We start from the raw sequence: 144,179 nt of genomic DNA, 5'->3' as shown, positions 1-144,179 counted from the left end.
GTGCTTCATTATAGTCATTCTGGCATTTGGTGACCTTGATATCTAATAGCCCCTGCTTTTGCACTCTTAGGCCTCTTTCACAGTTCCGTCTTTTTAGATCCGTCTCATTCCGTCGTTATGGGCAAAAAACTGATCCTGCAAATGTGCTTGCAGGATGCGTTTTTTGCCCATAGACTTGTATTAGCGACGTATCCGTCGTGTTTTGGCGGACGCGAGGCACAAAAAAAAGTTCAATGTAATTTTTTTTTGTGCGTTGCGGCCGAATCTCTGCCCCCTCCTCCCTGGACTGCAGAATGGGCAGCGGATGCGTTGAAAAACTGCATCCGCTGCCCACGTCGTGCAGTAATTTCAAAACGTCCGTCGGTACGTCGGCCCGTACCGATGGAAATGTGAAAGAGGCCTTAATTAGGTTCATTTTATCCTACTTTTAAATATTACAACCCTGTCTGCCTGTGAGCTGGAAGCTGAGAGTAACCTGAAGATGTGTCAGGTATAATCACACACAGCTCTGCAGTGAGGTCAGGAGAGTGGCCACACGTCACACTGGTAACTCCCCTTCATGTAAAACAAGCTCTGGAGGCAGAGTTAGCTCCAGGCACCATCCTCCTCAGGGCCGGGAAGAGGTCATTTATATAAAATGACTAGCTGAAGAGCCCGGCGTTGCCTGGGCATAGTAAATATCTGTGGTTAGTTATAGCACGTCACTTCTCTCATTTTCCCAATCACATCTTTAATTTTCCCCCTCACATCTCTCATTTTCTCCCTCACACCTCTCATTTTCTCCCTCACTCCTCTCATTCCCCCCTAACACTTGTCATTTCGACCTCACATCTGTCATTTTCCGATCACTACACTATTTTCCCTCACTCCTCTCATTTTGCACTCACACCTTTTCATTTTCACCTCAGTATATACATGTTTGTCATCTCCCTTATATATAGTATACACCTGTATGTCATCTCCTGTATATAGTATATACCTGTATGTCATCTCCCCTGTATATAGTATATACCTGCTGTGTCATCTCCCCTGTATATAGTATATACCTGTATGTCATCTCCTCCTATATATAGTATATACGTGTATGTCATCTCCTCCTATATACAGTGGGGCAAAAAAGTATTTAGTCAGTCAGCAATAGTGCAAGTTCCACCACTTAAAAAGATGAGAGGCGTCTGTAATTTACATCATAGGTAGACCTCAACTATGGGAGACAAACTGAGAAAAAAAAATCCAGAAAATCACATTGTCTGTTTTTTGAACATTTTATTTGCATATTATGGTGGAAAATAAGTATTTGGTCAGAAACAAAATTTCATCTCAATACTTTGTAATATATCCTTTGTTGGCAATGACAGAGGTCAAACGTTTTCTGTAAGTCTTCACAAGGTTGCCATACACTGTTGTTGGTATGTTGGCCCATTCCTCCATGCAGATCTCCTCTAGAGCACTGATGTTTTTGGCTTTTCGCTTGGCAACACGGACTTTCAACTCCCTCCAAAGGTTTTCAATAGGGTTGAGATCTGGAGACTGGCTAGGCCACTCCAGGACCTTGAAATGCTTCTTACGAAGCCACTCCTTCGTTGCCCTGGCAGTGTGCTTTGGATCATTGTCATGTTGAAAGACCCAGCCACGTTTCATCTTCAATGCCCTTGCTGATGGAAGGAGGTTTGCACTCAAAATCTCACGATACATGGCCCCATTCATTCTTTCATGTACCCGGATCAGTCGTCCTGGCCCCTTTGCAGAGAAACAGCCCCAAAGCATGATGTTTCCACCACCATGCTTTACAGTAGGTATGGTGTTTGATGGATGCAACTCGGTATTCTTTTTCCTCCAAACACGACAAGTTGTGTTTCTACCAAACAGTTCCAGTTTGGTTTCATCAGACCATAGGACATTCTCCCAAAACTCCTCTGGATCATCCAAATGCTCTCTAGCAAACTTCAGACGGGCCCGGACATGTACTGGCTTAAGCAGTGGGACACGTCTGGCACTGCAGGGTCTGAGTCCATGGTGGTGTAGTGTGTTACTTATGGTAGGCCTTGTTACATTGGTCCCAGCTCTCTGCAGTTCATTCACTAGGTCCCCCCGCGTGGTTCTGGGATTTTTGCTCACCGTTCTTGTGATCATTCTGACCCCACGGGGTGGGATTTTGCGTGGAGCCCCAGATCGAGGGAGATTATCAGTGGTCTTGTATGTCTTCCATTTTCTAATTATTGCTCCCACTGTTGATTTCTTCACTCCAAGCTGGTTGGCTATTGCAGATTCAGTCTTCCCAGCCTGGTGCAGGGCTACAATTTTGTTTCTGGTGTCCTTTGACAGCTCTTTGGTCTTCACCATAGTGGAGTTTGGAGTCAGACTGTTTGAGGGTGTGCACAGGTGTCTTTTTATACTGATAACAAGTTTAAACAGGTGCCATTGCTACAGGTAATGAGTGGAGGAAAGATGAGACTCTTAAAGAAGAAGTTACAGGTCTGTGAGAGCCAGAAATCTTGATTGTTTGTTTCTGACCAAGTACTTATTTTCCACCATAATATGCAAATAAAATGTTAAAAAAACAGACAATGTGATTTTCTGGATATTTTTTTCTCAGTTTGTCTCCCATAGTTGAGGTCTACCTATGATGTAAATTACAGACGCCTCTCATCTTTTTAAGTGGTGGAACTTGCACTATTGCTGACTGACTAAATACTTTTTTGCCCCACTGTATAGTATATACGTGTATGTCATCTCCTCCTATATATAGTATATACCTGTATGTCATCTCCTTCTATATATAGTATATACCTGTATGTCATCTCCTCCTGTATATAGTATATACCTGTGTGTCATCTCCCCTGTATATAGTATATATCTGTGTCATCTCCTCCTGTATATACCTGTATGTCATCTTCTATATATAGCATATACCTGTATGTCATCTCCTCCTGTATATAGTATATACCTGTAGGTAATCTGCTCCTGTATATAGTATATACCTGTGTGTCATCTCCTCCTGTATATAGTATATACCTGTATGTCATCTCCTCCTGTATATATTATGTACCTGTATGTCATCTCCTCCTCTATATAGTATATACCCGTGTGTCATCTCTCCTGTATATAGTATATATCTGTGTGTCATCTCCCCTGTATATAGTATATACCTGTGTGATCTCCTGTATTAGACCTCGTTAACACGTTATTTGCTCAGTATTTTTACCTCAGTATTTGTAAGATAAATTGGCAGCCTGATAAATCCCCAGCCAACAGGAAGCCCTCCCCCTGGCAGTATATATTAGCTCACACATACACATAATAGACAGGTCATGTGACTGACAGCTGCTGTATTTCCTATATGGTACATTTGTTGCTCTTGTAGTTTGTCTGCTTATTAATCAGATTTTTATTTTTGAAGGCTAATACCAGACTTGTGTGTGTTTTAGGGCGAGTTTCGTTTGTCAAGTTGTGCGTGTTGAGTTGTGTGTGGCGACATGCATGTAGCGACTTTTGTGAGATGAGTTTTGTGTGGCAACATGCGTGTAGCAACTTTTTGTGTGTCGAGTTGCATGTGACAGGTTAGTGTAGCAAGTTGTGTGCAGCAAGTTTTGCGCATGGCGAGTTTTGCGCGTGGTGAGTTTTATGTCTGGTGCCTTTTGAGTATGTGCAAGTTTTGTGTGAGGCAACTTTTGCATGTGTTGCAAATTTTGTGCATGTGGCAATTTTTCCGCGTGTGCAAGTTTTGCGTGTGTCGAGTTTTCCATGAGGGGAGTTTTGCACTTGTGGCGAGTTTTGCGTGAGCCTAGTTTTTGCATGTGGTGAGTTTTACGCGTGGCGAGTTTTGAGCGGCGACTTTTGTGTTTCGACTTTTATGTGGCGAGGTTGGTGTATGTGTGGTGAAATGTGTGCTGAGGGTGGTATATGTGTTCAAGCATGTGGTAGTGTGTGGCGCATTTTGTGTGTGTGTTCATATCCCCGTGTGTGGTGAGTATCCCATGTCGGGGCCCCACCTTAGCAACTGTACGGTATATACTCTTTTGCGCCATCGCTCTCATTCTTCAAGTCCCCCTTGTTCACATCTGGCAGCTGTCAATTTGCCTCCAACACTTTTCCTTTCACTTTTCCCAATTATGTAGATAGGGGAAAAATAGTTTGGTGAATTGGAAAGCGCGAAGTTAAAATTTCACCTCACAACATAGCCTATGACGCTCTCAGGGTCCAGACGTGTGACTGTGCAAAATTTTGTGGCTGTAGCTGCGACGCCTCCAACACGTTTCCTTTCACTTTTTTCCCCATTATGTAGATAGGGGCAAAATTGTTTGGTGAATTGGAAAGCGCAGGGTTAAAATTTCACCTCACAACGTAGGCTATGACGCTCTCAGGGTCCAGACGTGTGACTGTGCAAAATTTTGTTTCTGTAGCTGCGACGCCTCCAACACTTTTCCTTTCACTTTTTCCCCATTATGTAGATAGGGGCAAAATTGTTTGGTGAATTGGAAAGCGCGGGGTTAAAATTTCACCTCACAACGTAGCCTATGACGCTCTCGAGGTCCAGACGTGTGACTGTGCAAAATTTTGTTGCTGTAGCTGCGACGCTTCCAACACTTTTCCTTTCACTTTTTTCCCCATTATGTAGATAGGGGCAAAATTGTTTGGTGAATTGGAACGCGCGGGGTTAAAATTTCGCTTCACAACATAGCCTATGACGCTCTCGGGGTCCAGACGTGTGACTGTGCAAAATTTTGTGGCTGTAGCTGCGACGGTGCAGATGCCAATCCCGGACATACATACACACACACACACACACACACATACACACACACACACACACACACACACACACACATACACACACACACACACACAGCTTTATATAGTAGATAAAAGATTTCTCAACAAGGTATCTGATATGAGACATACAGGCGTCACTCTCCTCAGCAATTCTATAACCTGTTTACCCATACTAATGGTTTTAGATGGGTTAAATGTGGGGCCAGATTCCCTTTAAATGCTTGGGAAATGCCTTTGGTTAAATTGTCTTTTGCTAAAATTTTGTTTGTTCTAGGAGCAAAATAAGGCTCCACACATAAGCAGTATACTTGAGCACTGTAAAGATCAACTTTCACCCTGGAGAACTTTGCAGAAGCATACATTGCAAACTGTATTGCGGGTCCGCAGCAGTTTCCCATGAGTTTACATTACAATGTAAACCTATGGGAAACAAAAAAACGCTGTGCACATGCTGCGGAAAAAAACACACGGAAACGCAGCGGTTTACATTCCGCAGCATGTCACTTCTTTCTGCGGATTCTGCAGCGGTTTTACAGCTGCTCCTATAGAAAATCGCATTTGTAAAACCGCAGTGAAATCCGCGATGAATCTGCAGCAAAAAGTAGCATTTTCACCCTGCAGATTTATCAAATCCGCTGCGGAAAAATCTGCAGTGGACCATTATACGTGTGCACATAGCCTAAAAATAGAATTGGTCTTACCAGTAATTCGGTTTCTAGGAATCTTCCACGACAGCACAGGAGGTTGTGGAACAGGATGCACAAAGATGTTAAAAGCCCCTTCCCATCTCCTACTCGCCAGTGACTTACAACTAACATCATAGTACTGGTTAACTTTAGATTCCAGGAATTATCCAAGGAACATAGGTAAGGAATCAGTGCTGTTGTGGAAGGTTCCTAGAAACCGAATTACCGGTAAGACATTCTATTTACTCTAGTCACCTTCCACGACCGCATAGGAGGAATAGCAACCAATTTCCCACTGCGGAGACAACGGCCTGAAGCACCTTCTGACCAAGGCTAAATTCCTATTGGACAATAAGTCCAATCTATAGTGTCTGGTAAAAGTATGACGTGAAGACCATGTAGCGGCCCTGCAAATCTGCTCGGTGGATGCGCCTGCTCTTTGAGCCCAGGAGGCTGAGAGAGACCAATTTGCGATGGTACTTTTTGCCACCTTCTTTCCTTTATTTCAACATGATGGATGAACAAATAAATTCTGGTCAACTCTCCATGATTTGGTTTGCTGTAAGTATTGCAAAACCATACACCGAACATCGACAGAATGGAATTCCTCCTCTTTTGCATTTGTTGAATTCTGGCAAAAGGAGGGGAGGACGATGTCTTGTGACCGGTGGAAATCGGACACCACCTTGGGCAGAAAAGACAGATGAATAATTAAACAATCATCTCTGATTATTAAATAAGTTTCTCTTATAGACAATGCCTGTACTTCCCCTATTCATCTTGCTGTTGTTATAGCGACTAGGAAGGCTGCTTTAAACGAAAGAAGCTGAGGGGTACAGGAGGATAGAGGTTCAAATGGTGGTTGTGTGAGGCATTTGAGGACTAAATTTGGATCCAGGAGGGGATAACAGTCTGATTCCTGGGATGTAGTCTAAGGGCTGACACCATGAACCTTTTAGGGTATGTGCACACGTAGAATAGTCCACTGCAGATTTTTCCACAGCGGATTTGATAAATCTGCAGGGCAAAAACGCTGCGTTTTTGCTGCAGATTTATCGCAGTTTTTTTTGCGGATTTCACTGTGGTTTTACACCTGCGGTTTTCTATTGGAGCAGGTGTAAAACCGCTGCGGAATCTGCAGAAAGAAGTGACATGCTGCGGAATGTAAACTGCTGCGTTTCCGCGCGTTTTTTCCGCAGCATGGGCACAGCGTTTTCTGTTTTCCATAAGATTACATTGTAATGTAAACTCATGGGAAACGGCTGTGGACGCGCTGCGGATCCGCAGCAAAATCCGCATTGTGTGCACATAGCCTAAATCCAACGATGGTTGGCTAAGTCTTGATCAAATATAGAGCTCAAGGTGGAGTCCAGAACCTTCATGGTACTAGGCTTGAGGCCTAACTCTAAGAGTATGTGTACACGTATCTGTGAGGGCTGTGGATTTTTCCGCAGCGGATTTGATAAATCCGCAGTGCAAAACCGCTGCGGTTTTTACTGTGGATTTATCGCGGTTTCTATTGCGGATTCCGCTGCGGGTTTACACCTGCAGTTTTCTATTGGAGCAGGTGTAAACCCGCAGCGGAATCCGCACAAAGAACTGACATGCTGCAGAATGTAAACCGCTGCGTTTCCGCGTGTTTTTTTCTGCAGCATGTGCACTAAGGATTTCGTTTCCCATAGGTTTACATTATACTGTAAACGCATGGGAAACCGCTGCGGACCCGGTGCAGATCTGAAGCAAAATCCGCAGCGTGTGCACATACCCTAACCCCTTCTGTTAGAAGTCCAACATCTGCAAAACGTTGGGGTGAAACGTATCTGGTATATTAGGCATGCACCAGGATGACATTTTTTTCCACACCTTGTTATAAATGGTATTGGTGACTGGTTTTCTGAACTTCTGTAAGGTGGAAATTACCTTGTCCAAAAGCCCTCGTGTGCATAACACCTGGGCCTCAGTAACCAAGCAGCTAATATCAGCTTTTGAGGATCTGGATGATGCAGAGATCCCTGCGAGAGAAGATCGGCGTCTAGTAGCAAGTGAACCGGACTGTCTACCTGGAGATCGATAAGGTTGAACCAGCTCATTTTTTACCACATTGTAGCCACTAGGATTGTTAGTACCTGATCTCTGATCTTCTGTAGAGTCCCTGTCAGTATCGGATTCAGAGGAAAAGCATAGGCTAACTGGAAGCTCCACTGCTGAGCGAAGGCATCCACTCCCATGAATTTGTCCCTGGGTTTCAGGGAGAAATATTTTTTGATTTTTGTATTTTAGCCTGAGGCGAATAAGTCGATCTTTGGCAGTCTCAGTCTTGCTACTAGCATCTGGAAGATTCCCTGGTTCGGGCTCCATTCTCCTGGCTGTATGTCCTGGCAACTCAGGAAATATGCTTGGAGGTTGGAGGACCCATTTAGGTGGATGGCTGTCAAGGAGAGATGTTTTTCGGCCCAACAAAATATTCGGCTTGATATGTTCTTCATGCTGTCAAACTTCGTTCTACCCTGATATCTGAGGTGGGCTACAGTAGTTATGCTGTCCGAATACACTCTGACATGACAACCGGTAACTAGGTTGTTTGCTGCAAGAAGGGACTCCTCAAATGCCCTCAGCTCTCTGAAGTTGGAGGACCTATCTCTGGACTCCAGTGTCCCTGGAAAGGAGTATGGAACACTGCAGCACACCAGCCTCTCTTGCTGTAGTCAGTTATTACCATGACTAGAGGTGTTTGAGACCAGGCTACACCCCGGTGTAAATTTTACTCAGCATGGGGTCTGAACTCTTCTGCTCAGTGAATTGGGATTCCTGTTCCAGCTCTTGAAAATATGAGTCTGTAAGACGCTGGATTGGACCTAAGCCCAAGGCACTGACTGAATACAAGAGGTCATGAAGCCTAGGACAGACATGGCTGCCTGAAGGGTAGGGGGGACCTGTTTCCTGAATTCCAAGATGAGATCCTGGTTATCACAGTCAGGAGGAAGGACATCTATTTTCCCGAATCCAGTAGAACTCCCAGCAACCTTCTCGTTGTGGAGGGTTGGAGTTCTGATTTTTTCAGATTTGGGAGCCACCCCAGTGAGTGTAAAATTTCTAGAGACCTTGCTACATGACTGCTGAGAGTCTGAGCAGATGGGGCTATGATTAGGAGATCGTCCAGATAAGAAACAATGCAGATACCTTGTCTAATAACTCCCCTCTTGTAGTCCCCTAAGGGTACCGTCACACAGTGGCATTTTGATCGCTACGACGGCACGATCCGTGACGTTCCAGAGATATATCCGTGACGTTCCAGCGATCTCGCTGTGTCTGACACGCTCCTGCGATCAGGGACCTCGCTGAGAATCGTACGTCGTAGCAGATCGTTTGAAACTTTCTTTCGTTGTCTAGTGTCCCGCTGTGGCGGCATGATCGTATGGTGTGACAAAGGTGTGCACAATATTGTATACGATGTGCGCATAGTAACCAATGGCTTCTACATCGCACATACGTCATGAAATTATCGCTCCAGCGACGCACATTGCAAAGTGTGACAGCAGTCTACGATGCTGGAGCGATATTGTTACGATGCTGGAGCGTCACGGATCGTGCCGTCGTAGCGATCAAAATGCCAGTGTGACGGTACCCTAAGAGATGTGATTCTTAAATTGATCTAGCCACCGGAAGAGGGATCTGGCAACACAGGTGGAAGCTATGTTGGTCTTAAGTGAATAGGTGGAAGTCTCCCAGGATTTTTTCAGCAGGCTTTCCACCTTTCTATCCATTGGATCACTAAGCTGAGATGAGTCCACAAGGGGGAGTGTAGTTTTCTTGGCTACTCTCGCCACCTGCACATCCACCTTAGGAATATCCCAACTAACAGATTTGCCCTCCCGAGGAAACCTATGTTTAATCTCCGAGGGGGTGCTCAACCGTTTCTCCGGGGACTCCCACTTCTGAGAGATAATGTTCAATATGTTCTCATGCACTGGGAAACCACTGTTTTCCTGCTTTCAACCCTCGAAACCCTCCTGAATTGTTTGGGGAACCTGTTCCTCCTCCAAACCCAGAGTGCTACGGACTGCATTAACCCCTTTACTGGATAGTATGACTGGTTAGTATGTCAGCTGGCAGACTCCCCCACTTTGAGGTGGGCTCCGGCGGTGAGCCCACCTCAAAGCCGCGACATGTCAGCTGTTATTAACAGCTGACATGTGGCCACAATGGGCGCGAGCGGAATCGCGATCCGCCTGCTCCCATTAACTAGTTAAATGCCGCTGTCAAACTCTGACAGCGGCATTTATCAAGCGTGCCCGGAAGCGCTCGCACCGCTGATCCCTGTCACATGATCGGGGGTCAGCGGTGCATTGCCATAACAACCCGAGGTCTCCTTGAGACCTCTATGGTTGTTGATGGCAGATTGCTGTGAGCGCCACCCTGTGGTCAGCGCGCAAAGCAATGCTACATTTCTGCTACATAGAGGTGATCTGTGCATGCTTCTAGCCTCCTATGGCTATTGAAGCATGATTAAAAAAAAGTGTTTAAAAATATAAAAAATATAAAAGTTCAAATCACTCCCCTTTCACCCCAATCAAAATAAAACAATAAAAAGATCAAACATACAAACACATTTGGTATCGCCGTGTTCAGAATTGCCTGATCCAGGGCCGTATTTGCCACTAGGCACGTGAGAGGGCACATGCCTAGGGTGCCAGAATGTGAGGGGTGGCACCTGAGCAAGGTTTTTTTTTTTTTTTTTTAAATCTGGGGTCAACCGCCCTTTTTTTTTTATTCAAGAGCATTATAATGACACTTCTATCTTTAAGGGCATCATGTGGAGATTTTCTGCAAAAGAGCAGAGAAGATGGAAGTCTGCAGAGACAGCTGTGGATGAGAAAACTCATCATGGGGTCTGGACAAGATGAAGAAAAGGAGAATAACTCCAGAGACAACATCATCTTTAAGGTACCTGGATATAAATGCTATTTGTGATACTAATTCTCATGTTTTTATTTATATTAGGAGCATTAACCCCTTAGTGACAGAGCCAATTTGGTACTTAATGACCGAGCCAATTTTTGCAATTCTGACCACTGTCACTTTATGAGGTTATAACTCTGGAACGCTTCAACGGATCCCGCTGATTCTGAGATTGTTTTTTCGTGACATATTGTACTTCCTGTTAGTGGTAACATTTCTTTGCTATTACTTGCGATTATTTATGAAAAAAACGGAAATATGGCGAAAATTTTTAAAATTTTGCAATTTTCAAACTTTGTATTTTTATGCCCTTAAATCAGAGAGATATGTCATGAAAAATAGTTAATAAATAACATTTCCCACATGTCTACTTTACATCAGCACAATTTTGGAAACAAAATTTTTTTTTGTTAGGTAGTTATAAGGGTTAAAAGTTGACCAGCAATTTCTCATTTTTACAACACCATTTTTTTTTAGGGACCACATCACATTTGAAGTCATTTTGAGAGGTCTATATGATAGAAAATAATGAAGTGTGACACCATTCTAAAAACTACACCCCTCAAGGTTCTCAAAAGCACATTCAAGAAGTTTATTAACCCTTTACGTGCTTCACAGTAACTGAAACAATGTGGAAGGAAAAAATGTACATTTAACTTTTTTTTGCAAACATCTTAATTCAGAACCATTTTTTTTATTTTCACAAGTGTAAAAACAGAAATGTAACCATAAATTTTGTTATGCAATTTCTCCTGAATACGCCAATACCCCATATGTGGGGGTAAACCACTTTTTGGGCGCACCGCAGAACTTAGAAGTGAAGGAGCGCCGTTTGACTTTTTCAATGCAGAATTGGCTGGAATTGAGATCGGACGCCATGTCACGTTTAGAGAGCCCCTGATGTGCCTAAACAGTGGAAACTCCCCACAAGTGACACCATTTTGGAAACTAGACCCCGTAAGGAACTTATCTAGATGTGTGGTGAGCACTTTAAACCCCCACGTGCTTCACAGAAGTTTATAACGTAGAGCCGTGAAAATAAAAAAATCGCTTTTGTTTACACAAAAATGATCTTTTCGCCCACAAATTCTTATTTTCACAAGGGTAACAGGAGAAATTAGACCACAATAGTTGTTGTGCAATTTCTCCTGAGTACGCTGATACCCAATATGTGGGGGTAAACCACTGTTAGGGCGCACCGCAGAGCTTGGAAGAGAAGGAGTGCCGTTTTACTTTTTCAATGTAGAATTGGCTGGAATTGAGATTGGACGCCATGTTGCGTTTGGAGAGCCCCTGATGTGCCTTAACAGTGGAAACCCCCCACAAGTGACACCATTTTGGAAACTAGACCCCGTAAGGAACTTATCTAGATGTGTGGTGAGCACTTTAAACCCCCACGTGCTTCACAGAAGTTTATAACGTAGAGCCGTGAAAAAAAAAAAAAAAAAAAAAAAAAAAATCGCATTTTTTCTACAAAAATGATCTTTTTGCCCACAAATTTTTATTTTCACAAGGGTAACAGGAGAAATTAGACCACTAAAGTTGTTGTGCAATTTCTCCTGAGTACGTCGATACCCAATATGTGGGGGTAAACCACTGTTAGGGCGCACCGCAGAGCTTGGAAGAGAAAGAGTGCCGTTTTACTTTTTCAATGTAGAATTGGCTGGAATTGAGATCGGACGCCATGTCGCGTTTGGAGAGCCCCTGATGTGCCTAAACAGTAGAAATCCCCCACAAGTGACCCCATTTTGGAAACTAGACCCCCCAAGGAACTTATCTAGATGTGTGGTGAGAACTTTGAATGCCCAAGTGCTTCACAGAAGTTTAGAATGCAGAGTCGTGAAAATAAAAAATATTTTTTTTTTCACAAAAAAGATATTGTAGCCCTCAAGTTTTTATTTTCACAAGGGTAACAGGATAAATTGGACAACAACTTTAGTGGTCCAATTTCTCCTGAGTATGCTGATGCCCCATATGTGGGGGTAAACCACTGTTTGGGCGCACGGCAGAGCTCGGAAGGGAAGGAGCGCCTTTTTGGAATGCAGACTTTGATAGAATGGTCTGTGGGCATTATGTTGCGATTGCAGAGCCCCTGATGTACCTAAACTGTAGTAACCCCCCACAAGTGACCCCATTTTGGAAACTAGACCCCCCAAGGAACTTATCTAGATGTGTGGTGAGAACTTTGAATGCCCAAGTGCTTCACAGAAGTTTAGAATGCAGAGTCGTGAAAATAAAAAATATTTTTTTTTTCACAAAAAAGATATTGTAGCCCCCAAGTTTTTATTTTCACAAGGGTAACAGGAGAAATTGGACCACTAAAGTTGTTGTCTAATTTATCCCGAGTACGCTGATGCCCCATATGTGGGGGTAACCCACTGTTTGGGCGCACGGCAGAGCTCAGAAGGGAGGGAGCACCATTTGAGTTTTTGAGCGCAAAATTGGCTATCGTGTTTGGAGACCCCCTGATGTACCTAAACAGTGGAAACCCCCCAATTCTAGCTCCAACCCTAACCCCAACACACCCCTAACCCTAATCCCAACCTGATCCATAATCCTAATCACTAACCCTAACCATAATCACAACCCTTACCCCAAAACAACCCTAATGTCAACCCTAACCATAACCCTAATCAAAACCCTAAATCCAACACACCCCTAATCCTAATCTCAACCCTAACCTCAAACCTAACCCTAATCCCAATACACCCCTAATCACAACCCTAACCTTAACCCTAATCCCAAACCTAACCCTAATCCCAAGCGTAACCCTAATACCAACCCTAATCCAAACCCTAACCCTAATCCAAACTCTAACCCTAACTTTTGCCCCAACCCTAGCCCTAACTTTAGCCCCAACCCTAACCCTAGCCCTAAGGCTACTTTCACACTTGCGTTGTTTGGCATCCGTCGCAATCTGTCGTTTTGGACAAGAAACGGATCCTGCAAATGTGCCCGCAGGATGCGTTTTTTGCCCATAGACTTGTATTGCCGACGGATCGTGACGGATGGCCACACGTCGCGTCTGTCGTGCACTGGATCAGTGTTTTGGCGGACCATCAGCACAAAAAAAGTTCAATGTAACTTTTTTTGTACGTCGCATCCGCCATTTCTGACCGCGCATGCGTGGCCGTAACTCCGCCCCCTCCTCCCCAGGACATAGATTGGGCAGCGGATGCGTTGAAAAACTACATCCGCTACCCACGTTGTGCACAATTTTCACAACGTGTGTCGGTATGTCGGGCCGATGCATTGCGACGGCCCCGTACTGACGTAAGTGTGAAAGAAGCCTAACCCTAAATTTAGCCCCAACCCTAACTCTAAATTTAGCCCCAACCCTAAATTTAGCCCCAACCCTAAATTTAACCCTAACCCTAGCCCTAACCCTACCCCTAGCCCAAACCCTAGCCCTGACCCTACCCCTACCCCTAACTCTACCCCTAACCCTAACCCTAATTTTAGCCCCAACTGCTCTTCTCCTGCCGGCCGGCAGATGGAGACAGATGGCGGGCGCACTGCGCATGCGCCCGCCATTTTCTTTTGCCGGTGGCCGGAGGAGCAGCAGGAGGACCCAGGGACACAGGTGAGTATGCTAGGGTCCCCGAATCCCCCTATTTCTCTGTCCTCTGATGTGCGATCACATCAGAGGACAGAGAATTACACTTTGACTTTTTTTTTTTTTTGCGGTCGCCGGTAAACAGTTAATTACCGGTGATCGCAAAACAGGGGTCGGTAAAACCGACCTCGATCATGCTCTTTGGGGTCTCGGCTACCCCCGGCAGCCGAGACCCCAAAGATTCTCGCGGGGCCGGCCGGCTGGCGCACTACGCATGCGCCCGCCATTTTGAAGATGGCGGCGCCCACCGGGAGCCACGAGGAGCATCGGGGGAGATAGGTGAGTATTGGGGGGCTACCTGGGACCCCTTTTCTCTGTCCTCCGATGTGCGATCACAGAGGACAGAGAAATTAAAAAGAGATTGCGGTTTTTTTTTTTGCGATCGCCGGTAAACGGTTAATTACCGTCAATCGCAAATGCGGGGTGGGTTAAAAACCCCCCGAATCATGTTCTCTGGGGTCTCGGCTACCCCCGGCAGCCGAGACCCCGGAGAAAATCCGACTCTGGGGGGCGCTATTCACTTTTTCCACAGCGCCCTTAATTAACGGCGCTGTGGTTTAAGTACCCTTAGCGGCCGCCGTTAAAAGGCGTATCGGCGGTCGCTAAGGGGTTAAAGGGGATGTTTGTGATGAGTCTGCAGTCATTCTTTGTGACTGCAGACTTCTGAATTCTCACAGTGCACACTGCACGCTGTCAGGATTCTGTCATGCTGGCGATTTACATACATGCGGTCACGTGCTGACTAGACATGTGTGGCCTCACTCAATGAAAATGAACTGAGCGAGGTCGGGCACGTCTAGTCCGAATGTGGTCAGAAGTATACAAATCGCATGCTTGTGCTGACATGATTGTCCATCGGCAAGGGAGAATCCTAAAAGTGTGCAGTGCATTCGTTGTGAGAATTCAGAAGCCTGCGATGTCAGGATTCAGCACTGCAGGTTCCAGTAGTTGTCACATGGACACTTCACTCATATGCGACTTTCATACTTGTGGTCCTGTGACAACGAGCTTCTCTTCTGCTTCTCTCAGTTTTTCACTGAACATTGAGAGCATTAGGGAGAGGAGCTCGTGGGTACATGACTAAGTGTGCAAATCGCATATGTCCTTGGTGAATTCTTGCCCCGGGTGCCAGAAACCCTAGATACACCTCTGCCGGTATGTTACTGCGAGCGTTGATTACCAGGTCCGGTGGAGGGATGTCTGTGCACAGTGCAGCACAGGCAATGAGGCAGGGACTGAGGGTATGCACAGAGAGAGAGAAAGGAGACCCGGAGACTGCCCGCTCCAGTCTACGCCATAGCTGGAGCCCTCATTATCATAGGAATATGTCAGTTAATAAATTGTTTTTCTAAAGCTTTATAGTGTAGTTTTAGGTCAGGGAGGGATGGCTACTTGCGGACATGTGCGGCACTTGCGGTTTTGCACTTGCAGGGAGACAAAAAAAAAACACTGCTAGGAGTTCACCCTGCCAGGTATCACAAAACACACAGCACACTTCACACTCCAGTCCACCAGGGGGAGCTAAGGGTTCTATCCACTAGGCCACTCCTCACACAGGGTAAAACTGGTGGGTTGGTTAGGAAGTTAGCCAGAAGGAGAGGGATAGCGAAGCAGACTGGGCTCGGCCCAGGGGAATACCTGTCAGGCAGACAGAGGGGAAAGGAAGAACATCAGAGGCTCAGTAAGACAGAAAGACACGGAGCTGCGCCTGCAAAAGGAGAACAAAGACCAGAAGGAGTCCTGTTCTAAAAGAGGCTGCCTCCTTCTGGAGCGCGGGCCAGTGACCGGAACACCGAGGGAGTAATAGACTCTACGCTTTACTTCAGAGACCGGCAGGGCAGTCAATTCCAAGTTGGCTGTCTGAACTAAACACCTAAGCAGACACCTAAGCAGTCCTATCCATCTGGGGGACAGAGAGAGAGAAAGACATAACGTCCACAAAAGTTGTGAGGAACTTACCGAGTTGCTCAGCAGGGGGGTACTACAACGCACGAGCGCTACATATATAATCCGAAAAAGGAGTCACAGAACTGCCATTAAACTATATAAAAATAACAGCATTTATTAATTATCATAACAATTAAAATACTCAAATGAAGTACAAAATTCCCAATCATAATAGGGTAACTATGTGAATAGCGGACTGGCGCTGCCACATACACACCACGACTAATATGGGTGAGGTCCAGTCCTATATACTGTAGTAGTACGCTTGTTTTGTTTAACCCCTTCATGACCCAGCCTATTTTGACCTTAAAGACCTTGCCGTTTTTTGCAATTCTGACCAGTGTCCCTTTATGAGGTAATAACTCAGGAACGCTTCAACGGATCTTAGCGGTTCTGAGATTGTTTTTTCGTGACATATTGGGCTTCATGTTAGTGGTAAATTTAGGTCAATAAATTCTGCGTTTATTTGTGATAAAAACGGAAATTTGGCGAAAATTTTGAAAATTTCGCAATTTTCACATTTTGAATTTTTATTCTGTTAAACCAGAGAGATATGTGACACAAAATAGTTAATAAATAACATTTCCCACATGTTTACTTTACATCAGCACAATTTTGGAAACAAAATTTTTTTTTGTTAGGAAGTTATAAGGGTTAAAATTTGACCAGCGATTTGTCATTTTTACAACGAAATTTACAAAACCATTTTTTTTAGGGACCACCTCACATTTGAAGTCAGTTTGAGGGGTCTATATGGCTGAAAATACCCAAAAGTGACACCATTCTAAAAACTGCACCCCTCAAGGTACTCAAAACCACATTCAAGAAGTTTATTAACCCTTCAGGTGCTTCACAGCAGCAGAAGCAACATGGAAGGAAAAAATGAACATTTAACTTTTTAGTCACAAAAATTATCTTTTAGCAACAATTTTTTTATTTTCCCAATGGTAAAAGGAGAAACTGAACCACGAAAGTTGTTGTCCAATTTGTCCTGAGTACGCTGATACCTCATATGTGGGGGTAAACCACTGTTTGGGCGCACGGCAGGGCTTGGAAGGAGCGCCATTTGACTTTTTGAATCAAAAATTGGCTCCACTCTTTAGCGGACACCATGTCACGTTTGGAGAGCACCCGTGTGCCTAAAAATTGGAGCTCCCCCACAAGTGACCCCATTTTGGAAACTAGACGCCCCAAGGAACTTATCTAGATGCATAGTGAGCACTTTGAACCCCCAGGTGCTTCACAAATTGATCCGTAAAAATGAAAAAGTACTTTTTTTTCACAAAAAAATTCTTTTCGCCTCAATTTTTTCATTTTCACATGGGCAACAGGATAAAATGGATCCTAAAATGTGTTGGGCAATTTCTCTTGAGTACACCAATACCTCACATGTGGGGGTAAACCACTGTTTGGGCACATGGTAAGGCTCGGAAGGGAAGGAGCGCCATTTGACTTTTTGAATGAAAAATTATTTCCATCGTTAGCGGACACCATGTCGCGTTTGGATAGCTCCTGTGTGCCTAAACATTGGCGCTCCCCCACAAGTGACCCCATTTTGGAAACTAGACCCCCCAAGGAACTTATTTAGATGCCTGGTGAGCACTTTAAACCCTCAGGTGCTTCACAAATTGATCTGTAAAAATGAAAAAGTACTTTTTTTTCACAAAAAAATTCTTTTCGCCTCAATTTTTTCATTTTCACATGGGCAGTAGGATAAAATGGATCATAAAATTTGTTGGGCAATTTCTCCCGAGTACGCCGATACCTCATATGTGGGGGTAAACCACTGTTTGGGCACTCGGCAGGGCTCGGAAGGGAAGGCGCGCCATTTGACTTTTTGAATGGAAAATTAGCTCCAATTGTTAGCGGACACCATGTCGCGTTTGGAGAGCCCCTGTGTGCCTAAACATTGGAGCTCCCCCACAAGTGACCCCATTTTGGAAACTAGACCCCCCAAGGAACTTATCTAGATGCATATTGAGCACTTTAAACCCCCAGGTGCTTCACAGAAGTTTATAACGCAGAGCCATGAAAATAAAAAATAATTTTTCTTTCCTCAAAAATGATTTTTTAGCCTGGAATTTCCTATTTTGCCAAGGATAATAGGAGAAATTGGACCCCAAATATTGTTGTCCAGTTTGTCCTGAGTACGCTGATACCCCATATGTGGGGGTAAACCACTGTTTGGGCGCACGGCAGGGCTCGGAAGAGATGGCACGCCATTTGGCTTTTTAAATGGAAAATTAGCTCCAATCATTAGCGGACACCATGTCACGTTTGGAGAGCCCCTGTGTGCCTAAACATTGGAGATCCCCCAGAAATGACCCCATTTTGGAAACTAGACCCCCAAAGGACCTAATCTAGATGTGTGGTGAGGACTTTGAACCCCCAAGTGCTTCACAGAAGTTTATAACGCAGAGCCATGAAAATAAAAAAAAAAAAATATTTTCTCAAAAATGATCTTTTAGCCTGCAATTTTTTATTTTCCCAAGGGTAACAGGAGAAATTTGACCCCAAAAGTTGTTGTCCAGTTTCTCCTGAGTACGCTGATACCCCATATGTGGGGGTAAATCACTGTTTGGGCACATGCCGGGGCTCGGAAGTGAAGTAGTGACGTTTTGAAATGCAGACTTTGATGGAATGCTCTGTGGGCGTCACATTGCGTTTGCAGAGCCCCTGATGTGCCTAAACAGTAGAAACCCCCCACAAGTGACCCCATTTTGGAAACTAGACCCCGAAAGGAACTTATCTAGATGTGTGGTGAGCACTTTGAACCCCCAAGTGCTTCATAGAAGTTTATAATGCAGAGCCGTGAAAATAATAAATACGTTTTCTTTCCTCAAAAATAATTATTTAGCCCAGAATTTTTTATTTTCCCAAGGGTAACAGGAGAAATTGGACCCCAATATTTGTTGTCCAGTTTCTCCTGAGTACGCTGATACCCCATGTGTGGGGGTAAACTACTGTTTGGGCACACGTCGGGGCTCAGAAGGGAAGTAGTGACTTTTGAAATGCAGACTTTGATGGAATGGTCTGCGGGCGTCACATTGCGTTTGCAGAGCCCCTGGTGTGCCTAAACAGTAGAAACCCCCCACAAGTGACCACATTTTAGAAACTAGACCCCCCAAGGAACTTATCTAGATATGTGGTGAGCACTTTGAACCCCCAAGTGCTTCACAGACATTTACAACGCAGAGCCGTGAAAATAAAAAATCATTTTTCTTTCCTCAAAAATGATGTTTTAGCAAGCATTTTTTTAGATTCACAAGGGTAACAGGAGAAATTGGACCCCAGTAATTGTTGCGCAGTTTATCCTGAGTACACTGATATCCCATATGTGGGGGTAAACCACTGTTTGGGCACACGTCAGGGCTCGGAAGTGAGGGAGCACCATTTGACTTTTTGAATACGAGATTGGCTGGAATCAATGGTGGCGCCATGTTGCGTTTGGAGACCCCTGATGTGCCTAAACAGTGGTAACCCCTCAATTCTACCTCCAACACTAACCCCAACACACCCCTAACCCTTATCCCAACTGTAGCCATAACCCTAATCACAACCCTAACCACAACCCTAATTCCAACCCTAACCCTAAGGCTATGTGCCCACGTTGCGGATTCGTGTGAGATATTTCTGCACCATTTTTGAAAAATCCGCGGGTAAAAGGCACTGCGTTTTACCTGCGGATTTTCCGCGGATTTCCAGTGTTTTTTGTGCGGATTTCACCTGCGGATTCCTATTGAGGAACAGGTGTAAAACGCCGCGGAATCCGCACAAAGAATTGACATGCTGCGGAAAATACAACGCAGAGTTTCCGCGCGGTATTTTCTGCACCATGGGCACAGCGGATTTGGTTTTTCATATGTTTACATGGTACTGTAAACCTGATGGAATACTGCTGCGAATCCGCAGCGGCCAATCTGCAGACAAATCCGCACCGTGTGCACATAGCCTAATTCTAAAGGTATGTGCACACTGCGGAAAACGCTGCAGATCCGCAGCAGTTTCCCATGAGTTTACAGTTCAATGTAAACCTATGGGAAACAAAAATCGCTGTACACATGCTGCGGAAAAACTGCACGGAAACACAGCGGTTTACATTCCGCAGCATGTCACTTCTTTGTGCGGATTCCGCAGCGGTTTTACAACTGCTCAAATAGAAAATTGCAATTGTAAAACCGCAGTGAAATGCGCAGAAAAAAACGCGGTAAATCCGCAATAAATCCGCAGCGGTTTAGCACTGCGGATTTATCAAATCCGCAGCGGAAAAATCCGCAGAGGACCAGAATACGTGTGCACATACCGAAACCCTACCCCTACCCCTAGCCCTAACCCTACCCCTATTCTAACATTAGTGGAAAAAAAAAAATTCTTTATTTTTTTATTGTCCCTACCTATGGGGGTGACAAAGGGGGGGGTCATTTATTATTTTTTTTATTTTGATCACTGAGATAGATTATATCTCAGTGATCAAAATGCACTTTGGAACGAATCTGCCGGCCGGCAGATTCGGCGGGCGCACTGCGCATGCGCCCGCCATTTTGGAAGATGGCGGCGCCCAGGGAGAAGACGGACGGGACCCCGGCAGGATCGGTAAGTATGATGGGGAGAGGGGGAGCACGGGGGGGGGGGGGGGATCGGAGCACGGGGGGGGGGGGAATCGGAGCGCGGCAAGCGTGGAACGGAGCACGGGGGGGCTGGAACGGAGCACGGGGGGGTGGAACGGAGCACGGGGGGGTGGAACGGAGCACGGGGGGGGTGGATCGGAATGCAGGGGGGGTGATTGGAGCACGGGGGGGTGATTGGAGCACGGGGGGAGCGGACAAGAGCACGGGGGGGAGCGGAGCACTGGATGGAGGGGAGCCGGAGCAGTGTACCGGCCAGATCGGGGGGCTGGGGGGGCGATCAGTGGGGTGGGGGCACATTAGTATTTCCAGCCATGGCCGATGATATTGCAGCATCGGCCATGGCTGGATTGTAATATTTCACCCGTTATAATAGGTGAAATATTACAAATCGCTCTGATTGGCAGTTTCACTTTCAACAGCCAATCAGAGCGATCGTAGCCACGAGGGGGTGAAGCCACCCCCCCTGGGCTAAACTACCACTCCCCCTGTCCCTGCAGATCAGGTGAAATGGGAGTTAACCCTTTCACCGGATCTGCAGGGACGCGATCTTTCCATGACGCCACATAGGCGTCATGGGTCGGATTGGCACCGACTTTCATGACGCCTACGTGGCGTCATGGGTCGGGAAGGGGTTAAGGGCCCGCAGCGGGACTATTTATGTGTAACCATTCTTTACAATTGTGGTTAAGTGAACCTGTGACCTCAGGTCGTAGACTTTAGGTGTGGTATATGGTGCCTGTTGCCTATGTCCGCTATTCACATTGTTACCCTATTATGATTGGGAATTTTGTACTTCATTTGAGTATTTTAATTGTTATGATAATTAATAAATGCTGTTATTTATATATACTTTAATGGCAGTTCTGTGACTCCTTTTTCGGATTATATATGTATTGCTTGGGAGTTTTTTCTGTCCGTCCTAGGACTCATATGTGGCTCCGTTCTTATTATTCAAACGCACGAGCGCTAGTAGGAAGGCTACTGATTTCCACCTGGATAAGGGAACTCTGGAATTGCCATCAGACCGGCCGGACTCTGCCTACCCGGCAGGGCCGGACTGTGACCAAAAAGCAGCCCTGGCACAAAAAAAAAATTCACCAGCCCATATACAATGAATTACATACACTTCATATAGTCACACACATCATATATGTACACCGCACACATGCTGGACAACACAGACTCATTACATGCACATCAAATAGTCACACAGACACATCATACATGTACGCAGCAAACATGCTGGACAACACAGGCTCATTACGCACACATTACTCATTATAACACACGCGTATTACACACACGCAAACACTACAGATACCACACACTACAGATACCACACACACACATTACACACTCACACACTACAGATAACGCACACACAAGTATTACACACACTACAGATAACACACGTGAGCATTACACACACACACACACACACACTACAGATACCGCACACACATTACACACACTACAGTTACCTCATACACAAGTATTACACTACACACACCATACACATGGATTACACTCAGACTACAGATACACACACACACACATTACACACACTACAGATATCGCACACACAAGTATTACACTACAGATAGTGCGCACACACAAGTATTACTCTACAGATAGAGCGCACACACAAGTATTACACTACAGATACTTCATACACAAGTATTACACTACAGATAGCGTGCACACACAAGTATTACACTACAGATAGCGTGCACACACAAGTATTTACACTACAGATACTTCATACACAAGTATTACACTACAGATAGAGCGCGCACACACAAGTATTACACTACAGATAGCGCGCACGCACGCACACAAGTATTACACTACAGATAGAGCGCGCGCACACAAGTATTACACTACAGATACTTCATACACAAGTATTACACACCATACACACATGGATTACACTCAGACTACAGATAACACACACATTACACACTCACACACTACAGATACCATACGCTCATGTATTACACACACACACACTTCTGTGGTGTAGGGGAGGCTGATGTCCATGTGCAGCTTCAGGTTCTAGTGCTCACAGCAGCTCAGTCCCGGCACCTTCCCCAGTCTCTCCTTCTCTGCTGCCAGGAATGAAAGCAGATCAGAGCAGGAGATAATGTCACCAAGCTGACTGTGTGCTTCCAGGGAGAGCTAGGGAAGCCGTTCCACCGGCAGGTATTACCTTTCATCTTGCGTGCTGCTGCCTCTCTCCAGTCTCCACTCTCTGACACTGGTACTTGCCAGCATGCGCAGATCGAGCGGCCCACTACAGGCAGCGGCCCTTCTGGCATTTGCCAGAAGTGCCCGATGCTCAGTCCGGCCCTGCTACCCGGTCATCCGCACTCTGGACTGTGGATGCTGAAGCCTTCAGTAAAGGTAAAGAGACTGCACCCATTGTGTCCTCGTTATTCACCGCGCCTTGCACCATCCACCATCACCATCTACACTTCTGGGAAGCCCTGGGGATATACTTCACCTGTGGGAAAGTATACCATCTAGCTGCCATTACATCACCCCAGCAGACCCCTAAGCAGCGTCGGTCACTCTGACCGAATACCACAGGTGGCGTCACGAACACTACCATTATCTACGAACTCTGCCTTTTATTGGGCGCCCCTCATAGGGCCACAGTCCAGGTCGGGCCACCTTGACCTCCTCGCTGAGGGAACTGAAGGACCCGGTACCGAGTACCCCATTGCCCTTACGTGGGGGCGATCCACTAGCAGCGTTTTTTTTTTCAATTGCTGCAAGTGCTGCATATACCGGATCGCGGCAAACCCGCAAGTGCCGCACATGTCCGCAAATCCCATAGGGAATGAATGAGGCCGAACGCAGTGTTGCCATAAGTGATCCGTTACGCGGCAGATGCGGAAAAACTGCCGGATCTGCTGCAAAAGGCTACTTTCACATCAGCGATTTATGGCAAAGTCACTGCTGATAGTGTCATACTCACCAAAGGGGAGGCAGCATTAAAAGTACCTAGGGCAGCAGAAACTCTAAATACAGCCCTGGCCCGATATATCAATAATAAAAAGGATTAATCTGATCGCTAAACGGCGTACCGAGAAAAAAATCAAAACTCCAAAATTACATTTTTTGGTCGCTGCGACATTGCATTAAAATGCAATAACGGGCGATCAAAAAAAGTATCTTCACAAATGTGGTATAATTAAAAACGTCAGCTCGGCACCCAAAAAATAAGCCTTCACCTGACCCCAGATCACGAAAAATGGAGAAACTACGGGTATCAGAAAATGGCGCAATTTTATTTTTTTTATTTTTTTAGCAAATTTTGGATTTTTTTTTTACCACTTAGATAAAAAAAAGAACCTAGACATGTTTGGTGACTATGAACTCGTAATGACCTGGAAAATCATAATGGCTGGTCAGCTTTGGCTTTTTTGCTAGTTTCACTAAATGCTAAACAAAAAAACAAGTGTGGTATTGCACTTTTTTTTTGCAATTTCATCACACTTGGAATTTTTTTCCCGTTTTCTGTTAGGCTGCCGTCACACTAGCAGTATTTGGCCAGTATTTTACATCAGTATTTGCAAGTCAAAACCAGGAGTGGGTGATAAATGCAGAAGTGGTGCATATGTTTCTATTATACTTTACCTCTAATTGTTCCACTCCTGGTTTTGGCTTACAAATACTGATGTAAAATACTGGCCAAATACTGCTAGTGTGACGGCAGCCTTATACAACAGGGTTAAACCAATGGTATCGTTCCAAAGTACAACTCGTCCTGCCAAAAATAAGCCCTCACATGCCCATATTGACGGAAAAATAAAAAACGTATGGCTCTGGAAAGAAGGGGAGCGAAAAAAGAAAACGAAAAAAGCTTCGGGGGTTAACTAAGTCCTCCATATATTCTGCAGAGAAGAAATATTTCCTAGTCTCCGGTATCTTAGAGGGTGAAGATTCCTCCCATTTTTCTGAAGCTGACCCCTGAGAGCTTTCAGAATCAGTCAGTTTCCTCAATTTCGATTTTTCTCTTCTTAGGGGAGATGGTCCCGGAGGAGGTGGAGGTGTAAAAGCGGCCAAGGAGGACTGGTTCTCTTGCTTGACAAGGGTACGTATTTCATCTGGGAGTGATGTTCAGCCCTGGACCACCTTATCCCTACATTCCTGACATAGCTTCTTCTCCCAGGGAGAGGGAACTTTCTTAGCAGGGTTTTTGGGGGCAGACTTGTCTCCCTAGGGAAAAAGGGGGGAGAAGTATAACTAAAGGACCCCATACTGTACTGTAAGACTCAGGGTAGGACCCACCCCCTCCACAGACTTACTGAGGCTGGGGCAGCGCTGGGCTCTGCAAATGCAGGGCAGGAAGCAGACATACCCATCCATACTGCATTGATTACTTTTACCAGGTGTCTTCCGGCAGGTTTATGTAGGAATAAACCCTGCCCCCAGCATCCATGTGATTTTTTTTTTTGATTTTTTTTCCCCTCTCCTGAGCAGGCGTCAGCAAGTTCAGCGTGCTGTGCACATCATTCAGGAGTCGAGAGGCTGCGGAAAGCCAAACCCAAAAGCGTATGCATTCCACTGTGGAACGCAAAACCCGGAAGTGGCTTGTGCGCGGTATGACGTCACTTCCATGTTGCGCTTGAACGGCTTGCATGAGGGAGAGAAAGCGGCAGAGCTCAGGGAAGCGTTCGGCTATGGGAATCACTGGCTTGCTTTACCCCCGTGGGAGCGCAAGTGGGCTAGGAGGTCCCAAATCCTCTGCAAGGCAGGAAGACAGAAGCAGCATGGAGGACAGCTAAGCTAACAACCACCACTACTTACAATAAAACAGGTACACTGCGACACTGCCACACAACATAAGGAAAACAAAATACCTCTCCATGCCCCATGGGGGACAGGAAAGACACTGAAAAGTACGAGGTGCTTTTAACCGGTTTGTGCTTCCTGTCCCTCATTAGGGTGTGGAGACCACCTCCTCTGCTATCGTGGAAGGTGACTAGAGAAAAATCCCATTCATACACTCCAGATAAAGTTGAGGTGGATCTTTGCATAAGCTGAAAATGTCAGACTTGTGGCATGCTCTATTGATCAAGGAGAAATGTTGGCAGAAGCTCAATCTATTGCCCAGGGGACAGATATCAAGATAGACCTAGTTACATGTCTATTACAGCCATAAAACAATGAGGCTTATAACATTTGCCATGTTTATACATTATCATTTGGACATCCTATGATGCAGTTTGGGTGATCATCTAGTAACAAAGATATAAACCTCAGCCAAACTGTGGATCTGCAGTAGTGTAAAGTATCACTTGGCTAAAATTAGCCTAAATGTTTTATTTAATTTCTTCCAGGCATTGCAATGTTATGAATTTTTGTAATATACTTATCTTTTTCTGTCTCTTCCTCTCTACTGCAATGCTTAAAAAAGCACTCTCACACACCTTTTTGTTTAAATGTTTGCATACACAATGTAGAGCGAGTGTATTATATACTCACCTACCGCAGTTCTCTCCGATATCTAGCTTGGTTCTTCTGCTCTTCGCAGTGATGTCACCTCAACTGAGACCTGCCGGCTCACTCTATGCATCAGTTGTTCGTAAGTTGCTTTTACAATGAATGCCTATGGTGCCTCCATAATCTTACATTGTAAAAGTCACTTCTGGGTCACGCAGGGCGACCCGCAGGAGTCTGCAGACTGGCAACGTCATTCAGAAGAACGACGCTGGACACCGGAGAGAGCAGCGGTAGGTGAATATATTAATACACACACTACATTACATGTACATCCACCAAGACTTTTTTTTTCATTGTATAAGTACTTCTATAATTGGTGTCCAGTTTATGCCCTAAGGGCTCCTTTCCACTTGCGAGATAAACGTCCGTGTCTCGCATGTGAAAACCAAGCTCTGGTGCCGGCACTTGGGAGCGGAGCGTGCGGCTCCATGTATTGCTATGCAGTCGCACGCTCTGCTCTGGAGTGCTGGCACCACAACTTGGTTTTCACTTGCGAGACACGGACGTTTATCTCGCAAGTGGAAAGGAGCCCTTAGAAGCGTCTAAGGACTATGTACCAATGTTTACCATTGAGCAATATATGAATACAAAGTACCGGCCACGGCAAAAAGTTTTGGTTTTCCCAAAGTTTGTTGCAAAACATCTTCATAAAAGATCAAAAATACTGAAGTACAATTATAATACATTTCGTGTTTTAAAAGTTTATTGAAAAATACATAGCTAACGCAAAGACCTAATATTTACAGTATTGACCCTTATTTGCCAAACTTCTGCAATTCTCCATTTTTGGCAACTCCCGAGTGCCATTTTTGCTTAATCAGTGTTTGACGTTTCTCACGATTTCTTTTTTTTCTTTGTCCACATGTTCTCAATGGGATTAAGATCTGGGGAGCTTCTTGGGCATGGGAACAAATTTTAATTTTTTGTTCATAGAGCTACTTAGTTATCACTTTTGCATTTTGACTTTGTGCTGAATCATGCTGAAAGGCATTGTCCATGAGTTTTCTCCAGGATCATTGGGAGAAGTTGCTCCTGGATGATTTTTTTAGACACCATTCTTTATTCATGGGAGTGTTCTTAGTCTCGCACACAATTTTGACTACTTCCTCGGTCGAAAAGCAACCCCATGCATGAATGGTCCCAGAATTTTTTTTTTTTTTAAATGTATTATGCTTTTCTAATATATTGCCATCATATTCAACAGTGTTTTACATCTTCACATCTCTCTCCCCAATGGGGCTTGCCTTCTTCCCTATTAGTATATATTTGTGTGGGTTTCTTCCCACATTTCAAACATGGGGAGAAAATTCAAACTCCTTGCAGATGTCTTTGGTGGGATGCTTTACTGTTGGCATGATCCAGGACTCTTGATAGCCTTAATCTTTTCTTCTCCATACAGTCAGTCTTCAAGATGTTCTAAACGATCTAAAGAGGGCTTCATAAGGCCGGTTTCACACGCCAGTGGCTCCGGTACGTGAGATGACCGTTTCCTCACGTATCGGAGACACTGACTCACGCAGACACATTGAAATCAATGTGTCTCTGCACATGTCAGTGTGTTTTCACGGACCGTGTGTCTGTGTGCAAAACACGGAGACATGTCAGTGTTCGTGGGAGCGCATGGATTACACGGACCCATTAAAGTCAATGGGTCTGTGTAAAACACGTACCGCACACGGACGTTGTCCGTGTGCAGTGCAGGAGACAGCGCTACAGTAAGCGCTGCCCCCCCCCCCCCACGTGGTGCTGAAGCTGCCATTCATATCTTCTCTCCAGCATAGTTTGCTGTAGAGAAGATATGAAAAATCCTTTTTTTTTTTTGTTCGTGTTTAAAATAAAGATCCCTGCTCCCACCCCCTGTGCGCCCACCCGCTGTTAATAAAATACTCACCCGGCTCTCTCGCAGTGTCCTGTCCTCGCCGCAGCTTCTCCTGTATGCGGTCTCGTGGGGCCGCCGATTAGTCATGAATATGCGGCTCCACCTCCCATAGGGGTGGAGCCGCATATTCATTACTGTAATGGGCGGCCCCACGTGACCGCTCATACAGGAGAAGCTGCGGCGAGGACAGGACACTGCGAGGGAGCCGGGTGAGTATTTTATTAACAGCGGGCGGGCGCACAGGGGGTGGGAGGAGGGTGGGGACAGGGATCTTTATTTTAAACACGAACAAAAAAAAAGGATTTTTCATATCTTCTCTACAGCAAACGCTGCTGGAGAGAAGATATGAATGGCGGATTCAGCACCAGATGCAGGGGACAGCACTTATCTCTAGCGCGGTCTCCTGCACGATCCGTGTGGTACCCAGTCTGCACACGTGTGTCATACTGATGTGCCACATAAACACACGGACACGGTTAATTCCGGTACCGGAATTATCTGGACGTGTGAGACTGCCCTAAGAGAAAATAGTTGTAGCCCAGGTCACAGTAGTCCAATCCCTGTAGAATGCGAGTCTGTTCTTGATGGTTTTTCTTGGAGGGTAGTGGTTTTTTTTTCTGACCTTCTTGACACCAGACCAGACTCCAAAAGAAGATTTCTCCTCATGGTGCAAGCTGATGTAGTGACACAATTTCTGTAGCTGAATCCTCATTAAAGACATCCTGGACTTTCTTGGGTACCTACCCTAAAGCCTTCTTTAATCAATTTAAACTCACTCTTTGAAGTATTTAATGACCTGATAAATGGTTGATTTAGGGGCAATCTTATAAGCAGCAAGTGCCTGTGAAGCCCCTTTGATGCAAAGCAATGATGACTGCACGTTTCCTTAGAGCTAAACCATGATTAACAGAAGATAGAAATGATTTCAAGCACAAGCCCCCTTTAAGGGTATGTGCACACATCAGGATTTCTGGCAGAAATTTTCCTGACAAAAAAAATGGACATTTCTGCCAGAAATCCGCATGCGTTTTTTTTTCACGTTTGATGCGTTTTTTATTGCTTTTTTTTGCGTTTTTTCCAAATGCATAGAATAGCGGGAAAAATGCGAAAAAAAATGCAAAATTAATGAACATGCTGCTTTTTTTTTTTTTTTTTTAACGTGATGCGTCTTTCATGGAAAAAAAACGCATCATGTGCACAAAAATTGCAGAATGCATTCTAAATGATAGGATGCATAATGTATGCATTTTTAATTAGTTTTTAAAGCGTTTTTATCGCAAAAAAAAGCGAAAAAACCTGAACTTGTGCACATACCTTTAAAGCAACCAGTTTGCTCTCATAATTCAATCAATATGAGAGAATGAGCTCAGCCTTGTCCTCATTAACACTTTCTCCTGAGCTAACAAGATGATCATTTAAAATGATGGTAATTTTGTGGGAAGGTTGAAAATCAGTAGAAATGGGGCTTGTGAGATTAAGTTAATTTTGATGGATGGTTAGGAATGATTCTTATGAAGTGTGAACAGATGAATTGCAAACTAGCATTAATGCAAATGTGCACTACAAAAACTGAAACTGCAACCTGTGTGATAACCAAAAATATGGTTGAGTGTATAGAAATGTTCTTATCTTAGCCGCTCTGCTCCCTACTCCAATACTCAGAATTCCCTTAGGGTACCGTCACACAGTGGCATTTTGATCGCTACGTCGGCACGATCCGTGACGTTCCAGCATCGTAACAATATCGCTCCAGCTTCATAGACTGCTGTCACACTTTGCAATGTACGACGCTGGAGCGATAATTTCATGACGTATGTGCGATGTAGAAGCCGTTGGTTACTATGCGCACATCGTATACAATATCGTGCACACCTTTGTTACACCATGCGATCATGCCGCCACAGCGGGACACTAGACGATGAAAGAAAGTTTCAAACGATCTGCTACGACGTACGATTCTCAGCGGGGTCCCTGATCGCAGGAGCGTGTCAGACACAGCGAGATCGCTGGAACGTCACGGATATATCGCTGGAACGTCACAAATCGTGCCGTCGTAGCGATCAAAATGCCACTGTGTGATGGTACCCTTACAGTCAAAGTCAAACAGTGTGTGTATGAATAGACCTTTGCTAAGCGGACGCTGAAAGTAGCTTCTAAATGAATAGAAAATTGACATTGCATTTTGGAGACCGGAAAGCAAAATATGGTAATAAAACAAAAATTCATAACTCTGTAGTGCCTGCAGGATAATTAACCCCTTTCTGACCTCGGACGGGATAGTACGTCCGATGTCAGAAGCCCCGCTTTGATGCGGGCTCCGGCGGTGAGCCCGCACCAAAGCCGGGACATGTCAGCTGTTTTAACAGCTGACATGTGCCCGTAATAGGCGCGGGCAGAATCGCGATCTGCCCGCACCTATTAACTAGTTAAATGCCGCTGTCAAACGCAGACAGCGGCATTTAACTACCGCATCCGGCCGGGCGGCCGGAAATAACGTAATCGCCGACCCCCGTCACATGATTGAAGGTCGTCGATGCTTCTCCATTGTAACCATAGAGGTCCTTGAGACCTCTATGGTTACTGATCCCCGGCAGCTGTGAGCGCCACCCTGTGGTCGGCGCTCACAGCACACCTGCAATTCTGCTACATAGCAGCGAACAGCAGATCACTGCTATGTAGCAGGGCCGATCGCATTGTGCCTGCTTCTAGCCTCCCATGGAGGCTATTGAAGCATGGCAAAAGTAAAAAAAAAAAAAAAGTGAAAAAAAGTGAAAAAAATATATATATAAAACTTTAAATCACCCCCCTTTCGCCCCAATCAAAATAAATCAATAAAAAAAATCAAATCTACACATATTTGGTACTGGTAGACCAAAGAAGACATCAAAGCGTCAAGACCGGAAACTTAAAGCAATGTGTCTCCAAAACAGGCAATGCACAACTAAACAAATGAGGAATAAATGGGTGGAAACTGGAGTCAACGTCTGTGACCGAACTGTAAGAAAACGCCTAAAGGAAATGTGATTTACTTAAAGAAAAGCTAAACGAAAGCCATCTTAACACCTAAACAGAAAAAAACAAGGTTACAATGGGCTAAGGAAAAGCAATCGTGGACTGTGGATGACTGGGTGAAAGTCATATTCAGTGATGAATGATGAATCTGCATTGGGCAAGGTGATGATGCTGGAACTCTCGTTTGGTGCCGTTCCAATCAGATTTATAAAGATGACTGCCTGAAGAGAACATGCAAATGTCCACAGTCATTGATGATATGAGAATGCATATCAGGTAAAGGCACTAGAGAGATGGCTGTCATTACATCTTCAATAAATGCACAAGTTTATGTGGATATTTTGGACACTCTTCTTATCCCATCAATTGAAAGGATGTTTGGGGATGATGAAATCATTTTTCAAGATCATAATGCATCCTAGCATAGAGAAAAAACTGTGAAAACATTCCTTGAAAAAAGACACGTAAGGTCAATGTCCTGGCCTGCAAATAGTCCGGATCTCAATCCAATTGAAAATCTTAGGTGGAAGTTGAAGAAAATGGTCCATGACAAGGCTCCAACCTGCAAAGCTGATCTGGCAACAGCAATCAGAGAAAGTTGGAGCCAGATTGATGAAGAGTACTGTTTGACACTCACTAAGGGTATGTGCACACGTTGCGGATTTTGCTGCGGATCTGCAGCGTTTCCGCAACTGCGGATCCGCAGCAGTTTCCCATGAGTTTACAGTACCATGTTAACCTATGGGAAACGAAATCCGCAGTGCACATGCTGTGGAAAAAACCGTGCGGAAATGCTGCATTTTATTTTCCGCAGCATGTCAATTCTTTGTGCGGAATCCGCAGCGTTTTTACACCTGCTCCAATAGAAACCTATAGATGTAAAACCGCAGCGGAATCCGCAATAGAAAACGTGATAAATCCGCAGGAAAAACCGCAGCGGTTTTACACTGCGGATTTATGAAATCTGCTGCGGAAAAATCCGCAGAGGAGCTCTCTACGTGTGCACATACCCTTATAGTCCATGCCTCTGAGACTGCAAGCTGTTATAAAAGCCAGAGGTGGTGCAACAAAATGATGTGTTGGAGTGTTTTTTTTTGTTTTTCATCAGAATTGAGTGACTCCATAATTTTTCCCTATGCTTGGTTAAAAAAAAAGTAACCATTACTGACTACCACATTTTTTTGTTCTTGATTTTTATAGTGTTTCTTAAAGCCAGAAAGTTGCAATTTGAAATGACTTTAGTTTTGTGCCATATCTGTGATCTGCTTTTTTTTCTACAAAATTAAACAACTGAATGAACATCCTCCAAGGCTGGTGATTCCATAATTTTTTGCCAGTTGTATATTAACAAGTTGCAAGAAAGATCAGGATACACTACTGTTACCAATGAAATGTTACCTCAAACAGATTTGGACAGCTGGCTCCATTTTTAATGGCAGGACATTGGAGTGTACACAGACTGATGGCTATTCATGCAAGGTACAGGTGCCACTGCTGACTGCCATTTATACTCAAATGCTTTATAAACTACATTTTTTTATATATATATTGTCATATACTATGTATTAATGAAGTTTTCCAAATGTCCCTGTTCTGTATGTCCATGTACTTCAAGAATCCTATCACAAGTGCTGGAGAAGAATAAGAACAGTAAATACTTCTAGTTCCACTAAACAGCAGAGTAAAGTTTCAGTCAAGGGTATAAACATAGTGGGGTGCAATGATATCTGGGCCCTCCGAAAAAGTTCAAGTTGGGAATAATATTAGTCTGGAATTTGGATTCCCTGTTGGAACTTTTGCATTGGGGCACATAAGCTTCAAGTTACACCACTGCTAGCAGTATACTATATATGGTATTACATCAGATCCTGTTATACCAGTAAAGATATTTATAAGATATGAAGACCCATAAGCATTTCGATTGCTGAAAGTAGGGGTACCAGCCCTTTAACCCAAATGTACATATAGTGGGGGAAGTAAGTATTTGATTTTGTAATTTTGCCCACTGACAAAGACATGAACAATCTCTAATTTTATGTCCAGGTTAATTTTAACATTTAAAATCCAGAAAATCACATTGTATAAATTATATAAATTTATTTGCATTTTGCAGTGAGAAATAAGTATTTGATCCTCTGGCAAACCAGACTTAATAATTGGTGGCAAAACCCTTGTTGGCAAGCACAGCAATCAGATGTTTTTTGCAGTTGATGATGAGGCTTGCGCACATGTCAGGAGGAATTTCGGTCCACTCCTCTTTGCAGATCATCTCTAAATCATTAAAGGGACACTGTCACCTGAATTTGGAGGGAACAATTTTCAGCCACAGAGGCGGGGTTTTCGGGTGTTTGATTCACCCTTTCCTTACCCGCTGGCTGCAATATTGGATTGAAGTTCATTCTCTGTCCTCCGTAGTACATGCCTGCACAAGGCAATCTTGCCTTGTGCAGGCATGTACTACGGAGGACAGAGAATAAACTTCAATCCAATATTGCAGCCAGCATGCAGCCAGCGGGTAAGGAAAGGGTGAATCAAACACCCGAAAACCCCGCCTCTATGGCTGAAAATTGTTCCCTCCAAATTCAGGTGACAGAGTCCCTTTAACATTTTGAGGCTGTCGCTTGGCAACTCAGAGCTTCAACTCCCTCCATAAGTTTTCAATGGGATTAAGGTCTGGAGACTGGCTAGGCCCCTGCATGACTCTAATGTGCTTCTTTTTGAGCCACTCCTTTGTTGCCTTGGTTGTATGTTTTGGGACATTGTCTTGCTGGAAGACCCAGCCACGACCCATTTTTAACCCCTTCATGACCTTGGGATTTTTCGTTTTTCCGTGTTCGTTTTTCACTCCCCTCCTTCCCAGAGCCATAACTTTTTTATTTTTCCGTCAATTTGGCCATGTGAGGGCTTAATTTTTGCGGGACGAGTTGTACTTTTGAACGAAATCATTGGTTTTAGCATGTCGTGTACCAGAAAATGGGAAGCAAAATTCCAAGTGCGGTGAAATTGCAAAAAAAGTGCAGTCCCACACTTGTTTTTTGTTTGGCTTTTTTGCTAGGTTCACTAAATGCTAAAACTGACCTGACATTATGATTCTCCAGGTCAGTACGAGTTCATAGACACCTAACATGACTAGGTTATTTTTTACCTAAGTGGTGAAAAAAAATTCCACACTTTGCTAAAAAAATTTTTTTATTCATTTACAGTAATGAATATGCAGCTCCACCCCTTTGGGAGGTGGAGCCGCATATTCATGATTGTAATCGGCGGCCCCACGTGACCGCTCATACAGTACAAAGTGCGGACAGGACGCTGCGGGGGATCCGGAAGCTAGGCGAGTATTTTAATCACAGCGTGGGGTGGGGGGGCGCACAGGGGGTGGGGACCTGGATATTTATTTTACACACTAATATTCATATCTTCTCTACAGCAAACGCTGCTGCATGGAAGATATGAATGGGGCTTCAGCACCAGTGGGGGGGACAGCGCTTAATGTAGCGCTGTGTCCTGCACGGCACACGGACTGCACACAGACAACGTCCGTGTGCAGTACGTGTTTTACACGGACCCATTGACTTTAATGGGTCCGTGTAATCCGTGCGCTCCCACGAACACTGACATGTCTCCGTGTTTGGCACACGGAGACACGGTCCGCAAAAAATCAATGACATCTGAAAAGATGCATTGATTTTTATGTGCCTACGTGTGTCAGTGGCTCCGGTACGTGAGGAAACTGTCACCTCACGTACCGGAGCCACCGACGTGTGAAACCGGCCTTAGACCTCAATTTTTGTCTCATCTGACCACAACACCTTCTCCCAATCACTCACAGAATCATCCAGGTGCTCATTGGAAAACTTCAGACGGATCTGCACATGTGCCTTCTTGAGCAGGGGGACCTTGCGGGCACTGCAAGATTGTAAACCTTTATGGTGTAATATGTTACCAATGGTTTTCTTGGCCATGTTGTAGAGGTTAGAGTCTGACTGATTGAGTCTGTGGACAGGAGTCTTATGTCTTACATGCAGGTAACGAGTTGATTAGGAGAGTCTAACGGTCTGTAGGAGCCAGAACTCTTAATTTTTGGTAGGGGATCAAATAGGGATTTTTGTGTGTACTCACCGTAAAATCCTTTTCTCCGAGCCACTCATTGGGGGACACAGGACCATGGGTTATGCTGCTGTCACTAGGAGGCTGACACTAAGCTGAGACAAAAAAAGGTTAGCTCCTCCCCTGCAGTATACACCCTCGTACTGGTTTCCAGACACCCAGTTCAGTGCAAAAGCAGTAGGATAGTAACAATATAACAAGTAACAATAGAATATAACATGTCAAACAAACAGTCAAGATCAAAAAACAAGATCACGAGCCGAAAGGCTACCAGGGTGGGTGCTGTGTCCCCCAATGAGTGGCTCGGAGAAAAGGATTTTACGGTGAGTACACACAAAAATCCCTATTTCTCCTTCGCCTCATTGGGGGACACAGGACCATGGGACGTCCCAAAGCAGTCCCTGGGAGGGAAACAATACAACCAAATAACTCTGTGTACCATCTGACTACAAATGCGCAACGGCCACCTGCAGGATACGCCTGCCAAGGGCCGCGTCTGCAGAGGAGTGAATGTGAACATTGTAATGCTTTGTGAAAGTATGCAGGCTGGACCACGTTGCGGCCTTGCAAACCTGCTCCGCTGTTGCCTGGTGCCGGATGGCCCAGGAAGCACCCATCGACCGAGTGGAGTGAGCTCTAATCCCCGCCGGGATAGGACTGCCCCTGACCCGATAGGATTCCTGGATAGCAGATCGGATCCATCTGGCTATCGTGGATTTAGACGCAGCCAAACCCTTTCTGTGACCCTCCGGGAGCACGAAAAGGGCGTCCGATTTTCTGAAGTGAGCCGTTCTGGAAATGTACCTCCTGAGGGCCCTTACCACGTCCAGAGTATGGAGAGCCTTCTCGACCCTATGTTTGGGCTGCGGGCAAAAGGAGGGAAGAATGATGTCCTCATTGAGGTGGAAAGATGAGACCACCTTCGGAAGAAACGCCGGAGAAGGACGTAGGACTACCTTGTCCTGATGAAAGGCAAGGAAAGGAGCCCGGCAGGATAAAGCGGCGAGCTCTGAAACCCTTCTGATGGACGTCACCGCTACCAGGAAGGCAACCTTCCAAGAGAGGACAGAGAGCAGAACGTCTTGAAGGGGTTCGAACGGAGGTTCCTGAAGAACCCCCAGGACCAAGTTGAGATCCCAGGTCTCTAGCGGCATCCTGTAGGGAGGAACCACATGGGAGACTCCCTGGATGAAAGTCTTGACCTGAAGGTTGGTGGCGATCCTACGCTGGAAAAGCACGGATAACGCTGAGATCTGACCTTTGAGGGAACTCAGGGCCAAACCGGAGTCCAGACCAGACTGAAGGAAATTCAAGATGCAAGGGATAGAGAAAACGAGCGGAGGGTGACCCCGGAGCCTGCACCATGAGAAGAAGGTTTTCCAGACGCGGTGGTAGGTGGAGGCGGAAGTCGCCTTGCGAGCACTTAACATGGTGGGGATGACCTGCTGAGAGAAACCGGCACGAGTTAGAATCCAGGTTTCAACAGCCACGCCGTTAAACGTAGGGCCCCTGAGCTCTGATGGTAGATCGGTCCTTGGCGAAGCAGGTCTGGGCGGTCTGGCAACCGCAAGGGAACGTCGGCTATGAGCTGAACGAGCTCCGCGTACCAAGCGCGACGAGGCCAGTCTGGGGCGACCAAGATGACTGGAACTCCCTCCGTCTTGATCTTTCGGATCACCTTCGGCAGTAAGGGAAGGGGAGGGAACACGTATGGGAGCTGAAAATGATGCCACGGAGAAATCAGCGCGTCCACTCCTATGGCCTGGGGATCCCGAGATCGAGCAATGTTGTGGACTTTGGCGTTCAATCTGGACGCCATCAGATCCACGTCCGGGGTCCCCCAGCGAAGACAGATCTGGTGAAAAACCTCTGGGTGGAGTTCCCACTCCCCTGAGGCAAGGCCCTGGCGGCTCAGGAAGTCCGCCGCCCAGTTCTCGACTCCCGGAATGTGCACCGCAGAGATGATGGAATGGTTGGTTTCGGCCCAACGAAAGATGAGGGAGACTTCCTGCATCGCCGCCCTGCTGCGGGTACCCCCCTGGTGGTTGATGTAAGCCACCGCCGTGACGTTGTCCGATTGGACTCGTACTGGGTGACCCGCGAGCAGGGCGTGAAAGCGACTCAGTGCAAGTCTGATAGCACGAATCTCCAGGATGTTGATGGGGAGTTTGGATTCCCGAACTGTCCAGCGGCCCTGGGCAGAGTGGTGGAGGAACACCGCCCCCCAGCCAAGAAGACTGGCGTCGGTAGTTACCACTAACCAGCGGATCGGGAGGAAGGACTTCCCCTGGAGAAGAGATGGGCCCAGGGTCCACCATACGAGAGATTGTCTGACCCGCGGGGACAGGGGACAAGGGCGGTCGAGAGATGAGATACTCCTGTCCCAGTTGTCCAGCAAAGCCTGTTGCAAGGGACGGAGATGGAGTTGAGCAAAAGGAACTGCTTCGATTGCTGCAACCATCTTTCCCAGGATCTTCATGGCGAACCGAATGGTTCGCGGGCGAGGATGACAGAGCGTTCGGGCTCCCTGCTGAAGTGCTTGGGCCTTGGACCGAGGAAGCAAGACCAGCCCCCTCGAAGTGTCCAGGATCATTCCCAGAAAAGAGATCCGACGGGCAGGAACGGGAGAGGACTTGTCCAAGTTGATCAACCAACCTAGGCGCGAAAGAGAATCCAGGGTAATGTGGACGCTTGACTCGCAGGCTTGAAAAGACGGGCCCTTTATGAGGAGATCGTCTAAGTAAGGTAACACGACGACTCCTCGAGAATGAAGGATGGCCATGACAGCCGCCATGACCTTGGTAAATACCCTGGGCGCCGTGGCGAGACCGAAGGGTAAGGCCGTGAACTGGAAGTGATCCTCCAGAATAGCAAAGCGGAGGAACCTCTGATGAGACGGGAAAATCGGGATGTGAAGATAGGCATCCTTGATGTCTATCGAGGCCAGAAATTCCCCTCTTTCCATCGAAGAGATGACCGATCTGAGCGATTCCATCCTGAAGTGCCGGACTCTTACGCACTTGTTCAGGAGCTTCAGATCCAAAATGGGCCGCACTTTTCCGTCCTTCTTTGGCACGACGAAGAGGTTTGAGTAGAAACCTTTGAACCTCTCGTGTTTCGGGACCGGGACAATGACCCCGCTCTGGCGGAGGATGTGAATGGCGGAAAGAAGGGCGCGAGACTGAGCTGCCGAACTGGGAAGACGAGAGGGGAAAAACCGAGTTGGAGGAGGAGAGGAGAACTCTATCTTGTAGCCAGACGATACCAGATCCCTGACCCATTCGTCGTGCACGACGGAGAGCCAGGCTTGCTGAAAAAGGAGTAGGCGTCCGCCTACTCTGATGGTATCGACTGGCACCGTTCCCGAGTCATTGAGACGGGAATCTGGGAGGTCTGGAACCTCGGGTTCTGGGCTGCCTCGGTTTCCCGCGCCAGGAAGGATTCGGCCTGAAGGAGGGACGAGCGTCTCTGTCTGTGCTAGCGGAACGGTCTGATCTGGGAAGACCGGAAGGATTGGACCAGGCTGGGCTGGTACGAAAGGGCCGAAAGCGAAAGTAAGGCTGGCGCTGGAAAGCCGCCTTGGGCCTCTGTTGGGGAAGGAACTTGCTCTTTCCCCCCGTGGCATCGGAAATAAGCTGGTCAAGCTTTTCGCCGAAAAGGCGCCCGCTTTAAAAAGGGAGAGAGATCAGGGATTTTTTAGAAGAGGAGTCTGCGCGCCACTCTCTGAGCCAAAGAGCCCTTCTAATAGCGATGGCGTTAGAAGCCGCCGATGCTGCGCAATTCGCTGCGTCGAGAGATGCGTACATTACATAATCGCTAGCCATGGCTAACTGCTTAGCCAGGTCCGCCATCTCAGACGGGAGGTCCTGTTCCTGAATGGATTTCGCTAGAGCGTCCGCCCAGGAAACCATAGCCTTGGTCACCCAAGCCGCGGCGAAGGAGGGGGACAGGGAAGAGCCAGAGGCTTCATACACTGAACGAGCTAGAGAGTCTAGCTGGCGTTCAGTGGGACTCTTAATTGAAGCGCCCTCCGGAACTGAAAGAAGCGTTTTAGAAGCTAGGCGTGAGACCGGCGGATCTACTAAAGGGGGATCCGTCCAGTCTTTCACGAGATCCGCTGAGAAGGGATACTTCGATACCAGGTCCTTCTTACCCGTGAAACGCTTATCTGGACGCTCCCTGTGACGCCTGACTATATCCAGAAAGGCTGGATGAGAGGCAAAAGATTTGTGGGAACGTTTGGATCTGGTAAAAAAGACCGCGTGTTCCGGCGCGGAATTAGCGTTATCATCCACCTTAAGTGCGTGATTGACTGCTACAATGAGGGAGTCAACCGTAGCTCTGAACTCCGGAGCCTCCGGGTCCAATGATACCTCGGACTCATGTTCAGAGTCGTGAACGCTGTGAGCCCCCAAAGAGGGTGAGCGAGAGGTGGAGCTGCCAGAGTCTGAGCGGCGAGGAGAGCGCTCAGGAGAGGTAGTGCGGATCCGTTTTCTGGATGACCGTGCCTCTTTAAGTGGAGAGCGGCCCCTGCTGGCCGACGATTCCCCTGCTATGGAGGGGTCTCTTAACGCCTGTAACGGATTACCCCGTTCCCCGGGAGGATTTTGAATGGATTTGATGGCGTTGGCTAAAAAATCCACGGACTGCGAGAGTGAAGCGACCCACGGGGGGGGGACTAGGTACGCCAGAGTCGGTGGCGGTGGAGGGCTCCTGGGCACATGGAGCATCGCAGGCAGAGCAGAGGGGAGAACTTTGAGGCCTAGGAAGTGGGGCCTGGCAGGTGGTACACGCAGAAAAAAAGGTCGTATGCACCTTAGAAGTTTTTTTTGGACCTTGACTGCGACATGATTCTAATGCAAGAAAACCCACAGGGACTAATCTATGACCGTGCCTGGGAAGCAGAGGGCGACGCTGCAGAGGAGAAGCTGACGATGTCTCCTTACCCCGGTCCTGTGTCCCGCTGTCCTGGGAAGCCGAACTGTGAAGCCTGAGATAGGAAACTGGCTGCACGTGGGCGCTGTGACACCGATATGCGGCAGAGCTGGAGCTGCAGCGTGCAGTGAGGACCAAGATGGCCGCCGAGATCAGGAGAGAGATCTCGGCGGCTGCGAGAAGCGCCAGGGACCGGGGGGCGGCGCCACCGATGACACGCAGGGGTGGGCGGAGCCTATCGGCGGCGACCAGCGGCTAGGCCGAAGCCGGGGGCTAAATTTGCGGCCTCGGCCCGGCGCGCGGCCGCAAAGTGCCGACGCTTCAGCCCACCGATACTGCGCTACAGCCCACCAATGTACCCTGCTTAGGAGGAGCCCTCCGGACCGCCGGCGACCCCCCCCATCCTCCACGAGACACTTACCCCGAGGAGGTGAGAGGAGCCTTAGGATGGCTGGGACTGTGCAGGGGTTGGGAAGCCTCCATCCACCAGCCCCAGACAGGGGGGTGGAGAGGAACCGTCCACCACCTGAGTCACATAGAACATTGGTGATGCAGTGTGGTCTGCACGGACGCCACAGGGATAGGGCCACTGTACAGCCGAGGGTAGAACCTGGTGGACAGGGCAGATGTCCGGCAATAAAAAGGCCTGGCTGCAGAGGAGGATACTGGAGGTAAAACACCAGTGCTCCTCTGTACAACATGGGGAGATCGGCGCCCTTTTAGGGAAAAAGAAAACCGTCGCCCAAAAAAGGTCAGCTCAGGCAGTGGCTCCCACGTCGCAGGAGAGGATACGGTGAGGTGAAACTCCCGTGCTCGCCTGTTGTTGGTTCGGGGGAGATCGGACCTTGAAAGAATCCGTCGCCCCCTTCGTCCGGAATAGATTAAAAAGAAAAAATCCGTGAAATGAAAAATCAGTGTGCCTCCTGCGGACACTAAGCTTGAACTGGGTGTCTGGAAACCAGTACGAGGGTGTATACTGCAGGGGAGGAGCTAACCTTTTTTTGTCTCAGCTTAGTGTCAGCCTCCTAGTGACAGCAGCATAACCCATGGTCCTGTGTCCCCCAATGAGGCGAAGGAGAAATACTTATTTCTTATTGCAAAATGCAAATAAATGTATATAATTTATACAATGTGATTTTCTGGATTTTATTTTTGATATTCTATCTCTCAATGTTAAATTTAACCTACCCTTAAAATTAGACTGTTCATGTCTTTGTCAGTGGGCAAACTTAAAAAATTAGCAAGAGATCAAATACTTATTTTCCCCACTGTTTAAATATGCACAAAAAATGTTAACACTTCAGAGGTCTATGCAAATTAAAGTTTGCAAAAAAAGTAAAATACAAGGTTTATCCATTGCACTGACTACAGTAGATAAGCAACATTGTGTAATAGACAGATAATTCAGCTTTTGAGGTATAAACATTTACTAGAATGATTGCTTCAGTTTCCCTGTACTATACAGTGTGTTCTTATAACATGTCGATAGTCTGTGTACAAAAAAAAATATATATATAGTATCAGGAATGATACAGGGTACTTATAAGACATAGCTGTTCCAGAAGTGAATATTCAGAGTTGCAGGCATTTTCCGTCAGCATCAAAAATATTCAGTTATGCAGATCACAAACACAGGAGCCACAGTGCAGAGTAGGATTTTCCAAGAATCAATTAGATGTCAGGAAAAATTATTCGCTTCATTCTAGCCCTTATACAGAAAAGAGAAGAAGACTAGTCAAGTGCATAACAAACCAATGGCTGTAATTTTTGAACCAATTTCCCTGAATGGAAAGCACACTAGAATAGTGGGTAACCTGCAATATATTCAGTGTGAATCTTTAAATAAGACATATTAACTGATGAACAAAACAGGCCATTTACAAAACTATAATGTTCATCGATAACAGCAATAGAGCGATGTGCAGCCACAGTCATTAGGCAGATGCTTCAAATGTTAAACCAGTCATTAACCCAAGCTGGAAGAAAGGCATTTTGCATTGTATGATGAGTCGACTGACTGTCCTCAAACCATATCTCAACATATTAAACACACCCAACAGCAACCATCATTGTGCACCAATGTCTGGTACAGTGTAATTTAAAAACAGGGTGCTGCACTCTAAGGTCGCAGGAATCTTCACATCCTCCTGAATGTCTCTTTTTGAGAACGTCATAGCAAAATTCTAAAGGTGGCTGTTCTTCCAGATGCTTCCAGACTTAGTTCTTGAAGCGTGTTTGTTCACAGATGTGATTGAATTTCCTGGAAAGAGAAGAAATATTTTGCCTTTTGATCTTTATAGCATTATTGGAGCATCATTTTTTTTTTAAATCAATACTAACTAAATATGTTATTTTTAGTAAATGAATTTCTTATCACCCATCAATAATACTATTAATTCACAGATTAATCTGTGGTCAAGTACATTGAACCAGGCTAACACAGACTTCGCTATTTAGTTGGCAAATTAATTGCTTAGACTGGATACAACCACATCTCGATTCATGCAGGACTGGGTATAAACTAATCTTGTATAAATAACACCCAGGCCCCAAAAGGTCAACAGGGAAAGTGCAGGGGTCCCCAAACAAATCCCAAACTGAATCTCCTTATTTTGCTCTTGCGGTGGAAACTGATCAGGACGGAGACTGTGAAATGGCTTTTTCTTCAAGGGGGTCCACTGAGATGGGAGGTTCTTCAGAGGGGGGGATGCACCACCTAGTAACTCTCCTTCTCTGTTGTATGTTCTAAATGCAGTAAATAAGTGCATCTCAACCCTCAAAGCTCTAACAAGCCAAGTAGACTACAATCAGGAAACTATCTATAATCCAACTGGATGTTCAGAAAGGAGCAGAACGTACCATGGCCATTGAGGGCTTGGTAAGAGCTGGAAGAACCATGTGGCTCCTGTCCATAGAGATGTAAAAAAAACACGCACAGGTGGTGGCAGAGTTGTTGGCCAGAGCTAAGGATCTAGAAAACTGCCAGAGACCTAACAACATTAAGCTTGGTGGGAGTCCTGGAGAAAGTGGAAGTAGGGGATCCAGACGTCTTTTTTTGAAAATGGCTCCTTGACCTTTGCCAAATAAGTCCTTACTCACCTATTTGAGATGGAAAGCACCCACAAGGTCCCTACTAGATAGGGACCAGTGGGCAGACCTTGTTAGCCAGTCTTGATTAAAATACTACATTATAAGGATCGAGATATTATCTTCAGAAAGGCTCGGGAGATGCAAGATATCAGGCTTGGTGGGCAGCGAAAGAGAGCTATGTTTATGGATGTCAAAAGGAAATTAGGATCACTAATAGTTCAGTACTTTATGATTTATCCTGTCAAATTAAAAGTGGTGGCACTAGATATTACGACATTCCTTGAAACATCAAAGGATGCTTTGAGATGGCTGGACACTCATGAGCGTCAGATCGAGCAGAAGGGAGCCGGAAGGGCCTGGGTGGAAAATAATCCATGGAAGGAGAACATTGTAACATTTAAAAATTCCGATGGGGGGAACCTACATTTATCGGGGGATGTTGTATTGGAGTCCTGGATCTCCTTGTTTAAGGGTACTGTCACACAGTGCCATTTTGATCGCTACGACGGTACGATTCGTGACGTTCCAGCGATATCGTTACGATATCGCTGTGTCTGACACGCAGCAGCGATCAGGGATCCTGCTGAGAATCGTACGTCGTAGCAGATCGTTTGGAACATTCTTTCTTCGCTGGATCTCCCGCCGTCATCGCAAGATCGGTGTGTGTGACACCGATCTAGCGATGCGTTCGCGTGTAACCAGGGTAAACATCGGGTTACTAAGCGCAGGACTGCGCTTAGTAACCCGATGTTTACCCTGGTTACCAGCGTAAATGTAAAAAAAAAAAAACAGTACATACTTACATTCCGGTGTCTGTCCCTTGCCGTCTGCTTCCCGCACTCACTGACTGCCGGCCGTAAAGTGAAAGCAGAGCACAGCGGTGACGTCACCGCTGTGCTGTGCTTTCACTTTACGGCCGGCAGTCAGTGAGTGCGGGAAGCAGACGGCAAGGGACAGACACCGGAATGTAAGTATGTACTGTTTGGTTTTTTTTACGCTGGTAACCAGGGTAAACATCGGGTTACTAAGCGCGGTCCTGCGCTTAGTAACCCGATGTTTACCCTGGTTACCTGGGGACCTCGGCATCGTTGGTCGCTGGAGAGCTGTCTGTGTGACAGCTCTCCAGCGACCACACTACGACTTACCAACGATCACGGCCAGGTCGTATCGCTGGTCGTGATCGTTGGTAAATCGTATAGTGTGACGGTACCCTTAGAAAGTTTAACCCCTTTACCCCCGAAGGTGGTTTGCATGTTAATGACCAAATAAACAACACTTAGAGCTGTCAAAGCAGCTACTAAAAGGTCAACGACAATCTATATTGGACCAATAGGAACCTTTTATGTACTAGAGATACCACAGATAAAATATAACTTTAAGTTATATTTTATCCATGTTAATGACCAAGCCAATTTTTACAATTCTAACCATTGTCCCTTTATGAGGTAATAACTATGGAACTCTTCAATGGATCCCGGTAATTCTAACACTGTTTTTTCATGACATATTGTACTTCATGTTAACATTTGTTTGATATGACTTGCGATTATTTGTGAAAAAAAACTGAAATTTGGTGAAAATTTTGCAATTATCCAACTTTGAATTTTCATGCCCTTAAATCACTTAAGTAACATTTCCCACAAGTCTACTTTACATCAGCACAATTTTGGAACCAACATTTTTTTGGGTAGGGAGTTATAAGGGTTAAAAGTTGACCAGCGATTTCTCATTTTTACAACACCATTTTTTGTTAGGGACCACCTCACATTTGAAGTCACTTTGAGGGGTCTATATGATAGAAAATACCAAAGTGTGACACCATTCTAAAAACTGCACCCCTCAAGGTGCTCAAAACCACATTCAAAATGTTTATTAACCCTTCAGGTGCTTCACAGGAATTTTTGGAACTTTTTTTTTTTTAAATGAACATTTAACTTTTTTTCAAAAAAATTTTATTCAATTTTTTTATTTTACCAAGGGCAACAGGACAAATTTCACAACAACTTTTGGGGTTCAATTTCTCCTGAGTACTCAGATACCCAATATATACAGGTAAACTGTTTGAGCGCATGGTAGAGCTCGGAAGGGAAGGAGCGCCGTTTGACTTTTCAATGCAAAATTGGCTGGAATTGAGATCGGACGCCATGTCGTGTTTGGAGAGCTCCTGATGTGTCTAAACATTGGAAACCCCTCACAAGTGACACCATTTTGGAAACTAGTCTGTATTTATCATACAACTATAGGATAAGTAATGGATAGGTGTCTTATAGACGCTTCTCCATTACTAAGCCGGGGGCTTGATGTCACCGGTGACATCAACCCCACAAATATTACCCCACTTGCCATCGCTACAGGGCAAGTGGGAAGAGCCGGGCAAAGCGCCAGAATTGGCACATCTAATAGATGTGCCTTTTCTGGGCAGCTGCAGGCTGCTATTTTTAGGCTGGGGGTCTGTCAATATCCATGGCCCCTTACCAGCCTGAGGATACCAGCCCCCAGCTGTGAGCTTTAAGCAAGGTTGATTGTCAAAAATGGGTGGGACCCCACACCGTTTTTTAAAATTATTTATTGAAATAATTAAAAAATTTGGTGTGTGGACTCCTCTATTCTTGATATCCATCCTTGCTCAAGCGGACAACACAAAACAAATTTTCTCAAAAAGAGACTTCTATATTCTCTAGTTAACTTCCTGGGCTGTCGTGGAAGGCATCTCCATACCCTAATGGGGGACAGGAAGCACAAGAGGTTAAAAACCCCTCCCACCTCCCATTAACCAGTGTCTTTCCTGTTCCCCATGGGGCATGGAGAGGTTCCTGGTACGCTGTGCGGCCGGCTCTGGCAGTGGTACCTTAATCTTGTGCCGGGCACTGGTGGTCGGGCCCCCGGGCTTCCTCCTCCATTTTCTGCTCCCGTCTCCTCCGGATTCTGGGACCGCATTCCTGGTCCTCCTGCGTCCCCTTGCGGGGGTAAAGCGGACCAGTGATCCCCTGCCGGAGGCCTCCCTGAGCTCTCTGGCGTCTCCCCCTCCTGTGTGTGCTGTTCGGCGACCCGGAATTCACGTGGTGCTTCGGCGCTTCACTTCCGGGTCGGGCTCTCCTGTACAGGAGCGTTACACGTCCGGGCTTCTGGACCTCCAAACGGCGTGTGAGGCACACTGCATCCTCGCACGCCTGCCTGGGACTGCGGAGGGGGAGGGGACGGCTAATTGCCAGGCGCTGGGGTAGCATTTATTTTCTATATAAAGCTGCAGAAGACGTCTCAGGTAAGCTTGCTCAGCATGGATACGTCTTGCCCTGCAGCTGCAGAGCCCAGCGCTCCCCAAGCCCCAGTAAGTGTGGCAGGGACGGGTCCCATTTAAGGGTGGGTTTAAAGCATACCTTCTTATACTGCTCCCTCTCTCATTTCAGGGAGACAAGCCTGTCCATAAATCCACCACTAAACACAAATGTGCTGTATGTAATGAAAAACTGCCCTTAAAATGGGGAAAAATTGTGCCAACCCAGTACGGACAAATTAATCCGGGCTGAACATCCTTCACTAATAGAAAAGATACGTTCCTTGGTCAGACAGGAGGTTCAAACCTCTGTAGCCACGTTTGCCCCTCCTTCGCCACCACCCTCACCTGGTCCATCGCTTCCCAAGAAAAGGAAGATCCAGGAATATTCTGACTCAGATTCTGATGGCTCTTATGCATCATCCTCAGTTAAATGGGAGGATGTTCTACCTCATAAAACTTCCGAAATCAGAAAATACCTTTTTTCATCTGAACATATTGAAGAATTGGTGTCCGCAGTGCGGAATACTATGGGGCTAAAAGAGGAACCCGTTCCTCAGACTATACAGGATGAGTTATTTGGCATACATACTGATAAACAACTTGGCTTTCCCGTACATAAGAGTATCATTGATATGATCAATAATGAGTGGGAACTTCCAGAGAAACAGCTTACCACCCCGTCAGACTTTAAACACAGGTTTCCTCTGGATGAGGATTCAATTAAATGGAACATCCCAAAAATAGATGTTCAGGTGGCTAAGGTGGCAAAAAAGACTGCCCTGCCGTTCGAGGACTCCTCCCAGTTAAAGGACCCCTTAGATAGGAAGATTGAAAGCCTACTCAAAAAATCCTGGGAAACTTCCACCTCGGCTCTCAGGTTCAATATTGCATCTACCTGTGTAGCCAGGTCTCTCTTCCGCTGGATGGAAGAATTAGAGAACCACATCTCTCAGGGTACTCCGAGAGATGAGGTGTTGGACTCCTTGCCTATTTTAAATAGAGCAACTGGATTTCTTGCAGACGCCTCCATGGAATCTATCCGTGTAGCCGCCAGATCTTTAGTCCAGACAAATTCAGCCAGAAGTGTTCTCTGGCTAAAGATGTGGAGTGGAGATTTCACTTCAAAAATAAAGTTGTGTTCCATTCCCTTTAAAGGTGACCATGATTTCGGGTCTTCATTAGATGACATCCTGGAAAAAGCCACGGACAAGAAAAAGACTCTTCCTGAACAGAGACCTCCCAGGAAGCGTTTTTTTTTTTTTTTTTCGGGCCTCCCAGTCTCAGCCCTCCCAGATTAAGGGCAAAGGGAAATCTGGTAGATGGAGCTATGCCAAGGGGAAACCCAAAAATATTATTCCCCAGCAGCCACAGCAAGAAAAATAATGACTCTGATCCGGGGGGGGGGGGGGGGGCTTGTGGGGGGAGGGGAGGCTTTCGAACTTTGTTCACAGTTGGCGGAATATCTCCAACAGCCCTTGGGTCTTAAGCGTTATCTGGCAGGGTCTTTTTATAGAGTTCGAAGCCCCCCCCTCTCAGGATCCTAAGAGTCACCTTCCCGTTATCTCGGGAGACTCAAAAATTGATGATGTCAGGGATACAAGATCTGATTACCTCGAGAGCAATTTCTATGGTCCCGGTAAACGAACAGGGAAGGGGGCATTATTCCCGTATATTCATGGTAAAAAAGCCCTCCGGACAAGCCCGGATCATAATAAATCCAAAAGCTCTCAATCAATACATCACTTACCGCAAATTCAAAATGGAGTCAGTAAAATCAGCCATCCCTCTGATAGCTCCTCATTCATATATAGCAACAATAGATCTCAAGGATGCCTATTTTCATATCCCAATACATCCTTGTCACAGGAAGGATCTGAGATTTGCGGTTCAGTTGAATCACAAGATTCTACATTTTCAGTACAATGTTCATCCCTTCGGGATCTCCTCGGCCCCAAGGGTTTTCTCCAGAGTCATGGCGGAAGCTGTATCTCCTATCAGGAACCAAAACGTCGCCATAGTACCTTATCTGGACGACCTTCTAATCATTGGTCCGTCCGTCAAAATTCTCAATCAGAGGGTTGCCAGAACTCTGAACATCCTACAACTCTTGGGTTGGGTACCCAATCTAATGAAGTTTCATCTTTTGCCATCAAAAATGATAAAATTTTGGGGGTCCTGTTGGACTCGGAAAACCAAAAATTTTTCTTACCAGAAGTTCACCGGAAGAACTTGATATCCAAAGTCCTAGACTTCAAAAAACAAAAGGTCCCCTACTCTGCGGACAGCAATGTCTCTTCTAGGGTCGATGACGGCCTGCATACACTCAGTCCAGTGGGCTCAGGCCCATTCCAGAGCTCTGCAGGCACACATTCTGGAAAACTGGAATGGAAATCCAAACTTCCTAAACAGGGAAGGTAAAAGCCTTCTTAACCTGGTGGGTGATCCAAACAAACCTTCTCAAAGGTGTGGACTGGATACAAACTCCACTGGTGACAGTAACAACAGATGCCAGTCGAAGAGGCTGGGGTGCTGTTGTGTCGCAAGTCCCATTCCAGGGTTACTCGAATCAGAAAGAAAGCTCCAGTTCTTCCAATTTCAGATAATTGATGGCAGTGGAGAAGGCCCTTCTAGCCGCCAACAGTTAATCGTAGGTCAACATGTCAGAGTTTACTCGGACAATATAACGACTGTAGCGCATCTCAAACACCAAGGGAGTCCAAAATTCAACTACCTGAGTGTTGTATCAAGCAGAATTTTCTGCTGGGCAGAAAAACATTTCCTTTCATTATCAGCAATACGCCTCAAAGGGTTGGTAAATGTTCAAGCAGATATCCTAAGTCGTCACGACTTACAACCAGGAGAATGGAGCCTGAAGACAGATCTATGTCGTGAAGGCCCCATCTGTTCGTCAACATCCTGAAAACGTCTGTTAGCTTCAAGTCGGAATGCACAGGTCGAGACCTATTTCTCTCTAAACCCCAGAGACAAATCTCAGGGAGTAGACGCTTTTGCCCATACATGGAGGTTCCGGTTAGCGTACGTATTTCCTCCAATACCGTTGCTTGCAAAGATCCTTCGGAAGATCCGAGACGATCAGGTCTAGATTATCCTGGTAGCTCCAGCATGGCCGAAGAGGAGCTGGTACCACCTCATCAGGGAATTACAAGTGGATGGTCCAGTCTTTCTACAAACATCAGACGATCTTCTCCTGCAAGGTCCCTTTCATCATCCGAACCCCGAAAAATTCAAACTGGCAGCCTGGCTATTGAAGCCCAGGCGCTAAGAGCTAAAGGACTCTCAGAATCAGTGATCTCCACTTTACAAAAGTCCAGGAAACCGGTCACTAACGCTATATATAGCAAAATTTGGAAAAGGTTCTCCTCGTGGTGTCACCCTTAATGATAAACTTACCTGGAGCAGCCAGTGCCAGGCAGCAGCTGCCAAGGCAAACAGGATCATGGGGTGCATTAAAAGAGGTCTGGATACACATGATGAGAGCATTATACTGCCTCTGTACAAATCCCTAGTTAGACCGCACATGGAGTACTGTGTCCAGTTTTGGGCACCGGTGCTCAGGAAGGATATAATGGAACTAGAGAGAGTACAAAGGAGGGCAACAAAATTAATAAAGGGGATGGGAGAACTACAATACCCAGATAGATTAGCGAAATTAGGATTATTTAGTCTAGAAAAAAGACGACTGAGGGGCGATCTAATAACCATGTATAAGTATATAAGGGGACAATACAAATATCTCGCTGAGGATCTGTTTATACCAAGGAAGGTGACGGGCACAAGGGGACATTCTTTGCGTCTGGAGGAGAGAAGGTTTTTCCACCAACATAGAAGAGGATTCTTTACTGTTAGGGCAGTGAGAATCTGGAATTGCTTGCCTGAGGAGGTGGTGATGGCGAACTCAGTCGAGGGGTTCAAGAGAGGCCTGGATGTCTTCCTGGAGCAGAACAATATTGTATCATACAATTATTAGGTTCTGTAGAAGGACGTAGATCTGGGGATTTATTATGATGGAATATAGGCTGAACTGGATGGACAAATGTCTTTTTTCGGCCTTACTAACTATGTTACTATGTTACCCTTGTAATCCTAACCCCTTCCACCCTAATATCTCACAAATATTAGACTTTTTACAAAAAGGGCTGGAATTGGGGTTAAAACCGAGTACATTAAAAGGTTCAAGTATCAGCCTTGAGTTCTGTCTTTGACCAAGACCTGGCAGGTCATCGTTGGATAAAAAGGTTTATGGTCTCAGCATCAAGACATCATCCAAAACAACAAATCTTTGTGCCATCATGGGACTTAAACATAGTCCTAAAGGGCCTTACGGCTCCTCCATTTGAGCCGCTATCCTCTTGTTCCTCACAGCTGCTGTCCAGCAAAACTGCCTTCTTAAGGTACATTCACACATAACGATTTCGTTAACGATATCGTTGCAACGTCACGCTTTGTGACGTAGCAACGATCCCGCTAACGATCTCGTTATGTGTGACAGCGACCAACGATCAGGCCCCTGCTGGGAGATCGTTGGTCGTTGGGGAATGATCAGGACCTTTTTTTTGGTCGCTGATCACCCGCTGTCATCGCTGGATCGGCGTGTGCGACGCCGATCCAGCGATGTGTTCACTTGTAACCAGGGTAAATATCGGGTTACTAAGCGCAGGGCCGCGCTTAGTAACTCGATATTTACCCTGGTTACCATTGTAAAAGTAAAAAAAACAGTACATACTCACATTCTGATGTCTGTCACGTCCCCCGGCGTCCACAGGGTTAAAACTGCTTTCAGCAGGAGCGCTGCTAATGCACGCGCTCCGACCGAGAGCTTCCCTGCACTGACTGTCAGCGCCGGCCGTAAAGCAGAGCAGACGCTGTTACTGCCGGCACTGACACAGTCAGTGCAGGGAAGCTCTCAGCAGCTGCGCGTGCATTAGCAGCGCTCTTGCCGAAAGCAGTTTTAACCCTGTGGACGCCGGCGGGGGACGTGACAGACATCAGAATGTGAGTATGTAGTGTTTTTTTTTTTTACTTTTACAACGGTAACCAGGGTAAATATCGGGTTACTAAGCGCGGCCCTGCACTTAGTAACCCGATGTTTACCCTGGTTACCCGGGTGCTGCAGGGGGACTTCGGCATCGTTGAAGACAGTTTCAACAATGCCGAAGTCGTTCCCCTGATCGTTGGTCGCTGGAGAGAGCTGTCTGTGTGACAGCTCCCCAGCGACCACACAAAGACTTACCAACGATCACGGCCAGGTCGTATCGCTGGTCGTGATCGTTGGTAAGTCGTTTAGTGTAACGGTACCTTTAGTTGCCATATCTACTGCAAGACGAGTGGGGGAAATACAAGCCCTTTCAATCAGGGAACCTTATCTCAGCATAAGGGACGATTCCATTGTGTTCCGACCTGATCCATGTTTTCTTCCAAAGGTGGTGTCAGAGTTTCACCGATCACAGGATATAGTCCTTCCTTCGTTCTGTCACACTCCCACAAATCCAGAAGAACATAGATTCTATACTTTGGATGTACGTCGTATAGTTTTACACTATTTAGAACAAACTAAATCTTTCAGAATTGACCAAAATCTCTTCGTTCATTTATCTGGCCGAAACAAAGGCAAAAAAGTAGCGAAGAGTACCATTGCCATCTGGATAAAAAAGGCCATAACTGAAGCATATTTAGCTCAGAATGTCACGGTACCTGCAGGCCTAAAGGCTCATTCCACCAGATCTACTTCCGTCTCCTGGGCTGAAAGGGCTGGTGCATCCACGGAGCAGATTTGCAGGGCTGCAACATGGTCTTCTCTACATACATTCACTAAACATTATAGATTGGACGTCTGGTCCAACCGGGATCTAGTCTTTGGCCGGAAAGTTCTCCAGGCTGTGGTCCCTCCCTAAATACAGAATTGGTTGGCATTCCTCCTGGGCTGTCGTGGAAGGCAACTAGAGAAAATAGAATTATTCTTACCGTTAATTCAGTTTCTAGGAGCCTTCCACGACAGCGTTAATTCCCTCCCGACATTCTTGGATATTGTTCTGAGAACCTAAAAGGTAACCGGTGCGTTGGGTTCAGTTGTAAGTCACTGGTTAATGGAAGGGGGAAGGGGTTTTTTAACCTATCGTGCTTCCTGTCCCCCATTAGGGTATGGAGACAACCTCCTGGGCTGTCGTGGAAGGCTCCTAGAAACCGAATTAATGGTAAGAATAATTCTATTTTTTCTGCAAAAACAACTAACCAAAACCATAAACAGCCTCGCTGATACCAATGGCACTGATGGCATAGTTTACTGAAAAAAAAAAAAAAAAAAACCTAAAAAGTTATATGATGCCAACGTGAACAGAGCCTGTACATATGTTTGATAAGCTGGTTACATGAAAGGATAACAAAACTACCAGTAACATGGCAGGATTCTGGTGTCCTGCCACATTACCTATGATCTACAATACTCACATGGCATGGTGCGCTTTAACCTGAGTTCTGCAGTTTCTTCCCCAGTAACAATTTGGTCTCGATGTCACTGCCACTGAAAGGAACACAAAGTACTTTTCATTAATACAATATCTGTAGAGCCGCTCCAATATAGAGTCATCAACTTCCTAAACCATATAACAGTAACATTCACCTCTGTAAAGCGCTGTGCAATTTATGGCACTATATATAAGTGAGGAAAATAAATTCCTCTACCTATTGACTAGAATAAGGGCATTGACCAGTCTGTGGACGCACGGTTTAGTACCAATATCGGGAAGCGACCGCTGTAGTGGGAGGACTTTCAGCCACACCATAAGGCCTCATTCAGGTCCCCGTTTTATCACATACGTGAAAAAAATGAACAGAGTTTCATCAGTGATTGATGAAACAATCATGGTAAAAATGGAAACACTGACCAATGTTTTTCCTCATATGCTACCAAACAAAACCTACTAATTGGGTAACGTTCACGCAACCGTATTTTTTGTTGAAGTGCAGTCCATCAAAAGAACAGGCAGCACTCGGACCATTATTCAATAGGGCAATGCAGATGAGCGATTCTTTTATTTTTTACACTGACTGTGTGTGGGAAAAAAAAAAAATATAGTTACTTACTGATAACGGTATTTCTCTGAGCCCATGACGGCACCACGGAGAGAGGGGATCCGCCCACCAAGGACAGGAAACTTACAGATAAAAAGGCGGTACCTCTCTCCCGCATCAGTTGTTTACAGAGCATGATGGGAGCTTAGGTTAATAACAGAATATAATTTCAACATTGCTCTAAGTCTTAACCGAGATACCGCGTGGCTACTTACTTAGGTATTAGCATACGGACATTTTATTAGTGTGCACACCCATACGTGAAGGGAGGGAATGTACGGGTGCCGTCATGAACTCAGAGAAATACCGTTATCAGTAAGTAACTATATTTTTCTCTGTCCCCCATGACGGAACCACGGAGAGAATTGCAGAGACTGTACATTAGGGAGGGACCACCGCTTCCAGCACCCTTTTCCCAAAGGTGAGGTCTGAGGAAGAGATAAGGTCCAATCTATAGTGCTTATAGAATGTAGAGGGTGAAGACCAGATAGCAGCTCTACATATCTGATCAATTGAAGCACCGGCCCTTTCCGCCCAGGAGGTTGCTACCGCTCTCATTGAGTGAGCTCTGATTTCTCCCGGGACTGGTACCCCACTTGATGAGTACGACAGGCTGATGGCATCCCTGATCCATCTTGCTAGGGTGATTTTGGAGGCTTTTTTTCCCCTTTCCGGGACCCTGGAAACAGACAAAAAGAGATCCATCCTCCCTGCACTCGCTAGTGGCTTCTATTTAATGGATCAAGCATCTCCTAACATCCAATGTAACTTCCTCCTTATTTTTGGGGTTAGGACAAAAGGAGGGAAGAGATACAGTTAAGTTCATATATATATTTGGACAGAGACAACATTTTTATAATTTTGGTTATAGACATTACCACAATGAATTTTAAACAAAACAATTCAGATGCGGTTGAAGTTCAGACTTTCAGCTTTCATTTGAGGGTATCCACATTAAAATTGGATGAAGGGTTTAGGAGTTTCAGCTCCTTAACATGTGCCACCCTGTTGTTAAAGGGACCAAAAGTAATTGGACAATTGACTCCAAGGCTATTTCATGGACAGGTGTGGGCAATCCCTTCGTTATGTCATTCTCAATTAAGCAGATAAAAGGCCTGGAGCTGATTTGAGGTGTGGTGCTTGCATTTGGAAGGTTTTGCTGTGAAGTAAACATGTGGTCAAAGGAGATCTCCATGCAGGTGAAACAAGCCATCCTTCAGCTGCGAAAACAGAAAAAACCCATCCGAGAAATTGCTACAATATTAGGAGTGGCAAAATCTACAGTTTGGTACATCCTGAGAAAGAAAGAAAGCACTGGTGAACTCATCAATGCAAAAAGACCTGGGCGCCCACAGAAGACAACAGTGGTGAATGATCGCAGAATAATCTCCATGGTGAAGAAAAACCCCTTCACAACAGCCAACCAAGTGAATAACACTCTCCAGGAGGTCGGCGTATCAATATCCAAATCTACCATAAAGAGAAGACTGCATGAAAGTAAATACAGAGGGTTCACTGCACGGTGCAAGCCACTCATAAGCATCAAGAATAAAAAGGCTAGACTGGAGTTTGCTAAAAACATCTAAAAAAGCCAGCACAGTTCTGGAAGAACATTCTTTGGACAGATGAAACCAAGATCAACCTCTACCAGAATGATGGGAAGAGAAAAGTATGGCAAGGTGTGGTACAGCTCATGATCCAAAGCATACCACATCATCTGTAAAACACGGTGGACGCGGTGTGATGGCTTGGGCATGCATGGCTGCCAGTGGCACTGGGTCACTAGTGTTTATTGATGATGTGACACAGGGCAGAAGCAGCGGAATGAATTCTGAGGAATTCAGAGCCATACTGTGTGCTCAGATCCAGCCAAATGCAGCCAAACTGATTGGTCGTCGTTTCATACTACAGATGGACAATGACCCAAAACATAAAGCCAAAGCAACCCAGGAGTTTATTAAAGCACAGAAGTGGAATATTCTTGAATGGCCAAGTCAGTCACCTGATCTCAACCCAATTGAGCATGCATTTCACTTGTTAAAGACTAAACTTCAGACAGAAAGGCCCACGAACAAACAGCAACTGAAAACCACAGCAGTGAAGGCCTGGCAGAGCATCAAAAAGGAGGAAACACAGCGTCTGGTGATGTCAATGCGTTCAAGACTTCAGGCAGTCATTGCCAACAAAGGGTTTTCAATCAAGTACTAGAAATGAACATTTTATTTAAAATTATTTAATCTGTCCAATTACTTTAGGTCCCTTTAAAGGTACTCTGTCACCTAAATTTGGAGGGAACAATTTTCAGCCATAGGGGCGGGGTTTTCGGGTGTCTGATTCACCCTTTCGTTACCCGCTGGCTGCAATATTGGATTGAAGTTCATTCTCTGTCCTCCATAGTACACTCCTGCGCAAGGCGGCCGCGATCCTCTCATTGCTGCCTCTCCTCGCACACCCTAGAGGCTTGCTAACCCCAGCGGTGGTGCCTCGGGTCACCACCCCAGCCGAGGCAGGGGACCCCCGCTGCCTGGATCGGACTGATTGGCCCCGGAATCCCAAGACGAACGAGGTAGGCTTCTGTAGGTCTCCCATCAAAAGCCAGGAAACTAAACTGATGCGGGAGAGGTACCACCTTTTTATATGTAGGTTTCCTGTCCTTGGTGGGCGGGGGACGACGATGTGTGCAAAAACTGTAAAGCGCTGCGGAATATGTTAGCGCTATATAAAAATAAAGATTATTATTATTATTATCCCCTCTCTCCGTGGTGCCGTCATGGGGGACAGAGAAAAATTGCATCATGTACTAATTTACAAGTCTATAGGTGTGTAAAAATGTATAAATAAATAAAAAAAATCGCCTGCCATACGGAGCCACAGTATGTTGGCATCCAACCTTTACGGATACATTGCAATTCTGTAACAAAGGAAACTGGAAATGGTCCTGTAAGGCTACTTTCACACATCAGGCACAATCCGGCAAGTTTTGAAAAAAACGGATCCGTTTTTTTCTCAGAGTTGAATTAGCGCCGGATGGCCATGCATTTCATCTCTCTCTCTCTCGGAACAGGAAGTCCAAACTCTATCCCCGGGTTCATTAAAAAAAATAAATAAATGGATCCGTTGCATCAGTTTTTCACAGTCTGCAACGAATCCTTTTTTTTTTTTACAAATTTGCCGGATCCTGCCCAACGGCAAAAACCTGATGTGTGAAAGTAACTAATAGCGGCTGCAGTTAAAAAAAAAGAAAAAATCATCTCACTTTTCCGGATGAAACTCAAAAGTTTTTTTAAACACTTCTATGAACATCTCCTAAGTGTGTTAATAACAAAAGTGGCATCAATGTGACATCTGTGATTCTGACAGATCCACAGACTTGTATTTATGATTTCAATCTTTTACCTGGACCAAAAGCGGACACATTTCCAGTTTTTTGTCCAGACATGTGGACAGCCACATCTACTATATAATTGTCTAAGGGTCACTTCCGTCTGTCCTTCTGTCTGTGTCACGGATATTCATTGGTTGCGGCCTCTGTCATGGAAATTCAAGTCGCTGATTGGTCGCGGCAAAACAGCCACGACCAATCAGCGACAGGCACAGTCCGGAAGAAAATGGCCGCTCCTTACTCCCCGCAGTCAGTGCCCGGCGCCCGCATACTCCCCTCCAGTCACCGCTCACACAGGGTTAATGCCGGCGGTAACTGACTCCGTAACTGCTGCTATTAACCCTGTGTGTCCCCAACTTTTTAGGCCATGTTCACACGTTCCTGATTTCCCTGCTGTTTTTTCTGCACTAAAAACCGCAGCTCTTGGCAGAAAACGCAGGTCCTTTTTTTGGTGCGTTTTTGGTGCGTTTTTTGATGCGTTTTTTAGTGCGTTTTTTAATGCAGTTTTCTATGCAGAGTCTGTGTGTTTTCTAGGAAGTTTTTTAGGGTTAAAATGGCTGAAAATACCCTAACCCTATTCTAACCTTAGTGGAAAAAAAGAAAAACTCTTTATTTTTTTATTGTCCCTACCTATGGGGGTGACAAAGGGGGGGGGGGGTCATTTACTATTTTTTTTTATGTTGATCACTGAGACAGGTTATATCTCTGATCAAAATGCACTTTGGAACAAATCTGCCGGCAGATTCGGCGGGCGCACTGCGCCCGCCATTTTGGAAGATGGCGGCGCCCAGGGAGAAGACGGACGGACGGACGCCAGGATGCCGGGTAAGTATAAGGGGGGGAGATGAGGGCACGGGGGGGGGCGTCGGAGCACGGGGGGGTGGCATCGGAGCATGGGGGGGTGGGATTAGGGCACGGGGGGGCAGCCACACTGCAGCGGTTATGCACCACAAACCGCAGAAAACCCGCAGATATTTTTTTCATCTGCGGGTTTGACCTCACAATGGAGGTCTATGGGTGCAGAACCGCTGCAGTTCCGCAAAAAGAAATGACATGGTACTTCTTTTTTACCGCAGCTATTCAGCGTGGCTTTTTTAGTTAATTCCCGCATCATGTGCACAGTGGTTCCTGTTTTCCATAGGGTACAGTGTACTGTACCCTGCATGGAAAACAGCTGCGGAGCCGCAGTGGCAAAATCGCGGCGGTTCCGCAGTAAAAAACGCACTGTGTGAACATGGCCTTACTATTGATGCTGCCTATGCAGACCCGCCACCTCTCTGAAAAAAAAGCATCACCACTGGGCAGAGGCTTTGGTCACTGTCACAGCCCCCCCATCTCTCTGAAACGAAGCATCATCACTGGGCAGAGGCTTTGGTCACTGTCACAGACCCGCCACCTCTCTGAAACGAAGCATCATGACTGGGCAGAGGCTTTGGTCACTGTCACAGCCCCCTCATCTCTCTGAAACGAAGCATCATGACTGGGCAGAGGCTTTGGTCACTGTCACAGCCCGCTCATCTCTCTGAAACGAAGCATCATCACTGGGTAGAGGCTTTGGTCACTGTCACAGCCCCTCCATCTCTCTGAAAACGAAGCATCATCACTGGGCAGAGGCTTTGGTCACTGTCACAGCCCCTGCCACCACCCTGACACAAAGCCCCTGCACTGTCTCACCTGTGCACAGTGTCTGCTCTGCTGTCATAGGAATAGTAATAAGCACAGAGAGCAGACACTGTGCACAGAGGTGACAGAGCAGAGACAGCACTTTGCACAGGGGGGACGCCGCCGTCCACAGGGGAAGATGCAGCTGTGACAGCACAGCCCCTGAAACAAGTATCACGGATGACTTGTGTTGAGTGATACCTTCCAATATCGGGAAATATCGGATCGGATCAACCAATACCCAAAAAATATCAGGCATCGCTGATTCAGAGTAGTAGTAGTCCCTCATCCGGCTAATGTGTTGAATGTAAAAAAAAAAAAAAAACAACACAAACATACATACATACTCTCGTTCATACATACTGCATACATTCTACATGCATACATTCATTCATGCATACATTCATTCATGCATACATTCATTCATTCATGCTACATGCATACATTCATTCATGCTACATGCATACATTCATTCATGCTACATGCATACATTCATACTACATGCATACATTCATACTACATGCATACATTCATACTACATGCATACATTCATACTACATGCAAACATTAATACTACATGCATACAACATACACACTACATGCATACAACATACACACTACATGCATACTACATGCATACAACATGCATACTACATGCATACAACATGCATACTACATGCATACAACATACATACTACATGCATACAACATACATACTACATGCATACAACATACATACTACATGCATACAACATACATACTACATGCATACAACATACATACTACATGCATACAACATACATACTACATGCATACAACATACATACTACATGCATACAACATACATACTACATGCATACAACATACATACTACATGCATACAACATACATACTACATGCATACAACATACATACTACATTCATACAACATACATACTACATGCATACAACATACATACTACATGCATACAACATACATACTACATGCATACAACATACATACTACATGCATACAACATACATACATGCATACAACATACATACATGCATACAACATACATACATGCATACAACATACATACATGCATACAACATACATACATGCATACAACATACATACATGCATGCAACAAACATACATAAAGACAGACACACAGTACATAACAGAGTACATACTCACCATCACTTGTCACTTTGTTCCCCGAAGCCAGTGTCATCTGTAAAAAAATATTAAAACAACAAACAAACAATATACTCCCTGATCCGCAGAAATCCACGAGTGTCCCACGACGATCTCCCGTGGAGAACAGCATCATCAGCTGATGCGACCGCTCTCTAGGGGCTCCAGGAATACAATAACGGGAGAAAGGTATCCTTCCGCACTGTATTCCTCCGCCACTGTAAAAAAATAGTCCCTAGTCTCACTTTTGGCATTGCTGTGTGATTAAGTTCCCACACAGCTTTTGCCATAAAAAGAGACCAGTGAACTAGAGTAACCTCTCAGTGATGCACTGCAGGAGCCATTGTCTCCTGTCAGTGTGTCACTGAGGGTCCTATAGAGCAGTGACATCACCCGATGTCACTGTTCTATAGGGGAGATCGTCGTGGGACACTTGTTATTAATTGGACTGCGTCGGACAGGGAGTATACGGTTTATTATTTTACGCTTTTTGCAGGCGCTGAAGTATGGCAAGTATGGTTAAATTAAGAATAATAAAATACTTTTTCTGGCTGTGTCTTTATTTTGTTTTTAACCCTTTCACTACTCTAGGATTAATAATGGATAGGCGTCTTATTGACGCCTCTCCATTATTAACCCGGCTTAATGTCACCTTACAATAGCAAGGTGACATTAACCCCTTAGTACCCCATATCCCACCACTACTTGGGAGTGGGAAGAGAGGGGCTAAGTGCCGGAATTGGCGCATTTTACGGATGCGCCATTTCTGGGGCGGCTGAGGGCTGGTATTTGTAGCCGTCAATATCCATGGCCCCTCTCTAGGCTATGAATATTAGCCCGCAGCTGTCTGGCTATAAAATATAGGGGGACCCCACTTCATTTTTTTTTGCGGGGTCCCCCTATTTTAATAGCCAGTAAAGGCTACGCAGACAGCTGCGGGCTGATATTCATAGCCTGGGAGGGGCCATGGGTATTAACCCATTCCCAGGCTACAAATATTGGCCCCCGGCCGTCAGCTTTCCCCCTCTGGCGCAGAAAATTGCGCGGGAGCCCACAACGTTTCTTTTCTTTATGTTCATTAATCAACATCGGCCTATCTATGGATATATCTATCTGTAGATACATAGATGTTTCTATCCATATATCTATCTGGCTAATTTCACACATCAGGTTTTTGCCGTCAGGCACAATCTGGCAAGTTTTGAAAGAAAAAAGATCCGTTTTTTTTTCAGCTGGATCCGTTTTTTCTCATAGAGTTGTATTAGCGCTGGATTGCGCCTGATGGCCACATGTTTCATCCGTTTTTTGCCGGATCCGTGAAAAAAAACTGTATCCGCCAGACGGAAAACACATACAGAGGAACGGTTTTTCTGTCCGGCGAAAAAAGCACAGCAACGGATACGGCAAAAAACAGATGAAACGTGTGGCCATCAGGCGCAATACGGCGCTAATACAACTCTGAGAAAAAACGGATCCAGCAAGAAAAAAAACGGATCATTTTTAAACTTTGTAATACGAAGCTGTAGTACAGGCTAAAAACTGAAGGTACCTACCTGGTAACTCAGAAGGTGGGATGTTTTGTCTGTATTGATAGGTGAGATCTCGAAAGTTACGCAGGCCACAGAAATAGCAAAGCACAGTATTACCGTTAATCCTGTAATCTGAAAAAGATAGATGAAAAAATTAAAGGAAACCAGAACACCAATAACATAAAACGGAACCTTTCACCAGTTTTGTTATATATCAACTAAAACCATGACCTTATTTAACACATGTGCTGTATTCCACTAATGCTTATATAGCCCCCTGACTTCCCCTGTATTCCCCCCAGAAACATTTTAATGTTCTCCCATGCGTTTTTGGTGTTTCCGTGCGGGCGCCGCACACCTCAAATCACCGCATGCGGACACATCCGCATACAACGCATGTCCCTGCGTACCCAATGTTAAAGATAGATACGCAGGGAAAACGCAGGACGCAGCCAGCATTAGGCGGAGCCTGGGCGGACCTTCACGGAGGAAGCAAGGAGCAAGTATGCTGCCATCCGAACGCAAGTCTGAAACAAGCCTTAGAGAACTTTTTTTTTTAGCTAGGTAGTGAAAGGGTTAAATTTTGTGCCTTGTGCAAATGGCCTTTACAAAGGGAAGATCCTGATAATATGAAGAGGTCAGTGCTGTTCCTTCTGTGAAGCTGGGCCACAGAGTCCTGCTCACAAAAGCCCCCAATACACATTAAAGGGAACCTTACTGCTACCCTTGCCCCCGTAAACCAGCATCACCATTGAGTCTTTGCAGATTTTGCGCATATGGACATTTTTCTACTTCACTGGGAACGTGCCATGAAGTAGAGTATATGTACCCAGACTCCACTGGCGCACTAACAGGGATGCAGCAGTGATGATGGATCCAGACAGCTGCAAAGTTTGCAAAGAGCAGGCGGTAACGTTGCTTTTGAAAATCATGTCACCCACACCCGCACAACAAGAGGGGGGATTAGTCAAGGGACATCAATATTCCCTGATTAGCTAATCACCCACTAGAACGTGTTTAACACCTTCCAAATCCCGGTGTTACCCCTTTTAAAATAATAACACTTATACTCATCTTCCGGGGCAAGGGCAGTTCCAGCAGTGTCCTTTCAGGGGTTGTGTAACATTGTCACGCAATCCCTGTGGCCAATTATTGCTGCCTTCACGCTCTATGCTTTTGCGTAATTCCAGCAAAAGCAGCAGTTGCTCTCACCTCCTTCGGATGTCAGCTACGAGGGGAGGGTGAAGCAGCTGCTAAATTGCCACAGGGATTGCCTGGAACGCGCCAACATCGAAGGGGAGTATAAGTGTTATTGCTTTACTGAGAGGAATAAAATAATAGTAATTGAGAAGGGATTGTCCGAGTAGTGGACAACACCTTTAATTTTACATTAATCATTAACCCCTTTACCCCTAAGGGTGGTTTGCACGTTAATGACCGGGCCAATTTTTACAATTCTGACCACTCTCCCTTTATAACTCTAGAACGCTTCAACGGATCCCGGTGATTCTGACATTGTTTTCTTGTGACATATTGTACTTCATGATAGTGCTAACATTTCTTTGATATTACCTGCGTTTATTTGTGAAAAAAAATGGAAATTTGGTGAGAATTTTGAAAATTTCGCAATTTTCCAACTTTGAATTTTTATGCAATTAAATCACAGAGATATGTCACACAAAATATTTAATAAGTAACATTTCCCACATGTCTACTTTACATCCGGACAAGTTTGGAACCAAAATTTTATTTGTTAGGGAGTTCTAAGGGTTAAAAGTTGACCAGCAATTTCTAATTTTTACAACACCATTTTAATTTTTAGGGACCACATCTCATTTGAAGTCATTTTGAGGGGTCTATATGATAGAAAATAACAAAAGTGTGACACCATTCTAAAAACTGCACCCCTCAAGGTGCTCAAAACCACATTCAAGAAGTTTATTAACCCTTCAGGTGTTTCACAGGAATTTTTGGAATGTTTAAATAAAAATGAACATTTAACTTTTTCACAAAAAATTTACTTCAGCTCCAATTTGTTTTATTTTACCAAGGTTAACAGGAGAAAATGGACCCCAAAAGTTGTTGTACAATTTGTCCTGAGTACGCAGATACCCCATATGTGGGGGTAAACCACTGTTTGGGCGCATGGCAGAGCTCGGAAGCGAAGTAGCGCCATTTGACTTTTCAATGTAAAATTGACTGGAATTGAGATGGGACGCCATGTTGCGTTTGGAGAGCCCCTGATGTGCCTAAACATTGAAACCCCCACAAGTGACACAATTTTGGAAAGTAGACCCCATAAGGAACTTATCTAGATGTGTTGTGAGAGCTTTGAACCCCCAAGTGTTTCACTACAGTTTAGAATGCAGAGCCGTAAAAATAAAAAATCTTTTTTTTTTCCACAAAAATAATTTTTTAGCCCCCAGTTTTGTATTTTCCCAAGGGTTAACAGGAGAAATTGGACCCCAAAAGTTGTTGTCCAATGTGTCCTGAGTACGCTGATACCCCATATGTTGGGGTAAACCCCTGTTTAGGCGCACGGGAGAGCTTGGAAGGGAAGGATCACCGTTTTACTTTTTCAACGCAGAATTGGCTGGAATTGAGATCGGATGCCATGTCGCATTTGGAGAGCCCCTGATGTGCCTAAACAGTGGAAACCCCCCACTTAAAACTGAAAGCATAATCCAAACACACCCCTAACCCTAATCTCAATGGTAACCCTAAACACACCCCTAACCCTGACACACCCCCTAACCCTAATCCCAACCCTATTCCCAACCGTAAATGTAATCCAAACCCTAACTTTAGCCCCAACCCAACTGTAGCCCTAACCCTAACCCCAGCCCCAACCCTAACCGGAAAATGGAAATAAATACATTTTTTTAATTTTTCCCTAACTAAGGGGGTGATGAAGGGGGGTTTGATTTACTATTTATAGTGGGTTTTATAGTGGATTTTTATGATTGGCAGCCGTCACACACTAAAAGACGCTTTTAATTGCAAAAAATATTTTTTGCGTTACCACATTTTGAGAGCTATAATTTTTCCATATTTTGGTTTAAAGAGTCATGCGAGGTCTTGTTTTTTTGTGGGACGAGTTGATGTTTTTATTGGTACCATTTTCGGGCACATGACATTTTTTGATCGCTTTTTATTCCGATTTTTGTGAGGGCAGAATGACCAAAAACCAGCTATTCATGAATTTCTTTTGGAAGGGGGGGGGGGGGGGGGCGGAGGGGAGAATTATACCGTTCCGCATTTGGTAAAATGGATAAAGCAGTTTTATTCTTCGGGTCAGTACGATTACAGCGATACCTCATTTATATCTTTTTTTATGTTTTGGCGCTTTTATACGATAAAAACTATTTTATAGAAAAAATAAATTTTTGCATCGCTTTATTCTGAGGACTAACTTCTTTTTTTTTCGCTGATGATGCTGTATGGCGGCTCGTTTTTTGCGGGACTAGATCACGTTTTCAGCGGTACCATGGTTATTTATATCAGTCTTTTTATTTATGTATTTATTTTTTGTTATTCCACTTTTTGTTTGGTGGTATGATACTAAAGCGTTGTTTTTTCCTGTTTTTTTTATTACGGTGTTCACTAAAGGGGTTAACTAGTGGGACAGTTTTACAGGTCGGGTTGTCACGGACGCGGCGATACTAAATGTGTACTTTTATTGTTTGTTTGTTTTTTTATTTAGATAAAGGAATGTATTTATTGAAACAATATTTTTTTTATTATTTAGGATTTTTTTTTTTTCTACTTTTTTACTTTGCCCCAGGGGAGGACATCACAGTAAAGTGACAGATCGCTGATCTGACACTTTGCTGTGCACTGTGTCAGATCAGCGATCTGACATGCACAGCAGGGAGGCTTCCCGATGCCTGCTCTGAGCAAGCGCTGGTAAGCCACCTCCCTGCAGGACCCGGATGCAGCCCCGCCGCCATTTTGGATCCGGGGCCTGCAGGGAGAGGAAGGTAGGAGACCCTCGGAGCAACGCGATCACATTGCGTTGCTCTGAAGGTCTCAGGGAAGCCCGCAAGGAGCCCCCTCCCTGCGCGATGCTTCCCTATACCGCCGGAACACTGCTATCATGTTTGATCGCAGTGTGTCGGGGGTTAATGTGTCGGGGGCGGTTCGTGACCGCTCCTGGCACATTGTGCCGGATGTCAGCTACGATAGTCAGCTGACACCCGGCCGCGCTCCCCTCGTGAGCGCGGCTAATCGCGCTGGACATACTATTCCGTACTTGGGAAGTAGGGCCCACCCCACATGGACGGAATAGTACGTCCAATGGTAGAAAGGGGTTAATCACTAAGGCTGGGTTCACCTTAGCGCTTCTGTGCGCAGCGTATGATCCGCATACATCCGCATGCGTACATATCTTTAACATTGTGTACGCAGGGACATGCTTTTGCATGCGGATGCGTACCCATGCGTCGCTTTGCGGTGTGCGGCGGTGACGGCGAAAGCAACATGTTGCATTTTTTGAGGCATCAAACATTGCGCAATAGTCTGCATGTGGACGACTGCGTAAAAAAACGCATTACTGTCTATGGGAACGCATTGGTACGCAAGGACATGCGTACGCATGCATTCGATACGCATGCGTATTTTAGACTGTGCATGTCCAGAAAATAAAGTCACAGCCCCCCACCATGCGCATAAACAACGCAAACGCATTTAAACACATGCGCAAGCAGCGTTTTAGTTTGCATCATGCTCAAGATGATGTGCAGGTGCAAGCATGCTTTTGCATGCGTTTACGCATGCAGACAATACGCTGCGGACACATACGCAAATGTGAACTTAGCCTAAGCAACAGCAATACAGTCATGCTTTAGGCTCCTTTCACACTTCCGTCTTTATAAAGACGTCGCAATGCGTCGTTCTGTGCAAAAAAACGCATCCTGCAAAGTTGCCCGCAGGATGCGTTTTTTTGCACATAGACTTGTATTACCGACGCATTGCGACGTATGGACACACGTTTCATACGTCATGCACTGGATGCGTCGGTAATTGGTGGACCGTCATCACAAAAAAAGTTCAATGTAACTGTGTGACGTGTCCGCCATTTCCGACCGCGCATGTGTGGCCGGAACTCCGCTCCCTCCTCCCCGCTCATCACAATGGGCAGCGGATGCGTTGTAAAACTGCATCCGCTGCCCACGTTGAGCTAAATTTAGCACAACGTCCGTCGGGCCGACGGAAGTGTGAAAGTAGCCTTATTCTTTTTTTTGCCATTTAATTTTTAATGATTATCTGTTTGAGAATCCCCATTGCATGCTGGGATACTCAAACGACTCATCAGAAAGCAGATGCTGCGATCAGTGTCGCAGCCTCTATCCCCACGCTGAAACAAAGTCTCATAGTCATCAGTTATGTCCATTTGAAGGGCTGGGCTAGCCCCTGCTCTACTGAGGATGCTTAGCTTGTCAATTATGACGTATGCTCAGTAGAATCTTGTCACCGTGCAACATTCTTGTCAGTGCACAGTGACCGTGCATATTCTCACAGGCTTTAATGAGAAGTGACTAGCTGGAAAGAGAGCGCACTGTTCGTGCACATTTTAAGAGCACACTGTTAGTGCGCATTTTACGGAGGGAATGAGGAGAGCAGAGACCAGCCCTGCAAGCGATAGTGAGGTCACTTTCGTGGGTAGGTCTGGTCCCTGCTTTCTGCGAGCCTTTCTTGACCGACAGCTGGCTCTGGCTGTGCATCAGTGCACAGCCATCTCTGTCAGTCAAAGTGCCGAGGCGTGCTTACAGACGCTACTCTCACTGCTGTTAGCGGTGATTGCAAATGCTCCAGGGAGGAAAAAAAAAAAAACTTTCTTTGGTCCCGAGTGCTGCACTTTCAGTACAGCAGCTGGGCACCTTTCTAATGCCATTAACCTGCAGGTAAATTGTTTTCTGATCTGAAAGGTTCCCTTCCAGGCAGTTTGTAATCTGTAAATTTGATATATATCTCGAGCTATCCACAAAAATTGACGAACATATATCACATTCACTTCATAGCAAGTGGGTCTTTGGGTGCTCCAATGCCAGGGCTGAATCTGAGTCCCAATCCGACCCAGTTATTGATAAATACTTTGATCATTAATATCTCCGCAATGGAGGTGAAAAAAAACAAAAAAAAAGTTTTCATTCCATACTCAGTTAAAGAGTCCACTTTAATATGAAGAATATAAAGTAGCAAGTTTAGAAATACCGTATATACTTGAGTATAAGCCGAGATTTTCAGCCCATTTTTTAGGCTGAAATTGCCCCTCTCGGCTTATGCTCAAGTCATTCCCAAGGGTCGGCAGGGGAGGTGGAGTGGCAGCTGTCTCATCATACTCACCTGCTCCCGGCGCGGTCCCTGCAGGTCCCTCATTCTCCGGGCGCTGACCGCTTCTTCCTGTATTGAGTGGCCACATTTCACCGCTCATTACTGTAATGAATATGGACCCCCCTCCACTCCCATAGGGGTGGAGCCGCATATTCATTACTGTAATGAGTGGTACCATGTGACCGCTCAATACAGGAAGACGCTGCCGGCGCCCGGAGAACCAGGGACATGCAGGGACCGTGCCAGGAGCAGGTGAGTATAGCGGGGGCAGTGTGCTATATTCACCTGTTCCTCGTTCCACCGTCGGCGCCACTGTGTCTTCTGCATCCTCTGCAGTGACGCTCAGGTCAGAGGGCGCAATGACGCGATTAGTGTGCGCCGCCGTCTGCCTGAGCGTCAGTGCGGAGGATGGGGAAGACACAGTGGTGCCCAGTGGTGGAACGGAGGACAGATGACTATAGCGAGTGCCGGGGGCCTGAGCGACGAGAGGTGAGTATGTCTTTTTTTTTTATTTTATTTTTTTCAAATCGCAACAGCAGATGGGGCAAATATCGCTATGGAGCATCTTATGGAGCCATAATCAGCATTTGTGCAGCATTATACGGAGAAAATATCTCTATGGAGCATCTTATGGGGCCATAATCAGCATTTGTGCAGCATTATACGGAGAAAATATCTCTATGGAGCATCTTATGGAGCCATAATCAGCATTTGTGCAGCATTATACGGAGAAAATATCTCTATGGAGCATCTTATGGAGCCATAATCAGCATTTGTGCAGCATTATACGGAGAAAATATCTCTATGGAGCATCTTATGGGGCCATAATCAGCATTTGTGCAGCATTACATGGGGCAAATGTATCTATGGAGCATCTTATGGGGCCATAATCAACATTTGTGCAGCATTATATGGGACATATTTTAATATGGAGCATCTTATGGGGCCCATCATGAACTGTATGGAGCATTATATGGGGTTCCTGATTCAATATGGATATTCGAAAACACAACCTACTGATGTCTCAATTAATTTTACTTTTATTGGTATCTATTTTGATTTTTGACATTTACTGGTAGTTGCTGCATTTTCCACCCTAGGTTTATACTCGAGTCATTAAGTTTTCCCAGTTTTTTGTGGCAAAATTAGGGGTCTCGGCTTATACTCGGGTCGGTTTATACTCGAGTATATATGGTAGCTTGTTTGGCATTGCTGAATTAGTGATGGACAACCCCATCAAAGGGTCTACCATGCTCAAATACAGAAAGCCATTCTAGCAATAGCCATTAGTAAAGCAAAGGTAAAGAAGACAAAAATACAAACCTGCAGATTCAGGGACCGCAATAGCGCTATCTAGTGGGCATAATGAGCATTGCAGTTATAGGCAGTATGCCCATTATAATTTTGACTGATCTGAAGTGTCTTTAACATGCTATCGCTAAAGCATGGATTTACAGTGAAAATCATATATATTTATTTATTGACCATTATAAAAGAAAATTATCTGCCGTCTACTTACCAGGAAGCATAAAAACACCTCGCTGAACGGCTGCAAGACTTTCATGCAGTAAGTCTTTCCACGTTAAACCCCTGGATGCCAGGTAATTCTAAGGAGATTAAATCCATACAGATGTGTTAGCAGCACTGACATTGCAATACAGAAACACAGCAGTTTAGACCTTTTTCTATGCAGAGCTGGGCCATAGTGCAGTTACATGGGGTCTTTTTGTATCCTTTGAAACTAACATGATTATATAGTTGGTAAACATTGAAAAAAGGAAGGGAGAAGTAGATGAGGAAAAAAAAACTCAATTATGGCATTAAGATTACATCTTGATATTCACACACTGGAGAATATTTGCAGCCAAAGATGTCAGACTCATTGCTCCTTTAAAAAAAAAAAAAAAAATAGATTGCTTGAGTTTTCCTACTAACCTGTAACGGGATCCCATCAGATTTTTGTGATAATAATATGGGCAATCTACTATACTACAGTTAAGTCCATTTATATTTGGACAGAGACAACATTTTTCTAATTTTGGTTATAGACATTACCACAATGAATTTTAAACAAAACAATTCAGATGCAGTTGAAGTTCAGACTTTCAGCTTTCATTTGAGGGTAGCCACATTAAAATTGGATGAAGGGTTTAGGAGTTTCAGCTCCTTAACATGTGCCACCCTGTTGTTAAAGGGACCAAAAGTAATTGGACAATTGACTCCAAGGCTATTTCATGGACAGGTGTGGGCAATCCCTTCATTATGGCATTCTCAATTAAGCAGATAAAAGGCCTGGAGTTATTTGAGGTGTGGTGCTTGGAAATGGAAAAATGGAAGGTTTTGCTGGGAAGTAAACACGTGGTCAAAGGAGCTATCCCTGCAGGTGAAACAAGCCATCCTTAAGCTGCGAAAATAGAAAAAACCCATCCGAGAAATTGCTACAATATTAGGAGTGGAAAAATCTACAGTTTGGTAAATCCTGAGAAAGAATGAAAGCACTGGTGAACTCATCAATGCAAAAAGACTTGGGCGCCCACGGAAGACAACAGTGGTGGATGATGGCAGAATAATCTCCATGGTGAAGAGAAACCCCTTCACAACAGCCAACCAAGTGAACAACACTCTCCAGGAGGTCGGCGTATCAATATCCAAATCTACCATAAAGAGAAGACTGCATGAAAGTAAATACAGAGGGTTCACTGCACGGTGCAAGCCACTCATAAGCATCAAGAATAAACAGGCTAGACTGGACTTTGCTAAAAAAAACATCTAAAAAAGCCAGCACAGTTCTGGAAGAACATTCTTTGGACAGATGAAACCAAGATCAACCTCTACCAGAATGATGGAAAGAGAAAAGTATGGCAAGGTGTGGTACAGCTCATGATCCAAAGCATACCACATCATCTGTAAAACACGGTGGACGCGGTGTGATGGCTTGGGCATGCATGGCTGCCAGTGGCACTGGGTCACTAGTGTTTATTGATGATGTGACACAGGACAGAAGCAGCCGAATGAATTCTGAGGTATTCAGAACCGCCATACTGTGTGCTCAGATCCAGCCAAATGCAGCCAAACTGATTGGTCGTCGTTTCATACTACAGATGGACAATGACCCAAAACATAAAGCCAAAGCAACCCAGGAGTTTATTAAAGCAAAGAAGTGGAATATTCTAGAATGGCAAAGTCAGTCACCTGATCTCAACCCAATTGAGCATGCATTTCACTTGTTAAAGACTAAACTTCAGACAGAAAGGCCCACGAACAAACAGCAACTGAAAACCACAGCAGTGAAGGCCTGGCAGAGCATCAAAAAGGAGGAAACATGGCGTCTGGTGATGTCCAAGAGTTCAAGACTTCAGGCAGTCATTGTCAACACAGGGTTTTCAACCAAGTACTAAAAATGAACATTTTATTTAACCCCTTAATCCCATATGACGTACTATCCCGTCCAGGTGACCTGGGACTTAATTCCCATGGACGGGATAGTACGTCATATGCGATCGGCCGCGCTCACGGGGGGAGCGCGGCCGATCGCGGCCGGGTGTCAGCTGCCTATCGCAGCTGACATCCGGCACTATGTGCCAGGAGCGGTCACGGACCGCTCCCGGCACATTAACCCCCGGCACACCGCGATCAAAGATGATCGCGGTGTGCCGGCGGTGCAGGGAAGCATCGCGCAGGGAGGGGGCTCCCTGCGGGCTTCCCTGAGACGATCGGTACACGGTGATGTGCTCACCGTGTACCGAGCGTCTTCTCCCTGCAGTCCCCGGATCCAAAATGGCCGCCGGGCTGCATCCGGGTCCTGCAGGGAGCACTTCCGGGTCAGGATCAGGCTGCAGCTGCAGCTCTAATCCTGCCCGGCTGTATGTCAGATCACCGATCTGATAGAGTGCTGTGCACACTGTCAGATCGGTGATCTGTGATGTCCCCCCCTGGGACAAAGTGAAAAAGTAAAAAAAAAAATTTCCACACTTGTAAAAAAAAAAATAAAAAAAAAATTCCTAAATAAAGCAGAAAAAAAAAAATATTATTCCCATAAATACATTTCTTTACATAAAAAAAAAACAAAAAAACAATAAAAGTACACATATTTAGTATCGCCGCGTCCGTAACGACCCGACCTATAAAACTGGCCCACTAGTTAACCCCTTCAGTGAACACCGTAAGAAAAAAAAAAAAAAAACGAGCCAAAAAACAACGCTTTATTATCATAACGCTGAACAAAGAGTGGAATAACACGCGATCAAAAAGACGGATATAAATAACCATGTTACCTCTGAAAACGTCATCTTGTCCCGCAAAAAACGAGCCGCCATATAGCATCATAACCAAAAAAATAAAAAAGTTATAGTCCTCTGAATAAAGCGATGCCAAAATACCGTAATTATTTTTTCTATAAAATAGCTTTTATCGTATAAAAGCGCCAAAACATAAAAAAAATGATATAAATGAGGTGTCGCTGTAATCGTACTGACCCGAAGAATAAAACTGCTTCATCAATTTTACCAAACGCGGAACGGTATAAACGCCTCCCCCAAAAGAAATTCATGAATAGCTGGTTTTTGGTCATTCTGCCTCACAAAAAAATCGGAATAAAAAGCGATCAAAAACTGTCACGTGTCCGAAAATGTAACCGATAAAAACGTCAACTCGTCCCGCAAAAAACAAGACCTCACATGACTCTGTGGACCAAAATATGGAAAAATTATAGGTCTCAAAATGTGGAGACGCAAAAACTTTTTTGCTATAAAAAGCGTCTTTTAGTGTGTGACGGCTGCCAATCATAAAAATCCGCTAAAAAACTCGCTATAAAAGTAAATCAAACCCCCCTTCATCACCCCCTTAGTTAGGCTAGGTTCACATTGCGTTAATGGGTTAACGCTAACGGACAGCGTTGCACGGCGAAAATGTCACAATTAACGCCGTGCAACGGGTCCGTTAGCACAACCATTGACAGCAATGTGATTTTCAGGTGTAGCGCATCGCTAGAGCGTGCCATTTTCGGCTCGCGCTAGCAAGGTGCCATTCTTTTGTGGCGCGCCTCAGACGCTGCTTGCAGCGTCCGCGGCGCGCCCGAGGTCCGATCCCCGATCTTCCAGAGCGGGGACGTTAACGCGACCACTAAACACGACACCTAAAAAGACATTGTGTTAGCGCAATCCGCTAGTGCTAAACGGATTTCCCTAACGCAATGTGAACCTAGCCTTAGGGAAAAATAATAAAATTAAAAAAAATGTATTTATTTCCATTTTCCGGTTAGGGTTAGGGTTAGGGCTAGGGTTGGGGCTAGGGTTAGGGTTTGGATTACATTTACGGTTGGGATTAGGGTTGGGATTAGAATTAGGGGTGTGTCTGGGTTAGGTGTGTGGTTAGGGTTACAGTTGGGATTAGGGTTAGTGGTGCGTTTGGATTAGGGTTTCATTTATAATTGGGGGGTTTCCACTGTTTAGACACATCAGGGGCTCTCCAAACGCGACATGGCGTCCGATCTCAATTCCAGCCAATTCTGCATTGAAAAAGTAAAACAGTGCTCCTTCACTTCCGAGCTCTCCCGTGCGCCCAAACAGGGGTTTACCCCAACATATGGGGTATCAGCGTACTCGAGACAAATTGGACAACAACTTTTTGGGTCCAAGTTCTCTTGTTATCCTTGGGAAAATAAAAATTTGGGGGGCTAAAAATCATTTTTGTGGGAAAAAAAAGGATTTTTATTTTCACGGCTCTGCGTTGTAAACTGTAGTGAAACACTTGGGGGTTCAAAGTTTTCACAACACATCTAGATAAGTTCCATGGGAGGTCTAGTTTCCAATATGGGGTCACTTGTGGGTGGTTTCTACTGTTTGGGTACATCAGGGGCTCTGCAAATGCAACGTGACGCCTGCAGACCAATCCATCTAAGTCTGCATTCCAAATGGCGCTCCTTCCCTTCCGAGCTCTGCCATGAGCCCAAACAGTGGTTCCCCCCCACATATGGGGTATCAGCGTACTCAGGACAAATTGAACAACAACTTTTGGGGTCCAATTTATTCTGTTACCCTTGTAAAAATACAAAGCTGGGGGCTAAAAAATCATTTTTGTGAAAAAAAAAAGAATTTTTATTTTCACGGGTCTGCGTTATAAACTGTAGTGAAACACTTAGGGGTTCAAAGTTCTCACAACACATCTAGATAAGTTCCATGGGAGGTCTAGTTTCTAATATGGGGTCACTTGTGGGGGGTTTGTACTGTTTGGGTACATCAGGGGCTCTGCAAATGCAACGTGACTCCTGCAGACCAATCCATCTAAGTCTGCATTCCAAATGGCGCTCCTTCCCTTCCGAGCTCTGCCATGCGCCCAAACAGTGGTTCCCCCCCACATATGGGGTATCAGCGTACTCAGGACAAATTGGACAACAACTTTTGGGGTCCAATTTATTATGTTACCCTTGTGAAAATACAAAACTGGGGGCTAAAAAATTTTTGCGAAAAAAAAATAAATTTATTTTAACGGCTCTGCGTTATAAACTGTAGTGAAACACTTGGGGGTTCAAAGCTCTCAAAACACATCTAGATAAGTTCCTTAGAGGGTCTAGTTTCCAAAATGGTGTCACTTGTGGGGGTTTTTAATGTTTAGGCACATCAGGGGCTCTCCAAACCAACATGGCGTCCCATCTTAATTCCAGTCAATTTTGCATTGAAAAGTCAAATGGCGCTCCTTCCCTTCCGAGCTCTGCTATGCACCCAAAAAGTGGTTTACCCCCACATATGGGGTATCGTCGCACTCAGGACAAATTGCACAACAACTTTTGTGGTCTAATTTCTTCTCTTACCCTTGGGAAAATAAAAAATTGGGGGCGAAAAGATCATTTTTGTGAAAAAATAAGATTTTTTATTTTTACGGCTCTGCATTATAAACTTCTGTGAAGCACTTGTTGGGTCAAAGTGCTCACCACACATCTAGATAAGTTCCTTAAGGGGTCTACTTTTCAAAATGGTGTCACTTGTGAGGGGTTCCAATGTTTAGGCACATCAGGGGCTCTCCAAACGCAACATGGCGTCCCATCTCAATTCCAGTCAATTTTGCATTGAAAAGTCAAATGGCGCTCCTTTCCTTCCGAGCTCTGCCATGCGCCCAAACAGTGGTTTACCCCCACATATGGGGTATCGTCGCACTCAGGACAAATTGCACAACAACTTTTGTGGTCTAATTTCTTCTCTTACCCTTGGGAAAATAAAAAATTGGTGGCGAAAAGATTATTTTTGTGAAAAAATATGATTTTTTATTTTTACGGCTCTGCATTATAAACTTCTGTGAAGCACTTGTTGGGTCAAAGTGCTCACCACACCTCTAGATAAGTTCCTTAAGGGGTCTACTTTCCAAAATGGTGTCACTTGTGGGGATTTCAATGTTTAGGCACATCAGGGGCTCTCCAAACGCAACATGGCATCCCATCTCAATTCCAGTCAATTTTGCATTGAAAAGTAAAATGGCGCTCCTTCCCTTCCGAGCTCTGCCATACGCCCAAACAATGGTTTACACCCATATACGGGGTATCAGCGTACTCAGGACAAATTGGCCAACAATTTTTGAGGTTCAATTTCTTCTCTTACTCTTGGGAAAATAAAAAATTGGGGGCGAAAAGATCATTTTTGTGAAAAAATATGATTTTTTATTTTTACGGCTCTGCATTATAAACTTCTGTGAAGCAATTGGTGGGTCAAAGTGGTCACCACACATCTAGATAAGTTCCTTAGGGTGTCTACTTTCCAAAATGGTGTCACTTGTGGGGGGTTTCAATGTTTAGGCACATCAGTGGCTCTCCAAACGCAACATGGTGTCCCATCTCAATTCCTGTCAATTTTGCATTTAAAAGTCAAATGGCGCTCCTTCCCTTCCGAGCTCTGCCATGCGCCCAAACAGTGGTTTACCCCCACATATGGGGTATCAGCGTACTCAGTACAGATTGTACAACAATGTTTGGCATCCATTTTATCCTGTTACCCTTGGTAAAATAAAACAAATTGGAGCTGAAATAAATTTTGTGTGAAAAAAAGTTAAATATTCATTTTTATTTAAACATTCCAAAAATTCCTGTGAAACCCCTGAAGGGTTAATAAACTTCTTGAATGTGGTTTTGAGCACCTTGAGGGGTGCAGTTTTTAGAATGGTGTCACACTTGGGTATTTTCTATCATATAGACCCCTCAAAATGACATCAAATGAGATGTGGTCCCTAAAAAAAAAATGGTGTTGTAAAAATGAGAAATTGCTGGTCAACTTTGAACCCTTATAACTCCCTAACAAAAAAAAATTTTGGTTCCAAAATTGTGCTGATGTAAAGGAGACATGTGGGAAATGTTACTTATTAAGTATTTTGCGTGACATATCTCTGTGATTTAAGGGCATAAAAATTTAAAGTTGGAAAATTGCGAAATTTTCAAAATTTTCGCCAAATTTCCGTTTTTTTTCACAAATAAACGCAAGTTATATCGAATAAATGTTACTACTAAAATGAAGTACAATATGTCACGAGAAAACAATGTCAGAATCGCCAAGATCCGTTGAAGCGTTCCAGAGTTATAACCTCATAAAGGGACAGTGGTCAGAATTGTAAAAATTGGCCCGGTCATTAACGTGCAAACCACCCTCGGGGCTTAAGGGGTTAAAATTATTGAGTGTTTCCAATTACTTTTGGTCCCTTACTGAAACTCCTAAACCCTTCATCCAATTTTAATGTGGATACCCTCAAATGAAAGCTGAAAGTCTGAACTTCAACTGCATCTGAATTGTTTTGTTTAAAATTCATTGTGGTAATGTCTATAACCAAAATTATAAAAATGTCTCTGTCCAAATATATATGGACTTAACTGTAATCTTGTGAATGACAAGTATCAGCCTGTCCATGGCAGGCTGAACTACCTACTGTAAAGTATATAACACAAGTCTACCCATGACATTTGGAACAACTAGCAGCTTGGCTGGTGAACCAAAGTAGACTATTAGTAGTAACATTTTACATAATGCCTTACAAAAAAAATGCTGGGGAGCTGTGGGAAGAGGCCAAAGATTTTGAAGGGGAAGTTTCCTAACAAACAAGGCGCTAAATAAACAGTTGTTTTCGCTGTGAGGGGAAGTGTTCTGTAGATAGTGAGTACATACCTCCATCTAGTGGTTGTACTTGTATTTGTTATGCTCTCTAAAAGCCTTAGTTTATGAAAACAACCTCTGTCCCTATGGTACTAGTGGGTATAGACATCATAAAGGGAAATCCCTTGCTCAGGACCCTCCTCCATGAGCCAAAATTAACAGTACAAGCAGCTCCTGTTCTGGCAGACTCAATAGTTATTTGAGGCCAAAATGCCTATAATATGAGCTGTTTTCAGGGAGTGTTGAAGTTAATCAAGTTTGCACCCTTACCCAGGCAGCGGCATTCTTTAAAGCGTTTGTGCCACATTAGGTCATTTTTTGTCTTCAAATTATTTAGCAAATATAAGACATTTACCAATATATAATCAAATTGCAATAAACGCTGCCTACATGGAAGCTGGAATAAATGGCAATACAGGTTAAGCAATATTTGTGCTATATTCACTGGTTCTAAATTCAGACAGCAGCAAATAAATAGCATGCAAGTAAAGCTGGGTTTACACCAGCAGACCGGCAGCATGTCTGCAGATTTCCAATTGCTCAATAGCTTGTAGACCGGCAGACCAGGTTTCTGATGTGCACAGTACACTAAGCAATACATAGCCAATGTTCACTGGAACTGTCATTGCTCTCGGCAGCACAGGTCTGGAGTACACAGGACAATGTGCTGCTGAGAACGATGATCTTTTAAAGGGACTGTCAGCACAGAAAGACTGTTTACACACAGCACATGTGTTGGGTGCACTAAGGTGTGGCCAATCATTTATCCACACCTTCCCATCTGCTTGCTTTCCCTTATTCTCCTCTCTTCTTTGATTGACATCTCTGGCTTCATAGAGCCAGCGACAGATGGAAAAAAAGCAGATGGGAAGGTGTAGTTAAATGATTGGACCCGCCTTAGTGCCCCGGGCGTCTGTAATTGGTTTCAGCAGTCATCCTATGCTGAAAGTCCTTTTACCCAAGCCAAAAAGAGCATTCTACCTAGTGAATGAGCGTTCTGCTCATTTGTTGTAAGATCAGCAGCCTGTATATACGGCACCGTTATTGGAAAACTAACGTTCCTAAGAGCTTGCTTCACCACTGATTGGCAGCTATCTGCATATGCACATTGCACACAGAAAGCTGCCAATCAGGGGTGTGGGCGGGGTTATACAGAGCTCAGCATTTAGGGAACTGCTAGATCTGCAACAGAGAAGCCGGTTTTAACCAAAACTGCAGCAAGCAGCCCAGTAAGTAATACAGCACTGGAATCAGTGTCTTCCCCTAGATCGTGATTCTCTGAGACGGGGTAGCAAAAACTTGATGACAGATTCTCTTTAAGAATGATTTGTCAGTTTTCTTTATGATAAAATAAGAAATAAACCTCCTATCTTTTAAAATATATGACTGAATCTGTTTGCTAACGGAGTGCAGTTAGTAGGAAAGTGAGAGAATGTATTTTTCACTATGGCTCTACTCCATCTCAAATGTCAGCAGTTGTAAACTATACATTTGCTGATAAAAATAGTACTTTACAGTAGTCTAGTGTTTTAGAGCCCAGCTGGATCATGGATGTCTATAAGCCAGCAGTTATCACCTGCTACCTCTTAGCATGCACCTTTTAGTTAGACTAATCATCATATCACCACTACAAAGACTGAGGAGCAAAAGGGCCAAGGCCAGGTGCACATGGCCGTCGATTCTCTCAGAGAGAATTGGGCCGATTATGCAAATGAAAATGATCAAAATTTTATCAGATTGTCAGCTAGGGGTGATCCAATTCTGTCAAATCAGAGAAACTGAGCAAAAGAAGAAGATCATTGTGTCAATGTGCAGAAATTGGGCTGCACTCAGATGTCATCTGAGTGCAGTCAGATGATTTCCACACACTTGTTGACTTGAATGACAGTGCGATCAAAATATCGGATCAATCTCTGACATGCTGCAATTTTTTTTTTCCCCTTGGACCAACTTTGTCCGAGGAAGAAAAAAAACAAAAATTGGACATGTGCATGGTCCCATAGAATCACATTGGTGCAAGTGTGATCTGATGTTTTGGTGGTGTGCGCGTGGCTTAACACTCAACCCAGAGAAAAACACAGGGTCAACTTAAAAAAATAGAATCTGGTCAACTTTCATTTTACTTAAATGGGACAATGTAATGTTGAAAATGCTATACCATCTGCATACAGAATTATATAGAGCAGCTGATCAGATTGATGTATATATTTCTGGCAAATGTTTCAGTAAAACTTGCATTTTATTCATTGAAATCCCTGGTGATTGTATGCATATGAGTCCAGTAGGCGGTCCTATGCAGTGATCAAGTTCTCTCTGTATGACTGTGCATGCAATGATGGCTGTTAATCACGGAGTAGGACCGCCCACTGGACTCGTATGCATACAATCACCAGGGGTTTCAATAAATAATTTACAAGTTATACTGAATCTTTTCCAAGAAAAGAGACTAAACCAGGAGCAATAAGTCAGCAGGTACTGGCTCATTCTTGTAACAGCAGCTGTGAGGGTTGTGGGCATGTGTAGATTTATTACTAGTCTGAGCCCTGTACAACAGCACATGTACCGTACATAGATTTTTGGGACCTTGTGCATCAGTGGTTATTTGTTACCTTTAGAATGTCGGACTCATAGTTGTTATTGTTCAGGACAGAGTCCAAACATTTTTCTCCAAGATTTAACTCTAAAAAGAGAAGAAAAAAGCAACGGTTTTAATTTGGCTCAGGAACATGAATCAAGCACTTATGTCCTTAATACAAAGACATCAGTTTGGGAATAATACTGAAAAGAGAATTCATAATCCTTCTATGTGATCTAAATACTGCTGTTTTTCTGCACATGTATTCTGCATTATTTGGTTCCTGGGGAAAGCACACTCCGCTTATGTGTAAAGCTTAATATTGGGCAATACAAATAAAAAACGGTGTCATTTTATCCAGAACTACTCTTGGTGCTTTCTTGCTAGAAAATCAATTAAGCGTGAATGAATTAGAGTAACCATTCATTGAAATGTCCGGTCAGAAGACATTGATGACCTAACCCATCAAGAGGTTAGTATCAGAATGGTGAGGGAGAGATACCACTGATCAGCTGTTGCGGACTCCAGAGGAAGCCAGATGTAAACACATTGAACAGAGATGTAACTGCGAAGCTTCCATTCAATGTCTAGTGGCTGCTGCCGTGTACTGCAGAACAGTTTTCATTCAAGGAAAATAGGAACTGATCTGCAGTACCCGACCACTTGACACTGAATGAGGCTACACAGTGCAGATCTACCCTATGTGTTTGCATATAGCCACCAATGAAGCTATTAACAGCTGATCAGTCTGGGTGTTGAGCGAGACCCCCCACAGTCTGATAATGATGACCCATTCTAAAGATAGGTCATTAATAAATTCTCACTGGACAATCTCTTTAAAATACTTGCTATATGATGTACATTACGAGTTCTCTTGACATTAGGTTGCATTCTATAATTCTGAACTTCTAAATGGACCACTAAATGACAAGAGGAATGGCAATCTGGCGTAGGCGTGAGCAGCTTACCACAAAATGGAGCAAGACAGCCTAAGCAGCCCATTCTGGTGCACCCCCAATACACGTGGCAGAAAGACTGCAAACATACAGTGCCTGTGGAAGCAAAATAAGGTCATGGATATGCACACACCTGAAAAATCTGGAGGAAGCAAACATGAGACGGGTTAGAATGCAAATTGGCCTTTTAATTTGCAAAGCCCTTTGTGCGGTTGCCAAGACACTGATCTTTATTTTCAGGTAGATAGAGTTTAAATCTATTATTAGTAGAATCAGCCATTACCAAGTCAAAGCAAACCAGTAAAAGAAAAAAAACCTCAAAACTTTGTACACTGCTTACATTGCTGAGGTGCCACATGTGGGTTCTGCTCTCGTTCGCTCCTTCTGTCTGGCATTGGCTGAAAGCAGCACGTACAGATCACATGACTTCCCTGGGAAGAACATACGTATTCCTGGGCAACTGCAAAGAAAACCAAAATTCTATATGATGATAATAATAATCTTTATTTTTATATAGCGCTAACATATTCCGCAGAGCTTTACATTTTGCACACATTATCATCACTGTCCCCGATGGGGCTCACAATCTAAATTCCCTATCAGTATGTCTTTGGAATGTGGGAGGAAACCGGAGTGCCCGGAGGAAACCCATGCAAACACGGAGAGAACTCTTTGCAGATGTTGTCCTTGATGAGGTTTGAACCCAGGACTCCAGCGCTGCAAGGCTGCTGTGCTAACCACTGAGCCACCGTGCCACCAATATATGGTGGTAATAAAAGACAACATGGTCTTTTGTTCTGTTCATGTCCCAGGAGATCAGCCATATCCTTGGCTATCAGATGAGACCCATCTTTGGCTGTTCGGCAACTGCCTGAAACAGAAGCCCTTCACCACTTTTAATGTCTATAACTGGAGACCAGTATAATAATGTCTTGCAAAGCCCACCAGTCAAAACAGAAAAATAAAATCAATGGGAGAAAAACACCTGTTCTATGTAAGACCACTTTGGGGAACACAGAAAAGCATAGGCTGACAAACACTGTTGGAAACTCTTCTTCTGCTTTAATTATCCATATATAGGTTTATTATTATTTCCATATAGACTACCACTCCTCAAATACATTGTACAGGGAAGTCAATGTAGGAATTTGCATACAAACCTGCAGGAAAGTTGGCAGAGGTAGAAGGGGCATCACCTAATGTCCGAATTGCTTCAGTCTCAATTGGAAGTGGATAAGGATTGGGCTGCATATTGTGTCTACCATACCCAGGGCATTGCCGACACACTGTATAGGGCTGGCTGAGGGTGAATAAAAATACATAGAAAACAAATAGCTAGACAAAATACAGTTACCAATAATAAAATATAAAATTGCGATCGCCATCATTGTTACTTTTGTTAAAGTATCACTCCAGCATTTTTTGTTTATTTTTTTAATTTCGTTCACCCTAGTTTTATACTTACCCACCGCCATCTTGACCTTCCATGAGCGCCGCTCTGGTTGGTCTGCAGCAGGTTGTGATCTGCCAGATTGCTACAGTGTTTGCTGGAGCGAGCCGGAGGTCACTTTTCGATGCAAGTCTATGAGAGTCTTGTTCTGGCTCCCATAGGCTTATTTTGAGCGCTTCTGACCGTTACTTCTGACTTCCAATCAATCAGAAGTTGCGGTCACAAGATGAAGTCGCCGGACTGGAATGGTGAAAGTAAAAGGTGAAGTCGGCAGTGGAAAGTATAAGATTAGAGGCAGGGACCTTAGATTGGTTGCACCACTCCAGTGCTGAAAAAATAAAAAATAAAAACAAGAGTGGTGCTTTAACCCCTTCATGACCCAGCCTATTTTGACCTTAAAGACCTTGCAGTTTTTTGCAATTCTGACCAGTGTCCCTTTATGAGGTAATAACTCAGGAACGCTTCAACGGATCCTAGCGGTTCTGAGATTGTTTTTTCGTGACATATTGGGCTTCATGTTAGTGGTAAATTTAGGTCAATAAATTCTGCGTTTATTTGTGATAAAAACGGAAATTTGGCGAAAATTTTGAAAATTTCGCAATTTTCACATTTTGAATTTTTATTCTGTTAAACCAGAGAGTTATGTGACACAAAATAGTTAATAAATAACATTTCCCACACGTCTACTTTACATCAGCACAATTTTGGAAACAACATTTTTTTTTGCTAGGAAGTTATAAGGGTTAAAATTTGACCAGCGATTTCTCATTTTTACAACGAAATTTACAAAACCATTTTTTTTTAGGGACCTCCTCACATTTGAAGTCAGTTTGAGGGGTCTATATGGCTGAAAATACCCAAAAGTGACACCATTCTAAAAACTGCACCCCTCAAGGTACTCAAAACCACATTCCAGAAGTTTATTAACCCTTCAGGTGCTTCACAGCAGCAGAAGCAACATGGAAGGAAAAAATGAACATTTAACTTTTTAGTCACAAAAATGATTTTTAGCAACAATTTTTTTATTTTCCCAATGGTAAAAGGAGAAACTGAACCACAAAAGTTGTTGTCCAATTTGTCCTGAGTACGCTGATACCTCATATGTGGGGGTAAACCACTGTTTGGGCGCACGGCAGGGCTTGGAAGGGAAGGAGCGCCATTTGACTTTTTGAATGAAAAATTGGCTGCACTCTTTAGCGGACACCATGTCACATTTGGAGAGCCCCCGTGTGCCTAAAAATTTAGAGCTCCCCCACAAGTGACCCCATTTTGGAAACTAGACGCCCCAAGGAACTTATCTAGATGCATAGTGAGCCCTTTAAACCCCCAGGTGCTTCACAAATTGATCCGTAAAAATGAAAAAGTACATTTTTTTCACAAAAAAATTATTTGCGCCTCAATTTTTTCATTTTCACATGGGCAACAGGATACAATGGATCATAAAATTTGTTGAGCAATTTCTCCCGAGTACGCCGATACCTCATATGTGGGGGTAAACCACTGTTTGGGCACATGGCAGGGCTCGGAAGGGAAGGCGCGCCTTTTGACTTTTTGAATGGAAAATTAGCTCCAATTGTTAGCGGACACCATGTCACGTTTGGAGAGCCCCTGTGTGCCTATGCATTGGAGCTCCCCCACAAGTGACCCCATTTTGGAAACTAGACCCCCCAAGGAACTTATCTAGATGCATACTGAGCACTTTGAACCCCCAAGTGCTTCACAGATGTTTACAACGCAGAGCCGTGAAAATAAAAAATCATTTTTCTTTCCTCAAAAATGATGTTTTAGCAAGCAATTTTTTATTTTCTCAAGGGTAACAGGAGAAATTGGACCCCAGTAATTGTTGCGCAGTTTGTCCTGAGAATGCTGGTACCCCATATGTGGGGGTAAACCACTGTTTGGGCACACGTCGGGGCTCGGAAGTGAGGGAGCACCATTTGACTTTTTGAATACAAGATTGGCTGGAATAAATGGTGGCGCCATGTTGCGTTTGGAGACCCCTGATGTGCCTAAACAGTGGAAACCCCTCAATTCTACCTCCAACACTAACCCCAACACACCCCTAAACCCTTATCCCAACTGTAGCCGTAACCCTAATCACAACCCTAACCCCAACACACCCCTAACCACAACCCTAACCCCAACACACCCCTAACCCTAACCACAACCCAACCCTAATTCCAACACAACCCTAACCCTAAGGCTATGTGCCAACGTTGCGGATTCGTATGAGATTTTTCAGCACCATTTTTGAAAAATCCGCGGGTAAAAGGCACTGCATTTTACCTGCGGATTTACCGCGGATTGCCAGTGTTTTTTGTGCGGATTTCACCTGTGGATTCCTTTTGAGGAACAGGTGTAAAACGCCGCGGAATCCGCACAAAGAATTGACATGCTGCGGAAAATACAACGCAGCGTTTCCGCGTGGTATTTTCCGCACCATGGGCACAGCGGATTTGGTTTTCCATATGTTTACATGGTACTGTAAACCTGATGGAACACTGCTGCGGATCCGCAGCCAAATCCGCACCGTATGCACATAGCCTAATTCTAAAGGTATGTGCACACGCTGCGGAAAACGCTGCGGATCCGCAGCAGTTTCCCATGAGTTTACAGTTCAATGTAAACCTATGGGAAACAAAAATCGCTGTACACATGCTGCAGAAAAACTGCACGGAAACGCAGCGGTTTACATTCCGCAGCAGGTCACTTCTTTCTGCAGATTCCGCAGCGGTTTTACAACTGCTCCAATAGAAAATCGCAGTTGTAAAACCGCAGTGAAATGCGCAGAAAAACCGCGGTAAATCCACGATAAATCCACAGCGGTTTAGCACTGCGGATTTATCAAATCCGCTGCGGAAAAATCCGCAGAGGACCAGAATACGTGTGCACATACCGAAACCCTAACCCTAACCCTAGTTTTTACCCCAACCTTAGTGGAAAAAAAAAAATCTTTATTTTATTATTGTCCCTACCTATGGGGGTGACAAAGGGGGGGGTCATTTACTGTTTTTTTTAATTTTGATCACTGTGATAAAACCTATCACAGTGATCAAAATTCACTTTGGAACGAATCTGCCGGCAGGCAGATTCGGCGGGCGCACTGCGCATGCGCCCGCCATTTTGGAAGATGGCGGCGCCCAGGAAAGAAGACGGACGGACCCCGGGAGGCTAGGTAAGTATATGGGGGGGGAGATCAGGGCACGGGGGTGGGGCTTACATGCATCTGTATGGTATTTTTGTAAGGACCATGCAAGGCAAGATCTGAGAAAAAGAAAAATTAAAACACCCCAAGTTTAACAAAGAAGACAGTTCTACAACATAAAAGTAACACCACTACAAACCTAATGTCTGAAGATTCACTGTCAACATCAGATAGCTCAAGCAGATCCTCAGAACTTCCTTCTTCATCAGAAAATGATCGACGCACCTTGGGCTGCAGCATATCTTGTGTGATTTTATTTCGAGCATCCATACTACGCCTGTCTTCTTCACTTCGACACTTTTCTGGATTTAGCAGGGAAAGATTAATCAGATAGAAGTGGGCGCATTTTAACTGACATGCTAATATTGAAGGACATCAATTATGGAAAGTAACTTGCCTGGGTGCTGGAGCAGATATGCTTCCACAAGATTGTTAAGTATGTGGTTTTTACAAATGCGTTCTACAGGACATCTGCAGGTAGGGCAGAGGGATGAGCGCTCCATCCAGCCGGAGTAACAGGCAGCACAGAAGGTGTGCATGCATGGCTGCAAACTAGAAAAGCAAGACACTATTACACAAAGTAACTACTTAATGCAAACAATTGAGTAAACACTATCAAAACTCTTTACTTAAGAAATTACTGCATCTATATTAAAGTTCTTCACATGAGTAATATTGGTTGGCTCAAATTGTTGCTTAATACAGAATAAAAAAAAAACTGTAAAGTGCATTATGGCCCATATACACGTTTCAATATTTCATACCTGTAAGTTGTGGCATTCTAGGCCATGAGCATAATACAGACACTTGCACCAGCTGCTGTGCATAGTAGGTGATATTTACAATGCATCTTAAGCATATTAGCAATGCTGCTCACAAGGAAACATTGCAGGATGACTATTTACATTGGAAAACGTTAGATATAATTTAGTCATCACAGAACAGAAGGATCCAGCTCAATGGACTGTGGATATATTTTGTTAGTCACAAGAGTGCTTGGAAGAGGACCAAAAAAAAAAAAAATCAAACAGTACAGCATACATGACATGTGACAACGACGCGTTTCAGATGACAACACACCTGTCGATATAGGCACAGTCTGTTGATCAGGATCATTCTATTCTGTGATTGCTTCACGCCTTGACGCGGCGTTCTCCGAGCTCCAAACACCTCAAAGATGTCTTCAACGGGAAGCTGGATTTAATGTTTATTGTTGCCTCCATAATTTAATTATGGCCTAATAGGCGGATGCATTGACACATCTGGGTGTCTTTATTAAAGGAGATGTCCAGTCATTTATCTTGATGGCCTATTAGGTTAGGTAATAGATATCAGATAGGAGGGAGGTGACACCAGCTCCCCCACTGCTCAGCTGTTCCCAATGCAGTCGGTGGCCGGAAGTGATCAGTTGTGCAGCGGGACAACACAGCTCTGTCATCCATATAGCGGTTGCGGTGAAGCACTGCACATATGCCACTATTCGAATGAATAAAAGTGTATCAGCAATGCCGCACTGTAGCGAATATACAGTTGAAGGAGCTGAGCTGTGCAGCTCCGCAACCAATCAAATCTGGCCGCTGCCAGCACCAGCTGATTGGTGGGGGTGCCAGGTATGTTATTGATGACCTATCCAAAAGATAGGCTATCAATATGAAAGTAGTGCACAACCTGTGCTGACTGCCATGGTAACCCATTACATGATAGAGCATCTATGGACTGAGGGGAGTTCCATCTATGGACTTCAATGCTGAAGAGGCTATTAACTATGCAATCTAGTAGGTTAAACTGATGGAGAGCAGATTTTTTGATCCTGGCCGTAGCCAAGTTTTATTACTGTTGCACACTTGTTACAATTTTTGTGGGTAGACTGGGGACAGTATCGACTAGATAGCAGTAACTGATAACTTTTTAAATGACAAAATGATTGGGTTTAAGAAATGCTAGAACCTGTGTTAATGTACCTAACACAATCGTGCAGCAATTCCTGGCAAATAATACAGGTCAGGGTCTCTTCCATTTTGTCTGGCTTCACGCTAGCTGCTTTAGTATCTTCAGATCTTGAGTCACTGGAAAGTGTCGAGGTTGAAGAGTCAAAATCTAAAGTAAAAGACAGAACAGACTGCATAGGAGTAAGTCGTATAGTTATGCGCAATCACACTCAGACAAGTGATGGGTTAAACATATGTAATGCATTGTACAATAAGTGCTAGAGCACTCTTAGCTGCATGGCGGGATCTGGTCAAGCACAACACCTTATTCTCATGTCACTCATGGTTATAAAACTAGCCCCCCTCCGCTGAGACATTTGCAAAGAGAAGGAGTTCCAGATTATTTAGCTGAAGCACAGGGCGTTTCTCCAGACTTGATCTCCATTCTTCAGTGTTTATCCACTGCACAGTCCAATTTATTTCCCCAATACAAAATCCTAAACTTCCCTCCATGTGCCCTAGATATGTAAACTAGATTGGAGCAGAGTCTGATGTGCATGATGAAACAAATGTAACACAGATTAGTATTAACCCCTTCATGACCCAGCCTATTTTGACCTTAATGACCTGGCCGTTTTTTGCAATTCTGATCAGTGTCCTTTATGAGGTAATAACTCAGGAACGCTTTAACGAATCCTAGCGATTCTGAGACTCTTTTCGTGACACATTGGGCTTCATGTTAGTGGTAAATTCAGGTCGATAATTTTTGCGTTTATTTGTGAAAAAAATGGAAATTTGGCTAAAATTTAGAAAATTTCGCAATTTTCAAATTGTGAATTTTTATTCTGTTAAACGAGAGAGTTATGTGACACAAAATAGTTAATAAATAACATTACCCACATGTCTACTTTACATCAGCACAATTTTGGAAACAAAATTTTTTTTGCTAGGAAGTTATAAGGGTTAAAATTTGACCAGCGATTTCTCATTTTTACAACGAAATTTACAAAACCATTTTTTAGGGACCACCTCACATTTGAAGTCAGTTTGAGGGGTCTGTATGGCTAAAAATACCCAAAAGTGACACCACTCTAAAAACTGCACCCCTCAAGGTGCTCAAAACCACATTCAAGAAGTTTATTGGGGGCGTGGCCTAGCAGGAGATGTGAGAGGACGCTTGCCGGACCTCTCCCGCTGCCCGAACGGAGATTTAAGTGATTCTGAAGGCGCCGCCGAACGCCAAACACCGGAGGAGCAGCTCCTGAGTGGCCGGGGAGCAGGGAGAGCGAAAAGCGCGCTGCAGGAGCCGGGGGAAAATGACGCGCAAAAGGCAGAAAGAAGCCGGGGTGGCCGGCTGCACGCGCTCCCAAGATGGCGCCGACAGCGCAGCGGAGGAGGCGGCAAAGGCAGGCGCTGCTTACCAGAAGCGGCTAGAAATACTAGCAAAGCTGGAGCAGTTTGCCAGAACAGAGGAGGCAGGACGGATGATGCAAGGAGCTGAAGGAGAGGTGACAGGAGGAGCAGTGGACTCAGTGGAGCAGACGGGTGAGCAGGCTGGGGCACAGAGGGAGGTGGTGGAGAGCGAATCCTGCTTAGCACCCACCATAACACCAGCCATAAGCAATGCCCCACTAGATAAGGGGGCTGGGCTGGCCCTGGATTGTGCAGCACAGCTGGGAACTGTATGTATTGATGAGGCTGCGGAGCCGACCCTGAGGGACATTTTCTCTGCTATATTGTCTTGCAAGACTGCTTTAACAACCCTAACTGCTCAGGTGGATGGCCTGAAGGGGGAGGTCTCCTCGTTTCGCTCAGCCATGCACAAAATGGAGGGGAGAGTTGAACTGTTAGAGGAACGTGTAGGGGGAGCGGAGGACCAAATTGCCGAAATGACTAAAAGGGAGAAAAAATACATCCAGCGCATTTCAGAGTTGGAGCTTAAAACTGACGATCTGGAGAACCGCTCACGTAGGAATAACTTGAGAATTGTTGGTGTGCCTGAAAAGGCAGAAGGAAACAACCCCACGGAATTTATTGAAACATGGTTGAAAACTAAGGTGGGAGGAGATAGTCTCACTAAGTTATTCGCGGTTGAAAGAGCGCACAGGGTGCCGTCCAGACCTTTGCCCCCTGGATCCCCTCCAAGGACTTTTCTGGCTAAAATCCTGAATTATAGAGACCGAGATATTCTGATGAGGAAGGCCAGGAATATGGAGGAATTAACCATCGATGGAAATCGAGTATCCATATATCCTGACTATTCCACAATTGTGCAGAGGCTTAGGATGAAGTTTGGAGAGACTAAAAGACGTCTGCGTGAACTGGGCCTGGCTTATTCTATGATGTATCCGGCAAAACTACGCGTGGTGGCTATGGATAAGGTCCACTTTTTCCAGAGCCCTGAGGAAGTGTCACACTGGTTGGATCTGAACGCGAAGCGTATTGAAGCGAAAGGGAACCGCTGAGGAGGATCAGGAGTGATTTTCTGTCTAAAGTGTTCATCTGACAGAATTAACTGAGCTACGGGTTCACTGTGACAGAATACTGGAGTAACTTGTTTTGAAGGACTAGTGCGCTTTGGTTGTGTTCGGCGGCGCAACTGTTTTTACATTATGTTTCAGATGGGCGGGGGGAGGGGAACGACTGTTGGATAGTGGGAAATTTATTGTGGGTGAGTGTCGGCTTCTAAATCACTGGTAGGAGTGTTAGTACGTTCCCCTTTTTCTCATATAGAGAGGGAGTAGGAGTTTTGTGAGGGAGGAGGTTATTGAGGGAGGGAGAGGTAAGGTTTAGGTTAATTTGTAATAATGAGGGATGGGGGGGAGGTTTGGGGGGGGGAGGGGTCAGTTTAGGGGAGGGGGGAAGAAGATCAAAGGATGGGAGAAGAATATTTTCATTGTTTGGCAATATGATGGGAGATAAAGTTAAAATTTTGAGCTGGAACATTAGAGGTCTATCAAACAATACAAAGCGTACGGCGATTTTGCAATATATCTTGAAACAGAGGCCCTCGCTGATATGCCTTCAGGAAACCCATTTAGTAAAAGAAAAAGTGGATATACTGCATAAAAGATGGGTGAGGAGGGCGTACCATGCGACGTTCTCGAACTATGCTAGAGGGGTGTCGATTCTGGTGCACACGAACGTACCGTTTGAGGAGGTGGAGGTGACGATAGACAGTGATGGACAATATGTATTCCTAGTGTGTAAAGTATTCGCTAAATTGATATGTGTAGTGTCGGTATATATTCCTCCACCGTACTCGGGGAAAAAACTGCAGGAAATTCTTAATATAGCCGGTAGATGGGGAGGAGTTCCTTTGCTTATATTGGGAGATGTCAATAACATTATTAACGATCACTGGGATAAGGGTCAACACGCACAGCTGAGGGCGGAAGGGAATGAGACAGCGTTTGGTAGTTATTTGAAAGAAGTAGCATGGAGGGATCTGTGGAGAGTCCGTAACACTGACACGTACTGCTTTTCCTGCTATTCGGCGACACATGGCTCGTTGTCTCGCATCGATTTGGCCCTGGGCAATGAAGGAATGGACGGGCTAGTGGAGGAGGTGGCGTATATGGCTAGGGTAGTCTCGGACCATAGTCCGCTTGTGGTAACACTGAAAATTGAAAGCCTGGGGGAGATAGCTAAGCGGGGGTGGAAAATTAACCCTTTCTGGTTGCAAATTCTGGATATGGGAAAGATAGGGGAGGAGCTGGAGGAGTTCTTTCTAATTAATAAAGGTAGTGCAGCGAAATATGTGGTGTGGGATACCATGAAGGCATTCTTGAGGGGGATATTATTTAGAGAGATATCTAGGCACAAAACACGAACAAGGGAATCTGATAAAGCGATAATGGAAGAATTGAAGGTAGCGGAGGCTGCATTGAATGATCTGCGCTCACAGGACACCATAAAACGTATGAAGAAGGCTCAGGAGGAGGTGAATAAGTTACACTTACGTAGAGCAGAAAGGACAAGGAATTTCCAAAGAGAGGCATTTTATGCGGAGGGAGAGAAAGTGGGGCATCTGCTGTCGGTGGTGGCATCGGCGCAAAGGGAATCGGCACATGTACATGCCCTAGAATTGGAAAATGGCAGTATTGTTACACAGGGGGCCCAAATTATGGAAGGATTTAAGGGTTTTTACAGCAAACTATATACATCACGATTGGAACAGGGAGAAGAAGAAATTGACAGGTTCTTAGAGGTGGCAGACTTGCCTAGAATAGAGACAGAGGATAGAGACTGGTTGGATAGGCCGTTTACGGTGGAGGAATTGGAGGGGGCCTTGAGGTCCATGGCGGGAGGGAAGGCGCCGGGGGCGGACGGCATTCCTGTCGAAATATACGGCAACTTTGCTGAGGAGCTGATGGCTCAGTTGTTGGAGGTCTTTGAGGAGTCACTGGAGAGGGGTATATTGCCTGATTCCATGAGGGAGGCCATTATTGTGGTCATCCCCAAACCAGACAAGAACCCAAGATTGCCGGAGTCATATAGGCCGATATCACTCCTAACGACAGATGTCAAGATTCTGGCTAAGGCCCTGGCGAACAGGCTGACCCGGGTGATAGAAAAAGTGGTTCATTCGGACCAATCAGGCTTTATGCCTAATAAATCAACTGCCATTAACTTGAGAAGGCTATTTCTTAATATGCAAATACCGGCTGATAATGCTGGCAAGAGAGTGGTGGTTTCCCTCGATGCACACAAGGCCTTTGATAGTATAGAATGGCAATACCTGTGGTTGGTGCTGAGTCGTTGTGGGTTTGGGCCAGTCTTTGTGTCATGGGTGAGACTCCTATACTCCTCTCCGGTGGCCAAAATCAGGGTGAACAATATGATGTCAGACAGCTTTCAGCTTTTTAGAGGTACAAGGCAGGGGTGCCCGTTGTCCCCGCTGCTGTTTGCTTTGGCGGTGGAACCGCTGGCAGCGACTATCAGACGGTCTCAAATGGTGAAAGGGTTTTTATATGGGAAGATGGAGGAAAAAATCGCCTTATATGCAGATGACATACTGCTTTTCCTTGAGAGCTCTGGGGAACCACTAAGAAATGTAATAGCATTAATCGAGAGATTTGGGCAAATTTCAGGGCTAGTTATTAATTGGGACAAATCGAGCGTTATGCAGATAGATAGAGAAGTGGATTGTACAAGGGAGGTGGAAGAAGATACAAAATTAAGGGTGGTCACTCAGTTTAAATATTTGGGGATTCAGGTAGCTCTTCCCTTAACTAGATTTGAGGAACTTAATCTCGAGCCTTTAGTAACTAAGATACGCACTAAGATCTCAGCTTGGAGTAAGCTAAATTTGTCAGTGGTAGGAAGAGTAAATCTCCTTAAGATGGTGGTGATGCCTCAGATCCTGTATGTCCTACATAATTCTCCGGTATGGATCCCGATGAGAACATTCCGTAAGCTGAAATCGATATTTGGAGAGTTGGTGTGGGGAAAGAAGAGCCCGAGGATTAGGCAGGAGACTTTGCAGAGACCCAAAGATGAGGGGGGGCTTGCGTTACCCAACCCATGGTTATACTTTCTGGCTGCACAGAGCCAACATCTTAGGGGATGGGGGAAAGGGTTAGTGGAAGAAATGGGTCACAGTAGTCTGGTGCATATTAGCGGGGTATGGCCCTTGAGTTTGGGTCTGGAATCAGGACTATTTAGGAAATTGGGGAATGGCTTTCCCACCATGAATTTAATTCATAGAGTATGGCAGATGCTGAAGCGTATTAGGGGAATTGGGGGCTTCACGGAATTTTCACCTATCTGGGATAACTCATCTCTTCAAGAATTTAACCATATGGAAGGAATGGGAGAATGGAGAGAAAAGGGTATTAGGCTATTAGGACAATTGATTCACAGTGGGAGTCTTAGATCTTATGATGCGCTTCGGCAGGAATTTCAGTTTCCGGGATTAAAATGGTATCAATATAGGAGAGTTCAGCACGCTTTTCAGGCACAGAGGAAGAGGGGGCCCATAGTGGTTCAGAAAGATCTCATGTTAGACTGTATTCTAAATAACAATGGAACAAAGGGGGCTATATCGGAAGTATATGGGGATTTACTACACACATTCTTGGAGGATTACCCGATTAAAGCTAGAGGAAAATGGGAGGCCGAACTGGGGGAAATAGACGATGACAAATGGGGGTCTATTCTGGAATACATACCTAAATTGTCAATGAGTGAGCCTGGGAGACTCTCGCAATTGTATGTGGTTAATAGGGCCTATAGGACACCTGACTTGTTGTTCAAAGCCGGAGTGAGATTGGATTCTGAGTGCCCTAGGTGCACTCAGACTGAGGCGGGTATGCTCCACATGTTGTGGGTGTGCCCCAGGCTCTTTTCATATTGGGTAGCAGTGTTGAACCAAATTGGAGTGCTTTATGGATGTGCGATTCCCAGGGATCCAGTGGTTTGTATACTTGGGTATGTGGAGGAGTTGTCGGCCGATGAAACTGCCAAAATGGCAATAGCTAGATTGCTCTTCGTTGCAAGGAAAGTGATTGCGAGATACTGGATTAGGGAGGAACCTCCAACCAGACGAGAATTTACCGCACAGGTGAATCATATTGTCCAGCTCGAAAAAAGCATTTATACCAAGAGGAATAGGATGGGGTTTTTTCAAAAGCTATGGCAGCCATGGCTAAATGGGAATGATTAAGAGGTTGTGGTAAATAATGTTAATTATACAATTTGTCTGTAATAAAAATGATCTTCTTGGGGAGGAGGGGGGAAAGTTGGGGTTGGTTATCTGAAGGAGGGAGGGGGGAGAAGGGGTATATTTTCTTGTTAAAATGAAAAACACAAATGCACTTTGTTGTATGAATAGATAACATTTATTATGTTCAATAAAAATTTATCTGATAAAGAAGTTTATTAACCCTTCAGGTGCTTCACAGCAGCAGAAGCAATATGGAAGGAAAAAACGAACATTTAACTTTTTAGTCACAAAAATGATCTTTTAGCAACAATTTTTTTTTATTTTCCCAAGGGTAAAAAGAGAAACTGGACCCCAAAAGTTATTGTACAATTTGTCCTGAGTACGCCGATACCCCATATGTGTGGGGGTACCACTGTTTGGGCGCACGACAGGGCTCGGAAGGGAAGGAGCGCCATTTGACTTTTTCAATGAAAAATTGGCTCCAATCTTTAGCGGACACCATGTCGCGTTTGGAGAGCCCCTGTGTGCCTAAACATTGGAGCTCCCCCACAAGTGACCCCATTTTAGAAACTAGACCCCTCAAGGAACTTATCTAGATGCAAAGTGAGCACTTTGAACCCCCAGGTACTTCACAAATTGATCCGTAAAAATGAAAAAGTACTTTTTTTTTTTTCACAAAAAATTTCTATTAGCCTCAATTTGTTCATTTCCACATGGGCAACAGGATAAAATGGATCCTAAAATTTATTGGGCAATTTCTCCTGAGTGCACCGATACCTCACATGTGGGGGTAAACCACTGTTTGGGCACACGGCAGGGCTCGGAAGGGAAGGGGCGCCTTTTGACTTTTTGAATGAAAAATTAGCTCCAATCGTTAGCGGACACCATGTCCCATTTGGAGAGCCCCTGTGTGCCTAAAGATTTGAGCTCCCCCACGTGACCCCATTTTGAAAACTAGACCCCCCCAAGGAACTTATCTAGATGTGTGGTGAGCACTTTGAACCCCCAAGTGCTTCACAGAAGTTTATAACGCAGAGCCGTGAAAATAAAAAATCATTTTTCAGCCCGCAATTTTTTATTTTCACAAGAGTAACAGAAGAAATTGGACCCCAAGAGCTGTTGTCCAGTTTGTCCTGAGTTTGCTGATACCCCATATGTGGGGGGGGAACCACTGTTTGGGCACACGTCGGGGCTCGGAAGGGAAGTAGTGACGTTTTGAAATGCAGACTTTGATGGAATGGTCTGCGGGCGTCACGTTGCATTTGCAGAGCCCCTGATGTGCCTAAACAGTAGAAACCCCCCACAAGTGACCCTATTTTGGAAACTAGACCCCCAAAGGAACTTATCTAGATATGTGGTGAGCACTTTGAACCCCCAAGTGCTTCACAGAATTTTACAGCGCAGAGGCGTGAAAATAAAAAATAATTTTTCTTTCCTCAAAAATGATGTTTTAGCAAGCAGTTTTTTATTTTCACAAGGGTAACAGGAGAAAAGCTGGTACCCCATATGTGGGGGTAAACCACTGTTTGGGCGCACGTCGGGGCTCGGAAGGGAGGGAGCTCCATTTGACTTTTTGAATTCAAGATTGGCTGGAATCAATGGTGGCGCCATGTTGCGTTTGGAGACCCCTGATGTGCCTAAACAGTGGAAACCCCTCAATTCCAACTTCAACACTAACCCCAACACACCCCTAACCCTAATCCCAACTCTAGCCATAACCCTAATCACAACCCTAACCCCAACAGACCCCTAACCACAACCCTAACCCCAACACACCCCTGACCACAATACCAACCCTAACCCTAATCCTAACCCTAATCCCAACCCTAACCCCAACACAACTCTAACCAAGACCCTAACCACAAGCCTAATCTTAACCCTATTTCCAACCCTAGCCCTAATTCCAACCCTAAGGCTATGTGCCCACGTTGCGGATTCGCGTGAGATTTTTCCGCACCATTTTTTAAAAATCCGCAGGTAAAAAGGCACTGCGTTTTACCTGCGGATTTACCGCGGATTCCCAGCGTTTTTTGTGCAGATTTCACCTGCGGATTCCTATTGAGGAACAGGTGTAAAACGCTGCGGAATCCACACAAAGAATTGACATGCTGCGGAAAATACAACGCAGCGTTTCCACACAGTATTTTCTGCACCAGGGGCACAGTGGATTTGGTTTTCCATAGGTTTACATGGTACTGTAAACCTGATGGAACACTGCTACGAATCCGCAGCGGCCAATCCGCTACGGATCCGCAGCCAAATCCGCACAGTGTGCACATAGCTTAATTCTAAGGGTATGTGCACACTCTGCGGAAAACGCTGCGGATCCGCAGCGTTTCCACAGCTGCGGGTCCGCAGTAGTTTCCCATGAGTTTACAGTTCAATGTAAACCTATGGGAAACAAAAAACGTTGTGCACATGCTGCGGAAAAAACTGCGCGGAAACGCAGCGGTTTACATTCTGCAGCATGTCACTTCTTTCTGCGGATTCCGCAGCGGTTTTACAACTGCTTCAATAGAAAACCACAACTGTAAAACCGCAGTGAAATCCGCAGAAAAAACGCGGCAAATCTGCGATAAATCCGCAGCGGTTTTGCACTGCAGATTTATCAAATCCGCTGCGGAAAAATCCGCAGAGGACCAGAATACGTGTGCACATAGCCTTACCCTAGCCCTAACCCTAGTTCTAACCCTAACCCTAGTTCTAACCCTAGTGGAAAAAATATATATATATTTTCTCTATTTTATTATTGTCCCTACCTAAAGGCGGGGTTCACTTACTATTTTTTTTATTTTGATCGCTGTGATAGTGAGATTTTTTTTGAGTTTTTTCTATGTTAGCTGTTTTTGATATTAGTGGTAGGACCCGCAATATTATGGGGACCCTTGACGGTGGGTTGTGGGCTTACTTTACTTTGGCCAAAATATTAAACCAATACCTCATATAGTGTATGTGTTTATCATACGCATGCATTTTTTTGCACTATATCATATCCTTTTTTGCAGGATGTGGCCAGGCCTCTTTATGTTGGCTAGGTTTTTCTGGGGCGTCTGTCACTGTGCGCTGCATTTTATAGTGCTGGGCAGCCCGCCTGTTAATACAAGGGGCGTCATCAATAGGTTGCATACAGACACTGTGCACCGCACCTATCAGTGTGACTGGCGTCCTATGTGAATTATATCAATGTGCATTTTTTCTGCTAGGCAGCCAACCCCTGCAATGTTTGGTTGGGGTGGCTGTTTTTATCAAGTAGTTTGCACCTGTGCCGCTCCTAGCCTGTATCAGTGGAGGCCTGCTGCGTCCTGCTAAGTGTGCATTTGTCAGTATCTCATGGTATGTATTTTTTCTGAGTTTTTTCTATGTTCGGTTTTATCACAGTGTTCAAAATGTACCTGGAACGAATCTGCCGGCTGGCAGATTCGGTGGGCGCACTGCGCATGCGCGCGCCATTTTGGAAGATGGCGGCGCCCATGGAGAAGACGGACACCGGGAGGCTCGGTAAGTATGAGGTAAGTATGAGGGGGTGGGGGGAGCACGGGAGGGGGGGTGGATCGGAGCACGGGGGGAGTGGACAGGAGGATGGGGGGAGTGGACAGGAGGATGGGGGGAGTGGACAGGAGGATGGGGGGAGTGGACAGGAGGATGGGGGGAGCGGACAGGAGGATGGGGGGAGCGGACCACAGAACGGAGGACTGGGGAGGAGATCGGTGGCGGTGGGGGGGGGCAGATCAGTGTTTCCAGCCATGGCCGATGATATTGCAGCATCGGCCATGGCTGGATTGTAATATTTCACCACTTTTCATAGGTGAAATATTACAAATTGCTCTGATTGGCTATTGAAAGTTCAACAGCCAATCAGAGCGATCGTAGCCACGTGGGGGCAAAGCCACCACCCCGGGCTAAAGTACCACTCCCCCTGTCCCTGCAGATCGGGTGAAATTGGAGTTAACCCTTTCACCCAATCTGCAGGGACGCGATCCTTCTGTGACACAGCATATGCGTCATAGGTCGGATTGGCACCGACTTTCATAACACATACGATGTGTCACAGGTCAAGAAGGGGTTAATAAGAATTTTTTCATTGCCCTTGTTGTACTTAGACAAACGGTCAGTTTACCTGACAAGAATAAAACAGAAGTGGAGAAAACAGTCCATAATATCAGACAAAACACAATTTCTGCAGATTTTAGCGCAGATCCTGCTCAAACGACAACAAATGATGGTACACTGCTAATACACTGGATTGTCATTCATCAATACAAAAGGTATATTTTGTAGTATAAGCACACCACAGCAAAACCCGTGTAACAAAGATTTGAATCAAAAATTAGAAACTCCCCGCAGTTGTAAGGACTTGAAAATGTTTAAGTAAAAACAATCTGATTAAAAAAAAAATTAAAAAAAAAAAATTCTAAACTTTTATATCAGACATGGGTAATTTGCTGCTGATTTTTTATGTGGGTCTTACACAAGAGGTACCACAAGGTCCAGTAAATATAGTAGATATTTCTGCTGTAGATTTCCAAATATGATATAGCTGTGGCAAAGTCAACAGGTAATGCATGAATATATTGCCACGGATGTGGTACAGATTTGCCATAGATTTCGCCCCTTACAAAAAATAAATGAATAAAAATAACCACAATTTCCAGTTCCCTTTCTTTTAGCTCCCATGCAGCCATCCTTCTCTTTGTTATGGTCCACTTTCTGAACTTCCTGCCAGCTCTCCCTGTGTGTCTCTAAACTACAAAATGTTGTAGTTTGTTTTTATTACCTGTGTGCCACCTGGAAAAACACTTACATTTTCAGAAACAGCGCCTTAGCCGTTGCCCGCCAGAACTAATTCCTCAACAAGCTTATGGTCTTGATAGTGGGGATGATGGCACAGGCTGAGAAGACTACTACAAATGTATTTTTGGCACTTTGATACTTTTCTGCCTTCTCTTATCAAGCTGTATTACAAATGTTTTCTTTGAAGAGATCAGCCAAAGGTATTTAAAAACAAAGAAAAAAAAAACACTACTCACCAACTTTCAGCTTTTTCTTGGGAGGAGGATGATTTTGTTCATCATCAGACTTAGTAGTGGCCTGATCTTGGTCACTTGTCACATCTGTGAAACTGTGACCTCCACAGCTCACCTTCATTTTCTTGTTTTCTTGTGGATTAGCTGCTGTAGAAGCAGAATCTATTAAAAAAAAAAAAAGGAGCCCAGATTACAGAACAATGTATACAGTACAGACCAAAAGTTTGGACACACCTTTTCATTTAACCCTTATCCGGCTGAATAGGTACAATTGTAACTATTCCGTTTTAAAATTGCAATAACTTTTTTTTGAAAAGACGTAGAGGGCTGAAATTTCGTGACATCTCTACATTTTTGGTCCAGAATATATTGGCCAAATTTCAATAAAATATCTCCACCCGCTTCCGAGATAAGGGGTCGAGATCTTTTTGCATCCATAACAAGCTGCATAGGTACAAATGTACCTCATATATTTTGAATGAAGATAATGCAAGGGAAAAAGCATAAATTTTTTTTTAATGATAATGCTATTTAACTATTATAAACAAGTAAAAAACTGTTCATTTACATTATAAAAGAAAATGTAAGAAACTTTTTTTTATTGATTTTCTTTGCAAGTAATGCATGTTGGCTTTGCTACAGAGTGTTCATCGCAAATGGGTTTCACACAAACCACACAAGACTTTCTAGTCTTGCGTTGTTTTCGCCTCAGGTCTCTGCAGACATAGCAACTACCAACAACAGGGGAGGGTCCACGACTACCATGAGGTATTTTGGGGCCAGCTGCTGGCTGCGATGCTACCACAATGCATCGTCCAAGCACCATTTCTACTGCACCTCGAAGAAAATGGTTTCTCATCATTTTGTTTGTACTACGATCTTCAATTGCAATCATACACAGCTGATTTGCGAGATCTTTCAGGAACTTTCTTCGTTGATCCTTTGCCCTGAAGCTTGGATTGTGTTCTCTGTAGATGATGTAGGATGCTAACCCACTGACATCAATCATATTGTAGAAAAATGCCAAAGTCCAACGTGATGTTCGTCGTTTCACAGTGTACTCTCCCAACATTTTATCCATAACATCAACACCACCTTTTGTTATGTTGTAGTATTTTATTATCTCTGGCTTGGCTGCTAGTGTCTCTTCAACTTCTCCCGTCATGTGCATAGATGATAGAAGCACGACTGATTTGTTCTTCTTTGGTACATATGAACAGACTGTTGCATCATGATTGTAGGCAAAATTTGTCGAGTATACAGGCCTTTCTTTGGCAGGCTGCATGTTGTTAGGTAGGAACCTTTTGTTTTTTCTCACTGTACCAACTAGTGTCATGTTCCAGGAGTTCAATACCTTAGCTAGTTCCATGGTTGTAAAGAAGTTATCGGTGGTGACATTTCTTCCAGAGCCTTTATACGAGCTCACTAGGTCCAATACTGTTCGTTCTCCAATGTTTACTTGTCGAGGACCATCAGTTGGTTTCCCAGTGTAGAGCTGACCTTGTAAAGGGTAGGCATTTGATGAGTCACAAGCCCAGAAAATCTTTATGCCATATTTAGCTGGTTTTGAAGGTATATACTGGGTAAATTTAGTATGACCTCTAAATGGAAATAATTGCTCGTCGACGGTGATACAATGATATGGCTTGTAGGCTCTCTCCAGATTACTGTTCAGCATTGTCCAGATGTCCCGTATTGGTGCAGCTTTATCTGTTTGCACACGTTCTGCACGTGTATTTTCGTTGTCAAACCTGATAAATCTGAGTATCATCTTGAAGCGGTCACGAGACATGGCTGCACGTATAAGAGGCAGAGCAGCAACATTCCACATTTCCTCCAGATTCTCTTTGTTGGCTCTGTGCACACCAGCAGCAATCAGTATGCCCAAAAATGCATGAAGTTCAGTTTCAGTAAATTGCTTGAATGTTTTTTGTGGTGGCCGTTTGGAAGAATCAGGAAAACGTTGTACCAGTTCGTTGTTGTAAGCATCACAAACTCTCTTGGCCTTTCGATTCGTTTCCCGTAATATGATGTCACACATCTCGGGAGTCATGATGGACTTGAATAGCTCTTTTGCTGTATATAGGTTGCTGATTGCTGCAGGGCCACCTCTTTGTCGTAGGACATTACGAGATTTTGTTTGTGCATTTGGCAGTGGATTACTGCACCATTGAGTTTCATCCTTAGCAGTCCAAATGTCGCCTGCACTTTGAGGCACAGAATCATCCTCAACACTTTCGTCTGATTCGTATTCATTTTCATGCTCTATGACCATTTCTTGTTCAATGTCTGAATCTTCTTCAGTAACATCCACTTGTGGTACATAGTTTTCATCATCAGATGGAACATATGGTTCATCCTCATGCTCAGAATCAGATTCTTCTAGCATTCGCATTATTTCGTCAGACGTAAATCTGTAAATATGAAAAAATGTAAAATAAATAATTTTCCGAAATACTACATTATTGGCTTTTCACAAAATTATACTAACCTGCAAACACGTTTTCTTGGATTATGGCGGAAACTAGATCCAGCATTACTATCACTCATGATGACTTGCTAGATGAATTTTGGCTTCGTATTTTGTGCTGAATATAAATAAAACATCGTAAAACAATATGTAGATACTAATTATTATCCATTTTTCGTATAAAAATTATACCTATAGTGATAAGTTTCATACAAAATATATGTAAGCCAAGTCCAGGCTGAAAGACAATTTGACTGTTCTGTCCCCACATAATGAGAATAAAGGTATAACTGGCTGTTAGATGCTGTGAGACTTTCCTACCTTCGTTTCCAAGAAATTGAAGACTTCACAAGCCTAGAAATGTGTGCTCACAGCAATGAGATGAACAGCAAAATGGCTAATGAGAGGAGGGAGGCAGGAAGACAAGTAGAAGCCACTCCCAGTTTGAATTAACTTAATTGACAGCAACATAAGTGACCAGTAACAACACTGAACAATAGATATCAGCATAACATTTGTAGCTGAATGAACTTTAGTTTCTGAAACCAAGTAAAGTCTTCCCACAGTGGAGGTATATGTGAAGGTACAATTGTACCTATGCAGCCTGTTAAGGTTGTAAAATTATGCAGCCTGACAAGGGTTAAAGATTTTTCTGTATTTTCATGACTATGAAAATTGTACATTCACACTGAAGGCATCAAAACTATGAATTAACACATGTGGAATTACAGTGGGGCAAAAAAGTATTTAGTCAGTCAGCAATAGTGCAAGTTCCACCACTTAAAAAGATGAGAGGCGTCTGTAATTTACATCATAGGTAGACCTGAACTATGGAAGACAAACTGAGAAAAAAAATCCAGAAAATCACATTGTCTGTTTTTTTAACATTTTATTTGCATTTTATGGTGGAAAATAAGTATTTGGTCAGAAACAAACAATCAAGATTTCTGGCTCTCACAGACCTGTAACTTCTTCTTTAAGAATCTCCTCTTTCCTCCACTCATTACCTGTAGTAATGGCACCTGTTTAAACTTGTTATCAGTATAAAAAGACACCTGTGCACACCCTCAAACAGTCTGACTCCAAACTCCACTATGGTGAAGACCAAAGAGCTGTCAAAGAACACCAGAAACAAAATTGTAGGCCTGCACCAGGCTGGGAAGACTGAATCTGCAATAGCCAACCAGCTTGGAGTGAAGAAATCAACATTGGGAGCAATAATTAGAAAATGGAAGACATACAAGACCACTGATAATCTCCCTCGATCTGGGGCTCCATGCAAAATCCCACCCCGTGGGGTCAGAATGATCACAAGAACGGTGAGCAAAAATCCCAGAACCACGCGGGGGGACCTAGTGAATGAACTGCAGAGAGCTGGGACCAATGTAACAAGGCCTACCATAAGTAACACACTACGCCACCATGGACTCAGATCCTGCAGTGCCAGACGTGTCCCACTGCTTAAGCCAGTACATGTCTGGGCCCGTCTGAAGTTTGCTAGAGAGCATTTGGATGATCCAGAGGAGTTTTGGGAGAATGTCCTATGGTCTGATGAAACCAAACTGGAACTGTTTGGTAGAAACACAACTTGTCGTGTTTGGAGGAAAAAGAATACTGAGTTGCATCCATCAAACACCATACCTACTGTAAAGCATGGTGGTGGAAACATCATGCTTTGGGGCTGTTTCTCTGCAAAGGGGCCAGGACGACTGATCCGGGTGCATGAAAGAATGAATAGGGCCATGTATCGTGAGATTTTGAGTGCAAACCTCCTTCCATCAGCAAGGGCATTGAAGATGAAACGTGGCTGGGTCTTTCAACATGACAATGATCCAAAGCACACCACCAGGGCAACGAAGGAGTTGCTTCGTAAGAAGCATTTCAAGGTCCTGGAGTGGCCTAGCCAGTCTCCAGATCTCAACCCTATAGAAAACCTTTGGAGGGAGTTGAAAGTCCGTGTTGCCAAGCGAAAAGCCAAAAACATCACTGCTCTAGAGGAGATCTGCATGGAGGAATGGGCCAACATACCAACAACAGTGTGTGGCAACCTTGTGAAGACTTACAGAAAACGTTTGACCTCTGTCATTGCCAACAAAGGATATATTACAAAGTATTGAGATGAAATTTTGTTTCTGACCAAATACTTATTTTTCACCATAATATGCAAATAAAATGATAAAAAAACAGACAATGTGATTTTCTGGATTGTTTTTTCTCAGTTTGTCTCCCATAGTTGAGGTCTACCTATGATGTAAATTACAGACGCCTCTCAACTTTTTAAGTGGTGGAACTTGCACTATTGCTGACTGACTAAATACTTTTTTGCCCCACTGTATATACTTAACAAAAAAAGAGTGAAACATCTGAAAATATGTCTTATATTCTAGGTCATGAAAATACAGAAAAATCATTAAATGAGAAGGTGTGTCCAAACTTTTGGTTTGTACTGTATACATACACAATATTACAAGAGGCTGGTGTGGCTAAGGATTCATCCTTTTGTGTCTGAGTAGTAAGTTTTTCAGTCACCAAGCAGTGGTGGGCATACACTCCTCAACACTGAAACACCAAGAAGGCAAAGTTGTAGCATTATAAAAATGACAGAATATATAGCTATATGTAAATAATGAAAAAAATGGAAACATTTTCAATACCCATGATCATTTATTACTTATTAAGTAGGCCTTGGCTGCTATCAATGAGTATTACTGGTTGTCTGAGGAATGTTTTGCCACACTGAGTGCAATTGGGCACGCAAATCATCAAGATCCACTGCTGGCAGCTCTCTTTAACCCCTTCACTACCTTGCCCTATTCCGTTTTTGCGTTTTCGTTTTTCACTCCCCTCCTTCCCAGAGCCATAACTTTTTTTATTTTTCCGTCAATTTGGCCATGTGAGGGCTTGTTTTTTTGGAACAAGTTGCACTTTTGAACGACATCATTGGTTTCAGCATGTCATGTACTAGAAAATGGGGAAAGAAATTCCAAGTGCGGTGAAATTGCAAAAAAAAGTGGAATCCCACACTTGTTTTTTGTTTGGAATTTTTGCTAGGTTCACTAAATGCTAAAACTGACCTGCCATTATGATTCTCCAGGTCATTACGAGTTCATAGACACCTAACATGTCTAGGTTACGTTTTATCTAAGTGGTAAAAAAAAATTCCAAACTTTGCTAAAAAAAAATTGCGCAATTTTCCAATACCCGTAGCGTCTCCATTTTTCGTGATCTGGGGTCGGGTGAGGGCTTATTGTTTGCGTGCTGAGCTGACGTTTTTAATAATACCATTTTGGTGCAGATACATTCTTTTGATCGCCCATAATTGCATTTTAATGGAATGTTGCGGCGACCCAAAAAACGTAATTCTGGCATTTCAAATTTTTTTCTCGCTACGCAGTTTAGCGATCAGGTTAATCCTTTTTTTTAATTGATAGATCGCCGCATTCAGAATCGCCCGATACCAAATATGTGTAGGTTTGATTTTTTTTTTATTGTTTTAGTTTGAATGGGGCGAAACTTTTATATTTTTTTTTTTTTTTTTTTTTTTACTTTTGCCATGCTTCAATAGCCCCCATGGGAGGCTAGAAGCTGCCACAACTCGATCGGCTCAGCTACATGGGAGCGATCATCAGATCGCTCCCATGTAGCCGAATTCCTGCATTGCTATGAGCGCCGACCACAGGGTGGCGCTCATAGCAATCCAGCAGCATGAGAAACATGTGGCCTGGCATTGTTTCCAAAAACAGCTCTTGGACATTCTTTTCCAACTCCGGAGATTGAGTAGTATAATATAGGGTAACTGGACACCTCAAGACCTCCATTTCAGGTACACTAACAACTCAGGTTTACATTGATTTAGTGGTGGCATTAGCGGAACAGCCATTTCTCCAAAGTGTCTGAGGAGCCATATTTAACATGACAATGCCAGGCTGCATGTTGCTCGTGCTACTATGAGAAGCCTGCATGGTTGAAGTCTCCCATTGAGCATGTTTGGAACATCCTTGGTTGGCAATTGCAACGGCAGCTGCCAGTAGCAGATCTTGATTATTTACATGTCCAAATACATTCAATATGGCCGAGTATTCATCAGACTACCATTAATAACCTCATTGATTCTATACCAGGGCATGTCATTGCATTTATTTCTGCATGTGGAGTGCATACTGAATTAATGAGATGTTTTGAAAAAATTTTGGTTTCCAGTTTTTCATCATTTGGATATAATTATCATGTCTATCGAACCTATGATTTTCCTTCTTGTGTTGCAATTTCAATGTTGAGGTATGTGCAAGATTCAAACTGAACTGCAAAGATGAAATATGGTGGGAAACAAATTGCTTTCAATTGCATGCTTTTTTATCCATTAGATTTCACAAACCTCCTAGAGACGGCTGTATCTGCATGGCAGAAAGTGGCTCTTGGCAGGAGGTAGTGGATGTGTAGAGGTTAGAGGATGTGGAGGTGGAGGGCTGAGGTTCCTCTGATGTCAGCAAAGTGTCTTGGAAGGGAGACAACTGCTGAGTCGCATCTGCTTCACTTGAGGTATCTGTAAAAATCTGTAACAGCTTAGGTGCTGGACTGGTAAAATCCAACTACAGGATCAACTTGGAAATTATATTGACAGCAAATTTTTTTTTACCTTCATTGAAAAGCAAAACTTTATTTCACACCAAAATACTGGAGTGTGTTTTCCCAAGATTAAATACAGTGGGGGAAAAGTATTTGATCCCTTGCTGATTTTGGAAGTTTGCCCACTGACAAAGACATTAATTTTAAGTAGGTTAATTTTAACATCGAGACATAGAATATTATAAATAAAATCCAGAAAATCACATTGTATAAATTATATAAATTTATTTGCATTCTGCAGTGAGAAATAAGTATTTGATCCCCTACCAACCATTAAGAGTTCTGGCTCCTACAGACCAGTTAGACGCTCCTAATCAACTCATCACCTGCATTAAAGACAGCAGTCTTCCATAGTCACCTTTATAAAAGGCTCCTGTCCACAGACTCAGTCAGACTCTAACATCTACAACATGGGCAAGACCAAAGAGCTTAATAAGTATGTCAGGGACAAGATCACAGACCTGCACAAAGCGGGAATGGGCTACAAAACAATAAATAAGACGCTGGGTGAGAAGGAGACAACTGTTGGTGCAATAGTAAGAAAATGGAAGAAATACAAAATGACTGTCAATCGACATCGGTCTGGGGCACCATGCAGAATCTCACCTCGTGGGGTATCCTTGATCATGCGGAAGGCGAGAAGTCAGTCTAAAATTACACAGGGGGAACTAGTGAATGATCTCAAGGCAGCTGGGATCACAGTCACCAAGAAAACCATTGGTAACACATTACGCCATAAAGGTTTAAAATCCTGCAGTGCTTGCAAGCTCTCCCGATCAAGAAGGCACATGTGCAGGCCCATCTGAAGTTTGCCAATGACCAGCTGAATGATTCTGTGAATGATTGGGAGAATGTGCTGGGGTCAGATGAGACAAAAATTTAGCTCTTTGGCATTAACTCAACTCGCCGTGTTTGGAGGAAGAGAAATGCTGCCTATGACCCAAAAAACACCGTCCCCACTGTCAAGCATGGATGTGGAAACATCATGTTTTGGGGGTGTTTCTCTGCTAAGGGCACAGGACTACTTCACCGCATCAATGGGAAATGGGAAAATGGATTGAGCCATGTACTGAAAGATCCCGAGAAACAACCTCCTTCCCTCCGCCAGGACATTAAAAATGGGTCATGGTTGGGTCTTCCAGCAAGACAATGACACAAAACATACAGTCAAGGCAACAAAGAAGTGGCTCAAAAAGAAGCACATTAAGGTCATGGAGTGGCCTAGCCAGTATCCAGATCTTAATCCCATAGAAAACTTAAGGAGGGAGTTGAGGCTCCGAGTTGCCAAGCGACAGCCTCAAAATCTTAATGATTTAGAGATGATCTGCAAAGAGGAGTGGACCAAAATTCCTCCTGACATGTGCGCAATCCTCATCATCAACTACAAAAAAAACTCTGACTACTGTGCTTGCCAACAAGGGTTTTGCCATCAAGTATTAAGTCTTGTTTGCCAGAGGTTTCAAATACTTCTTTCTCACTGCAAAATGCAAATGCATTTGTATAAATTATATAATGTGATTTTCTGGATTTTATTATTGATATTCTATGTCTCAATGTTAAAATTAACCTACCCTTAAAATTATAGACTATTCATGTCTTTGTCATTGGGCAAACTTACAAAATCAGCAAGGGATCAAATACTTTTTTGTATAAGTTTACTTAAAATGTTTACAAGTAAAATCATAAAAAAAGCTTGCTATGGTCCACCCTGGTGGTCACAATTCTAATTAGCAGACCTAATAAGATCAGATCACAAGAAAAGAAGGAATCACAAGAAAGTCAGCAAGTGTAATAAATTACCAAAAGCTTAGAATGTTATAACAGAATAGTTATACTTACCTTACCAAACCCACACTGCTCTAATGCAGCAGATTAATAATAATAATAATCTTTATTTATATAGCGCCAACATATTCCGCAGCGCTTTACAGTTTAACAGTTTCAAACACAACAGTCATAAGTAACAACGTTAACAATACAATAATTAAAGCGAAACAAAACGACCCTGCCCCTGAGAGCTTACAATCTACAATAAGGTGATAGAGATGCAAAGTACAGGTGTGTATTTACAATGATGTATTTACAATGATGGTCCAGCCATCTTCAGAGGGTGGGGGATAGATGGGGATAGTGAATGGGCTACACACACACAAACATAAAATGAGTTTGATTAGTGAACATGATAGGCCGCTCTGAACAAATGTGTTTTGAGCAAGCGCCTAAAACTATGCAAATTGTGGATGGTCCTAATATCTTGGGGTAGAGCATTCCAGAGCATTGGTGCAGCATGGGAGAAGTCTTGGAGTCAGGAGTGGGAGGTACGGAACGGATTAGTGCAGAGGTTAGTCGAAAGTCATTTGCAGAGCGCAGCGGTCGGTTAGGCCGACAGACAAAAATGAGGGAGGAGATGTAAGGGGGTGCCGCACTGTGGAGAGCTTTGTGGGTGAGAACAAGTATTTTGAATTGTATCCTGTAATGAATGGGCAGCCAGTGTAATGACTGGTGAAGAACGGACGCATCCGAGTAACGATTAGCCAGATGGACGACCCTGGCTGCTGCATTAAGGATGGACTGGAGAGGGGAAAGTCGCGTGAGGGGGAGGCCAATTATAATAGAACATTGCAGTAGTCCAGACGGGAGTGCATCAGGGCGACAGTGAGGGTTTTTGTTGTTTCCATGGTGAGAAAAGGGCGGATTCTAGAGATGTTCGTTAGGTGTAAGCGGCACGAGCGAGCAAGAGATTGTATATGGGTGGTGAAGGAGAGATTGGAGTCAAACATAACACCCAGAAAGCACGCCTGCTGCCGGGGTGTTATTATGGTGCCACCCACGGAGAGGGAAATGTCAGATTTAGGGAGGTTAGTAGATGGCGGGAGCAGAAGAAGTTCAGTTTTGGAGAGGTTGAGTTTCAGATAGAGAGCGGACATGATGTTGGAGACTGCAGACAGACAGTCCATGGCATTCTGTAGTACAGCGGGGGTAAGGTCAGGGGATGACGTGTATAGTTGTGTGTCATCAGCATAAAGATGATACTGAAAGCCAAATCTGCTGATGGTCTGTCCAATTGGGGCTGTGTAGAGGGAGAAGAGAAGGGGGCCAAGGACTGAGCCCTGAGGTACCCCGAAAGTGAGAGGAAGAGGAGAGGAAGTGGAGCCAGAGAACAGAACACTTAAGGAGCGGTCAGAAAGGTAGGAAGAGAACCAGGAGAGAGCAGTGTCCTTAATGCCAAGTGACTGGAGCCTAGCTCCGAAAGCTGCAGAAAGGTCGAGAAGAATGAGCAGAGAGTGGTCACCGTTACTTTTTGCTGCCAGAAGGTCATTGGTCACTTTGATGAGTGCAGTTTCAGTCGAATGTAGGGGGCGGAAACCGGACTGTGAAGGGTCTAGGAGGGAGTGAGTGGAGAGGTAACGGGTAAGGCGAGAGTATATCAGGCGCTCCAAGAGTTTAGAGACGAAGGGGAGATTGGAGACCGGTCTGTAGTTATTTGGGCAAGATGGGTCAAGAGCGGGTTCCTTTAGTAATGGAGTAATGATAGACAGTTTGAAGGAGGAGGGGAAAATGCCAGAGGAGAGAGAGATTAAAGATTGTAGTTAGGTGAGTTGTGACGAATGGAGAGAGAGACTGGAGGAGGTGTGAGGGAATGGTTCGGTGGTGCATGTAGTCAGACGAGAAGAGGAGAGGAGCCTGGAGACTTCTTCTTCTGTGATGGGATCGAATGTGGAGAGTGAGTCAGGGGAGATGCAGGGAGGGATGGGAGTCACTGAACTTGGTGATTGGGAGCGGATTTCCTGACGGATAGTGTCTATTTTCTCTATAAAGTGGGAGGCCAGGTTATCAGAACAGATGTCTGTGATAGGGGCTTGTGCTTTTGGCCTGAGGAGGAAGTGAAAGGTGTCAAAAAGTTTCTTGGGATTGTTGGCTAGTGAGGAGATCAGGGTGGTGAAGTAGGTCTGTTTGGCGAGGTGAAGGGCAGAGTTATAGGTCCTTAACATATTTGAAGTGTATGAAGTGTTCTGGTGTGCGTGTTTTCCTCCATAAGCGTTCAGCACACCTAGAGCATCGCTGGAGAAATCGGGATTGCGATGTGAGCCAGGGCTGTTTCACTCTGTGTTTGGAGGTTCTGAGGGTGAGGGGCGCTAATTGGTCAAAGATGCTTCTAAGAGTGTGATTGAAGTGATGTACAGCCAGATCAGGACAGGAAAAAGAAGAGATTGGGGACAATGATGAGTGTAGGGAGTCTGAAAGTGTATGAGGGTTAATGGCATGTATATTTCTGAATGTGCGGTAGGTAGGAGTGTGCTGGGGTGGGCGAGGATTTGTGAGTGTGAAGGAGAGAATGTTGTGGTCAGAGAGGGGAAGCAGTGAGTTATCTAGGTAGGAGACTGAGCAGAGCCATGTGAAGACCAGGTCAAGGGTGTTACCGTCCTTGTGTGTCTCAGAGGTTGAGAGCTGTGAGAGGCCTAGAGAAGTGGTTAGTGATAGAAGCTGGGATGCAGATGTGGAAGTGGGGCTGTTTATGGGGATGTTGAAGTCTCCCAGGATAAGGGTTGGTAGTTCTGAGGACATGAAGTGCGGCAGCCAGGCAGAGAAATGGTCCAGGAAGTGGGTGGGTGAGCTTGGAGGCCGGTATATGACCGTTACTCTGAGGGAGAGGGGACGAAAAAGAGCCTAATGGTGTGGACGTCAAAAGAAAGGAATGAGAATGATGGAGCTGGGGGGATGACCTGGAAGGTGCATTTTGGGGAGAGAAGTATGCCGACTCCACCACCATGTTTGTTTTTGGGTCTCGGGGAATGTGAGAATTGTAAGCCACCATCTGAAATGGCAGCAGGAGAGACCGTGTCAGAATCCTGAATCCAGGTTTCCGTGAGGGCCAGCAGATTCAGAGAGTTTTTCAGAAAGTAATAGGAAAGGAAGCTTGTTGCATACAGACCGTGGATTCCAAAGGGCACAATTAAAAGAAGGAGATGAAGGAGTGCAAGTAATATTATTAAGATTATTAAGGTCCTCCAGTGATGACAGTCCAACAAGTGACTACTGCAACCCAATCACTGATTGACACCACTGAGGTCACCTCTGGGGCCCTTGCCAGTGTTGAAACATCAAGCATATAAAGAACATTGGGAGTCCACTGAAACAAAGACTGAAGTGGTGGGTAAACAATACCCATGATTGCCCTCGATAAAATAAAACTACCTATACTCACCTCCAGTTCCAGCAGTGTTGGCACTTCCGTTCTTAGGGCTCTCTTACGTGAGCACCAAGAACCAGCGTGCCGACACCTTTGGCAAGGTGCTGGCACAGGAAGGGAATAGAAATGTTATTGTAATGGAGAGAAACATGGGGAATAAGAAGGGGTTGTCCACATAGTGGACAACCCCTTTAATAAAGTACAGTAAGTATTAGGCCTCATTTAGATATCAGTTTTTAGCATATGTTGTTCATATGTAGTTTTTACTGATAGAACAAGTAGCCATAATAGCCTATGGAACAGTTCACATGTTTGTGTATTTTTTTTTTTTGAGGTGCAGAAGCCAAAAGAAATCAGAGACACATCCATTTGTGATTGGAGTCACAGATCAAAATTAACCATATAAGTCTATGACTCTGTGAAAAATCATAGACCATGCACATTGTCATATGTGTGCTGTGCATTTTTAAAACACTGTGATGGGTAAAAGAAGCTTGGCAAATCCTTTTTTTTATACAATAAAATTACTGATGAAACTGATAATAAAAACAGGACACACTGACGAAAAAAATAAATGATGAAAATCAGTCCATTTTTTTTTTTCAAAAGTGAAAAATGAAGATTTTGGGTACTTACTGTAAAATCTCTTTCTTGAAGCCTTCGTTGGGGAACACCGGAAACCATGGGTGTATGCTGCTGCCACTAGGAGGCTGACACTATGCAAAAAAGTTAGCTCCTCCACAGCAGTGTACACCCACCAACTGGCACAAAGCTAATCAGTTTGTGAGAAAGCAGTACAATATAACAGTAAACAAGGGCAGGTGTTGTGTCCCCCAATCAAGGCTCCCAAAATCTTCATTTTTCTACAGCTTAATTGGGGGACACAGGAAACCATAGGTCGTCCAAAAGCAGTCCCAAGGGTGGGAGAAAAGTAATACCCACAAGTCAGAGCTCAGGCCACTGCAGCTTTCAGGATCTTTCTACCGAGGTTCGCATCCGATGAGGCGTAAGTAGAACTTGGCAAAGGTGTGAATAGAGTACCATGTAGCAGCTTTGCAAAGCTGCAAGGCCGATGTCTTGTGGCGGAATGTCCAGTACGCCATCACTGCACAAGTAGAATGTGCAGTGACCCTAAGTGGATGCACTCTGTCCCTTAGTCAGTAAGCTTCCGGAATGGCAGACTGAACCCAGTGGGAAATGGTAGACCTGAAATTAAGGAGATCCTTCCGTGGAGCTTCAGGGATAATGAACAGAGAATCGTACGTCTGAAAATCGCTGTCCTGGAAAGGTAAGCACGGAGGGCTCTTACCAGGCCCAGTTTGTTTAGTAACCGCTCTTGAGGGTGAGAAGGCAGCGGGCAAAAGGAAGGAAGGACGATGTCCTTATTAAGATGAAATGCGGAAACCACCTTGTCCTGGGTAAAAACAAAGTAAGCAGAGAGCTGCAAGTTCGGAAACTCGCCTAATAGAGAAGAAAAAGGTGGGAGAGACTTCATGCAGTGCTTCAAATAGAGACTCCGGGGGAAAGTCGAGCACTAGGTTGAGATCACAAGGTTCTACTGGGGGCAGATAGGGAAGAATGGAATGGCCGACCCCTTGAATGAAAGTCTTGAACTGTCGACGAGATGCAAATTTCATTTGAAAAAGGATATAAAGGGCAGACACTTGTCTCTTAAGAGAACTAAGGGACAGTCCGGATTCGAAACCAGGCTATAAAAAATGGATGGCAGATGAAAAACCGGATGATGGCAGAGATGTTTCTGCCACTGAAGCAGAGCAAGAAAGACTGATTAGAGTTCCAGAATGTTGATTTGAAGAGATGATACCTGAGCGGTCCATCGGCCCTGGACTGTTAAGTCTTAAAACACTGCTCCCTAGACTGGTATCCGTTGTTACTATCTTCCAAGGTAGAAATGATCTCCCAAGATGAACTGACGGGTGAAGAAACACACGTCGGGGTGGACTCCATCCAGGAGAGGGAGCTTTGTATTACAATTGTAAGTACTTCTATGATCCATTGTGCTGCTCAACATTAAGATGCTGTTTCAGTACAGTGTGGCAGATATACTCCTGCACTATACCTATACTCAGACTATTCCCTAGTACTATGACTACATATACCAACACTCTGGCTCTATGGAGATAGTTTTTCATATTGTTCTGCACTAGCACTTGTATTACCACCTCCACTAGCCCTTCACACATATCCCATACGTGTTGCAGATCCATTTTACATTTCAGTGCATAGGTCTCAGCATTTCTTTTTTTCACTTGCCAATTCATATTACCTCTTGCTCCCTCTAGTCTACGGTCTTCTGTATATCTGAGAGTGTGGCCCTATTTTAATACTTTTATTTCTTCATGTATATTTATTTGTTTTTCCAGTTGTTGTCTCCTGATTTAATGTAATAAACTACTACTTTTTTCACTACACATTGTGTACGGACTTTATGGTCGGTTTCTCCCCATTTTCCTTATTCAGTATATTTCCAACTGTCCATTTGCCAAACCCATGTCTGGTTTCTTGACTGCAGGCTCCACTATATTATTTACTTTAGTAGTACAAAAGGCACCAAGAACATTCCCTTGCTCCCGTTTTCTCAGACTGAGACAGAGATGCGGCCCACTCGGAGGGAGGCGCACTCTAGTCGCAGGCAGTGCGGGGCTCCTGGGGTGGCGCATTAGATGGATTGCAATTTGGGCAGAGGGACAAGGTCTGACCAGAAAAAAACTTTTTATTAAAGGAGGAACATGTAAAGTGTAAGACAATAGGAAGAGGATAGGAGTGAGACTCCAGGAGGTTAGGCATAGAGTGAGAGAAAAAGAGAGCTAGTATCTGCCAGGGTGAGCTTGTCGGGGATGAGAGCTGCCCCTCAGTGGCAGTGCGTACTCGGATCCAGGATCCTGGCTGATGTAAGGAAGGCAACGCCTGTGGTGCTCATAAGTCCTGGAGATGCTGGGGTCTGGAGGGCTGAGTCTGCGGTGAGGCACGAGGTGTTGTGCTGCGGAGAGCGCAGAAGATGGCACCGGGCAGTAGGGGTCTGGGCGCCTGAGAATGAACGCAGATTTCCCGCTCAGTGAGACAGGGAGGGTGAGCAGTATCAGAATAAAGTGCGCAGCTTTCCTTCACGATGGGAGGAAGTGCCGCTCTGATTGGCAGGCGAAAATGGCTGGGAGAGTCGGTGTGCGTGACTGGCTAGGCTGTCAGAGGTGTGGCCTAGCTCCGTGGAAGGCCAGGTCAGAGCTGGGGTCTAAATATGTACCTGGAGGGCACATGGGGATGTGGGTAGCGCGAAAGCTGTTGCAGGCCATTTAGGAAAGGGGAATTTAGGTCTTACTATAGAACAGTGCTGAATATTAAGTCCCTTTCTAAGAATCTTTTTTTTTTGGAGCCCCCTTCACTGCTGTGGCTATGCCTGTCCTGAAGATCTTGAATCCGTCTTTCTTCGCAGACCAGTGGTGGAAGATGGACATCAAGGGACTTGAATGCAGGCCTCTGGACGGCTGTCATCAGGGAACCTGGGCGCAGACTTTCAGGCTGCTGTCAGGTAATGGATCCGTCTTCCTACCCTGCACGTCTGGCTCTGAAGGGGATGAGCGGGCCAGGTGTAATGCCAAGGACGGATGCCCCAAGCACTCTTGATGTGTTAGGGGTGATCGGGTCCTGCCTGGTAGACACGAGAGGATACAGTACTGATGCAATCCCTCACTGTGCTCTCGGTCTCTAGGGAGGAGAACAGAGTGACACAATTATATACTCCGTTGCCCAGAATCACAGGCTGTATCTGAAAAAGATATCATTAACCCCTTTACCCCAAAGGGTGGTTTGCACGTTAATGACTGGGTCAATTTTTACAATTCTGACCACTGTCCCTTTATGAGGTTATAACTCGAACGCTTCAACGGACACCGGTGATTCTGACATTGTTTTCTCGTGACATATTGTGCTTCATGATAGTGGTAAAATTTCTTTGATATTATCTGCGTTTATTTGTGAAAAAAATGAAAATTTGGCGAAAATTTCACAATTTTCCAACTTTGAATTTTTATGCAATTAAATCACAGAGATATGTCACACAAAATACTTAATAAGTAACATTTCCCACATGTTTACTTTACATCAGCACAATTTTTTTTTGCTAGGGAGTTATAAGGGTTAAAATTCGACCAGCAATTTCTCATTTTTACAACACCATTTTTTTTTTATGGACCACATCTCATTTGAAGTCATTTTGAGGGGTCTATATGATAGAAAATAACCAAGTGTGACACCATTCTAAAAACTGCACCCCTCAAGGTGCACAAAACCACATTCAAGAAGTTTATTAACCCTTCAGGTGTTTCACAGGAATTTTTGGAATGTTTAAATAAAAATGAACATTTAACTTTTTCACAAAAAAATTACTTCAGCTCCAATTTGTATTATTTTACCAAGGGTAACAGGAGAAAATGGACCCCAAAAGTTGTTGTACAATTTGTCTTGAGTATGCAGATACCCCATATGTGGGGTAAACCACTGTTTGGGCGCATGGCAGAGCTCGGAAGCGAAGGAGCGCCATTTGACTTTTCAATGCAAAATTTACTGGAATTGAGATGGGACGCCATGTTGCGTTTGGAGAGCCCCTGATGTGCCTAAACATTGAAACCCCCCACAAGTGACACCATTTTGGAAAGTAGACCCCCTAAGGAACTTATCTAGATGTGTGGTGAGCACTTTGATCCATTAAGTGATTCACAGAAGTTTATAATGCAGAGCCATAAAAATAAAAAAATCATATTTTTTCACAAAAACGATTTTTTTGCCCTCAATTTTTTATTTTCCCAAGGGTAAGAGAAGAAATTGGACCCCAAAAGTTGTTGTACAATTTGTCCTGAGTACGCTGGTACCCCATATGTGGGGGTAAACCAATGTTTAAGCGCTTGGCAGAGCTCGGAAGGGAAGGAGCGCCATTTGACTTTTCAATGTAAAATTGACTGGAATTGAGATGGGACGCCATGTTGCGTTTGGAGAGCCACTGATGTGCCTAAACATTGAAACCCCCCACAAGTGACACCATTTTGGAAAGTAGACCCCCTAAGGAACTCATCTAGATGTGTTGTGAGAGCTTTGAACCCCCAAGTGTTTCACTACAGTTTATAACGCAGAGCCATGAAAATAAAAATTCTTCCCCCCCCCCCCACAAAAATTATTTTTTAGCCCCCAGTTTTGTATTTTCCCAAGGGTAACAGGAGAAATTGGACCCCAAAAGTTGTTGTCCAATGTGTCCCGAGTACGCTGATACCCCATATGTTGGGGTAAACCCCTGTTTGGGCGCACGGGAGAGCTCGGAATGGAAGGAGCACTGTTTTGCTTTTTCAACGCAGAATTGGCTGGAATTGAGATCGGACGCCATGTCGCGTTTGGAGAGCCCCTGGTGTGCCTAAACAGTGGAAACCTCTCAATTATAACTGAAACCCTAATCCAAACACACCCCTAACCCTAATCTCAACGGTAACCCTAACCACACCCCTAACCCTAATCCCAACTGTAAATGTAATCCAAACCCTAACTTTAGCCCCAACCCTAACTTTAGCCCTAACCCTAGCCCTAACCCTAATGGGAAAATGGAAATAAATACATTTTTTTAATTTTTCCCTAACTAAGGGGGTGATGAAGGGGGGTTTGATTTACTATTTACAGCGGGTTTTCTAGCGGATTTTTATGATTGGCAGCCATCACACACTAAAAGACGCTTTTTATTGCAAAAAATATTTTTTTGCGTTACCACACAGAGCTATAATTTTTCCATATTTTGGTCTACATAGTCATGTGTGGTCTTTTTTTTGCAGGACGAGTTGATGTTTTTATTGGTAAGATTTTCGGGCACGTGACTTTGTTTTGTCGCTTTTTATTCCGATTTTTGTGAGGCAGAATGACCAAAAACAGCTATTCATGAATTTCTTTGGGGGGGGAGGGGCGTTTATACCGTTCCACGTTTGGTAAAATTGATAAAGCAGTTTTATTCTTCGGTCGGGTCAGTACAATTACAGCGATATCTCATTTATATCATTTTTTTATGTTTTGGCGCTTTTATACGATAAAAACTATTTTATAGAAAAAATAATTATTTTTGCATCGCTTTATTCTGAGGACTATAACGTTTTTATTTTTTCGCTGATGATGCTGTATGGCAGCTCGTTTTTTTGCAGGACAAGATGACGTTTTCAGCGATACCATGGTTATTTATATCCGTCTTTTTTGATCGCATGTTATTCCACTTTTTGTTCGGCGGTATGATAATAAAGCGTTCTTTTTTGCCTCGTTTTTTTTTTTTTTTTTTACTTTGCCACTGGCGGGGACATCACAGTAAAGTGACAGATCGCTGATCTGACACTTTGCTGTGCACTGTGTCAGATCAGCAATCTGACGTGCACTCCTGGAGGCTTCCCGTCGCCTGTTCTGAGCAGGCGCTGTGAAGTCACCTCCCTGCAGGACCCGGATGCAGCCCTGCGGCCATTTTGGATCCGGGCCTGCTGCAGGGAGGAGGAGGTGGTAAAAGACCCTCGGAGCAACACGATCACATCACGTTGCTCTGAGGGTCCCAGGGAAGCACGCAGGGAGCCCCCTCCCTGCGCGATGCTTCCCTATACCGCCGGAACACTGCGATCATCATGTTTGATCGCAGTGTGCCCGGGGTTAATGTGCCGGGGGCGGTCCGTGACCGCTCCTGGCACATAGTGCCGGATGTCAGCTGCGACAGTCAGCTGACACCAGGCCGCGCTCCCCCCGTGAGCGCGGCTGATCCCGCTGGATGTACTATTCCGCACATGGACAGAATAGTACGTCCAATGGTAGAAAGGGGTTAATAAAAGACAACAAAACCTAAGGTAGAGACAGAGCTGAGTGCAGTCATGGGTCCACCTCCTACTGACACTAAGCTAAAACTGATCAGCTTTGTGCCAGTTGGTGGGAGGAGCTAACTTTTTTTGCATAGTGTCAGCCTCCTAGCTGCAGCAGCATACACCCATAGTTAGCCGTGTCCCCCAATGAAGCGATATAGAAATTAAGTAGGTAGGGAAGCGGGAAAGGGTAAGAGCTTGACATGCTGTGAAAGACAAAGCTGGTGGGTGCCGTACCTGCTTGTGACTTCAGCCAAAATTGAAGAGATGACGGTGATTCCAGCAAATCCACTCAGATAAAATAAAATAAAATATTTGGTGCCCTTAGTCAACTTGTAAGGTTTGGCGGGTTTTCCCTCTTATTTTAAATAATTTTAAATGGTTCTAATAAAAGAAGATTTTATTCTACCTGAGTGGATGGGTTGGAATTACTGTACCCTTTCACCTTTTTGATAGAGAAATCACTGATGTCTTAAGGAGGCCTGTTTCTTTTGCTATACTGTTTGGTAAAAAATGACAAGAGGCTGGATACATAAGTCACTGATTTTCGTGATCTGTGACTTATGCGCTAATGTGCAATCATTTTTGAGAAATCGTAGCCAATACATTGTAGCATATGGCAAAATCTGTCAATCAGTAGCTTGATGGCAGTGCTAGAAAGAATACTATGATCACAGGACACTGATTACAGTCCTTGTCACGCACTGCACAGATTACCGTGTAAGTTCTCCAATTCTGCTGTACTTGAAAATAAAGGAGAAGCTTGGGAAATCAGCATCTGTCACTACGTTATCCTGTCCTTAACATATAACTTATTATTTTACAGGTACCATGACATATGCACAAAACCATTTTGCAAGAGATGTTTGATCTCAACAACGAAACGCATCATGTAGGCTTTCATTTTTTTTTTCTAGGACTGAATAGCATTCATGTTACCCTATTCTGGCTGTCAGAAGACAAAAATCTAAAGAGAAGCAACAAACATAAAAATAAAGTCTAAAATATTAACACACCCACCTGCGGGCTCTTGCATATTGTCTTGTGCTAAATTCAATGATCTGTACAGAAAAGCAACATCTACAAAACAGAAGCAAAAATCATTTTATAGAACGTTAAATTTATAAAAGAGAATCTGTCAGATTTTTGTCATCCAATCTGAGAGCAGATTTATTTAATTGTATGAACATATATTTTAATATCACATAAGAATGAATAACGAACAATAAACAGTGATTGAAAAGGAACAGAAATCAGTTGAATATCAAGATTTTCTATGTATACAATAACATTGTATTTCCAGTGTAGAAATCATTCTTGTCACCAGTATAAGATCTGAGGAGACATTTCGCAACAATGTGCTGAATTGTTCTGAGAGCAGAATATTGTAGAGACAGCGTTCTTGATTCCAGTGATGTGTCACTTACTGGGCTGCTTGCTGTAGTTTTGATAAAAATCACTGTTTTATCAGATGATCACTTATAGAATAATAAACCTGCTGCTATGTGTTTCTCCATATGCAAGAGAAAGATATAATCCCACCCCCAGCACTGATTGACAGATTTCAGCCTATGCACAGTGAGGTGGATGGGGTTATACAGAGCTCAGAATTAAAAACAAAAACTGGCAGATCTGCAGCAGATAAAACAATGATTCTCTAAATACTACAACATGCAGCCCAGTAAGTGACACAGGCGAGGAATCAAGGTCTCTGCCCCTACATCATGCTGTTCTCAAACAGGGTAGTGAAAACCTGATGACAGATTGCCTCTAAGTGCAAATACCCCCTATCCCCCCCGCCCCCAGAGTCCCTTCTGGGAGAAAAAACAACACACACACACACGCGAGTCACAACTTACTTTGTTCTGGCTCATTCTTCCTATAAACAACATAGATTATATCGCCGTTATTTAAGGTGTAGGATTGCTTCTTTACCACCTTCTGCTGGTTAATCACAGTGCCATTTGTGCTGTAAAAAACAATGTCATATGCAACATCAAATATAACATTTACAATTACCGTATATACTCGAGTATAAGCCGAGATTTTCAGCCCATTTTTTTGGGCTGAAAGTCCCCCCCTTGGCTTATACTCGAGTCATACCCGGGGTCGGCAGGGGAAGGGGAGCGGGGGCTGTCTAGTTATACTCACCTACTGCTGGCGCGGTCCCTGCGCGTCCCTGCTTCTTCCAGCGCTGCAGATTCTTCCTGTACTGAGCGGTCACATGGTACCGCTCATTACAGTAATGAATATGCGGCTCCACCTCCCATAGAGGTGGAGCCGCATATTCATTACTGTAATGATCGGTAACTGTGACCGCTCAATACAGGAAGAAGATGCAGCGGTGGAAGAAGCAGGGACGCGCAGGGACTGCGCCAGCAGTCGGTGAGTATACGGGGAGGGGAGCGCTGCGCGATATTTACCTGCTCCTCGCTCCGGTGTGGCTCCGTCTCCAGCGTCCTCTGGCAGTGACGCTCAGGTCGGAGGGCGTGGTGACGTAGTCAGTGCGCGCCCTCTGCTGAGCGTCAGTGCTGGAGATGGAGCCGCACGAGGAGCAGGTAAATATTGAAAGCGCCGGCGTCCTGAGCGAAGAGAGGCGAGTATGTGATTTTTTTTTTTTATTGCAGCATTATATATTGGAGAGCTTTATATGGAGCATCTATGGGGCCATAATGAACGGTGCAGAGCATTATATATGTGGCACAGCTTTATATGGAGCATCTATGTGGCCATAATGAACAGTATGTAGCATTATATGTGGCACAGCTTTATATGGAGCATCTTATGGGGCAATAATGAACAGTATGTAGCATTATATATGGGGCACAGCTTTATATGGAGCATCTTATGGGGCAATAATGAACAGTATGGAGCATCTATTTTTATTTTTGAAATTCACCGGTAGCTGCTGCATTTCCCACCCTAGGCTTATACTCGAGTCAAAAAGTTTTCCCAGTTTTTTGTGGCAAAATTAGGGGGGGGATCTTATACTCGGGTCGGCTTATACTCGAGTATATACGGTATATGGAAAAAGGTTTAGCGAAATCCCTAAATAAAACACTTTAAATGTGTAAACTACAGTTTTCCCATGCAGTATAATGGTAAGGTAATCCAATCTTAGTATCTCAGCGAGATCTCATTTCCCGAGACCTTGGTGCCGAGATCTCCATCTGCGCATGCAAGTTGTGTATCTTGGAAGAAGAAAAAACTAATCGGAAAATAGGTTGGTCATGGGGTTAACTGAAGTGAATTGTACCTGGGGGAAGCCAGCAAGCAGTGTACAGAGCAGTGCTGTAACATGTCCATACACCATTTACATCCTGCTGCTGTCAGAGGTACAGTAGTAACTACGATGCCAAGGAAAGGTCATCAATATAGTAGTACACAACCCCTTTAATAAGCGCCAATCGACTTCCTAGAAAGTTGAAGGTTACTTGTTAAGAGCCCTTTATCTGATTGTACAGACGGACCCTTAAAATTTCTTGTACCAAGTTTAATATGCACATTGTTACTTCAGTGAGGAAGAGGACTAGAACTCTAGAGTGCCACCTATTGGACGCAGCAATCAGGTTTGTAACACCCCGCCTGCTGGCATTCTGATCATCTGGGATCCCCAGCAATCCCAAGAACCAGTGCTCTATGGAAATCTAGTGTTGCTGGATTATGTGCACATCCACCCCATTCATTTTTTTAAGGGACTGCCGGAGATAGAGCGCAGTGTTTATCTAGCCTTTGGCACACCCATTAAGAATGAATGGAATGGAGATGCACATGATCGACCATCGCTCCATTCACATGGGGCTGATCAGAGTCCTCGTTTTCAGGGTCGCTGGGGGGGGGGGAAATCGGAAAGTTATCCACGATCCAAACTTGGTACAACCCCATTAATAGTTCTTTCCAAGTTACCTGGTGTCCTCTAAGGAAACAACTCCAGAAACCTCATCCACTGTTATTTTGCAGTGTTCTCCAGACACCAATTTGTTACCAGGAAATGAAAGGTCACAGCCTGTAAAGATAAAAATAAATAAAAAAGTCAGTCTACTGTGAATCTTCGGCCACGTGCACACAATCCGGAAGTGGCAGCGCTTTGGATGCAGCTCACGTTCGCCGCGTCCGAAGCGCTCAGTCTATTGAACGCAGATGAATCGGCATGTGTTCACTGAACTGTGCGGATAAACCGCGTCCAATACATTCTATGGATATAATTTCTGTTCCGGAGGCTTGCGTCTCCGCAAGAGAAATTGACATGCTGCGGTCTGGAGAGACGTGGTGCATGTCCGTCTCCACGGAGACTCCAGACGTCTGTGGATGCATGGTGGACATCGGATTTCTTGAAATCCCTTCCACTATGCTGTACCATCTGGACGCTGCACAAGTACGAAGCCTACAGCCTGCATCGTTTACTGATCGTCTGCACCTACCATTACAACAAGACGTGTCTAAGAACACATCCTGCTTGTTGCTTTCAGGCTGCAAATATATTAGACAAATTTAATCTGTTCTGTGTAGATGACAAAGCAATCTCATGTATAGTTTTAAAATTTTGTGGCTGGAATTACAGATCTGATGTTACAATATAGACCCCTTGTGGACACATTTCCAGTCTCCAGGACCTCGTCACAGGTGGGCAAGAGTCTAGTGGTATAAAGTATCTCCTGACAGAGCCAAATTTTTACCTTTACTGTGGGGCCTTGTTTCAATGCATTTAATAACCAATCATTAATGCATGTGCGCACAATGCTTCGATTTGATGGAGGAGCTGCCAAGGTTTTCCTAAATGAAGCTGCTTCAAGATAAAGATTGTGGTCTTATTCCAGGAGGGGCTTTGCAGTGTAAATAGCAGATGGCTTTGTTTGGAAGAAGAATGAACAGATTACTTTTTTTTTTTTTAGACTACTTCCTGGTTTCTGAAATTTTGCAGCAGTTAAAGGAGGTGACAAAATACTGAACATGTGCACAGCAATGTCGTTTTTACTGTGCATTATGTTCATTTTTTGCGATGACTTTGAGATGCTTTTTTCAGATAGGAAGCACATGAAAAATATGTGACATGCATATATTGTTAGGGCATGTTCTCACAGTTTCTTTCCAAAAGTTTTTAGAGCAGAATCCCTCCAAGTGCATGTAGACACTAGCACGCTGGCGGTCGTTTTCCTTAGGAGCCATTGACAGCGTTCATATAGAGAATTTTTCCCTGTAATGGTTAGTATAGAGTGCGGCCAACTATGATTTAGTGTTTCCAAACCTTATAGTGGTTAAAAGAAGTGACATGCGATGGATGGAACATGTGCACAGCAATGTCGTTTTGACTTTCCTGGGCATAATGTTCGTTCTTGGAGGAGCTTTTGCTGCCCTTTCGTGTGAATTCTGGGTGGAACACGCCTGAAAACGAGCTATGTGCACATATCTGATATTTCAAATTAAATCATGGTTTTTGATGAGTTTCTGCTCCAAAAACTCCAGAAAAAAATTTTTCAGTGTGTGTGAGCATACCCTTAACGTATGCATTCTTTTTCGGACAGCTCTACAAATTGCAGGCATATGTGGTACTATGTACAGTTGTGCTCAAAATTTTACATACCCCAGCAGAATTTTTTGCTTTCTTGGCCTTTTTTCAGAGAGTATGAATGATAAACTTGTTTGGTGTTATCATTCATATTCTCTGAAAAAAGGCCAAGAAAGCAAAAATTCTGCTGGGATATGTATCCTGCACTGGAACCCATTGCAAACTCCATGATTTACTATACTAGTTTTATAATGAAATCTGTGAGTGTAACAGATGTACATACCATTCAATGGGATAAAAACATGCAGCTTTTATTTCTAAACTGAATCTACGGAGCTGTGGAAATTAATGACACTATATAGAAGAGTACATACAGTACTATAAATGGATGATGGGACAGATCTGTACAAAAGTGAACACTAGCCTCCCTTTTGGTTTGTCTAGCAGGATTTGTATTAAAAAGTAACATATATGCTTACTAATATTGGCACTCCAACTTGGCATTACATAGCTTTAAATGGGCAGCCACTGAGCACTAGCTAGACGTCAGCTCTTAAGTGGGGGGGTAACAGGTACAGATGCTTATAGGGAGGGAGCGTCCAGGAAGCAGCCTCTCATGGGGTGATAAGAGGTCAGTGTGGAAGGAAGTCAGGAGTGCACACAGCTAATAAGAGTAAGACATACACTGTAGAAGCAGCTGTGCCAGTCAGCTATTATGGCACCTTCCGTCTTAACATGCCAGAACAATACATCTATGCAGAGAATTACCTTTCTTCCTTCCAATCGTCCATTCCTTTTTGCAGAGAAAAAGCTCAGCAGCAGCAAACTCTGCCTCCGCTCCTGGTAATCGGCTCAGCTTCCCCCAGGGCTTCTTCTCCCTTAAGCCTTCCATCTCAATTCACATCTGAAACAATCGGTAGAAAACCACAATGAGTTGGGGGCAGGGAGAACCAAACTTATGCATCAGAGACAGGAGAGGTCCCCTCCCCGCCAACCAGACACAACAGTACCAGCAGCTCAGACTAGAGAACAAGCTACTAGAGTACAAGCTAACATCCAAGGAACTGGATGGAGATGGGCGGAACGGCATTAACCCTTTCACCATGTGCTGCATTTAAGCAAGCCCAGTATAACAATAGATGTAACTTATTATTAGAAAAACAATCCTAATCAAATCCAAAGAAAAATGGGAGAAATAAGGCTGGAAGTTGTAGCCCGAAATGGCAATTTGGTTCTAGACAGGGAAAAGCAGTGCTGTAACTAGATCTGTTCTGTATGTCATCAACAAATGAATGCACAATCCCACTCAGACAAAGGATGCCGCCGAAATCTGGAAAAGCATCATAGTGAGCCAATAGAGCGAAGGTAGAGACTGTGCATGGTGAATCCTGGTGACATGGGGGGACACATTACACAGCAGATATAGAAAGATATTATTGCCTGGCTATTATTCTGGGAGGCTGGACAGCCTGAGCCGGGGAGTGGGGGTTGGAGGCAGCTGTCTGCGAGTGATTGGGAGATGAGGTGCCATGGAATTTATGTCTACTGTGGGAGGTGCGGGGGTTTGTTGTGAAGACTTCATTATGTGTGGGGGGGGGAACTGCAAAAAATAAAAGTTTACTTATTGCTGTACATACATGCTAGCCACCTTAGGGAGAGACCCAAGTTGGGCTAAATGTAGCGGGACGAAAGAGACCGAAAAGCCCTCTACTCAAAGGAAATACATAGTGGATGCTTTCCTGAAACGGAAAGTACTTGCAAGCAGCATAATACAAAGAATAGCAGGTTTACCCAGAATCCTTTGCAGTAGGCGGAGTGGGCTACATTTAGCCCAACTTGGGTCTCTCCCTAAGGTGGCTAGCATGTATGTATCGCTTGCTCACCGAGCCCCACTCCATACAGCCAACCAATTCCAGCCCTGTGCTGATGAGGGCCTAAAGCCCGAAACACGTGTCCACAGGTAGGAATTGGTTGGCTGTGTAAATTTAGAAACTAATCCGCAGCATTGCACGCTTGGCGGTTCCAAGCGCTGTGGATTAGACAGGGGTGGAAAGAGATGATTTGCATAGCTCCGCCTACTGCAAAGGATTCTGGGTAAACCTGCTATTCTTTGTATTATGCTGCTTGCAAGTACTTTCCGTTTCAGGAAAGCATCCACTATGTATTTCCTTTGAGTAGAGGGCTTTTCGGTCTCTTTCGTCCCGCTACATTTAGCCCAACTTGGGTCTCTCCCTAAGGTGGCTAGCATGTATGTATCGCTTGCTCACCGAGCCCCACTCCATACAGCCAACCAATTCCAGCCCTGTGCTGATGAGGGCCTAAAGCCCGAAACACGTGTCCACAGGTAGGAATTGGTTGGCTGTGTAAATTTAGAAACTAATCCGCAGCATTGCACGCTTGGCGGTTCCAAGCGCTGTGGATTAGACAGGGGTGGAAAGAGATGATTTGCATAGCTCCGCCTACTGCAAAGGATTCTGGGTAAACCTGCTATTCTTTGTATTATGCTGCTTGCAAGTACTTTCCGTTTCAGGAAAGCATCCACTACTTATTGCTGAAAAAGCTTGGGAGCAAAATCAGGTACAGGTAACGGAGAGGGGGTGAAAAAGTGGGCAACATACTCTCCACTGATTTGGAAGGGTGGCAGTGTTCAGAATAGTGCAAGAGAAACAGCCATTAGCCGGGCACAGACCCAACCCTGGAAACAGGAACACATGGGCTACTTGCACAGTGAACAAGTCTGTATGATCATGTTCACACACCACCAAGAAACCTGAAGACACAAAAGAGAATAGTAAAACCAAAAACACTCAGTTTGAAAAAATGTTGCAGTAATCCGCAAGTGCTAGTAAAAGGTTTCTTGGTAGAAAGCTGTTCTACCCTGTATGCACACATGGATTTTTCCTCTCTGAACCCTGTTCACACAGGTTATATACAGATGATCAGGTTTTTAAATACATCAGATAGGGATTGCATACATTAGTTAGGACTGCTCTGATAAGGGTATACCGTGAAGATTGGTAGAGCAGCTTAGTATACATTTTTTGCAAAAAACGTATCAACCAAATACCCTGTTTTTTACATCTTTTACTAGCACTTGCGGATTACTGCAACATTTTTTCAAACTGAGTGTTTTTGGTTTTACTATTCTCTTTTGTGTCTTCAGGTTTCTTGGTGGTGTGTGAACATGATCATACAGACTTGTTCACTGTGCAAGTAGCCCATGTGTTCCTGTTTCCATAATTGTTCTCTTGTGTCTACAAGACTGGGGAGTTCCACCACTCCTCTTGGGCTATCTGCACAAAAGCTGTTCTACCCTGTATGCACACATGGATTTTTCCTCTCTGAACCCTGTTCACACAGGTTATATACAGATGATCAGGTTTTTAAATACATCAGATAGGGATTGCATACATTAGTTAGGACTGCTCTGATAAGGGTATACCGTGAAGATTGGTAGAGCAGCTTAGTATACAGACCCAACCCTGGCTGATCGCTTTATTAATACAAAGTATCTCCGCAGGGGGAAAACCAAAATGGTTCACAGGTCGTATTTAGCCAAATATACCAGTCATAGGTTACATCTGACAACTGAACAAACCCAATATGGCAAATCAAAATCTTCACAGGTAGTCAGTTATTAATCCCATATAAGGACAGTATGTTGTGGGGTGACGATCCAGAGACCCCTCCAATGTAACTGATGGCTGGTACAGTGATCATAAGGTGTGTGTGTTTATCAGTGGTGGACAGACAGAGAGTGAGTGAGTGAGTGTGAGAGAGAGAGTCAGTGGTGGGCAAAGTGTGTGTGGGTTTCAGTGGTGGACATAGTGTGTGTGTCAGTGGCGGGCAAAGTGTGTGTGTGTCAGTGGCATACACAGTGTGTGGGTGTGAGTCAGTGGCGGACACAGCTTGTGAGTGTGTGTGAGTCGGTGGCGGACACAGCGTGTGTGTGCATGAGAGAATCAGTGGCGGACACAGCGTGTGTGTGTGTGTGAGAGAGTCAGGGGCGGACACAGCGTGTGTGAGAGAGTCAGTGGCGGACACAGCGTGTGTGTGTGAGAGTCAGTGGCGGACACAGCGTGTGTGTGTGAGAGTCAGTGGCGGACACAGCGTGTGTGTCTATGAGTCAGTGGCGGACACAGCGTGTGTGTGTGTGTGTGTGTGAGTCAGTGGCGGACACAGCGTGTGTGTGTGTGTGTGTGTGTGAGTCAGTGGCGGACACAGCGTGTGTGTGTGTGTGTGTGTGTGAGTCAGTGGCGGACACAGCGTGTGTGTGTGTGTGTGTGTGAGTCAGTGGCGGACACAGCGTGTGTGTGTGTGTGTGTGTGAGTCAGTGGCGGACACAGCGTGTGTGTGTGTGTGTGTGTGAGTCAGTGGCGGACACAGCGTGTGTGTGTGTGTGTGTGTGTGTGAGTCAGTGGCGGACACAGCGTGTGTGTGTGTGTGTGTGTGTGTGTCTGTGAGTCAGTGGCGGACACAGCGTGTGTGTGTGTGTGTGTGTGTGTGTGAGTCAGTGGCGGACACAGCGTGTGTGTGTGTGTGTGTGAGTCAGTGGCGGACACAGCGTGTGTGTGTGTGTGTGTGAGTCAGTGGCGGACACAGCGTGTGTGTGAGTCAGTGGCGGACACAGCGTGTGTGCGTGTGTGAGTCAGTGGCGGACACAGCGTGTGTGCGTGTGTGAGTCAGTGGCGGACACAGCGTGTGTGCGTGTGTGAGTCAGTGGCGGACACAGCGTGTGTGCGTGCGTGAGTCAGTGGCGGACACAGCGTGTGTGCGTGCGTGAGTCAGTGGCGGACACAGCGTGTGTGCGTGCGTGAGTCAGTGGCGGACACAGCGTGTGTGCGTGCGTGAGTCAGTGGCGGACACAGTGCGTGTGTGAGTCAGTGGCGGACACAGTGCGTGTGTGAGTCAGTGGCGGACACAGTGCGTGTGTGAGTCAGTGGCGGACACAGTGCGTGTGTGAGTCAGTGGCGGACACAGTGCGTGTGTGAGTCAGTGGCGGACACAGTGCGTGTGTGAGTCAGTGGCGGACACAGTGCGTGTGTGAGTCAGTGGCGGACACAGTGCGTGTGTGAGTCAGTGGCGGACACAGGGTGCGTGTGTGAGTCAGTGGCGGACACAGCGTGTGTGTGTGTGTGTGAGTCAGTGGCGGACACAGCGAGTGTGTGTGAGTCAGTGGCGGACACAGTGCGTGTGTGAGTCAGTGGCGGACACAGTGCGTGTGTGAGTCAGTGGCGGACACAGGGTGCGTGTGTGAGTCAGTGGCGGACACAGGGTGCGTGTGTGAGTCAGTGGCGGACACAGCGTGCGTGTGTGAGTCAGTGGCGGACACAGCGTGTGTGTGTGTGAGTCAGTGGCGGACACAGCGTGTGTGTGTGAGTCAGTGGCGGACACAGCGTGTGTGTGTGTGTGTGTGAGTCAGTGGCGGACACAGCGTGTGTGTGTGTGTGTGTGAGTCAGTGGCGGACACAGCGTGTGTGTGTGTGTGTGTGAGTCAGTGGCGGACACAGGGTGCGTGTGTGAGTCAGTGGCGGACACAGCGTGCGTGTGTGAGTCAGTGGCGGACACAGCGTGCGTGTGTGAGTCAGTGGCGGACACAGCGCGTGTGTGAGTCAGTGGCGGACACAGCGCGTGTGTGAGTCAGTGGCGGACACAGCGCGTGTGTGAGTCAGTGGCGGACACAGCGCGTGTGTGAGTCAGTGGCGGACACAGCGCGTGTGTGAGTCAGTGGCGGACACAGCGCGTGTGTGAGTCAGTGGCGGACACAGCGCGTGTGTGAGTCAGTGGCGGACACAGCGCGTGTGTGAGTCAGTGGCGGACACAGCGCGTGTGTGAGTCAGTGGCGGACACAGCGCGTGTGTGAGTCAGTGGCGGACACAGCGCGTGTGTGAGTCAGTGGCGGACACAGCGCGTGTGTGAGTCAGTGGCGGACACAGCGCGTGTGTGAGTCAGTGGCGGACACAGCGCGTGTGTGAGTCAGTGGCGGACACAGCGCGTGTGTGAGTCAGTGGCGGACACAGCGCGTGTGTGAGTCAGTGGCGGACACAGCGCGTGTGTGAGTCAGTGGCGGACACAGCGCGTGTGTGAGTCAGTGGCGGACACAGCGCGTGTGTGAGTCAGTGGCGGACACAGCGCGTGTGTGAGTCAGTGGCGGACACAGCGCGTGTGTGAGTCAGTGGCGGACACAGCGCGTGTGTGAGTCAGTGGCGGACACAGCGCGTGTGTGAGTCAGTGGCGGACACAGCGCGTGTGTGAGTCAGTGGCGGACACAGCGCGTGTGTGAGTCAGTGGCGGACACAGCGTGTGTGTGTGAGTCAGTGGCGGACACAGCGTGTGTGTGTGTGAGTCAGTGGCGGACACAGCGAGTGTGTGTGAGTCAGTGGCGGACACAGCGCGTGTGTGTGTGTGTGTGTCAGTGGCGGACACAGCGCGTGTGTGTGTGTGAGTCAGTGGCGGACACAGGGTGCGTGTGTGAGTCAGTGGCGGACACAGCGTGTGTGTGTGAGTCAGTGGCGGACACAGCGTGTGTGTATGTGTGTGTGTGTGAGTCAGTGGCGGACACAGCGTGTGTGTGAGTCAGTGGCGGACACAGCGTGTGTGTGTGTGTGTGTGAGTCAGTGGCGGACACAGCGTGTGTGTGTGAGTCAGTGGCGGACACAGCGTTTGTGTGTGTGAGTCAGTGGCGGACACAGCGTGTGTGTGTGTGAGTCAGTGGCGGACACAGGGTGCGTGTGTGAGTCAGTGGCGGACACAGCGTGTGTGTGTGTGTGTGTGTGTGTGAGTCAGTGGCGGACACAGCGTGTGTGTGTGTGAGTCAGTGGCGGACACAGCGTGTGTGTGTGTGTGTGTGCGTCAGTGGCGGACACAGCGTGTGTGTGTGAGTCAGTGGCGGACACAGCGTTTGTGTGTGTGAGTCAGTGGCGGACACAGCGTGTGTGTGTGTGAGTCAGTGGCGGACACAGGGTGCGTGTGTGAGTCAGTGGCGGACACAGCGTGTGTGTGTGTGTGTGTGTGTGTGTGAGTCAGTGGCGGACACAGCGTGTGTGTGTGTGAGTCAGTGGCGGACACAGCGTGTGTGTGTGAGTCAGTGGCGGACACAGGGTGCGTGTGTGAGTCAGTGGCGGACACAGCGTGTGTGTGTGAGTCAGTGGCGGACACAGTGCGTGTGTGAGTCAGTGGCGGACACAGTGCGTGTGTGAGTCAGTGGCGGACACAGTGCGTGTGTGAGTCAGTGGCGGACACAGTGCGTGTGTGAGTCAGTGGCGGACACAGTGCGTGTGTGAGTCAGTGGCGGACACAGTGCGTGTGTGAGTCAGTGGCGGACACAGTGCGTGTGTGAGTCAGTGGCGGACACAGTGCGTGTGTGAGTCAGTGGCGGACACAGCGAGTGTGTGTGAGTCAGTGGCGGACAGCGCGTGTGTGAGTCAGTGGCGGACACAGTGCGTGTGTGAGTCAGTGGCGGACACAGCGTGTGTGTGTGAGTCAGTGGCGGACACAGCGTGTGTGTGTGTGTGTGTGTGAGTCAGTGGCGGACACAGCGTGTGTGTGTGTGTGTGTGTGAGTCAGTGGCGGACACAGCGTGTGTGTGTGTGTGTGTGTGTGTGAGTCAGTGGCGGACACAGCGTGTGTGTGTGTGTGTGTGTGTGTGTCTGTGAGTCAGTGGCGGACACAGCGTGTGTGTGTGTGTGTGTGTGTGTGTGTGAGTCAGTGGCGGACACAGCGTGTGTGTGTGTGTGTGTGAGTCAGTGGCGGACACAGCGTGTGTGTGTGTGTGTGTGAGTCAGTGGCGGACACAGCGTGTGTGTGAGTCAGTGGCGGACACAGCGTGTGTGCGTGTGTGAGTCAGTGGCGGACACAGCGTGTGTGCGTGTGTGAGTCAGTGGCGGACACAGCGTGTGTGCGTGTGTGAGTCAGTGGCGGACACAGCGTGTGTGCGTGCGTGAGTCAGTGGCGGACACAGCGTGTGTGCGTGCGTGAGTCAGTGGCGGACACAGCGTGTGTGCGTGCGTGAGTCAGTGGCGGACACAGCGTGTGTGCGTGCGTGAGTCAGTGGCGGACACAGTGCGTGTGTGAGTCAGTGGCGGACACAGTGCGTGTGTGAGTCAGTGGCGGACACAGTGCGTGTGTGAGTCAGTGGCGGACACAGTGCGTGTGTGAGTCAGTGGCGGACACAGTGCGTGTGTGAGTCAGTGGCGGACACAGTGCGTGTGTGAGTCAGTGGCGGACACAGTGCGTGTGTGAGTCAGTGGCGGACACAGTGCGTGTGTGAGTCAGTGGCGGACACAGGGTGCGTGTGTGAGTCAGTGGCGGACACAGCGTGTGTGTGTGTGTGTGTGTGAGTCAGTGGCGGACACAGCGAGTGTGTGTGAGTCAGTGGCGGACACAGTGCGTGTGTGAGTCAGTGGCGGACACAGTGCGTGTGTGAGTCAGTGGCGGACACAGGGTGCGTGTGTGAGTCAGTGGCGGACACAGGGTGCGTGTGTGAGTCAGTGGCGGACACAGCGTGCGTGTGTGAGTCAGTGGCGGACACAGCGTGTGTGTGTGTGAGTCAGTGGCGGACACAGCGTGTGTGTGTGTGTGTGTGAGTCAGTGGCGGACACAGCGTGTGTGTGTGTGTGTGTGAGTCAGTGGCGGACACAGCGTGTGTGTGTGTGTGTGTGAGTCAGTGGCGGACACAGGGTGCGTGTGTGAGTCAGTGGCGGACACAGCGTGCGTGTGTGAGTCAGTGGCGGACACAGCGCGTGTGTGAGTCAGTGGCGGACACAGCGCGTGTGTGAGTCAGTGGCGGACACAGCGCGTGTGTGAGTCAGTGGCGGACACAGCGCGTGTGTGAGTCAGTGGCGGACACAGCGCGTGTGTGAGTCAGTGGCGGACACAGCGCGTGTGTGAGTCAGTGGCGGACACAGCGCGTGTGTGAGTCAGTGGCGGACACAGCGCGTGTGTGAGTCAGTGGCGGACACAGCGCGTGTGTGAGTCAGTGGCGGACACAGCGCGTGTGTGAGTCAGTGGCGGACACAGCGCGTGTGTGAGTCAGTGGCGGACACAGCGCGTGTGTGAGTCAGTGGCGGACACAGCGCGTGTGTGAGTCAGTGGCGGACACAGCGCGTGTGTGAGTCAGTGGCGGACACAGCGCGTGTGTGAGTCAGTGGCGGACACAGCGCGTGTGTGAGTCAGTGGCGGACACAGCGCGTGTGTGAGTCAGTGGCGGACACAGCGCGTGTGTGAGTCAGTGGCGGACACAGCGCGTGTGTGAGTCAGTGGCGGACACAGCGCGTGTGTGAGTCAGTGGCGGACACAGCGCGTGTGTGAGTCAGTGGCGGACACAGCGCGTGTGTGAGTCAGTGGCGGACACAGCGCGTGTGTGAGTCAGTGGCGGACACAGCGCGTGTGTGAGTCAGTGGCGGACACAGCGCGTGTGTGAGTCAGTGGCGGACACAGCGCGTGTGTGAGTCAGTGGCGGACACAGCGCGTGTGTGAGTCAGTGGCGGACACAGCGCGTGTGTGAGTCAGTGGCGGACACAGCGCGTGTGTGAGTCAGTGGCGGACACAGCGCGTGTGTGAGTCAGTGGCGGACACAGCGCGTGTGTGAGTCAGTGGCGGACACAGCGCGTGTGTGAGTCAGTGGCGGACACAGCGCGTGTGTGAGTCAGTGGCGGACACAGCGCGTGTGTGAGTCAGTGGCGGACACAGTGCGTGTGTGAGTCAGTGGCGGACACAGTGCGTGTGTGAGTCAGTGGCGGACACAGTGCGTGTGTGAGTCAGTGGCGGACACAGGGTGCGTGTGTGAGTCAGTGGCGGACACAGGGTGCGTGTGTGAGTCAGTGGCGGACACAGCGTGTGTGTGTGAGTCAGTGGCGGACACAGCGTGTGTGTGTGTGAGTCAGTGGCGGACACAGCGAGTGTGTGTGAGTCAGTGGCGGACACAGCGCGTGTGTGTGTGTGTGTGTCAGTGGCGGACACAGCGCGTGTGTGTGTGTGAGTCAGTGGCGGACACAGGGTGCGTGTGTGAGTCAGTGGCGGACACAGCGTGTGTGTGTGAGTCAGTGGCGGACACAGCGTGTGTGTATGTGTGTGTGTGTGAGTCAGTGGCGGACACAGCGTGTGTGTGAGTCAGTGGCGGACACAGCGTGTGTGTGTGTGTGTGAGTCAGTGGCGGACACAGCGTGTGTGTGTGAGTCAGTGGCGGACACAGCGTTTGTGTGTGTGAGTCAGTGGCGGACACAGCGTGTGTGTGTGTGAGTCAGTGGCGGACACAGGGTGCGTGTGTGAGTCAGTGGCGGACACAGCGTGTGTGTGTGTGTGTGTGTGTGTGAGTCAGTGGCGGACACAGCGTGTGTGTGTGAGTCAGTGGCGGACACAGCGTGTGTGTGTGTGTGTGTGAGTCAGTGGCGGACACAGCGTGTGTGTGTGAGTCAGTGGCGGACACAGCGTTTGTGTGTGTGAGTCAGTGGCGGACACAGCGTGTGTGTGTGTGAGTCAGTGGCGGACACAGGGTGCGTGTGTGAGTCAGTGGCGGACACAGCGTGTGTGTGTGTGTGTGTGTGTGTGAGTCAGTGGCGGACACAGCGTGTGTGTGTGTGAGTCAGTGGCGGACACAGCGTGTGTGTGTGAGTCAGTGGCGGACACAGGGTGCGTGTGTGAGTCAGTGGCGGACACAGCGTGTGTGTGTGAGTCAGTGGCGGACACAGTGCGTGTGTGAGTCAGTGGCGGACACAGTGCGTGTGTGAGTCAGTGGCGGACACAGTGCGTGTGTGAGTCAGTGGCGGACACAGTGCGTGTGTGAGTCAGTGGCGGACACAGTGCGTGTGTGAGTCAGTGGCGGACACAGTGCGTGTGTGAGTCAGTGGCGGACACAGTGCGTGTGTGAGTCAGTGGCGGACACAGGGTGCGTGTGTGAGTCAGTGGCGGACACAGTGCGTGTGTGAGTCAGTGGCGGACACAGTGCGTGTGTGAGTCAGTGGCGGACACAGGGTGCGTGTGTGAGTCAGTGGCGGACACAGCGCGTGTGCGTGTGTGAGTCAGTGGCGGACACGGTGCGTGTGTGAGTCAGTGGCGGACACGGTGCGTGTGTGAGTCAGTGGCGGACACGGTGCGTGTGTGAGTCAGTGGCGGACACGGTGCGTGTGTGAGTCAGTGGCGGACACGGTGCGTGTGTGAGTCAGTGGCGGACACGGTGCGTGTGTGAGTCAGTGGCGGACACGGTGCGTGTGTGAGTCAGTGGCGGACACGGTGCGTGTGTGAGTCAGTGGCGGACACGGTGCGTGTGTGAGTCAGTGGCGGACACGGTGCGTGTGTGAGTCAGTGGCGGACACGGTGCGTGTGTGAGTCAGTGGCGGACACGGTGCGTGTGTGAGTCAGTGGCGGACACGGTGCGTGTGTGAGTCAGTGGCGGACACGGTGCGTGTGTGAGTCAGTGGCGGACACGGTGCGTGTGTGAGTCAGTGGCGGACACGGTGCGTGTGTGAGTCAGTGGCGGACACGGTGCGTGTGTGAGTCAGTGGCGGACACGGTGCGTGTGTGAGTCAGTGGCGGACACGGTGCGTGTGTGAGTCAGTGGCGGACACGGTGCGTGTGTGAGTCAGTGGCGGACACGGTGCGTGTGTGAGTCAGTGGCGGACACGGTGCGTGTGTGAGTCAGTGGCGGACACGGTGCGTGTGTGAGTCAGTGGCGGACACGGTGCGTGTGTGAGTCAGTGGCGGACACGGTGCGTGTGTGAGTCAGTGGCGGACACGGTGCGTGTGTGAGTCAGTGGCGGACACGGTGCGTGTGTGAGTCAGTGGCGGACACGGTGCGTGTGTGAGTCAGTGGCGGACACGGTGCGTGTGTGAGTCAGTGGCGGACACGGTGCGTGTGTGAGTCAGTGGCGGACACGGTGCGCGTGTGAGTCAGTGGCGGACACGGTGCGCGTGTGAGTCAGTGGCGGACACGGTGCGCGTGTGAGTCAGTGGCGGACACAGCGCGTGCGTGTGTGAGTCAGTGGCGGACACAGCGTGCGTGTGTGAGTCAGTGGCGGACACAGCGTGCGTGTGTGAGTCAGTGGCGGACACAGCGTGCGTGTGTGAGTCAGTGGCGGACACAGCGTGCGTGTGTGAGTCAGTGGCGGACACAGCGTGCGTGTGTGAGTCAGTGGCGGACACAGCGTGCGTGTGTGAGTCAGTGGCGGACACAGCGTGCGTGTGTGAGTCAGTGGCGGACACAGCGCGTGTGTGAGTCAGTGGCGGACACAGCGCGTGTGTGAGTCAGTGGCGGACACAGCGCGTGTGTGTCAGTGGCGGACACAGCGCGTGTGTGAGTCAGTGGCGGACACAGCGCGTGTGTGTCAGTGGCGGACACAGCGCGTGTGTGAGTCAGTGGCGGACACAGCGCGTGTGTGAGTCAGTGGCGGACACAGCGCGTGTGTGAGTCAGTGGCGGACACAGCGCGTGTGTGAGTCAGTGGCGGACACAGCGCGTGTGTGAGTCAGTGGCGGACACAGCGCGTGTGTGAGTCAGTGGCGGACACAGCGCGTGTGTGAGTCAGTGGCGGACACAGCGCGTGTGTGAGTCAGTGGCGGACACAGCGCGTGTGTGAGTCAGTGGCGGACACAGCGCGTGTGTGAGTCAGTGGCGGACACAGCGCGTGTGTGAGTCAGTGGCGGACACAGCGCGTGTGTGAGTCAGTGGCGGACACAGCGCGTGTGTGAGTCAGTGGCGGACACAGCGCGTGTGAGTCAGTGGCGGACACAGCGCGTGTGAGTCAGTGGCGGACACAGCGCGTGTGTGAGTCAGTGGCGGACACAGCGCGTGTGTGAGTCAGTGGCGGACACAGCGCGTGTGTGAGTCAGTGGCGGACACAGCGCGTGTGTGAGTCAGTGGCGGACACAGCGCGTGTGTGAGTCAGTGGCGGACACAGCGCGTGTGTGAGTCAGTGGCGGACACAGCGCGTGTGTGAGTCAGTGGCGGACACAGCGCGTGTGTGAGTCAGTGGCGGACACAGCGCGTGTGTGAGTCAGTGGCGGACACAGCGCGTGTGTGAGTCAGTGGCGGACACAGCGCGTGTGTGAGTCAGTGGCGGACACAGCGCGTGTGTGAGTCAGTGGCGGACACAGCGCGTGTGTGAGTCAGTGGCGGACACAGCGCGTGTGTGAGTCAGTGGCGGACACAGCGCGTGTGTGAGTCAGTGGCGGACACAGCGCGTGTGTGAGTCAGTGGCGGACACAGCGCGTGTGTGAGTCAGTGGCGGACACAGCGCGTGTGTGAGTCAGTGGCGGACACAGCGCGTGTGTGAGTCAGTGGCGGACACAGCGCGTGTGTGAGTCAGTGGCGGACACAGGGTGCGTGTGTGAGTCAGTGGCGGACACAGGGTGCGTGTGTGAGTCAGTGGCGGACACAGCGTGTGTGTGTGAGTCAGTGGCGGACACAGCGTGTGTGTGTGTGAGTCAGTGGCGGACACAGCGAGTGTGTGTGAGTCAGTGGCGGACACAGCGCGTGTGTGTGTGTGTGTGTGTGTGTCAGTGGCGGACACAGCGCGTGTGTGTGTGTGAGTCAGTGGCGGACACAGGGTGCGTGTGTGAGTCAGTGGCGGACACAGCGTGTGTGTGTGAGTCAGTGGCGGACACAGCGTGTGTGTATGTGTGTGTGTGTGAGTCAGTGGCGGACACAGCGTGTGTGTGAGTCAGTGGCGGACACAGCGTGTGTGTGTGTGTGAGTCAGTGGCGGACACAGCGTGTGTGTGTGAGTCAGTGGCGGACACAGCGTTTGTGTGTGTGAGTCAGTGGCGGACACAGCGTGTGTGTGTGTGAGTCAGTGGCGGACACAGGGTGCGTGTGTGAGTCAGTGGCGGACACAGCGTGTGTGTGTGTGTGTGTGTGTGTGTGAGTCAGTGGCGGACACAGCGTGTGTGTGTGTGAGTCAGTGGCGGACACAGCGTGTGTGTGTGTGTGTGTGAGTCAGTGGCGGACACAGCGTGTGTGTGTGAGTCAGTGGCGGACACAGCGTTTGTGTGTGTGAGTCAGTGGCGGACACAGCGTGTGTGTGTGTGAGTCAGTGGCGGACACAGCGCGTGTGTGAGTCAGTGGCGGACACAGCGCGTGTGTGAGTCAGTGGCGGACACAGCGCGTGTGTGAGTCAGTGGCGGACACAGCGCGTGTGTGAGTCAGTGGCGGACACAGCGCGTGTGTGAGTCAGTGGCGGACACAGCGCGTGTGTGAGTCAGTGGCGGACACAGCGCGTGTGTGAGTCAGTGGCGGACACAGCGCGTGTGTGAGTCAGTGGCGGACACAGCGCGTGTGTGAGTCAGTGGCGGACACAGCGCGTGTGTGAGTCAGTGGCGGACACAGCGCGTGTGAGTCAGTGGCGGACACAGCGCGTGTGAGTCAGTGGCGGACACAGCGCGTGTGTGAGTCAGTGGCGGACACAGCGCGTGTGTGAGTCAGTGGCGGACACAGCGCGTGTGAGTCAGTGGCGGACACAGCGCGTGTGTGAGTCAGTGGCGGACACAGCGCGTGTGTGAGTCAGTGGCGGACACAGCGCGTGTGTGAGTCAGTGGCGGACACAGCGCGTGTGTGAGTCAGTGGCGGACACAGCGCGTGTGTGAGTCAGTGGCGGACACAGCGCGTGTGTGAGTCAGTGGCGGACACAGCGCGTGTGTGAGTCAGTGGCGGACACAGCGCGTGTGTGAGTCAGTGGCGGACACAGCGCGTGTGTGAGTCAGTGGCGGACACAGCGCGTGTGTGAGTCAGTGGCGGACACAGCGCGTGTGTGAGTCAGTGGCGGACACAGCGCGTGTGTGAGTCAGTGGCGGACACAGCGCGTGTGTGAGTCAGTGGCGGACACAGCGCGTGTGTGAGTCAGTGGCGGACACAGTGCGTGTGTGAGTCAGTGGCGGACACAGTGCGTGTGTGAGTCAGTGGCGGACACAGGGTGCGTGTGTGAGTCAGTGGCGGACACAGGGTGCGTGTGTGAGTCAGTGGCGGACACAGCGTGTGTGTGTGAGTCAGTGGCGGACACAGCGTGTGTGTGTGTGAGTCAGTGGCGGACACAGCGAGTGTGTGTGAGTCAGTGGCGGACACAGCGCGTGTGTGTGTGTGTGTGTGTCAGTGGCGGACACAGCGCGTGTGTGTGTGTGAGTCAGTGGCGGACACAGGGTGCGTGTGTGAGTCAGTGGCGGACACAGCGTGTGTGTGTGAGTCAGTGGCGGACACAGCGTGTGTGTATGTGTGTGTGTGTGAGTCAGTGGCGGACACAGCGTGTGTGTGAGTCAGTGGCGGACACAGCGTGTGTGTGTGTGTGTGAGTCAGTGGCGGACACAGCGTGTGTGTGTGAGTCAGTGGCGGACACAGCGTTTGTGTGTGTGAGTCAGTGGCGGACACAGCGTGTGTGTGTGTGAGTCAGTGGCGGACACAGGGTGCGTGTGTGAGTCAGTGGCGGACACAGCGTGTGTGTGTGTGTGTGTGTGTGTGTGAGTCAGTGGCGGACACAGCGTGTGTGTGTGAGTCAGTGGCGGACACAGCGTGTGTGTGTGTGTGTGTGAGTCAGTGGCGGACACAGCGTGTGTGTGTGAGTCAGTGGCGGACACAGCGTTTGTGTGTGTGAGTCAGTGGCGGACACAGCGTGTGTGTGTGTGAGTCAGTGGCGGACACAGGGTGCGTGTGTGAGTCAGTGGCGGACACAGCGTGTGTGTGTGTGTGTGTGTGTGAGTCAGTGGCGGACACAGCGTGTGTGTGTGTGTGAGTCAGTGGCGGACACAGCGTGCGTGTGTGAGTCAGTGGCGGACACAGGGTGCGTGTGTGAGTCAGTGGCGGACACAGCGTGCGTGTGTGAGTCAGTGGCGGACACAGTGCGTGTGTGAGTCAGTGGCGGACACAGTGCGTGTGTGAGTCAGTGGCGGACACAGTGCGTGTGTGAGTCAGTGGCGGACACAGTGCGTGTGTGAGTCAGTGGCGGACACAGTGCGTGTGTGAGTCAGTGGCGGACACAGTGCGTGTGTGAGTCAGTGGCGGACACAGTGCGTGTGTGAGTCAGTGGCGGACACAGTGCGTGTGTGAGTCAGTGGCGGACACAGTGCGTGTGTGAGTCAGTGGCGGACACAGTGCGTGTGTGAGTCAGTGGCGGACACAGTGCGTGTGTGAGTCAGTGGCGGACACAGTGCGTGTGTGAGTCAGTGGCGGACACAGTGCGTGTGTGAGTCAGTGGCGGACACAGTGCGTGTGTGAGTCAGTGGCGGACACAGTGCGTGTGTGAGTCAGTGGCGGACACAGTGCGTGTGTGAGTCAGTGGCGGACACAGGGTGCGTGTGTGAGTCAGTGGCGGACACAGGGTGCGTGTGTGAGTCAGTGGCGGACACAGGGTGCGTGTGAGTCAGTGGCGGACACAGGGTGCGTGTGTGAGTCAGTGGCGGACACAGGGTGCGTGTGTGAGTCAGTGGCGGACATAGCGTGCGTGTGTGTGTGTGTACTTGAGTCAGTGGCGGACACAGCGTGTGTGTGTGAGAGAGTCAGTAGCGGTCACAGCGTGTGTGTTTATGTGTGTGAGAGTCAGTAGCGGACACAGCATGTGTTTGTGTGTGAGACAGTGGCGGACACATCGTGTGTGGGTGTGAGAGAGTCAGTGGCGGACAAAGCTTGTGTGCGTGTGTGAGAGTCAGTGGCGGCACAGTGTGTGTCGGACAAAGTGAGGGAGTGTGCAGGAGTGTGTCAGACACAGTGTGTGTGGATTCCAGCACAGCTAAAGCAAGAACTGTCATCGTGAAGGCAAAATGTAAACTCCAGAAAGACGCGGACAAGACAGACGGAAGGTGTGAGGCCGGGGAGCCGCCATCTCCAGAGCCTTTCTTGCTTTTCCTACTTTTCTGAGCCAACGTTTTAGTTTGGTGACAGATTTAGTTTGGATGTCTTCCTGGAGAGTAACAATATTGTATCAGTGGATGAAGTTTCATGGCCGCCCTGCAGTCTAGCAGTGAGTACAGGGAAGGTGGGGGAAGGCATGGCTGGCTCAGTGGGTAAACACCTCCTGTGAGGTGAGATGTCACTCATGTCCCAACCTGGCAGCGCCACTTCCCTGACAGGGAGCTATGTGCAGCCGTTACACGGGGCATGGTGCGGGGCACAGGGCCGGGGTGATGGCCGCAGAGCCGGGCCTGCCAGTCCTACCTTTCTTTCTCTGCCAGTGCTGACTTGTAAGCAGCATGTCAGCCGGTGCCTAGCGGTGCCCCCCAGCTGGCCGTACCCGCACACACCCAGCCCCCGGGACCATTACCGGCTCTCCTGTCTCCGCCGTCTCATCCGCGGCCGCCTCCCTGTCACAACACAAACCAGGCAGCGTCAGCTGATCAGAGGGCGGAGCCTGCGGGGAACGTGGCGTCTCCTATGGAAACTCCCCTCCTCTCAGTCTCAACTCCAGCAGAAGCGCAACAGCCATTTTTGATTTGGGCAGAACTACAGCGGCAGATCTACAGTTACAGGGACAGCCAATGAGCGCTCACGGCTGATCCTGGCGAAACGAAAGCTGTCATCTGATTGGTTATCAGGGTCACTTTCACTTTCATCAACAATACCCCAACACACCCGTCTTGGGGCCCCTGGGGAATAGTTATGGCTTGTGAGGGGCTTCATACACTGAGTCCTAGCTGTAAGCCTCCAGTACACTGTTCTGTCATCTCTGCCTACACTTACATGCCTGGAAGCAGGGCCGGTTTTAGACAAAGTGGGGCCCCAAATCCCAGAATTTTGCACCATCACAAAGAAACATTTTGGTTGTATTTACATGCGCTGAGTTCAAGCCGCTAAACAAGTGAGATCGACGATATTATATTCAGTTCGACACTTGTTCCCGAGTTTCTTTACACAGTCTGAAGAAGAATGACTTGGACCCATAGTCCTCCATCCAGTATAATGCAGGTCCCACATAGTATAATGCACTCCCAATGGTCCTTGGTAAGAGTATACTGCAGCCCCCTCAGAGAGTATACTGCATCCCCCTCAGAGAGTATACTGCAGCCCCCTCAGAGAGTATACTGCATCCCCCTCAGAGAGTATACTGCAGCCCCCTCAGAGAGTATACTGCATCCCCCTCAGAGAGTATACTGCAGCCCCCTTAGGCTACTTTCACACATCAGGTTTTCGCCATCAGTATCTCCTACTGTTAAACTGACATGACTGTAATGTTATTGATGGTATTTTGTACTCATTTTTCCCTTTTTTTTTTCACAGATTCCTTGCAACTGGAGAATCCTTTTCGTCACTACACTACACTATCCTTTTCGTCACGAGATTTCCAGTTCAGACTTGGGATATCCACCTTATCCGGAATTGTGAAGCACACCTGCTGTGCATTGTGGGACTCTTTACATGGCGAGTTTATACCACATGCCACAATGGCTGGAAATTGCAGATAAATTCCAACAAATCTGTCAGTTTCCCAATTGCTTGGGTGCAGTGGACGGGAAACTTATCCGCTTCGTCAAACCTGCTGGATCTGGATCTGAATATTTTAACTAAAAAATATTTCTCCTTTGTGCTCATGGCCATCGCAGATGCAGAATACAAATTTATAGCAGTCGATATTGGGGCCTATGGCTGCTCCAATGATTCCCAAGTTTTTAAAGTGTCTGCAATGGGGAGTCATCTCTATGGAAACACCGTATTTCCTCCCCCAAGACCGCTGCCTGAAACCTCTGGGCCACCAATGCCATTTGTATGTGTTGGAGATGAAGCCTTCCAACTCTCGGAACACCTGCTGAAACCATACTCCAGTAGTGGATTGTCAGCAACTAATAGAATTTTTAATTACCGCCTAACACGAGCACGAAGAATGGTGGAGTGCGCTTTTGGGATTCTAATGCCATGTGCACACGTTGTGGTTTTTACCGCGGATCCGCAGCGTTTTTGACGCTGCGGATCTGCAGCAGTTTTCCATGCGGTCTACAGTACCATGTAAACCTATGGAAAACCAAATCCGCTGTGCACATGATGTGGAAAAAAAGTGCGGAAACGCAGCGTTGTTTTTTTCCACAGCATGTCAATTCTTTGTGCAGATCTGAAGCGTTTTTGCACACATTGACTTGCATTAAGTCGGGCAATTCCGCAGCAAAACCGCAGATATAAAAAAGATCTGCGGTTTAGCTGTGGTGAAACGCTGCAGATCGGGAGGGAGGAATAGTGTGGGCGAAGACTGTGTGCGGGCGGGGTCTGTGCGGGCCTCTCGGGTGTCTTTGTGTCTGTGTGCAGGCAGCGTCCGATGAGACTACAAGTCCCATCGGGCTATGCCTGCTACAATGACAGTGATTGACACATTAGCCAATAATTGGACAGTAGTAGTCCCATCATCCGGGTAATGTGTTGAAAAACCAAAACACATACATACATACAGTACAGACCAAAAGTTTGGACACACCTCATTTAAAGATTTTTCTGTAGTTTCATGACTATGAAAATTGTAAATTCACACTGAAGGCATCAAAACTATGAATTAACACATGTGGAATTATATACTTAACAAAAAATTGTGAAACAATTGAAAATATGTTTTAAATTCTAGGTTCTTCAAAGTAGCCACCTTTTGCTTTGAGGACTGCTTTGCACACTCTTGGCATTCTCTTGATGAGCTTCAAGAGGTACTCACCGGAAATGGTTTTCACTTCACAGGTGTGCCCTGTCAGGTTTAATAAGTGGGATTTCTTGCCTTATAAATGGGGTTGGGACCATCACTTGTGTTGTGCAGAAATCTGGTGGATACACAGCTGATAGTCCTACTGAATAGACTGTTAATACAAATTCTAAGGCAAGAAAAAAGGAGCTAAGTAAAGAAAAACGAGTGGCCATCATTATTTTAAGAAATGAAGGTCAGTCAGTCTGAAAAATTGGGAAAACTTTGAAAGTGTCCCCAAGTGCAGTTGCAAAAACCATCAAGTGCTACAAAGAAACTGGCTCACATGAGGACCACCCCAGGAAAGGAACACCAAGAGTCACCTCTGCTTCTGAGGATAAGTTTATCTGAGTCACCAGCCTCAGAAATCGCAGGTTAACAGCAGCTCAGATTAGAGACCAGGTCAATGCCACACAGAATTCTAGCAGCAGACACATCTCTACAACAACTGTTAAGAGGAGACTTTGTGCAGCAGGCCTTCATGGTAAAATAGCTGCTAGGAAACCACTGCTAAGGACAGGCAACAAGCAGAAGAGACTTGTTTGGGCTAAAGAACACAAGGAATGGACATTAGACCAGTGGAAATCTGTGCTTTGGTCTGATGAGTCCAAATTTGAGATCTTTGGTTCCAACCACCGTGTCTTTGTGTGACGCAGAAAAGGTGAACGGATGGACTCTACATGTCTGGTTCCCACCGTGAAGCATGGAGGAGGAGGAGGTGTGATGGTGTGGGGGTGCTTTGCTGGTGACACTGTTGGGGATTTATTCAAAATTGAAGGTATACTGAACCAGCATTGCTACCACAGCATCTTGCAGCGGCATGCTATTCCATCTGGTTTGCGTTTAGTTGGACCATCATTTATTTTTCAACAGGACAATGACCCCAAACACACCTCCAGGCTGTATAAGGGCTATTTGACCAAGAAGGATAGTGATGGGGTGCTACGCCAGATGACCTGGCCTCCACAGTCACCAGACCTGAACCCAATCGAGATGGTTTGGGGTGAGCTGGACCGCAGAGTGAAGGCAAAAGGGTCAACAAGTGCTAAGCATCTCTGGGAACTCCTTCAAGACTGTTGGAATACCATTCCCGGTGACTACCTCTTGAAGCTCATCAAGAGAATGCCAAGAGTATGCAAAGCAGTCATCAAAGCAAAAGGTAACTACTTTGAAGAACCTAGAATATAAGACATATTTTCAGCTGTTTCACACTTTTTTGTTAAGTATATGATTCCACATGTGTTAATTCATAGTTTTGATGCCTTCAGTGTGAGTTTACAATTTTCATAGTAATAAAAATACAGAAAAATCTTTAAATGAGAAGGTGTGTCCAAACTTTTGGTCTGTACTGTACATACTA

At 46.0% G+C, this 144,179-nt stretch overlaps 1 protein-coding gene across 2 annotated transcripts; it reads right to left on the bottom strand.

Annotated features, from left to right (window-relative positions):
• Positions 1 to 41,462: 41,462 nt before the first annotated feature.
• CHFR (checkpoint with forkhead and ring finger domains) lies at positions 41,463 to 140,614 on the bottom strand. Of its 2 annotated transcripts, none has more exons than XM_069756095.1 (18): positions 140,326 to 140,614; positions 123,965 to 124,100; positions 121,597 to 121,696; positions 119,550 to 119,659; positions 118,711 to 118,770; positions 105,371 to 105,538; positions 98,529 to 98,687; positions 86,868 to 87,003; positions 85,304 to 85,458; positions 85,046 to 85,208; positions 81,412 to 81,551; positions 80,592 to 80,711; positions 80,264 to 80,347; positions 79,330 to 79,400; positions 69,115 to 69,202; positions 61,287 to 61,394; positions 52,886 to 52,958; positions 41,463 to 42,313 (listed from the first exon to the last, which is right to left on the bottom strand). In XM_069756095.1, exons 2-18 carry the CDS (start codon positions 124,086 to 124,088, stop codon positions 42,271 to 42,273), a joined length of 1,902 nt encoding a protein of 633 aa, XP_069612196.1. In that variant the 5' UTR covers positions 124,089 to 124,100; positions 140,326 to 140,614; the 3' UTR covers positions 41,463 to 42,270. The 2 variants fall into 2 exon arrangements, with proteins under 2 accessions (XP_069612196.1, XP_069612195.1); XM_069756094.1 differs by having other exon boundaries at positions 140,432 to 140,513.
• Between the last annotated feature and the right edge of the window lie 3,565 nt (positions 140,615 to 144,179).

This window comes from Ranitomeya imitator, chromosome 1, assembly GCF_032444005.1.
Source record: "Ranitomeya imitator isolate aRanImi1 chromosome 1, aRanImi1.pri, whole genome shotgun sequence".
Classification (NCBI taxonomy): Eukaryota; Metazoa; Chordata; class Amphibia; order Anura; family Dendrobatidae; genus Ranitomeya; species Ranitomeya imitator.
This window is presented reverse-complemented; position numbering and strand designations above follow the sequence as displayed.

Coding starts and splice junctions, on each gene's coding strand:
- CHFR (XM_069756095.1), bottom strand. CDS start 124,088: ATGGAAGGCTTAAGGGAGAAGAAGCCCTGGGGGAAGCTGAGCCGATTA. Junction 119,660..121,596: donor GTTTCCTTAGAGGACACCAG/GTAACTTGGAAA, acceptor TGTTTTTTACAG/CACAAATGGCACTGTGATTA. Junction 85,459..86,867: donor TTGCTGCACGATTGTGTTAG/GTACATTAACAC, acceptor TTGCTTTTCTAG/TTTGCAGCCATGCATGCACA.